The sequence below is a fragment of the Perna viridis genome, chromosome 11 (assembly GCF_037379345.1).
Source record: "Perna viridis isolate PV_CMFRI_1.1 ecotype Kerala chromosome 11, ASM3737934v1, whole genome shotgun sequence".
Classification (NCBI taxonomy): domain Eukaryota; kingdom Metazoa; phylum Mollusca; class Bivalvia; order Mytilida; family Mytilidae; genus Perna; species Perna viridis.
In genome coordinates, this window is record NC_142455.1 from 30,057,341 (window position 1) to 30,201,519 (window position 144,179).

At 31.7% G+C, this 144,179-nt stretch overlaps 3 protein-coding genes across 6 annotated transcripts; 1 reads left to right on the forward strand and 2 right to left on the reverse strand.

The window, feature by feature from the left end:
• The first annotated feature begins 31,819 nt into the window (after positions 1 to 31,819).
• LOC148603679 (calcitonin gene-related peptide type 1 receptor-like) lies at positions 31,820 to 81,844 on the forward strand. 3 transcript variants are annotated; one of them, XM_088552861.1, is made up of 14 exons: positions 31,820 to 32,124; positions 47,549 to 47,677; positions 55,592 to 55,698; positions 57,006 to 57,097; positions 63,416 to 63,542; positions 67,831 to 67,984; positions 68,744 to 68,810; positions 70,502 to 70,565; positions 72,032 to 72,132; positions 73,894 to 74,029; positions 74,816 to 74,857; positions 77,484 to 77,615; positions 77,944 to 78,024; positions 81,482 to 81,844. In XM_088552861.1, the coding sequence occupies exons 1-13, from the start codon at positions 31,980 to 31,982 to the stop codon at positions 77,995 to 77,997; spliced, it is 1,350 nt and encodes a 449-aa protein (XP_088408987.1). In that variant the 5' UTR covers positions 31,820 to 31,979; the 3' UTR covers positions 77,998 to 78,024; positions 81,482 to 81,844. The 3 variants fall into 3 exon arrangements, with proteins under 3 accessions (XP_088408987.1, XP_088408986.1, XP_088408988.1); XM_088552860.1 differs by having other exon boundaries at positions 77,944 to 81,844; XM_088552862.1 differs by lacking the exon at positions 31,820 to 32,124 and adding an exon at positions 44,567 to 45,166 and having other exon boundaries at positions 77,944 to 81,844.
• Positions 81,845 to 107,805: 25,961 nt separating this feature from the next.
• On the reverse strand, positions 107,806 to 112,319 carry LOC148603680 (uncharacterized). Its single transcript, XM_088553132.1, has 6 exons — positions 112,203 to 112,319; positions 111,702 to 111,925; positions 111,147 to 111,416; positions 110,154 to 110,216; positions 108,484 to 108,510; positions 107,806 to 108,168 (listed from the first exon to the last, which is right to left on the reverse strand). Exons 2-6 carry the CDS (start codon positions 111,835 to 111,837, stop codon positions 107,864 to 107,866), a joined length of 801 nt encoding a protein of 266 aa, XP_088409258.1. The 5' UTR covers positions 111,838 to 111,925; positions 112,203 to 112,319; the 3' UTR covers positions 107,806 to 107,863.
• Positions 112,320 to 120,237: 7,918 nt separating this feature from the next.
• On the reverse strand, positions 120,238 to 126,536 carry LOC148603681 (uncharacterized). Of its 2 annotated transcripts, none has more exons than XM_088552693.1 (5): positions 126,397 to 126,536; positions 123,031 to 123,181; positions 122,156 to 122,385; positions 121,732 to 121,784; positions 120,238 to 120,616 (listed from the first exon to the last, which is right to left on the reverse strand). In XM_088552693.1, exons 1-5 carry the CDS (start codon positions 126,464 to 126,466, stop codon positions 120,299 to 120,301), a joined length of 822 nt encoding a protein of 273 aa, XP_088408819.1. In that variant the 5' UTR covers positions 126,467 to 126,536; the 3' UTR covers positions 120,238 to 120,298. The 2 variants fall into 2 exon arrangements, with proteins under 2 accessions (XP_088408819.1, XP_088408818.1); XM_088552692.1 differs by having other exon boundaries at positions 120,238 to 120,619.
• Between the last annotated feature and the right edge of the window lie 17,643 nt (positions 126,537 to 144,179).

Sequence of the window (144,179 nt, forward strand, 5' to 3'; positions counted from 1 at the left end):
ATGTTTCATTCATTGACGATTGTTATTGTTTGTTTTCATACATGATGATGCAAGTGGCACGTGGTGAGTGCTACCGTGTACGTTTGTAAGTGATTTTCAGGGAATATAATATAACTTTTTTAAAACATAACGTTTTATATTTTATATATGACATTTATGTTACTGAAATGAATGTAAAAGTTGATACGCATCGGAATGTTACGTGTGTTTGGTAACATGATTAAGTGGGTAGCAATTTACAAACACACAAGCCACGTCCATGAAGTCGCGTGCTGCTCACATAGCAATCGAACATCAACCATAGTTTCACCGACGTCATATAAGAATACTATTTTTGTCGCCTTCACTACATAACATAATTATGTATCAATTTTTTCCCCCTGAAATTGTTCACTGGATGCTTCGATTGAAATGTACATAAAGTGATTATTTATAAATATTACGTATATATTTAATTCTTAAATATTGTATTTTATATAAAACATTTTGATTTACCAAAAAAATCGGGCTCAGCGTTATTTTAATTCATAACTTTAGGTTTACAGTAAATTGAAACCCCTGGTGATGTTCCATAAAGCCTTTCAATAACATTTTGAAATGTTCGTAATGTCTTACTCTACAAATAGTGTATCAAACATTACACTGTACATGTAAAGTGATATGTCTTATATATAACATCTAATGGTTTAGTTATTATTTGAAGAAAGTAAAACGAAAGCCGTTCACGAGGTTTCATTTGAAGTTAAGGCTTTTTGATATTACAAACCGGTTTTACGAAATTAATCAGGTACAAATACTTCTAACTGTTAACGAGACACTTTGCAAAAAAGTAATATTTGTTCTTTGAGGTCGAAAAGTTTGCAGAATAAATGTTACGACCTCATATGACAGAGATATGTCTGTCAGCACGATTCTTGATGTTGTTATAATGGATTGATTAACAATCACAAAGACAATATAACAATGATACCCATCTGCTTAAAAGTACACAAATTGATGTGTCAAAAAAAAATAATCGGACAAGCCATAATGAATTCCATTTTTTTTTTTCATTTTATAAATGGGCGAGAAATATCCATTATTGTCACTATTTGCTATATGTACATATATGATTTGTTCAAATTATTAAACAGCGTAAATATAAATGATAACGACATGTTTATGGAACAATCTATATTGAGACATCGTTTATATCCAATACATTCAAGCATGCCATAGTATCATATTGCAGGTTTGATTAAATATCATTATAAGAGATTGTAATTTAAACACAATTCATAAATCTCGTATAATGACTTCCTTTTTTTTTTGTGCAAATAAGTGTGAACATGAAAGTATCAGAGTCGAATAACATTAAGAAACGCCAAACATAGATACTACTTTGCTTTCCCCCTTTTTATGTGCCATATGGAAAAAGTTAAAAGGTTAAACAATTGAATTAACCACTGTTTTAGATAATACCAATACATTATATCATTTTGTAGCTAAATTGTCAGAATTCGGTTTATATCACAATATATCATCAAAAGAGTGCGTATGACTGTTTTGTTCATACATGAATAAAAAATGCAGTGAAAGTACTTATTTTCGTGGTTTGGTGAATTTTCGTGGATTTCTTAATCCACTGAGTACAGCATAGCCATTAAGTTCATGTTCCTAAATCTAGTGCCTAACCAGACGCAAATGTTGTTTTTTTCTAAATGCTGCTCACGGAATAAAAAAAATGACACTCCTTTGGTTTGATGAATCGAATTACCAAATAGGGTCTCAAGATATGTCGTGTTTAGATCTAGATACGTTAGGTAGACAATCAAAGTCATGTTCATCTGTTTCCTTGAATAAGTGGTTCTAAATGAAGAAAACATATAGCACGAAAGTTTGTCTTGATTGATCACGTTTTGAAGTGACAGAGTCGTTTATAGCAAAACCATACATCAATACCTCTAAAATGTCATAGATATTTCAATTAACAAAGGTTAAAAATAGAAATGAACTAATTTTGGGTTAGTTATTCCACTGTTTTTATTTTTGTTTAATTAGGTAATATTCTGTCAAGGTTCAACCCGGTATTTACGTAATTATTCAAAAGTGCATCAATGTTTTATTAACTTTTTTTGGCAGGAATTTTGAAGAAAAAAAATTCTTTTGAATTATCGTGTACCTTAAAGACAACTTTGGTACCAGTCACAAACAATAAAAATCATTAACTGAGGCTATCTTAACTTCATTCTTTAACCTTTGCATGAATCCCACATTGCCACAGAATCCAAGCAATGTAGACAAATAACTTCTTGTACAACTCCCCGATGTAACAAACCATTGTCTACTATACATAACAAATACGTTGTCCGACCAGCAGATTAATCCCAAAACAACATTGTTTGTGATTGCAAAATGTATTACATCCAGCATTTTTATCAGATAAAAAAAACAGCCGTAGAAAATAATAGCAGTAATTAGACCTATTATGCTACTACACACTCCAAAAAAAGAGGTAGTGGAAATATGAAGCCATAAATCTGTGCGCTTGTTGGCCTCTCTAAGAGAGACGATGATCGTGATTAACCGTTTATGTACTGGATTACCTAAACTCCACACAAATCCATATAAACAACGCTTCATAGCTGGATCTGCAAAATGTACCACAAAACCTCTTTCTAAATTTTTACTTCTGTACTCACAACTGTCCTACCACGATATTTGTTACTCCCGTAGTGGTATTAATGCAATGTGGATCCTGAATAATCGAAACCGTCAATTATCAGGATACAACAGCATTAAAACTTATACTTTTTTAACTTTTTATACATCTCATCCCCATACTCAGTTAACATCCCGACTCAAAAACATTATACATTGTTGTTAAGACGGTACACCTAGATACTAATATGTAGTTCTTGGTAATAAAAGCAATTCCAAATTATCTTCTAAAGATACCGAAGAAGCAAGGACTTTTTATCGTCAACATAATTATCCAGTTGGTGGCCGCGTTTTTCAACAAAGTAAATAATCCTAATTTTTGGGATTTATACATCACATCTCGCCCGAAGAACTTGAAATAAAGGATACTACAGACGCTGTGAAGTCAGACATATCTCAGAGATCGATGGTAAATGAAAACTTTTGACCAAAATATACGACAAAAACGATGACTTTTCATTTATTATTGTCAACTTTTCTTTCATTTGTTGCAACATCCCTTCAGGACCTGGGTATGGAGGTTTCATATCACCATCATGTGTTATGCCAGAGCTTGCTGTAACTACGCTGACTTTTCGTATTGCGCAAGACATTTTAAAATTAGGCGTCTGAAACCGGGATGTGTTCCTACAAGACTGTAGTCATCACTACAGAGGTTATATGGTCGTTATCAAGAACTCGTGGATCGTTATGATGTATCCATGAAAACTGTTTTTTAACGTGTCATAGTTTCCTATCCCCTTTCGAATACACTGGACTTGAATTCTTCATGAGCCACTCGGCGGATGTCTTTTTAGAAAAGCAGAGGACCATAACCCTAGAGAGTGCACCTGGTCAATGCTCCCAGTTTTTAGTGGAGTCCGAGTTTATTAATTTACTTCTTTTTCTTTTTACGTGCTATTTTGGTTATTCTATGTTCGTTGTGTGTGTCTGATTTTTATGTCTGATCACTGTCCCTGGATTACATTCTTTTGATTTCCGCTAAAATATTGGTTCCCTTGAGTACTCATTCAACTGACCCTGCTTACTGAATTGCTTGTAAATCATTCTGCACGTTTGAGGGTTCGACTTGTCCTTAATTAATCTTTTCCGATTGATTACATTTTTGTCTTGATAGTTTTAACACAAATAGTTTAACATTGAAGTCAGGTCTGCCGTTGGCAACATTAATACATGTTAGCATGCAATCAAACTATGCAGTAAATAAAACCCTTCTCGTATAATCATAAACTGGTTGCACCAACGTAAGTTATGATTAAATCATATATTAGTAAAACTTTGGATAGTGTCGTCAGGCTTATGCAAAGAGCACTTTATGTTGGCAATTAAGGTTACGGAAAAACAAACTGTGCTTTCAACTGTTCATACCTGTCTGTTCAAAGTATTTAATGTTCCATATAAAATACCACTTTTTCACACATTTTTGTTTGTTAACGGTTTCTACCTAAGTGCCTTTGCGTTGCCGTTATTGTTATTTCATGAATATATATTGAATAGTTCTTTTGTTTATTTTGAAACAGCCGACGATGTGACATAATGACACGTCAGGTGTACTTGGTAATTTTTCTTGAATCAAAACCTGCATCATCATTATTTTTCTATGACTATGTTGACGATTGAAAACATGATAATACCCATACTTTTCGCTATTTTTAAAATTCAGTCTAAATTTTGATTAAATACATTTGTTCGTAATGCAGTCTTCCTATTTAATTGGTCGTTGTATTTGATACAATTGTTTCTTTCTTTTAAATCCCATGGACCACTCACCTGTCATGACTAAGTTCTTATATTCAAATAGTAAGTATATCACTATAAGGATTTTTTTATATTAATTTACAGTATTTGCCATCCTTAAAACAGTTTAACGACCTTGATAATATACCATCAAACTAACAGTCAGCATGACTCTTGCGTGAAAGATACTTTATAACGTGTATGTTATCTGAAAAGAGGAAGAGGCCAATAAGCAGTTTATCATTGCCCCATGCCTAGAAGAATTTTAGTGTCTTATAAATGAAATTCTATTGGGAATAAAATATATCGTATTTATATATTTTGACTTATTTGTCACAAAAGAAAAATATAATAACCTACTTTATTTACAAGAAGATGTCTCCCTTGTTATTAAAGGGATATCAAATAAATAACCATATTTGCAGTCACGGAAAGAGTTTTTGTACTTCGTGAAATTAGATTGAGGAATCAATAATACAGACATTTACCAGAAAAAGTAAAAATTTTATCAAACATTTTATGACACATGTTACGAATTTTTAATTACTTCCACATTCATGTACTTACCAGAGAATTACAAGGTAAACACTTCTGACACAGATAAGGCCACTGACACAGATAAGGCCACTAGTTGATTTTTTTCTAGAGTCTACCATGTTTTGATTACCTAAATTACACAAGAATCCCTTCAAACTGAGTCTTCTTAGGAGATCATTTTTTTTACTAAATCCTGTTGAACGTGTTTTTATTGGTACTTTTGTCTGAGTGGACTATTTGTGCCTATCTGTTGCTAGGGATTTTGAACTAGCTTACAGAAATAGCGAGTACTCTTTCCAGGTAGACACAGCTTGTTGACTATTGTCTTATTTGTTAAGGTGTTTGTATTCTATATCAGATTTTTCTGTTCGTTTTATTGCTGTATTTTCCCACCATTGCCCCTATTAAGGATAAGGCTAAGGGCTCAAACAGTTTTCATCCTGCCACATAATATATGTGCCTACTCAACCTTTAGTACGATGGTTATTTTTGTTTTGTATGTTCAATTTTATAAATTATTATATGTTTTTTCCCTATAGATTAGGTTATTTTTCATCTTCTTTTAATAGTGTCGCATTATTCATTTTGGGACCTATCACAGTTTGGTTTATGATTTGGGGTTTGCCTATAATTGAATACCGTGCGATGATCTTTAGAAGTTTACTTGTTCGTTGGTTGGCATTTTGTGGATCTCATTTGCAATTATACCACATCTCTTTTTTTAATCTCTAAAAGAACACTTAAGTTGATGAGCTAGAGAGGCCAAACTAATAGATGAGTCCCTTGCTTAATTTGGTTGTCGTCCTACTTGTTAGGATCCTGGTAGACTTGACACGACTTGTCATATATGAGCCGTATTTCCCATATTATATATTTCCATCTTTCTACCTACACAAGGTAGATAATTTCCTTTCCGACTGACACACACTGAGTGAAACCACGAATAAAATTTATTCAGACTTCTGTCATTTGGACATTCTGTCATTTAAGTTTCATTGTGGTAATATATTATCATCGCTACAAACCAAAACACTTTAGTAGTGGTCTTTGTAAAACCATGCACATCCTGTTATATGAGATATTTTTAAAAAAAGAAGAAGAAAGAAAAAAGATACATACTTTTATTTGTATTATTAAGTTACTGTATAAGTCTATATGATGCAATGTATAATTATTCATTCCAATATGTCTGCTCCTAGGTGATCATTTACATTAAAATTCCAATCGTTTCCATTATATTTTAGTGTCATTTACAGAGTTGACTGCCTTAATTTTGAATTCTTCAGTACATCCTATATTCTATATTAACATCTAGGTTAACCAACCATGAATCATATTTTGCATGACTACCAGTTGGAGCACTACCTAAATAAATATCTAACTGTAGAGGTGTATATTTTCATGATAATAAGTTGCATGTCTATATAAGCCTATTTTCATTTAGTCATTACATCGTTAGTTGTATATTCAGGAGTTTATCTTTTTTATGATTTTAAGTGTTTTGCTGTTGGAAAGGTGATGAAGTACATTATCATGTTATCCATGTAGGATGTTGGTTTAAGTTTTTGTCAAAGGTTTTGATTTATTGGAAATTGGTGCTTAGTTGGTGTAGAATTGGTGCTTAATTTAGGTCAGTTATGTAAGATATGATAATTAAAATAGATGGTGCATAATTGGTGTAAAATAAGTTTTGGACAGTACATAAGGGGTTTGACTTTCAGTTTTTGGAGGAAGGAGCGAAGGGGCAATGTGCGATTGGATCTTTAGGAATATACGATTGCAGTTTGACAGTAAGAAGATTGGATTTATTTTATGTGTTCCTGGGGACAAGTAATGCAACAGGAATATTGTTTTTGAGAGTTGCACAATGCCGTAACTGTAAGTTAACTCTTTATTGTTGATGATGTTTCTTTGGCGCTTTGATGTATACTTGCCTTAACAGGAAGTATTTGTATTCCGGACAATATGCTCATAAGTGTCAGACAATAGTCTGAGGTTATTGTGAATTACTGACGTTAGTTTAACTTACCTTAACATGAAGTTATCGCGTTCCGGATAATGGTCCGAGGTCCTGGACAGTGGTACAAAGTAAAATTGTATATTGTTGACGATAGTATAACTTGCCTTAACAGGAAGTTATCGCTATATGAAGAATTCCTCGCTTGTTGTTGTCTGTTGTCTTGTTCCCCTGTGCCACGTAGATCCCATCCGTATTATGGAATTTGAGAACTTCTGGAAAATAATTTGAATGAGCGCACCGTATATGTAAGTTTGCAAAATTTTCTGATGCCAAAATAAAAAAATACATTTCAAATATATATATTTATATATAAATAAATTTCAAATATATATATATATATATATATACATAGTTGTCGAATAAAATTCCAACACGACTAGATATTTCATTTTGTATTTCACATATTTCACAAGTACTTTCACTGCTTGCGCAGATCTTCAGGTGAATGAATACATATAGTAACTTGGTAACGTTCTTGTGACGTTACGTTATAACAGAACAACATAAGAACGTTAAAAATAGAAAACGAAAGTATAAAAATAAAATGTATTAATAGACAATCTAAATATAGAATTATAAATAACCATTAACTTTAATGTCCATTCAATGCCGCCTTGAATTTTTTAATAAAATTTCTTTCCTTTATTTCTCTTAGAGAATCACTATCTATGTTCATTTTATAGAAAGGAAAAATAAAAAAAATTACCGCGCTTAAAGTATCTATGTGGGCGCTGACCGGGATTTGTCTATATGCCTCCTCAGGAACTTGTTGCCGACGTACCATCATCCTCTTCGCAAGCGTGTTCCCAGTCTGGCCTATGTAGATTTCATTAATGCAATAAATTAAATTAGCACTCTTGCAGTTTATATTTGCATTTGTATAAATTTTAGTTCCATCTTTTTGTGGTTATATCTGTACCGGGATGACAACGATGTCAACGGAAAAATGTGCCTTCTTTGATTCCTACCAACTGGTAATGTGATATGTCTTTAACTAAGAGCACTTCAAAACTATTGGATTGATGTCGGTTTATATATCGGCGAACACGACGACACGATTCGTTAAACACAATTAAATTATTAAATGAATTAAAACTAATTGTGAGGTATAATTAGTGCAATGATAATTTTTAAGAAAAACGAAAAAAAATTGTTAAGTATATGACTGATAGGAAATTCATATTGTCTTTTACTCAGGAAATTATTTAGTTTTTGATTTATTCCAATCACGGATTGCGGATCATCAACATTAATGATGTATAGGTTTCATTAAACTAATACAACATTTCCTGGTTGCTCATAAATCGTTAGTTCAATTGACTATTTCATCAAAAGAAAACTGTCACTCATAATTTTACTCTTAAAGTTCTTTTAAATACTCTTAAACATTCTTAAAGCTGTCATATAAATAAGAAATTTTTGACAGACTTGAATCATTGCTTCAAATAATCCAAATGCATAGTAAGTGTGTCTTTGCTATTAACACTACATGCGTTGGAGTAAGTTATAAGGAAATTGAGGTTCAACACCTCCATAAACTAGAATGTAATGGAATTTGTTGCTTATAAAGGTTATACAACGTCAACCTTAATTAGTTTCGACATCCTATTAACGGAACGTACACAGACACCATTTGTATTCAGCGCATTGTATGTCGTTGTTTCGCGGTTCTTGCTTTCCGGATGAGAACAGTAAGGAGTATTGATTTATGAAATAGGAAATATGTCAAGATAAAAAAAAAAATCTAAATATGTGGCGTCTGAAGACTGTTGACCAATTATATAATTCTGTTCAGACCATTTTTGATGATTAAATTTAATAGTTAAGATTTGACTGCAATATTGATTATTTTGATCTAAATAAAATCCCTATAGCCGTGATTCGAACTATCAAAAAATCACGGCGAATTTAGTGCCCTCCGTGAATGAATTTTGTTTTAATAGATAACAAAAAATATGACATTTCTTATACTTGTCTATTGTAATTGTGCGATATTAAAGATCCAGATGATAAGTAAAGTTTATTTAATCGTTCTCTGTATTTGTTCTCTGAAAAGTGCATGCAAATGCTTTTAAATCACTACCGATATAGTCATGGAAAAGGTAGGTTTAGCACGCTGTAAAACCTGGATTTAACCCACCATTTCGTCTGAAGTGCCTGTACCAAGTCAGGACCATTGCGGTACTAGCTATTTCGGTGATGTAATATCTATTTTGACAGATTAATGTTGGACTTGACTTGATTGTGAATCGGATAAATGGTCGATATTTTTGTTGCCTTTATTTGGTGGACAACTTCATTGATATGCTGTGATTTTTAGCATTGCTTTAATACGCTATTTATAATGCATTGAAGGATTGACTCCTGATATACTGTGACAAAGCTTACACTTTAATTCGCGTGATTAAAATCAAATGTGAATTTTCATACATTCAACAAAAAAAAAAAAAAAGGAGAGTCTTTCTCTGGTAGTCTTACCAGACGTTCTAATCTTGTTCGCCTTACGTACAAAAGCTTAAATCAGTTCTAGTTGATCTTATTGGCCAATTGTTCTATGTTTTGTCCAAAAAGTGGACTTGAATATGTGCTTATTAATTACTAGGTTGTGAAAAAGCTTTACTTGTTAAAACAACCCTAATTCTCGATTTGTTTAAACAAGCGTATATAGAAATGTCTTTACGAGGGTAGCTCATAAAGTAACTAAAATCATACATACAAAGTAACGAAAGCAAATGAGCAACTCGGACTCAACTAAAAACTGGGAGCACGGACCAGGTGCACCGGTAGGGTAAGCGTCTTCTGCTTTTCTAGAAACACCCGTCGAGTTGCTCATAAAAAGTCAAGTTCGGGATAGACAAACGAGGGAAGCAAAACTATGACCCGTTGAATAAATCAGTTTTCTTGGTGCAGAAGGATACATCATAACGATCCACGAGTTCATGATGACGACCATTAAACTTCTGTAGTGATGACTTCAATCTTGTAGCAACATAACCCTGTTCCAGAAGACTATTTGTTAGAGTTCCAGCGGGATACAAAAACTCTGCGTAGTTTCGGAAAGATCTGGCATAACGTATGAGTTGTGATATGAACACTCCATACGCAGCTGCTGAAGGGATGTTGCCAGAGATGAAAGGAAAATTGACAATTTTGAATGAGAAGTCATCACGTTTGTAGTAAAGTTTGGTCAATAGTTTTCCTTTACCATCGATTTCTAAGTGTAGGTCAAGATATGAGGCTTACTTTACAGTGTCTGTAGTATCCTTTTTTTTCAAGTTCTTTGGGGTAGATGCGATGTGTCAAATCCCCGAAATTAGGATTGTTTAAAGATAATACGTCATCTATATAGCGGAAACTGATATTAAAGGATCTAAACGACATTCTTTTTTTCGGGTCAGATCAGCTATAAAGCCTCATAAGAGTGATGGAAAAGGTCAGCAAGTAAAGGAGCACAAACCTCTTCGTCTCTGATACTACTTGACCCATTGGAACCAAACTTGGTATGAATGTTTCTTAGGGTATCTTACATAGACTTGATATGGGGATTTTCTATCCGTCGAAAAAACCATGGCCGCCGTCACTTAAATAGAACATAGCGGTCAAATAGTAGTTTTTCGCATACATCTCCAAAACCGTTAGGGTTCTCCAAAATCTGACATGAAAAAAGTGTTCAGCATGATGCGATCTAACTATGGTAACATTTTAATTGTAATCCGTTAAGCCATGTTGGAGTTATTGCCCTTTTCAACTTTTTTTGCTAATTTTAATATCATTTTTTTTTACAAATCTTATTCTCTGACACTACTTGACTAATGGGAACCAAACTTGGTATACATTTTCTTGGGGCATTCTGCATGGAACTGATCTTTGATCCGTTGAAAAACATGGCCGCTGTTAGTGAAAACAGAAAATAGGGATAAGACAGTGGTTTTTTGCATGTATCTCCGATACCGTTAGGCTTAGCGAAATTCTGACATGCGGGAAATGATGAGATCTGTCTGTGGTCAACTTTTCCTTTTAATCTGTTAAGCCATGTTGGATTTATTGTCCCTTTTCCACGTGTTTTTTGCTGTTTTAAATGTTATTTCCTGAAAAAAATTCTGACACTGCCAGACCAATTAGAACCAAACTTAGTATGAACGTTCCATGGGGTATCCTGCATTGAACTGACTTCGGAATTTATGATCTGTGGAAAACATGGCTGCCATTACTGAAATAGAACATAGGAGTTAAACATTAGTTTTTCGCATATATTTCCAAAACCGTTAGGTTTAGTCAAATTCTTTCAATTGCTGAAATGATCTTTATTATAACCTACAGAGGTCTCCACTGATAAAAGTTGTCAGACGACTCATTGTGAGAATTATTGCCCTAGAATGGAGAAGAATGACCCTTTCTGTTTTGTTGTACTGTTTTTAGCCAATATCATGAAAGCTATGATAGATAGAAAGAAACTTTCAATTGTGGAAATTATCCATATGATAAGTCCTACCATAGTTTTCTTGAGTCAACATTGTTGGACAAATTCTTTATTAATTTATTGCTTTTGAAAGGCAAAATTTTACCAGGGGAGTGAGTCAGGTTTCGACCAGCCTCTTGTTCTTTTTCAGTGTTCATTTTTTATGATGTGTGATATGATATGTTATGTTTAATATAAAGGGTTATTTGATAAACACAAATTAACGTGAAATTTACTAGAATATTATCAAGTTGTCTCTGTGCATTTGTTTTTATTTTCAAAATATTTTGCCGATTTCCCGTCCCTCTTGTTAAAAAGGAAATGAACGATTTTATATTTGCTATAATCATAACCTTACTTCTAAAGAAGTGATAAGGACCCTGTTTGCAAGTGCAGGACTTCGTTAAAATCAGCTAAAATGCAAAATTTTTGAAATATGCGCTTATATCAAATTTAAAAATGACAGTATAATTTCACCTCAGAAAGACTTCTCCATATAAAAACTATACTTTTTATCTCTGTGTCGCTAAATGTTTTGGAACGTTTTCTTTAAAATGTTTACAATTATCTTTCCCTTAATTGTTCATTTGCAGTGCGTTTCAATGAAATGATTGCTAATCTTATAATGAAATGGACAATATTGTTTTATTTAATGGTCTTGTCAAATGTCACTCTCAAAATGTTGGATTATTATTTTGTCACCATGTTTTCCTACTGGCTTTTTTTTTACAGAAACTGGCACTAATTGACCAACAGAACAAAACTACATATAAAAAATAATATTGTTGAGGTATTGATTCATTTACAGTAAATACTCTTATCCATATAATTATAATTGATAACGAATGTGTATTATTGGTTTCACAATGCCCATTACTGTTACCTATAACGGACGCATATCCCGGGACTATTGATTGAATTAGTGCATCTTAATCATAAAAAATTAAATGAAAGCATGGTAACCGGCATTTGTAAAAACAATAAAAACAACAAAACGCATCCAAAAAATTAAATCAAAACAAAACAAATATAACACAAAAAAACAAGAAAATTAAATAAAATGCAAACAAGTATATATATAAAACAAAACAAACAAAAACAAGCAAAACAAAACCAAAAGCAAGAACGAATTCGTTACGGATTAAGAAAGGAAGGGGCGGCGTACGTTTTTCTCTTGATACATTGTTGATACTGCATCTATATCGGTAGGAAATGGTTTTGGTATGCGGAGGATTGATAATGAAACAACACTAATTGTGCTGACCATTGGAGTCGGTATCGCTGTTGAAAATAATTCCGACCAACGTATTTATCTTTGATATGATTGCAGACTTTTAGGAACGAAGCCATTTGTATTCAAATTACAGTTATACCTTTATTGACGGTGCACCGTGTTATGCCTTGAAATGAGAATATGCGAGTCTTCTCATAACCATCCTAACTACATACGTGATTTCCGAATGAAATATTTTGAGCCATTTTTTTTTGACAGCGTATTTACATAAAAATACTACCATAATATTAATTTTTATACATTTTAAACTTATTTCAGCACTAAGTCCCTACTTGTACTGCAAAAATAAAATACTTTTGTTAAATAATTTTCTTTTCGGTTATAACAATGAATATCCAAGTTCAATTCAGCTTTACAATGACATGTTATTGTTGCGTATCATAAAAGCTTGCCATAGTATAGAGTTTGTATTAAACTTTCAGCATTGAATTTTGTATTTAAACATATGACATTAATCAGGCCTTATGAACTACTGTTACTTTTAGACTAAGTTAATTAAACGTAGAATGATTAAGTAGTTATAGCATGAATCAATATTTTTCATTGTACAAGATGCACATCTCAAGCTGTTTTACATTGAACAGTTGAGAAATTTGCAAAATCGTACCTTTGCAGTATTTTCTGCATTCAAAATGGCATATGCTTTTTTATTAGAACAAAAAAGTATAAAACATTCATACTTGAATCACATTTATATGAAAAAGAAAAAGTCAAACTTTCATTTTACTAACCAGAAATATTCGCGGACAATACAATACTGGGAAATCTTAAAATACAAACAGCCTAAAATCGAAGACACTAACCAACAAAATAAATCTCTGGCGCTCTGTTAGGATAAAAAGTTTGTTCTCCGCGCAAGAACATGCATTGTGTCGTACGATGATGGTCCTGACAAGCAAATAGAAAGGAAACAGGGCATCGTTCTCGTCAATTCAGTTGTAATTCTTTATATCGATTGTGCGATCTTTGGAGAGTACGCAACAGAATGTTGTCCGAGTAGCTTTTATCAAAGCAAATGATCTTAGTGTATTGCCTTAGAAACTACACACATTTGAACAAGCGGTTTTTCAACATGTTCGTAAGAAATTGTTGAAATCTTTGAAACAGTATATAGTTTTTATCATTGTCGTAGGGTTAAGTAAAACGCTTACAAATATATTATGATGTGAGGGGTAAGTGGAAGAGTAATCAAGGGAACCAAGGTTATAGAGGTAATCAAAGAATGTAATCCAGGGACAAAGACCAGACATGAAAAACAGACATACACAACAAAGAATATAAAGTAACTAAAATCATACATACAAAGTAACAAAAGTAAATGAACAACTCGGACTCCACTAAAAACTGAGAGCATGGAACAAGTGCACCGGTAGGGTAAGCGTCCTCTACTTTTTTAGAAACACCCGCCGAGTTGCTCATAAAAAGTCAAGTCCGGGAAATTTCAATGTCATATACATTTAACATATCACAAAATTGATGCATGATTATGCTCAGACCACAAAATTAGGAAAACACTGGTGTGTTTTCTTATTGTGGCGACTAATTAATCGACCCGAGGCCAAAATATTCATGTTTTTTATTTGAGGTTCATAGTTTGTAAAATGCTGATCTGCATTTAAGAACATAAATAAAGTATGTCTGAAACATGTTTTACAATAAAGTTTTATCTTTGAAACAAGAATAGATAAAGTTATATGTAGACATTGTAATTCTGCAAGTATTGACGATTCTCTCTTGAAAAGATTCAACCAAGTTCAATAAATATAATTTATTAAACAAACATAAACCCGATATTGTTTATGGTACATTAATATCATACAATTCTGGATCATCTTAATGAATGTTTTCTTTAATTTAAATCATGATATTGACTTCTTTCATTGACAACATTTCCTTGATCTGCATGTGTATATTTCAACAATAAATCGACAGAGTTACTAGATTATCTTATATATATTTGTCTAGATTAGGACAGCTAAGTGACACATTTTAACGAATGACTTGCTAATTTTGCTATATTTAAAACAAAACACAACATGGTATAAAGGGGACATATGCTATTTCATTTGCAATCCACAATTACTGTTGTTTCAAATCCCCAAGCAGGCTGTCAAGTAAACTATCTCATCAGATAAACATCATTTTTTTTAAATTACGTGCATTCTGAAACCACTTCCCTTTTGGTTAATTGTTTTAATTACTGTCAACAAAACATATTGCATGTGCCATCACTTTCATTGCATGTCTCCTTTTTTGAATGTAAACCCAAAACCTCAATTAAATTATAAACAGAATGATGACAAGACGCATGAAAGTTTAGAATGGAATTACCAGAAAAAAATAATGGTTACTGTTTGATGAATCATTATTAATACAACTGTTGAAAATAAAAATATAAATAAACATTTAAAACGTCATTTCCCAAAACAGCAGCACTTTCTGCAAGATTCTTAATTTGGTGAAAACGATTGTGTTATCTTTGATATGTTTGCGGGTTTTAATGATTATCAATTTTTTACTTCGCATTAAATTCTTATCGTGAGGTATTGAAAAGTACATTTTGGGCATTTGCTTACGATGTGTAACGAATGTGAAAGTGTAGATAAGCAGAATCTAAGCAAAAGGTGTATTTCAGAAAAAAAGATGTTATGTTCATGCATACAAACAAAAGGTTGCTCATTTCTTATTAAGTTTTTTGTAACCTTGACAACCAATTCACATAGTGTTACGACAAATATGTTATGTATAATTTATCACACTTTGATATAAGTACAGTATTTACGTTAGAAAGTATTTAGTATAATTTGATGGTTTCAGTTGATATATTTCAATTCATATTTAAATTCTTTGATTTTGACCACAACGGTATTATTTTTTCAACAAAAGCTGTTCTTTATATTCAAACTCAACCCAAATCTTTTGAAAGCTTGGAAATGATGAAACTGGTAATTATAAATTACTATGTTTTGATAAATTGTCAAGAATACATTAATGTATACAATTTTGATGATTAATATTGTGTAATACAAAATATATTTAGAAGCATTATTATGTTAATCATAAAAAAGACTCTTGTAAATAACAGAAAGTAAAGAAGCAGTGTCTTAAACAGTAAGCTTTAAGCACGATTTTTGAAGGTTATATAAAGACGTTACCCTTTTATCAAACAATTAAAAAATAAAGTTTCCTGTTAATTTGTAAACATAACTATATAGCTTTTTATTCTTAAAGAAGAAATATTATCACCATTATTTTCTTCTCAATTCACAAGAAAATTTTAAATATCATTCTTAAATCATTATATGGTCCTTCGCAGAGAATTTACTCATAATGAATAATTGATTTATGTTTCTGTCTAAGAATAAAAACCTCACTGGAAGTTGTCAAGTTCGCATCCTTTAATGCCTATAAGAGTACGGTGGACATTTGTAATTATTAGTTTTAAATGACTAATATGCATCCAGTCCCTTGATAAAAAGATCGACCAAATATCAAGGATCTTATCCTCAAATATAAACAAAAAACTAATGACCAACAGCATCTACCTCAGAAATGTCCTCGTCTTATGGACTATTGGACAATAGAAAATGAGTTCTTTTGTATACTTTCGTCAGAATTAGACATTTAGGAACACAATGTAGGTATTTTGGTTTAATGAGAGTTTTTATACGAGTCCTAGAGAACGTTAGGGATTTCAATTTCTCAAAACATCATTTATGAATTCAACAGTATATATTTACATTGGATAAACGATGATAAGAACGTTGAACATGTTCGTCCTGTGGCTATACCACTGTATATCTAAGTAATTGTTTGTGATGTCCTTCTGTGAATTCGTCCGGTTGTTAGTTTTGTTTGCATTTGTTTACCAACACACAAAGGATATTTTTTTCACAGATTCAAAAAAGTATATCTAGATAGACTCAGAACTACCAATCATATATATTACGTTTTCGATATGCTGTACACGTATTTAATGTAGAAACATCTCATCAGCAGTATTAGAAACAAATATATAAGACAATCTAATAAACAAAAATAGTTGTATATCAGAAATTCTCAAAACCGAAATATGAATCCAAAGCCGAGATGTTCTACCATGTGCAAAACTAAAATATGAAATCTCAGTGTTCTAGGTTATTCAAATTCGAAATACTGCAAATTTTGCTAAATATGATAAATACAATCTAATATAATTCGGGGTCAGACAAATCTAACAACTGGGTTCGTGAATATCATCGAGGATGTATGGGCCACCACCAGTGGCAACGACTCATTAGTTATTAAATACAAAAATACCAATCTTAGCGATAGGACAAACAAACGTGTTAGGTTCCAAGTTTTACGGAATCTCGAAAACAACATTGTAACGCCTTGGTGTATGTTAAACATTGTAATAATAAAGGTGTCACAGTTCCGGTCGTTGGTCTCCCACGGGTTTTAGATTAAAGGAAAAAAGTCCACTAAACAATATTTTGGAATTATTTTAAAAAAAGCTTCCACAATTGCAAAGTTTATATAGGAAAACCCTAACTGTATTTCATAAGTATCTTCAGAAGAACGTTGAACAAAAAAAAACTTTTATACGTGTGTGTTGTTTAGTACTCGAACTGCGAAAGTGTCAATTTTATATAAACATGCATACACAGCTAAATCCATGAAAATATAATACTAATGTTTCAATCGCACGAACTTGTATACATGATATAAAAAAGCTAATTCGCATAGAAAGATCGAAGAAAAAACTATGCATTACTTTACCTGTCCGTCTGTCTTATTTAGATAAATTAATACTATATATCACGTATACAAGTTTGTGAGATTGAAACTTTAGTCAGAGTTGTGCAACATAACCTTTGGACGAATACTATCAAAAAGTACGTAGGTCTCATGTTTGTAAAACTAAGCACGATTCTTATAGCTACAAATATGTAAGCGTCTGCGGTACCTACGTTGTGTGATAAAAAACTGGGGAATACGAACTTTCAATCCAGGGCTTATAACACTAACCCCACGAGCGAGACATGCACTTGCAAAAACAAGTACAAAGTGGGTTAAGTGTCAAACTAAGATAAAAAAAACATAAACTCCGAGTAAAAATTAAGTAAATTTATGTTTCCGATTTCTTTCCATTTATATTGTTATTTGTTTACATATATGTTAGCCTCAACGAAATCATACAATAAACACAAACCATTTTGTTGAATATATGAAAGATATGCTGTGTTTTCAGAACCCCAATGAACACGTTTAGAAAAGTAACAACGTCACAGAAGAACGAAACATGTTCTTCAATCCCAGAACTTAGCTCAACTGACGTCACAATTTTAACGGACCTCTTTTTGAGATTGGATACCTTCGGACATGGATCTGAGTCTTGCATATAAATTGTAAATTTCCATGTACTTTGCAGACGTTTCAAGGAATAACCTGCTGTATTTGAATTAAGTATTTAAGACGATCTTAATCCAAAATGTATATATACAAGAAATAATCTGAATATGAATTATTTACATAAGTATAATTGTTTAAAGGAGTTACTGACGTATTATATTTAAAGAGGAAATTAAGCAACAAATGGTTATACTGCTGAGAAAAGTGCATGTATACATAATGCCTTATACTTTTTAATTATCGTCAACGATATATTGACTCATTCTTGGCACTTTTATTCATGCAAACATTCATTGGAATCATTTTGTTCCTGTGTTAACTTTACGGTAGGCATTACGTCGAAAACTGGACGCACAATATTATTGAAAGTTGCGAACAGTACATTCAACAACGCATTTGTCCACATCTGGAACACAAATGCATAATAATATAAGCAGCTCAAAACTATTTTGTTTGTCTCAGATGTCGCTGGTCGGTTATTGACTATCGAAGGAAATAATAATTCATTCCTTTAAATTTAGATTCTACCAGATAATCAAGCAAGTTATTTATGATTTCGTCCAATTGTTGGTCCCAAAGAAGTAGATAACTTAGAAATGTTACTTGACTTGTGGAAATTTTATAAATTGGTGCCACATGGAAAACCAAATTGGTTTTAATTTTTCGTTTGGTCTCGTCAATAAATAACGATAATACACCAAGATGCTATAAATGTCCTCCACTTTGGACACATAAACTGAGTAATACTCATTGCTTTTTTTCATTTATATTCATTTGAGAAGAAAACGAACAACGTGTCTGTTCTTAGTTCGATCATTTATCATGTATTCCTTCTTTTTTGGTTAGATATGTTGATGTTAAATATCTGATGATTCGAGTTTATTATTTTTATTTGTTTTAAGTCTCAAAAACCTACAAAAGATTTCAGCCCTATACCAATGGTCAATCATGTGCAATGCTACTGTAATACTGTTATACTCTTTTCTGGAAATGTTTATCAAAAGCATGAGAAACAAGTTTATACCTAATACGTAAATGAAATTAATTTACACCGCTTTTTATTCATTGCAATCAAAACCATAAAATATTTTCCATTAAAAAAATTGAACATTTCGGTTTCAATCTCGTTTTATGGGCGTCAGCCTCGGTACAATTGTAATTTTATTTGGGCTCCACTATGTTTTGTTTGGGATCCACTTTGTTTTATTTGATATAATTGTTTTTGATTAAACAATATATAGTTCCAAATATGCCCTCTACATTTGTTCATTGAAAACAGTATATCTTGAAACTGGCAATAGTGAATTTGTCTAGACCGTATTTTTCCTATAAAGGTAACACACCGCAAAGTCAACCAGTGAGCTTTTAGAACGTACGCAAAACTAGTCCTACACAAGTTTAAGTACACTTGTGTTATGTTGCTGTAGAAAAAGTACATATCCAATCTGCACAAGTGAGCTTGTTTTGGGCAGATTACTATATTTCCTTTATTTCTACAATCATGTACAATGGTCATTGTAACTGACTGATTTAAATATTTTATGAACCCTACATGAAGACACCCTTTTGTGAAATAAAGGAGAATTTCCGTTCTATTTTAGCTCATTGTCCTCTAGTATCCTGTGTCGCACTGCAAGGAAGTAGACCCAAAATGGTATTTTCAGGGCTATTATTGTACCTATGCCTAGGTAATGTATGGTCTTTTTCAGGTTTAACTTAAGACAGAAGCTTCGTACTGCATTGAAATTAACATTGGTGCCTATGGAAAGTGACATTCGTGGTTTTTAGCCTATAGGAAACAAATTAGTAGAAAAAGACTTCCACAAAGCATTTAAATACTTTTCAGTTCTACTATATAAGGAAATTGTAAACATGTATGCATTCAAGTGATGACCCGAGACCCATCAATCAAGTCAATGAGATACCTGAATACTTCATTATTACATGTTCCCTATAAATTGTGTTTGAATATAGTTTTATGTTGCATTTTCAATTGATCTCAACGGCTACAAATTTTCCTAATTGTCTCTTTTCTGACATGGAATTTTAAATTGCATAAAGTATTGTTTTCAAGAACCGATTGACCGTCAGTATATTTAAGAAATAAATCACGGAAACTCAATTTTATCACTGTTTGACCACGGGCTGGGTATTTATGTCGCATTGTTTTACCCCAAGAGATAGATAAATAACGTTATGAATGGGCAGTCCGATAAATTTGAGCAACCAGTTCAAGAAGTCTATGTTGTGTAATAATATTCGTGTATAATAGGTCCATGCTCCCAGTGTTTTCTACAGGCCTGGTTACTCATTTACTTTTGTTTCTTTGTACGTGTCATTTTGGTTATTTCTTGTTCATTGCTGTCTATTTTCCATGTGTAGTCGTTATCCTTCGTATATGTTCTTTCAATGTCCGCTGTAATACATTGTATTGGTTCCCTTTATTCCTTCTTGATTGATTTAATTAAAAAAAACTAAAGTGGTAAAACGTCGTTCCCATCGACAGATTACTACCTTACAAGACTTAACAGACTAAGATACGAATAAAGAAATGATACACCACAGTGCATTACCACTTATGATTAGTTTACATTAGTGAGACTGAACATTTGCATCCTTTTATCATGATGTCGCTTTTGATTGCTAAATATACTTTGAATTGTTAAAAGTATAGACTTGAAAAAAAGTGAATAATGGATTGTTTACTTAAAATATAATGTACCGCTAAGTATGACGAATTATTTTAACATGCGAGAGTCTCGCGCGTGATGTCCCATTTTCAATTTCTTAAGTACTTTGTTTTTATCAGATCGGTTTAAATGCATTTGTTTTTATGTAAAATCAATTATATCACAGATCAGATCGACATCATGCTATTGCTTTGCAATGAAAGAGTGCAAACCAGTTTACTTTTCTTTTTGATTTATCAAGAAGTAAGTGATTGCTTCATAATGTGTACATGTCTTTATCAAATAAGATGATTGAAATAAACGCAGTAAAATCCACATAAAGACCTTTGATTTTTCAACCCTTTATTCTATTATTTCCACACAGTTCTTAACTCAAAGTCATATATATTGTAAATATATTATACATCGACCTAGAAACAATTACTTATTACTTGGTAGAGATTCTTCATACCTTAACAAAGGATTCCAAATCATTTTGTTATGATAACCGAAGAAGATGTTGTCAAAATGCCAAGTTTGTATCGACAACTTATTTGTCAAGGACGTGTTTTGTAAAATACGGCCGGGCTTTCTATTGGAACAAATTGTGTTTCGCTACCCGCTGACCTATTCCTTCACTCTTATGAGGCTGACTTATAACTCGGATAAACATCAGTAAAGTTTCATTTACAGATGTGTGTTTTTAACTGTAAAGGTCTAATAAAGGTTAAATGAGACCTAACTCACAAATTTATTGAAGCTCAATATTAATTTGATTAAACCTGATGTTCGAGCAACTTTGTCGGGTGTAGTTCAAAGTATAGATATGAATTTATCTGCTCATATGTTTTTGTTACATCATAAGTCAAAATTCGTATACACTTACTATCGTGAATTGATTTATAAATTTTATTTATCTGCTGGTACATCAGTGAAACCAAATTTTACTTTCCTTCTCCTCAATATAACCCTCTTTTTGAGACACATTAAGAGAAAATCGTATCCCAAGAGGTCTCTATCCTAAATGAGTTACTCGTTTTTTTTTTTATTATGATAAAGCGGTGTCGATAATATGTGACATTTTCGAATAATGTTTCACTTGTGACAAGTGTTGATGTAAAATGTCTAATCCTCTTGATTTATTTCCCTTTAACAGTTGCTAACATATCGCAAGTTAAATGCATTAATAGATATGTTTTGTTTACAAACTAATACTGACAAACGATGATAAGCAGTATAATATATATGTATATTGAAAATTGTTTTTGAGGTTATCTAATCGTGAAGTAGAGCAATTAACAAAACCATAACATAGATTTTAAAATTAACATACAAACCTTTCAAACCATACCACTCAAAGTTATAATGAATAAAAGAGATCGTGTAAAAAATATATGTCTTTTTACGGCTTTTTGTTGTTGTAGTTTAAGAAAGTAATAAATTTTGAAGCAAGAAATCTGTATAGGTCCGCATTACTGAAAATTGTTAACTTAGGTCATTGCCGATTTTGTCATGTACACAAATGTGTGACGGATAGGTGTAAAGAGTAACTGTGGTATAGCCCATTGTATAAATGGCGTGACTTAACGTCAAATGAGACAGTACCTTAATTCTAATAATCAGTTATATCAGTACAAAAATGGAGACTTGGATATTTGAGTTGGATCTGTTTTGTATTCTCTAATAAGGCAAGATCTAAGGGCTACAAAAAATGAGGTGACCGACTGACCTAGTCCCTCAACAGTTAAATACTAAGGATGATTTTAATTTCAAATAACTTCAATGATTACTCTCATCTGATTTTCCAAGTGATTCAAGAGTTACCTTTTACATTTTTGTCGACCTCTTCATGATCTTTACCTATTTGAAACGAATCTGTATGAGAAACTGGTGATATCGATTTTATAATGATTCTCTTTTCTCAGTCGCAGAATACTGGCGTCTCCATTCTATGGTGCATTCATTTCACGATTTATCTTGTACGGTCGTAGGATTTGTAGAACGAGAGTATTGTGAGATAAGCTTCTTTATGAATGGTGTCTTCATTCTCTGTAGATAATATGACTAAAGAAGCTTCAGAGGCATTTTAATAGACAACCCATCAAACTTGACACGTATAGGATTTTGCAATACAACTTATGCTGCTAGCGGGGTAGGACATGTTTATTCAGTGGGAACGACTGATGTCATCCCCGGCTTTTAATGATATTTCATATTGCAATTGATTTATTCTTGATGTTTTGTCTCTTTTTCATCAGTTTTCTTTGCATTTCATTGTGTTGCTGGTGCAAGGACCATGTACTTGGATTTTGATGTTTCTGCATTGACCTCCCTCCCATTTCCTTGATGATTTTCTGATTTGCTAGACCAGATGTTTCCAGTAAAAATTGACGTATTACCTAATCTACAACCCAGAGAAGCTGACACTTACTGTGTTTAGATCCTTAAGAATACAACGGTTCCGTAGGGAAGCAGGACATGTAAACCCCACCGTATCAACTAATGTCTACCCAAATTGTTGTGGAAGTTCATATAACAAGTCCTTTAGGTTTTTTGTGCTGTGTTGTTTTATTCTTCTGATATGTAATTGTATTTTATTCTGTTACTTGTTGTGTACAGGAATTTTTCATTTTCCAAGTTTTAACAATGTCTCCAGGGTCAGCTTTCTGCAAATTGTACATCATATGTTGTGCTTTAGTGTTTCTAAACGACAATTAGATACTGTTTCATATGTACCTTTGCACTAGCCGGGAAATTTTATTGCAGTTTTAATGTTCTTTGGTTCATTAATTATCTGTAATTGTTGAAAAATGCAAATTTTGATGGATTCAGAGCCTAACACTTCAATTTATTAATCTTTTATTTATTACGGTAGAAGAGGTTATTGATATCAAAACTCCAAGTGATGAGATAAAAATGTTTGACTTTTGAAATTCCCATTTTTCCTTTCGTTGTTTGTCTACCCCGAACTTGATCTTTTTATGAGCAACTCGGTGGGTGTTTCTAGAAAAGCAGAGGATGCTTATCCTACCGGTGCACCTGGTCCATGTTCCCAGTTTTTAGTGGAGTCCGAGTTGCTCCTTCATGCTTTTGTTACTTTGCATGTATGATTTTAGTTACTTTATGTTCTTTGTTGTGTATGTTTGTTTTCCATGTCAGGTCTTTGTCCCTGGATTACATTCTTTTGATTACCATATAATCTTGGTTCCCTTGATTATTCTTTTATATTGTTTATAGTATTCGTTCTAAAACAATCCAATGCAATGGTAAATGTTTGGATGGGAAATAGAATAAGTGAGAATGGGAATGGGACAGAAAGTCATATTTCGCAGTGGGAAACTGTGAATGTGGAAAAATCTTCTTTTTTTTTAAAGTACCCCTTTACGTAATACACTATTTGATATGATTAAAAAATAATTGATGAATTGAAAAGTATACAAGTTCAGTTGGCTTTGTTATACGATAAAGATTAAATGAAGTTGTAATTAAATGGGTCATTGGTATGTGGCGATTCAACAGTTGGAATTCTTTATAGGAACTAAAAAAACGATGGATTGCATATCCCATAATGATGCAATTTATAGTGTGCTCAACGGAAAATTAATAGTGTATAAACACAAATTTTAGATACCTCTAGTCATAACTATATCTTAATGCTATGTATATTGAATAGTACACACTGTTTTCTTGTTATATGAAGTTTTAAATGTTGATGCTGACAATTATTTAATAATAAACGAAATTCATAGAAGAGTCCACTGACATAGTGTTCAATTAAACCATTCTTCTTATATATATGTTTCACATCTAATTCATAAAGCTTCTTCTAAATATAACTTGTTTTTTCTGTTGTTAAATGGGAGGAGATGATTCCAAGATTTTATGTAAGACGGAATGAATAATGAATAAATCATTTCTATTTTATTTTCATCGTCGATTATATATCGCTAACTTTGTATGGTTTGCTTTAAAATTGGACATCTTTGACAAATTGCTATTTAAAACAATGAAATCATAAATATTATATTGGTGAATCTATTTTCTACTGGAAAACCGTAAGGATCAGCTCTGTAAATTGCATCACAGTTTCAAGTGCGGATACCCTTTATCAAAGACCTCATTTTTTCTAACATTCTTTTGAAAAGTTGTCAACAAATCCAGTGATGCAAATATCAAATCGTAGTATTTTCAAATGAAAAGAAATACCCATGAGTCAAGTTATATTGTCAGATTGGTTGTTTTTGACATGCATGTTTCTTTTTTTCCATTATGCCAAAACACTTACAATAATATATTAATAAGTTGATACTAAATATAATTAACGAAAAATACTTACATATCTAATGGAATAACAATGTATGTTACACAAGAACAAATGATTGTCGTTGTCGGATAAGCAATGACCTAAATTTTATTTGTTGTATATACTTTGATCTCTCTTTCTAAATGAATAGTCCTACTAATGTAGTTTAAGCATTTAATTTGATCTTTCACTTTTTGTGACAGTTGGTAGTAACTCTCGCGGTTAAAATAAAACAAGTTTTTTTCTTTAAATTGATGATTAGAACATTCCATCTGACAAATGAAGGATCAATATCTTATTATGTTGGGAATATAATTTGTTTGCTTGCTAAACTATAGTATAATGTATTAAAATTGGTAACCTTGAAAATGATACGCCATAAGATATGTGTTAAAGCAGCAATTCACGACTTCCTAAAGATCAGAAAGTTTCATTCATTCATTCAAACAACCTGCACGAATAAAATCGGTGCATAAAATGTTTGTTCTAACCATACCATTTAAATTCTACACATGCTTAAAGTTTTCCATTTGTCACAGGAAAGACCTATCAGTCTATGTCGCACCCTAGTCTTATTGATACAGCCCAGCTTCCGCTTTCTCAAATAAATTACCTCCAAGTAGCACTTATTTGTCAGAATAAAGTTTGCATGCTTTCCAAAAAATAATAAATAGATAAATAAATAAAATAAAATAATATAATAAAATAAATAGAATTCGTCTGATAACATTATCACAAGTCATTTATTGTGTTTAATATTGGCTTTTAAAATAAGTCAGTCTTTTTTTAAATGCTTTTGTGGTAATGGAATGTGAATGCTTAATTTTTTCTATGGTTGCCTTTTGTAATGTTTTAGTCTCTATATACACAGTAAAGAATCCAGCAATGATGATAAAGTAATCACTTTCGTTCTATATACAGTTTTTGTTACTATCAAAATGAAATATGTCTCACTTTTGAATGTATACTTTGAAACGCAATATAGAAACATTTTGGTCAAAATGTTATTTTAATGGGTTTATTTATGAAAATCAGATTGAATCTATCGATTTAAATCTGTTGAAAGATATTCAATAGAAATCATTTAAATTCAATCAACCGAGGGTTGTTTAGGACAAAATTATAACAAAATGCACAATATAGACGAGGGAATCGTGCGTTATTTAGTATCGCGGTATTTGGGTATAAAACTCAATGTTCATTTTCTTGAACGCAGTTGTTTAATTGACCCTAATGAGATGACGCTATGCAGCGGTTAGACACTGCTTCCGGTAATATCGCAATCGGAAGACTCCGGGCCGTGGAATCGTAGAATGATGTTGCCAGGCGTTACAAGGTTCACCGCAGAACGGTGTCTCACGTAACAACGGGTGGCACCAGATGACCGTACTCTGCAGCCACTTTGAGACGCCAACACCGCCAGGTGAGTGTTCAATGGTGTAACACAGTACGTGCCTGGAACATACAGAACTGCAAACGCGTCTGGTTTAATGGCGAATCTTGTTTTCAACTTCAACATCACGATCACCGGAACTCAACCCCATTGAGCATCCTTGGGATGAATTGGACATGCGCGTGCGCCAAAGCGTGCCACCAACGCAATTTTTTCGGCACTACAGCAGGAGTGGCATATAATACTGCAGACTCAAATACAGCATCTGGTTGAGTCTATGTCAAGACGAGTTGCAGCTTTATTATCGGCAAATAGAAGAAATAACAAATATTGACTTTAAAGCTGTGTTAATTGACTTTAAAGTGAAAAAAAAAATGTTTACTCTTAAGTGCCAGTGACACTTTGACAATAATTTCGCCAATTTTCAGATTTCCATGTTTCTTCTTTCTGTGATAAATGATGATTGTTATTTGTGAAGTAAATGTAATTTTTATCCTATGTTGCATTTCATTTAGAGAGTATATATTATATAGTAGAGCAAAGTGACAACCATCCTTATAAAATGCAGAAGGACAAATAAACAAATAATTCAACAACCAAGCAATCATGAATCAGCTGTGGCAAGACTGAGATGTTTTTCCGTTGGAAATCGGAACTGGACGCAGTATTTAAGCTGATATACGCTATTGCAAAGTATGTAACTCTAAGGTAAAAGAAGATGGGGCACATTTCATGCTGTAGTGCAGAAATTTTTCAACAACAGGAGACGCTCTGTTAACTGACCATTTTATCCCTGACAACCTAAACCTCTATTGATATTGACTTAAGACATTGCTGCATGTCAATATTAGGAAAATTGCAAAATTTATTATTTACATTTCAAACAGTCGATCTCAGACTCTATCACTAATTTATTTATATTGTCCATTATAATATTTTTTTCACAACAAATTTACAGTACATCAATCTTCGTTTGTATGAGAGAATAATCAAGGAAATCAAGATTCTAGCGAAAATCAAAAGATTGAAATCTAGGCAAAAAGACCAGACATGGAAAACACACACACACACACACACAACAGAAAACATTACATAACAAAAATGATACATACCAAGTAACAAAAGTAAATGAATTTGGACTCCACTTAAAACTTGGAGAAAAAAGCAGGTGCACCGTTAGACGAAAGAGGAAAGAAAAACTATGACACGTTGAACAAATCAGTTTTCATGATGTATATGGATACACCGTTACGATTCCACGAGTTCATTATGACAACCATAAAAACTCTAATAGCAATATAACCTTGTTGTAAGAAATCTAGCGCAATACAAAAAGTCTACGTGGTTATATGTGATATGAAAACTCCATACGCAGTTGCTGAAGGGATGTTCCCAAAGATTAAAAGCAAGTTGACAATACAAAATGAAGAGTTATCGCGTTTGTCGAATAGGTTGGTCAATAGTTTTTACCATCGATCTCTAAGTATAGGTCAAGAAATGAAGCTGAGTTAACAGTATCGGGAGTATCCTTTATCTCTAGTTCTTTGGGGTAGATACGGTGTATAAATCCCCGAAATTAGGGTTATTTAACAATATTATGTCATCTATATAGCGGAAAATGAAATTTAAGGATCTAGCTAAACCATTTTCCTACTTTTGGATCAGATCAATTATAAAGTCTTCCCTATAACATTGAAGGACCACGTATCTAACTTTGATCTTTAAACTAAAATTTTTTCACAATTATTTGACGGTTGGCTGATTTGAAATAAGTTTAATTTGATGTTGCAAATCAGGTTGAACTATTATTAAAAAAAGTATTCCACATAGCGACTTTTAATTATATATTTATTCTTTGAAAGGTAGATATAAATGTAAAATGCCAAATAAATGGTGATGTGTAAGACGCTGACTTTGACGTTTGATTCCCTAAGATGACTGATATATTAATAGCATGTCTCGTATACGTTTATCGAAGATTTATATAACAGAAGGTTTAGTTCGACAAAAGTAAAATAACACAGGGGATTTCTCTGTCAGTTGTCACTATCTTATTCCAACATTCAAATATATGAAACGTCTGGTGTCAAATGAGGTGAGTTCTTCAATAATTGGTATCCCACGAGTTTTCTTTTTCGTAAAATATACTGAAACTAGATGGTATAATGAGTTAATATTTCTACTGAGAAATCCCTCTTTGAATACATTGCATCACTCGTAATAATTATATGTCTATTGATTTATCCCCAGATAAGTTACCAACTGCGCAGTCTTGGCCATCTTGTACCATAATTTCAATTTTGTCTTTAATTCATTTATGTTATTATCAATTTAGTTTTTGACAAAAGTATGTGAATATTTTGTTCTGTTACACCTTGGATCATAGCCTCGTGATCGTTTATTTCTATATTCTATGTTCAAAATTATTTGTTGCAAGTCTGAACCACGTTTTCTTTTTTTTTTATTTTTCTGACCCTGTTGTTTTTTTTTTGTCTCTTTTATTTCTTAAAAAAAATAAATATTTCGTTTGACTTGGATGGGGAACCTATCACATCCCGTTTCATAATGGAAAGCACGCGACCTCGAAACCAACCATACGGTTTTACTTATATTGATGGATACATGTTTTCACAATAAAAAGTTCAAAGATACAAAAAAGTAATGTAACCGAACATACAGCCATATTAAACATAAATTCCAACTTCTCGATTGTTTGCTAAGAAACTTTTACTCTTTTACTTGTTTAATGCCTAAGATAATAGTTTAAGTTCGTTCTTGTTCTGTGGCATAACCATCTCCATATCTCGCACTTTATTTCATTTTATTACGTTTTACTCATTACTATAAGCAAACTCATCTACTGCTTTATCTTTCTACCTCTTTTACCTGCTCATGAAATACTTACAAAGTCAAAATTGTCGATTATTAATTCTTTATTATGAAACAAATCTATGTGCAACCAACTGAAGCGGACACATGTGTCATTTATTTTATTTTCAAATAAATACACCTGGAAAAAAGAATTAAAGTCATTTTATGACTTTCACCTCACATTAGACGACATTAGTCATCTCAGTACAAAGTTATACAATGTATGACAAACGAGACGAATTTTATTTTGAAATTATAAAAGAAATCCCCTTAAATATGCAGCAATATACCAGCATCCCTTGCATATGGTGTTTATATTTCTCAAATTCTAAGGAATGCAAGAGTTAGTATTTCGTCCTTGTCGCACTAGACTTATCGGGTCTTTACATAAAAATTAATTTTAATTAATTACTTATTAACAACTTTTGGTATGACATGGGCTGTGTCCTTATTGAAACACTTGTGATGTACCGTGATTCCCAACACCGCATGGGTAGAATTTTCATTAATTTTATATACGATGGGGGCATAACTTATTTTGGGTTTAGTCTGGAACTGGCATATCAGTTAACTGATAATAGTCCTTTTTACATTTTTGTTATTTATATTCAGTGTATTTATTTCCGCTATCAAAAGGGACTATGACCTTTTTGAACTGATTTCAGGTGTGTTATATTTTTTCTCAGTAGCCTGATTTTAAAGGGGGATGGTTGTGATCAGTCCAAAGTACTTTAACCCCGCCGCATTTTTGTATATTTTTCAAGTCAGGAATTTCTTGCCGCTGTATGTCTTGTTTCGTTTTAACATCTTGCTTATTTTTTTTATGGTACTTGAGTGGATAGGGGCAACTCCTTCGCTGTACCTGTGTATAATGATTTTTTGGGGCCAGCTGCAGCCTGCCCAATGCCATGAGGGTTTCCTCCTCGTCCTTCATTGGAGACCAATGGGTGACCTTAGGCTAACATGTTCATCTCGGTGGGGTTGTTGTCTCTTTGACATATACACTGTACCTATTCTAGTAAATATTTGAATCAAGGTTGTACAAAAATAAGTCTCATACGCTGCCTAAAAATGTGAAAATTTCCGATTTTAGTATTTTATTTAAAAATGTTATGTTTCCGACAGATTATGGATAATGTTTTTCATTATAACTACAATTTTTTTTAATATTTTAAATTGTATATTATTATTTCATCTTGCGAACCTCCCTCCCAAAAACGTTTAAGACTTTTTGAAAATCGTGGCTTTCATTTATATGATTTTTATGTATTAAATGTTTTCTTTTCACTTATTTATTGTTCATATCATCTGTGCAAGTGACAATTTTATGCTGCCTATTTGTGTTGACATAAACCGGACAAATGCACTGTAATGGAAGCTGAAGGTTTGCCGCGCTATAAAACCTGGTTTAATCCACTTTTATATTTTAAAATCCCTGTACATTTGCAGATGTTCTCTACTTTCTGGTTTCTACCCAGTCATTGCTATAAACTTTCCTTCTCACTATTACTGGTACTTTGTGTATTGAAACTCTGGTACTTAATGACGATACTCCTAGTTACAATATAATCTGTAAATGTTGTTATATTAATTGCATAGAAGATGAAGATCATAGCAATTTGACATGTCCTACATTAAGGTGATTAAGATGTCATTTTTTACATAATATTATTGTTCGTGGCCTAATAGTCATAAACTTAAACATTTGTTAGAAGATCATGCAGTTTAACAAAAAAATATATGTCAGTATCTAAATCCGGCTTGGTAACTAAGGGCTCAAATTATTTGAAGCTTATTTCCTAATTGTCACTGTATTTAGGTATAACTCATTTATATTATAGTACCCATCGTTTGTTCTCTGTCATATCTGTCATATATGTACATTGTGTTATTTGCTAAAGCACTGTTTTGCTGACGCAATAAAATATTCATTCATTCATTCACTGTTCATTTTAATACTGCCTAGATTTTATCAGTTCTGTATTGTGTGCATATATTTTTTCTTGCCACTACCTTTATTATGGTCCTCCGATACAGTGTTTTGTCGTAGGAAATTTAAATGTGTAGATTCTAATTGTCTATTAAATATTTGCGATTCTAAATTTGCAATACAAGCACCTTTTAACTCAAAAATAATATTTAATTCCAGGAGTGGTGTGCATTGATGTTGAAAATTGAAATGAAAAAAAAATACAATAACATACCAATGCAAACTAAAATGAAGTTGAAACCAAAACATACACAAATAAACGGTTATTTTAGTGCATTAATCTGTGCAAGTGGTGGTATTGGTTGATTTATGATAAAGAGACTGACTTCCCATAGACTAACTTATTTAACCATTATCGAATTTTCTATCTAGTGGCAGTAGTGTTATCAAAATACTGTATAGGTAAACTCACCATTAAAAGTATTGCCTTACTTCATACTTATTACAAACGAACAGTATAACTGATATATAATACTGTGTTAAAATTCGTTGAATGGTAAACAGCGTTGAAAATGTTAGAAAACATTTTATGATTCGCACTATTTGACGGATAAAGAAAGTACTGTGTTGGACTTTATAAATAATCTCATTTCATATTGTCCGTATATTGCGATGGAGATATCAAATAGTTCTCAACCTTTGTTTGATAGTAACACAATGTTCGATTGGACTTTGGAAATGTTGAAAATAAGAGAAATTGAATTAAATGAGAATCTGTGTAGAAAGAATGTATTAACTGGAATTTATCCAAATGATGGTGAGTATAAAGTAGTTGATAATGAGCCTACCAACCAACATAGAAGTTACAGTTTTAAAATCATTGGAAAAATCAAATTAATTAACGATGAAAACATTAGGATTTATTTTTAAATTGTATTTTGTTTATCTAATTTAATCTAACAAAATCTACTACAGAGCTTTTTTTACGCTAGGTGAAGATTAGTCCACTATCGAACCAGTAAAATATTCTTCATGATCAGAATCCCTATTCTTTACACATATTTGAAAAATGGTACTGATTTTAAACAGGTGTTGAAGGTGAACTTTGAAACATGAAGCCATTTTAGAAATTAAATTATTACATACATTCGAAAGTGCGAAAATGTTAACTGAACAAACAAAACGTAAAGGCATACTTGTTGACAAGAACGAAACCTTTATTTTGTCTTCGACAACAATTCATTGTTATCGAATTCAATTTCGGAACGCTTAAATTCTTTTTCTGAAAATGACGAATTAGCATTCTTCTTGGAAATACATAGCAAAGTCGCGCGGTTGTTTTTCTTTTTCTTGTTGTTGAGAAACAAACAACCGGATGTTGATGACAGTGTTAACGATAAATTAATTTGCAGTAATGAACTAGTGAAGTTACATTTTCGATTAGAGTTACAGACTTATAAAAGCATATCAGAAGGTGGGATCACAGGTTCGGTTATGAACAGAACATTTAGTCACCAAAGGCTTTTGTTGCTACAAGATTGAAGTCATTACCACATAAGTTTTATGGTCGTCATCATGAACTTGTGGGTCGTTATGGTGTATCCATCTGCACCATAAAAACTGATTTATTCAACGGGTCATAGTTTTTCTTTCCTCGTTTGTCTCTCCGGACTTGACTTTTTATGATCAACTCGGTGGGTGTTTCTAGAAAAGCAGAAGACGCTTACCCTACCGATGCACCTGGTCCATGCTCCCAGTTTTTAGTGGAGTCCGAGTTGCTCATTTACTTGTTACTTTGCATGTATGATTTTAGTTACTTTATGTTCTTTGTTGTGTATGTCTGTTCTCCATGTCTGGTCGTTGTCCCTGGATTACATTCTTTTGATTACCGCTATTACCTTGGTTCCCTTGATTACTCTTTAAATTACTTTTATAACACACATTTTATAACTTCAATATCCATTAACATTAACTCTATTTGAAGTTCTAAGACGATCTTCTGTTATGAATTTCAAAGATTGTCTTGCAAACAATTATCGATATCTTTTCATTCATATCTGTGACATGGAACCAAAAGGAAGCAATAATTCATCATAACGTAATTGATTCACGGACAAGTTGAGGAATAAGACATCTCACTTATTTCATGGCTTTCGTATAAATGACTAGAAGCACATATTTCCATAATGAATCATACATATATTCCTGTCACTATTGTAATTAAATAAACCAAAACTAAGCATATTGAACATAAACGTTTGCAATAAATTGAATCATAACTTTATGATTAAAAACAAAATAATTAAAGACACTATTTTGCTGAAGGTGGTTTTGAAATGGCAAAATAAAATGATATTTTTGAAAGATGTTGAGGTGGTTAATTTTCGATTGTCATATAGGAAGCATGCACTAACGTGAAGGACGTTTTTGTCTGTGAATATAAACTCCCGCGAATTCGTTAATCGCATATGTAATCACAGATGATATTTGGATGCGTATCAATAATCAATTTAATCATGTTTATTCATTCCGGTAGAGTAGAGAAACAACAATTGTACTAATACTTAGAAATTTTGATGTTTTGTACACCGTGATCAACGGACGTAGAGGACCTTTTCGAAAAAAAAAACCAAATTATTATAAAAAGTACAGGCCTACTGTGAATAAAAAAAATAATAAATTAAAAAAAAATAAAATAATTGTATATTATCAAATGCACATCGCATACCCAATGATTCAGTACACATTTCGTAAAATATCGGACTATATGTGAGTAATGCGATCTTTAAAATGCATATCAACTAGTGCGATATGTAAGATCATTTAACTTATCATGTTTTGTTTCTTTTATTATCACATATTGCACAAATTTCTACTGCCCTTAATTTATGAAATCTGTTTTAGAAACAACATGATTCACAGCATCTCTCATTTTAATTGGACTTAAATTTTACCATAACGAGGGCGAATCAATTAGTTAATAATTGGTATTATCATATAGATAGCAGTGATTTACCAAATGATCCCAGTGAAAAAAAAATCAATAATTAACACTGTAAAATAAATTCTGTTATTTCACTCTCAAGCTTTCTCCCGCCTAAACTTCATAATAAGAATATCAATCTTCCAATCACAATTTTTTCATTTATGATGAAATTAGCCATGAATATTGGACGAAATCTATATGATAAATAGGATAATCAATGGGTTATCTAGAAAAAAACCAAAGTGTGATCACTCGTGCCAAGAATGCATAAAGATGAAACTGGTTAGTGGATCAAGTTCCACACACTCGTGAAATCTAGGTGTTCAACGGCACTGGAGATCATATATTGGTTTTTCACTCTTTCCAATTAATTATTATGTAACAATGATTTCAGTGACAAAAAATCGATGATGTACATTGTGAAAAAAAAATTCGACAATTTCAATCTCGGATATATCTCCCGCCAAAACGTCTGAAAACGTCACAACACGAATATCAGCCCGCCGTTATGATCACTCGTGACAAGAATGCATAAAGATTAAATTGGCGGGTGGAACAAGTTCCGCACACTCGTTAAATCTAGGTGTTCTTCGGCACTCGTGATCATACAATGTATTTTAGTTATTTACTCTTTCCAATTAATTATCCTATTATTACAAGATACGATAGAATCAGCACTCTTCTTTTACAATTTTGTCATTATTAGTTGTAAATATTATTTTTTGCTTTTTGTTTTACTTTCGTATAAACATTTGTTGTCATTCGACATGTTGAAACAAAATGCGAATATGTATATGTTTTTGGTAAGTGAGTTTAATGATTTTAATGATTACATAATACAAATGTAGAACACATTTTATCCCATCAACAAATCTATTCAGATTCTCTGAGGAGTTGGTGAAATATGAAATTTTCGAAGTTTCTTTACAAAAACATATTGTTTATTTACTGGACTTTGAAGCCTCACCTTTACAGCAACTTTAGGTACATGTACTGTACGTATTTAAACTTATATTAACCCTCTTGCTGCCACATCTAATTTTTCAACTACGTCGCCTACGCCACAAAAAGTATTTCTGTTTTTTTCTTCGGTACAAGTGCTACGTCAATTATTCAATAATGATAAATAAAAAAGCGTATGCGCTCGCCCTTTGTCGGATCTACATGTATATCAAATTTAATTTTGTTCAAAAGACATAAAATTGACCATATTTTCATAATGACTATCGGTTCGAATATTATTCGTTATGTAATTAAATTTATGATTAATGTTTCTCCTTTAAAACTGAATAATCAAGTTTTTACAAATATCCATTTAAATGTCAATGGCTGTGACCACATCTATGTTATAGACAATGACAAACCTGACTTGTAAGTATATATATAGTTATATCAGTTAAAAGGTGATATAACATAAAACTGAAAATAGACGAAGGAAGTTATGATTTTATTTTACAATAAAGTTCTGTCCTCATTCCTTATAAATCGTTCTTTTATTACGTGTAACAAATTCATGTAACCCATTATGACAAGACTCACACTACGTCCTTTCTTTCGAAAACCACGCTTTTCATTGCTTTCTTGATACATGCTGATCGGAGTCGAAAACAAAGCAAAGTTTTTCCCGAAATGTTATCAAACATTCATTTTTTTCTTGTTTCTCTACTATTTGCGTTTGTTTTCTATTTATTTTATCTGTTTTAATTTTTCTTTTCAGTGGTGTTTATTAATCTTTTCGGTGTAGTTTCTGTTCTTCTGTACACTTTCAATATTTTGATTCGTTTCGTTGATATATAAATTCATATACTAGTATGCATTTATGTACACTCAAGACACATTTGATATTTAAATCCGAATCTGCTGTTAGATGAATAATATGAAACAGGTTTGTTTAATTTTTTTTTTAGTATCTCCATGTAAAAAAATCTTGGTTTGGCATATTTGGAATAATAGGCTGCTGTCTGGAATAAAAACCTGTTAAACTTGACGGCATGTTCATAAAGTACGGCTGATAAAAGAATCCTGCATCGGAGTCTGCTATAAATAATATATTTTAGTTCCTAATGCAACAATAAGCTGTTTAGGCTGGTATTAACTTTTTAGTGGAAGACATAACCCGTAACGAGTTAAACTAAGTACGAAACAATACAATGCACACAAAACAAAAATGTACAAAATGATATTAGTTCTAACCTCTCACGAAACTGTCCGTTAACTGTCAGAAGAACAGTTCTATGACGGATTTAAAAAAAAAAGCTTCAATAACAGATTTAGAACAGTTCTATGATAGATTTAGAAAAGTCCTATGAGAGATTTAGAACAGTTTTATAACAATGCGTACAGTTCTAGCAGAACTGGGTCTTGTAGAGCTGGCTTTAGTATTAAGACAGTTATCGTAAAGTCAGTTCTTCAGAACGTTTTCTGAGAGCTGGCTTTAGTAGTAAGGCAGTTATCGTATAGTCAGTTCTTCAGACATTTTCGTAGAGCTGGCTTTAGTAGTAAGGCAGTTATCGTATAGTCAGTTCTTCAGACAGTTTTCGTGGCTTTAGAAAACTGCTCTCGTACTAAATTTGAAGTAGGGTTGATGTTACGATACAATTTCTCTAAATATTATCATTAAGGATCCTGGGTTGTAATTCTTTGGTTATAATTTAGTTTTACCCCCAAGTGATCGATATGATCACTTTTCGCATGAAAAATCTTCTGAATAAAGAAATGATAATAAAAGAAATACAGATTTCGTCCGCAAATATCCACAAAAAATATTTAGCATTTCCTAACAAACAATGTATCAATGTATCAATAATAACTCAAATTTAATATGAGTGTATTTTATACTTAACATGCATATTCATATCTTCTATTTTGAAAAAAAAGCATATAGATGTGTCACAGCTTTTTACACTTATTTTGGCTTTTCATGTCAAAAGTATGCTAACAAACTGATTCACACACAAAAACAGTAGATATTATCTAATAAATACAAAAACAAAAAAAGTTTTCGCACTAGCATGTAAAACAAAATAGGTCTAAATGCAATCATTTAATAGCTTTTTCTTTACGTTTTATGTTTTTGAAGGAAAGTGAAAAGCTTGCTTTCATCAAGGATACTAAGAATGCTACATTTCTCTTTGTTTGACATATCTTTTCGAACTCAATTTTGATATAACAAAGATATTAACATTTTTTGCACTTATTTCTGCTTTGTATGTCAAGAATAAAGTAACAAACCAAGATACCTGCCTCAAACCTATTTTTCAATTTCTATGGAGTCAGGCTGGTTAAAATAAGGGATATTTTATTTAGGTTTCTTCAAAGGTATTTCCAGTATAGAAAATAGAACTTCTCGTCATTTATTCGATTTCAAGGATCGTATTACGTCTACCTAGTTCAATTTTGATTTTCCCCATAGGACATTCTTAATTTAGAAATGAACGGACGATCGTAGGCTCTTTTTACCGTCAAAAAATATTCCTCTAGTTTGATAGTAACTTAAATAATACTTTACAGAAACAGTCTTGAATTATTACTAGGGTTTTTTAATGATCAATTATTATTTTTTTCATACTGACCTTTCATTACTTTTTTTTTTATCAAATCTTAATTTTCTGGAATTTTAAACTACGGTTGAAAGATCTAAAGACTCTCTTCCGGCAATTGTATATTTCAAATTATATTTCAAGATTTAATTCTAGGAAAAATAACTCAAAATATGGTTTTTAATAAATAAGTCCAATAGTATTTTTCTTTATTCAGATTTATTTGCGTAGCCATTGTCTTATAGGGTTCTTCAGACACAAACAGTAACTTGTTATTGAGGAATTTTCAAGACTTGATAATCGATCAGTCGAAGTATATCATAGTTTGTCACATCAGGAATGGATAAATATTCAGCCATATACCAAACTTCACTGTTGTTAACAAGTTTAGGTCTTAATATCAAATGCATAATGTTTACATGAGATTTATTTCTACCCCTGTTTAGGTGGTTCAATCACTGATTCTTTCTTAACGTACAATTGCTATCAATATTAATATTGCCTCAAACAAATTGTAGTCTTTCATTATAGTCTATTAGTTATTAAGTAATTTAAAGCAACTAAGAAAACCTGCAACAGATTCTACCTTCTGCAAAAATGACACTACTCAACACTTTTGTCTATGAAAATCGATAATCTGTGGGACTTCTCTTTTTTTTTTTTGGGGGGGGGGGGAGGTGGGGATATCTCTTTGCTTCTCTCAAAAAAAAAACATTATTTTATTATTACCGCTGATTGACAGCTATCGTACATATTCTGTGATACTTCAAACTATTTTAAAAAGTATTATGATAAGCCGTCATGCCCAAAGAAAATTCACAAAGTAATTTCTACTCCTTACCGTAAAGCTTGATTTTGCGGTTTACTTAAGAGACGGGGGATTCCCCTAAGATTTAAAAAAGATTATCTTTTGAATTATAGACAAAAAAAAATGAAACACTCCTTTCATTTAAAAAGGTGGTTCAGTTCTTAAAAAGCTCACAATATTTTTTTATCTATTGCATTCTTCCTTCTTAAATGAAAACTTATACTGAATTAACCGTTTTAATATCACAACTCATCCGTTGTGCCTTAGCATTCCGTAAATACGCAGATTTTTTGTATCGCGCTAGACTTTTACAATTAGGCTTCTGGAACAGGGTTATGATGCTACAAAATTGAAGACATCACTACAGAAGTTTTATGGTCGTCATCATGAACTCGTAAATTGTTATGGTGTATCCATCAGCACCATGAAAACTGATTTATTCAACGGGTCATAGTTTTCCTTTCCTCGTTTGTCTACCCCGGACTTGACTTTTTAGGAGCAACTCGGCGGGTGTTTCTACGGACTTGACTTTTTATGAGCAACTCGACGGGTGTTTCTAGAAAAGCAGAGGACGCTTACCCTACCGGTGCACCTGGTCCATGCTCCCAGTTTTTAGTGGAGTCCGAGTTGCTCATTTACTTTTGTTACTTTGTATGTATGATTTTAGTTACTTTATGTTCTTTGTTGTGTATGTCTGTTTTCCATGTCTGGTCTTTGTCCCTGGATTAAATTCTTTTGATTACCGCTATAACCTTGGTTCCCTTGCTTTTCTAGAAAAGCCCGCCGAGTTGCTCATAAAAAGTGAAGTCCGGGGTAGACAAACGAGGAGCGGAAAACTATAACCTGTTGAATGAATCAGTTTTTAAGGTGCAGTTTGATACACCATAACGATCCACGAGTTCATGATGACGACCTGTTGATTTACAGTATCAAAGAGTAATCAAGAGAACCAAGTTTATAGCGGTAATCAAAAGAATGTTATCAGGGACAAAGACCCGACATGAAAAACAAACATAGGGCCTTGCATATATCAATAAATAATACCTACACCTGTTAATTTACCATGATCTATATGTTTGGACCACCGATCAACAAGGCTATTTAATGCTGTTTCACGAGAATGTTTTGGTCTTAAACCAAATTGACAACAAGTTATTTATTTATTTGAAGATAGATATTCATAAAGAAATATTGAAAACCTCACGTTTGAAAATCGTACTTACAATTGGCAGTACTGAGACTGGTCTATAACTATGAACAATGTTATAACAAACTATATGTTAACACATTTACAATATCATCTAATGTTAATTTAAGTAATTTTACAGATATATCATGTTAATCTGGAACTTTTGCAGAACACATAGCAGAGATTTCCTTTTTAGCTAAATTTACAGACCTTTTTGAATACTACATTGGTTGTTTTACATAAGTTGTTCGATCTCTGGTAAATGGTCATCAAATTTGTTGCCTGCATTATTGCCAATGCTAAAGAAAAAGTAATAGAAAATGTTTGCTGTTTTGTTATTTTCATTAACAGTCTTATAGTCTGATTCTAGATATGATGTAAAGCAGTTTTTTAGTTGGATGCACTTGGTCCATGCATCTAGTTTGTAGTGTAGTTCCAGTTGATCATTTACTTTTGTTTCTTTGTACTTGTTATCTTGGTTTTGCCATGTTATATGTTATATGTTATATAAAGAACAATATCAACGCCAGCTACATAATCAGCTGGTCAGTGAATTCGAGCACGTAACCCAGAGGTGACATTTCTATAGACTTTGAATACAGATTTACATATTTAGATTACAATATGGATTAAGTTGCCGTACACACATGGTTTCAATTAAGCGTTCTTTTGAACTGCATTCATTTCAATACATTTTTTTCTTAGATACATGTTAGTAAAATTCGTTTGCAAATGAATATCTAATGATTAGTATACGTGATTGGTTGCCTTCAGAGCCATTAAAGTTTGATGTTCATTTCTACCCACCTATTCTATGTCCAGTAGTACATACGACAGCTGCCACCACTACACTCTGCCTATACTGTTCACGACTTAACAAGCCTAAGTGTATATTTCCTTCAACCCTCAGTGACTTTGTCATACCGTATGGTTCTATCAGAACTTTTAAAGGCTTGTCTATCATGCTTACACACCTACCCCCTGTCCAGTAGGACAAACGAACGCTATGAACTGCCGTCGCTTTACACTATAGATATGCTTTGTATAGTTTTGTGATAAAACCTACCTTTACAATCCTATGTGTACACTTCCGTCAAACCTCGTTGGTTTCCTCATCCTGCATAATACTATTTTAACCAGTGGTAATTAAGACTCTGAATAATGGGTGGGATAGTTGATATAAATTTTAGCGGAAAATGAAAAATGAAACTACTCACATAAACAGATAAATAGTGTTTTAGTCACATACTTTAAGATATCTTAACACAAAGACACATGGGAAATTCGAGAAAAAATCAGATTAGTTTGCATGAGTGGTTTTTTATATTACATTTATAACAACATAATCGATAGGCTTGGACATCTATAAACATGAAAAATCGATATAGTCTTAGATTTATGATGCAATGTATTGCAGTGACATTAAATAACTGGGTTCATTCACACTTGATGTTATGTCACATCATACTTAATTTGTGTTTCTACAGACAATAATTTATTTGTGGCTGAATTCTAATTCAGTTCATTCTGTTGGAACACTTTCAAATAGTTCTTTATCTTTCCTATTCTGGTGAAAAAGTTTTGTACTTAAGTAGCAGCTTTCTAAAATCAGACAGAATGCGTTTCTTGGATGTCAATTAAAACCCACCGAATTGAGTTTTATTCCTTGTTAAGAAACAGTTACTGATCACATAACCCGTCTTACTTTCTCATTTGGTTGTTTTCATATAGAATGCACATGAAAATAACACATTGCAAGAGTTATGGTTCTTGATTTGGTTTCAGTTGGTTGTATTTGTGGGAGATGAATGTATGATTTTCTCAATAGTGGATATCTGATTATTCTTTTGTAAAAATAAAGTATATTTAGACAGAAAACCTTTGTTTGTAAGACGGATTTTTCTACACCATGAATCACTTACCACTGGCAGTGTCTGAAATTTATATGGGTTGGTACTTAAGACGAAACATAGCTAAACAAGTGGAAATGTTACAGTAATAATCATCTGACAAAAGACACATATTGATATGACATCAAATAACACAAACAAGACGGTTAATAGGAATATACATCATAACAGAGAAAATCGAAATCCTCAAATGTGTCTAGACACGAGCTGTTATACTTAAGTAGAAACCCATATACATTTTGTATAATTTAGACTCATCCGACGTTAGAGATGAAACAACGCGCAAAACAAAACACAAGACGAACCATGTTTCTGATCTATATGAACTATATTCTAAAGTAACAATAGTCCATAAAAAAGAGAAACCATGATTGCTTCTCTTTTTCTCAATCAAGTGAAGAACGATAACTTTTGCAGATTGCATGTTTGTTATGGAGTCCAAGTTTCTTTGTTTCTAAGATTGATATATCCAAATGCCAAACTAAATGTAAAATTTATGTGTAAAGAATAAAAAAAGATAAAAGAAAAATGGTATCATCAGTCATATACAAATCGCTCTTAAATAAGCACTGGTATGTATTTGTTAGTTCGGGGATAGAAACATGCATATGATGACTCATTAAATTGAAAATCGTCATTTCACCCAATATCATTGGTCACACTCTTATATAAGCATTACAACTAATACTGTATTAAGGTTGAATAGTATTTGTTTGTTACTTTTTGAGTTACAGTTTGAGAGAATGAATACCCTTGATAAGTCGAATGAATTGAGTCAAACGGTTTTTAAACCTACTTTCATGATGAATCAGGTAAAACACAGCGACCATGTACAAAAAATAACAAACCAGATAATGCAAAAAAAAGCCAAAAAAAAACAAAAAACAAAAAAAAAACAAAAACAAAATAAAACAACACAAAAACCAAAAACAAAAAACAAAAAAAATACAACCCCCACAAAAAAAAAACAACTTCAAGGAGAACACAAAGAAAACAAACAATCATCCCCAAAGTAAATTAACATAAATAAACATATTTGACTTTCCCTTGAAACATTGTCATATTTGTATAAGAAAATACTGATATGTCTTTTCATGTTTTAAAATGTCTGTCCCACATCAAATACATAACATAAAGCTGTGATACATAATAATACAATGGTAGGCTAAAATGAAGTAATTCAGTATGTTGCATCAATCCATAAAAAGCACTATACTTTCATAGTGTATCTTTTTGTTTAGCATCTTACAAACTGTGTTACTGTCTTCAATTAACATTTGCCGATATGGATTGTCCGCTGCACAATAACACAATAAGTAAAAAATAAATGAAAAAACTACATGATATACATGAAAATCCTTTTTCTTATTCACCTGAACTTGACCCCCAAAGACCAGAACAGGTTTTGTTTTGCTTAAAGCTAAAAACTGAGGCAGTTCCTGCGTAATTGTAGTTTGTAAGTGATTTCATGTCATTGTTTCATAATTTTCTTTAAGATTTTATTTTTGTAATTTCTTTACAGTCCTTTGTTGTGTGTGATTTCGATTATTTGTCTCTGTACAAGATTTCCTCTCGTTTGTATCTCCGGCACTGTCACACTTAACAGACATGTAAAGGCACACTTTATTACTTGGTTAAATTGAATGATTTATTCCTGTACGTATATTACATAATCTAAGAAGAAAATTGCAATGTCTTCATTTTATCAAATTGTTGTAAAATTATCTTCAAAATAATCATTTTGATAATAACGGTATTGCTATAAAACTGTCAATCAATTCAATGACTTATTTCTGAACTTATTTCTGATAAGTATTCGTTGTTTGAGCATACACATTAGTAGTAAGTCTTAGATTTTTTATATATATATATCGATTCTCTTGTGTCTGCTGTATAACACTTTGTTTCAAATTATCCATTTGTCCATGCAGTATTTTCATTCTGCTTTTGTATCAAGATTTTTTTTATAACGAAAGCCTGTACATGTAAAAAGAAAATTATATGCTTTATGTTACCATAAATATCAACGAAAATCTTTTCGTTCTACAATGTGTCTATTAAAGATCCTGAATGAGTGTTTTAACTTTTATGGTAACGGCATAATAAGATACTGGATGAAATGCCAGGTAAATAACAGGTATCAGGATTTTTCACAGACACCCGTTTGATAGAACATTTATATTGAGCCTCTGCTTTACCTAATTTTTGGGTTTTTTTTATCCTTATTTATGAGTAAAAGATGAGGTAATAAACTTGTAATAATTTACACTAAATACGCAGGTACACACAAATAATACATAAAACCGTGAAAATTCGTTTTTTCCCAAGCGATGCTTCTCAAAAAATTGATATATTCGATCAAATATGGAGAATTTGAATTATTGGAGTAGATCATCTTTACGTTAAAAGGCAAATGTTCATTTTTCAATAATTTGATATCTGCTGTAAGTTGATAAAGCGTAAGTGTGATACATTTTTTCCAACATTTTACCAATCCTGGTCATTTTAAACTCATTTTTAATATATTTCAGGGAAAAATCTATTCTAGTGCAATGATTTAATGGGGACTATTTGCCTTTGTACCACATCCGGTTACTGTATTCATGAGTAATAAATGTTTTCATAGTAGAAAACACGCCTTCAAGTAAGGTCTGAAAGGCCCAGACAAAAAAGCAATAAAATCCACGATAACGGACGATGACACTCCTTCAAAGTATACACGATTTTCCAAATTAAATTATTTGTTTGCAAATTTGAAATATAATAGGTAGATTTTGCAAATGAAGCAATTTACATATGCTTTTTCCCTCGTCAAATGTAAATGCTTTACCCAAATTTATTGCTATCTGCAAATTAAATATTACGTAATGGAAAAGTAATGCTGAAGCAAAGAGCAAAAGGAGTAACTGATTGAGTTTATCCACTTTTTCCCCTGATTATATTGAATAATTGATATTTATTTACCACTCAGAAGCTTTGATGATTTATCTCATGATAATTTATGAAGCAAAATGAAGACGATACAATGCCATTTGAAGATTGAAATAGCGTCTTTGATGACTTATCCCTTATATTTCTAGATGTTTGTTAAAGTTGTTGGAAATTTGTTATAAAGCATGAAAACACATGTTGTGTTTGAATTGATTAATAAGTGCAGTAGTTGTGCGTACTTATAATGGATGTTATATTAAGTGAATTTCTATCTTAATTTCAAGTTTTTCACTTTTTTTTAAATATAAAAAGGTTTTCGTAGCATTAGGAAAAATGTGGTTTTAGTTATCCTGTATAATGGAGGACGATACAGTTCAACTTTTTAATGATGAAAGTGGATTTTATTATACCTTTGAGGATTATATGAACTTGGAAATAAATAACAGCTTTGCTAAATGCTCTGAAGCAATACTTAACAAACAATATCCAGACGATGGTAAGTTTGGCATGATTAACTTGTTGGGAAATATTGAGTTTAAGGTCTTAATAGATTGTAGATTGTAAATGTTTGCATTATGTGTTCGTACTTCAGCCAAAGCATAAATTCTTTATTTTTATTTTCATGAATATGAACATATCTATATATTTTACTAAGCATACATAACGCCTTGAACATCTGAACATACAAGTCGATTCATTCTTTTATGATTTCTTTTCTCAGTTTCTATCACACAGTGTACAAGTATGGTCACTTTCATAAAATTTTCCAGGAGGTGGAGAAATTAATGTATTCGCTTTAAGCATTGTTTGACATCCGATCGAACACAACACTGAATCAGCATCACATTCTCCTCTAAACACGATGGTTTTAAGGGGAAGACTGAAGATTAACTGGCTTAAGATTAAGTCAGACAGTTGTGTTCGAGTACGTTGGCAAGCCTACTTGTCCTTTGTTGCTTCCGTAAGCAAACATATCAATGGTCCATGACAGAAAAGTATTAAGAAAGGTCTGCTCTATTATTTAAACATTCGGTCTAGCTCTAAAATTGTTCTACCACAATCAAAGAATCAAAGTATTTTTTTATCATACCACGCAAGCAAATACATTACCAAATTTTTCGGTTGTCGTTGCGCCCGATACAGTTGACAAGCAATACAGGAAACAACATTTGTAATATTCACGAAGAACAAGTGTTGTGTACGCGCTTGAAACTAATTTACTTAGCTAGCTTAAATGAATGTGTATAAATGTCATTATATATGCCAGAATTTTAGAGGTTCAACCATCCTTCCTGATTATTTAGGATGCACCACCTAAACATGTTCCCTTTTGATTCAAGACGGTTTTTACTTTTCTTATTACATATATGTGCATTTGTAGGTTCATGTGTGTTCTTAAACGGCTTTGACGTTGAAGTTTTTGCATGCTGGAGACCTCTGAAGCACCTTCATACTTTTTGGAATGCATTTGCAATGACAAATTGGTTAAATGCGGCACGTGGAGTATATGTTTTTTTTAACAAAATTCTACAGTATTCATAATGATAATGATTTGCTCTGATGGAGTAACCACTTCCAATATATTTAGCGACATGTTAATATGATAGTTGTCTTTCATCCTTAACTGTATCGAGATAAAAGTAATATTCGGAAAATTTATCAAAGGACCAGGGTAGCTGATCATTCCAGAGCACCTGTGTTTCTACACATTGTTTGGTATCCCTGAATGTGCGTTAATTTTAGATTATCTTCTGTTATGTAGTTGGTTTAATGTGTATTGCGAGTTTTATGTTTCTGGTTTTGTCTTTTCAAATGGGTTCTTCTCGTTTGCACCTCCGTTATAACCAGTTCTCAATTATTTTTTCTTCATATACCTTATGTCTCAGTATAAACTTTAATTAGTATAGATTTATAGTTCCATTTTAAAACAGTGACTTATGTTCATTCACATTACTTTGTATAGTACTGATTGAGATTTCTCGTCATTTTATATTTTCAATGTTTTCAACGGGTTTCTTGAGGGAAACCTGAACTCCGTCAATCTTTCAAAGGCATTGAATTTTACTATTTATCAGAGGCAACTAACAAAGCCGTTTTGTAAATTAACAAAAAAAGTTTTATTACAAAAATGATATATATATGAATTGATATATTTTTGAATACAGCTTACACTGTACTCAATAATTGCGCCGAGTTACGGGTAGCATTTCGTTCAATCAATTACTCAATTTTTGTTCATGAAATATTATCCATGGTCTTAATCTTGCTAATTAATCAGAAAAAAATATTACTATGTATTTATCTTTTTTATGCTACATTGAACGGAGGATTCATACATATTTCCCATAGATAAAAACAAGATTTGATATTTTCAAAGATGGATATGCATATTTTCAAGGCAATCATTTAAAATATGAAGGTATCATTCAAGACGATGAAACGAAGTCTTCTTCAATTGACATAATTCATTTATTCTTCATCTTTACAACATTAACCGTAAGTGTTTTCATCATGGATATATTAAAATAGAAATAATAATCATTTGCTAAAAGATATCATGGTTTTCGTTCTTCGGTTAAACAACGAATCTATGTCGCCTAAAAACAGCATGATCTTATAAATTCCACGAGAGTAAGAATCGGAATCCAAAAATGACCAAATCTTTAAGGACCGTGAAATTTGATATCCACGAATAAAACTACTTTCAAAGGATGCCGATATTGTTAAAAAAGAAAGCGAAATGTGATTTTTTTTCTGTATTTTAAAGAATGCGAATACTTGTATATAAACTACGATCCGAGAATTTTTGTATGATTTGCATGCATGTACTATAATTTTGACAGAAAAATTGGATAACAATATGAATGTATTTTAACAGATCACCTTTATTGCAACGCCACATTTGATGGTTATACATGTTGGAATTACACAAGGGCTGGAACCAGAGCTTATGGTAAATGCCCCAATTTTCTGATATACAGATTTGGCAGCCATAATAGCATGAATGGTACGTAAACGTATTATAGAATCATAACTTTAAAAAAAATATAGGAGTTACACAATTATGTCAACTTAATAAGTCATCATGCTCTTTCATTGAATACCTTATACTTGCCATTTTAATACGACTTATCGTTAATACAAATTACGCTATTTAACGTCTGTATCTAGACGATGGAACACGGAAATTAGAATCGCCTTATTATGTATAACCAAAGCCAAAAAATTAGAGCTATTTCTCTATACGTGTATATGTCGGAAATACAAAATCGCAAAAATAACACATAAAAATAAAATCGTACTTTTCAAAACCAAAAAGCGAACGTATTTGACGTACCTGAACAATTAATATGTATTTCAGGATTAATATATGTAGGAAACAGTCAGGGTTCTCTGTACTCCTTACCGGCTTTCCTGGGTTTCATTAAAAATCACAAATTGAGATTTTCTTTAAATCCCTGAGTTTTCCCTCAAATTTTCACTTATAGTGATTTGATACGTGGACATTTTAAATCACGAAGGGTTTGAGGAAAACCTCAATTTTAGATTCTTCATGAAACCGGGCCCAAATGTCCATAATCGAGGAAATTTATATCCTTATACAGCAAAAGGTATCAAAAACAACTTTTGTTCAAGTCCTTAAATTTCAACATATCTGACAGGAATACAAGCCACGTAATATATTTATAAATGCTTTTTGTAATACAGAATTACTTCATTATACTATAAGTACAAAATGTTGAATATTGTTTGTTATCATATTAAAACATCATATAATTGAATATTCAATGTGTTATTATGTAAAATGTTTCACAAATTAGGTGATCAGCTTCGACAAAATAAAATAATTCTGTTGAACTTATTTTTCGTTCCCGATGTTTCAGATTCCAATATATCAATCATAAAACTTTTTTTTTTTAAATACAGTAGAACTATCACAAAATGATCAAGTGGTAAACGTGAACAATGAAGATGTGATTTATCATTGCGAGGAAACCTGGACACAAAATTCGTGATTGTTACAAGTCTTCTACACTCGCTAGATCATACCGAGACAATAGTTGTTTTGGTCTTTAATCCGGCCACTTTTTTATCCTAAATTAATTAAAGACCTAATATGAAACAGTAAAATATACTTCATTGTAGATTACAAGTGAGATTTTCACAAAGTTAATTCTTCTAAATAGTGCATCAGCAGATAACTTACAAATTAGCCTGTAAAAACCATATGGTAAATAAATTTTACTGAGAATAAGTATAAATTGAACGTTCATGCTTCACAAGAAATTAGCGCCTACACTGTTTTGTTAATAAATTATAATATCAGAGTGCTTTTCATATTTGAGCTATCAATTACTTTATTGCTTTGAATGATGATTCCTATAATTGTTTTTCTTGGCAAACCACATACCACAATGAAACATCTGGAAGGTCATTTCACTTATACCGTTGGCATGGCAAGTTTTCCTTATACAATTTTTATTACTGTGTTATCACATGCGTATGAACACATTTGTCATTTAAGATCAATTCTATGTATTTAACTGATCTTTAGTTGTAAAGCCAAGAGTGGTGCGTTAACAAATATTTTGTTTCTTAATTCACGTTAAACTTATCTCATGAATTCACTCACTGTATATAGAGAATTCATACATCGATAATGTATATTTTCAAATTTATCCCTATTCGACTGTTGAAAGTTTATCTCCCATGACTGATTGTAACTATGTCTAGCTATTATTATGCTTTGAGCACAACAATGCCTACACATTTCTATTACAATAAAAAAAAACAACACCACCCCCCCCCAAAAAAAAAAAAAACAAAAACAAAAACAAACAAACAAAAAAAAAACAAACAAAAAAAAAAAGAAAAAAAGAAACAACAGAAACAAAAAAAGAAGAAAAAGAAAACACCTGTTTATTATGGGAGTAGTTCTTTAATGCATTGCTTTTACATTTAACTTTTATTTCAATTGCTAGTTTTTCTATGGAAAAATGTAGGTTTATTCTAACTAGTGTAAGTCACTTCAGAGATAAAGCAAGTATAGGACGTAAAAACGAGAAATTGACTGAAGTCTAATTATTAGACACGAATTCCATTTGTGGAAAACTTTCATGTTTATATTTCCTGCTCAGAACCTAAGACTTTGCGTGTGTTGCCTTTGTCTATAAACATTGCAGTATTTTCCATCTACTTTTCTTTGGTATCATTGATCATGTTATTCCATCACTTCTAAACAATAAAGGCTAAGATACTTTAGAACCCGAATTAGTTTCAGTTGAAATACTTTATAGAGCCAATGCACACTTTGGTAAAAACAAAAATAATTTCTACAAAAATGCAAATAATGCTATTGATGTTTTTAAAAAAAGACCACATATTCAAAAGGAAATGATTCACAATATCAATGAAATCAGTACAAAAACATTATAAAAAAGTAAACAAAATAATTGAATTACAAAGCATAACATGAAAAGGAAATCATTTCAAACATTTCAAGAGTAGACAGGAAAATTAGTTATCTATAAATATTTATCCATAGATGGCGCAAGTTGAACTTGTGTTGACAAATATTTTAGTCAATAACGGGGAAAGGGTGTGCACTGTAGGCATACTGAATTGTTTAATTAAGGCATTTACTGGTATTTAAGAAAAACTTATTTTGTATAATCCAAAAACCGTCGTATTTTTTTATTTTTTACTCAAAATACTTACTATGGATAATTCAAATATTTAATTGTCATTGACTTCAAGATAAAATATTTACAGGTTTTATAATAAAGGAAATAAAAAACAACAATCAAAGTTTTTTTTTAATTTCGATTATAACATTCGAGCCACGATTGGTTTGTTATGATATTGAAACTAAATTTATTTAGTATATATTCTACAATATTCAAGTTTAAAATTTTACGAGTTATAAAACGTTTTTGTTAATGATTCATTTGGACTATTCGGCCGCTTGGCATACGGTTTTAGACATGACGAAATTTCCTGTAATCGTCCGATTATGATATCACTAATCACTGTAAGCATCCTAAAGAATCGATAATAACTATTGCTATGTATAACTTTCCTACTGCGGAGACTGTGAGTGTAATCATGTTTTTGATAGAAGAGAAAAAATGGATATGGTGAAACGTAACAAATGCACAAATGTATAACATAAATGCAAAATAGTAACCACTTTCAGTGATCACTAAACGGTCTTCAATGAGAGTAAACGCACCTTTAGGTAAGGTCTGGAATGTCCAACAACAGAGTGATAAAATCTAGGTAAATAAACGGTGGAAATCCCCCAAAATCAGAAGTAATATAACGACAATAAAACACTTTAATGACCAACATCTCTTGACTGTGGACAGGCAATTGAAATCTGTGATGGTGTTAAACTAGTTTTAAAAGGCCTTAACCATCCATTTTAAAAGTTAGCTAGATTAAGATAACCGTTTTTATTTATTTATTTTTTGTGTTGTGTACAGCCTACCGCCATTAGCAACACTTAGTGAATACTTCAAACATGCTTGTAAAAACAAAGTCAAAGAAAAACATCCCTGCACAGTAAAGTAATCATGTGTTGTAACCTGTCGCTTTCGACATTTTCGCTATTCAATAGTCAAAATGATGGGGATGAAAAGGAAAGTTTAGAATTACGAACTTAATGCATAAAATTGAAAATTTACAATATGAATTACATTATTATTTAGTTTTCTTCCGAATTTTTGATAATTATTTACAAATTATTTCTGCAGGCAGAACAAGGCCTTATGGACCCTCATCATTTAATTAAAAAGGAATAAGATATAAGATTAAACATCAAATGTTCATACTGTGTTGTAGAAGAGTAACTAGGATTTTATTTTACCAAAATAATAAAAAGGGCATGTCAGCTGTTTGCCTATATAAAAACCTCTATTTTGCAAAAACTAATAGTTCAAAAATTTTAACTTAAATACTCAAAGAGGGTCTGCAGTCTTACCACAACACTTCTCACTCCCGTAGTGCCATTACTTCAATATGGATCCTGGAAAACTCGAAAAATCTTTTGGAGACAATCAGTTCAAGACTATTATCGGAATATAATAGCATTAAAACCTTTTTTAAAAATTATTTGAAATTATTTCTTACAAGGTATGAGGAATCTCTACCAAGAAGTATATATTTGTATCTAGTTGTACCATCTTATTTTTTGAAAAACAACGATGTATAATGTTTTTGAGTCGGGATTTGTATGAGTATGGGGAATAAAAGTATACAGTGTTGAAAAGCATAGGTTTTAGTGCAATTTTATTCTGAAAATAGTTTTGAACTTGTGAATCATTCCTTTCTCCTTGTTTTTAAATTGCATATTTTATTTTTTTTAATAAATTTACAGGATATTTTCATTTTGAATTTACTTCCCTGGTCCATTTCCGCAGGCCGGTTTGATACCCATTCAGACTGAACGTCTATCTTAAGCCTCGCATGTATTGCTCGGTATAGGTATTTCAATGATCTGATTGACCGTTTATTTTGTAGTTGATAACCAGCACTTGAATTTAAAACTAGAACGTAAAATTCTAGTACTGCGAGATCAAATTTCCATATTTTTTATGAGCAGGTAATCGATAGATGTTGATAATAATCGGAATTATTCAGAAAGATAAACGAATTTTATTACGTTTAAAAAATGGCCAAGTTTTCCTTTTAATCATTGTGCAAGGAATTGAGATATAAAACAGTTTGTTACAGAAATCTCGTTTAGTTTTATATGTATATTAGTGGAAGTTTAATGAGTAGAATTAAAACACACACACACACACACACACATGTACCACAAAAGCAAAATCGGTAATACTACATTGTAATGAAAATACCGATAATAATAATAATAATAATAATAATAATAATAATAATAATAATAACAAAAACAAAAATGAATAAACTATAGTATTAAAGTTGCAGCTACCTTCAAAAGATAAATAAAACCCTTCATTATTTTTAGGTATACTCAAGGCTTCTACATTATATGTAGGAAATACCGAACAAGTATATTTTCAGGTCATAGTATATTTCATATGATATTTTTAAAGAAATTATTCCTAGTGTAGTCCACAAACTATGCTAAAATGTTATATACCGAGTAAAATCGCTCTCGAAAATATGTTATTCTTCATTATGAAAACTGAAATGAAATTTCATGAGAAAATCACACACGGATAGAGTGATTGAAATTAGTCCCTTTTGCTCCTGTAAGTTTCATTCTTCATTCATTGTAAAAGAGGTGATAACAAGCAAAAGTTGTTGAATCAATTGAAAACCTAAGAATCATATAATTGGGACACTCACGTCAAATTTACCTAGATAACGAAACTAGAAGAAATGTTATAGATTGAGATAACATTACCCCTTTGTTCATGTTTAGTTAATAATTTAAATAAATTAAATTACATTTTATCTTACATAATATTATTTAATTTAATTCAATGAAATTTCGTCTGCAGCAACACGGAGAGAGCAGTATCTGTGTATATTAATAGAAAACAGTTAATGACACCCTGTTTAACGATTAGTCACAACTTGAAGCCAATCATGATAGTGGCGCCTAGACATACAGCTTCATACAAAGCAAAGATATAACTGATCATTTCACTTAAATATGGTGAAATCATTGTTCATTACATCATAAAATTATGCAGTTAAGTAGTAGTCTATGTAAGAATTCTGAAATATATGATACACCACCGAAAAGGCTACACATTTTATCTTTGTTATTAACTTAGGTCTAGATGATGAACTGTATAATTATTAGTTCCTACCTGTCTGGTATTGGGACATAATTCACATTAAAAAGCTAACAGTTTCAATTGTATTTTAGCCTCCTTTATAAAGTTATACCCCTTAATTTTGAATTCTACAGTATATGTACATTCTATGTATTTTGTTTTATCTCATAAGAACAAGGGTAAAATGAAAAGCCATATTTCAATGTATGTTTACTGTAACATTTTAAAATATCTATAATAAAAATATGCAAGGTTTCAACAAAAATTACATTTTGCTTGATTCTTATCTGGAGTGCTAACTAATACTTTAAGTGTTAAATACAAATATCTGTAACAATCGGATGAGCTGATGCTACTGAATACTTCAAATCTCTCATTTCTTCTCTTCATTTGTTGCTAATTAATTTATCGGAGAATCCCATAAAGGAAGTCAAGTATTTGGTTACATCAACTGAAGTTATGTTTGTGTTGTAAAATAAAATAAAAGGTTGAAAAGTACTTTTAAATCATAAAATCAAAAGGTTCTCACATTAAATTACTATGTGATACGCCACCCGAAGTTTTTATTTGATTTAATCTTGGCATGATTTTTTCCGATTCGTGGAGCAAAAGAAAATTCACGTTCCGACATTTTCCGGAACATTTTTTGATACTTTTACCTACCTTTTTAGGCTTATCTGTCATTTGAAGAAATATAATGTGAAGAGATTGTTCAAAATATGCGTGTAAACTGCAGAATTCGATTGTTTTAAATATACATGTAAACTGTCGAATTAGATAGTGCATGAACTAAAATGCAAATTAATGCTGTTTCAGTTATAAAAAGGGGGTTGAGGGGTTTAGTTTGCATTAAATTTGTTTTAATCAAAATACTTTTCAACTAAAAAAAAAGCAATAATTAACTTGAAAATGCCATTAGGATAATACTAGCATATAAAATGTAAAAGTTATTAAGACTTTAAAGTTTACACACTACGACTAAACTTAAGTTTGAGACCATCATGTCACAATTGAAAATATGTACTTTTGAAAATATTGATAAATAATTGTTTGTCAATTTTGTTCTATAAAGGAAAGTGGAAGATAATTTTGTAAAAATACGGAATCCCACAGACGTATTTTGTCTTTTTTTCTTTCAAATCCCTTCATTAACACATTTTCTTAACCTCTGATAGTTTTTATTTTTTGCATTATTTGTGTTAGAGAAGTTTTAGTCTGAGAACGTCCATTACTGAAGGATAAGACGGATTACTTTACTACGTTTGGACAATAAAATCAATAACGTACATTAAACTGTCACATTGAGATGATTAAATCATTTCTATTTTATCCTGAGAATTTCAATAGCAATTAAATTTTCCTCATTATATGTTATCATCAAATCTTCTTAAACCTGCAGGACTATGAGTGGGAAAATACATAGTCATTAGCCAGTTTCTTAATCAAATCTAAAGAACATGAGTTTGGAATGCACCAGCGTAATGCAGTATGGTGTACCTTTAACAGCTCAATGTTTAAGTCGAACATGTTCAAGTTAAGAAAATGTATGCTGATATCATATAGAAAAAAAGCTTTATTTTTTGTCTGCGCTATAAATAAATAATTATATAAACAAACATTATTCAGAAATACAGAAACAAAACAGAAAATAAACGAAATGAAACTTCTGAAATATGTGCATAACACAAATCGACGAACATACAAACACATCTATATTTAAATGCGCGGTACAAAATGACAAATATATCGGGCTGTTGATCTGAATTTTGGTCATATATACAAAAAAAAAATAAAGTACTTTTTCTCGAATTGCATTGATAATGAACCACAATGTTTATGTGGTCCAATTTTCTGATCATTCATTTCGATTACCGTGTCACTGGATTCCGGAAATAATCGACCAGTCGTGCTATAATAATTAATTGGCACGAGTCTCTATGCTACAGTTGTCTATTTGAACGCATGATGTCAATTCAAACCATGAAAAAGCCTAATTACTTTTAATATAAATTTTGAACTTATTTACTACCTTGATTTAAACACCACACCAAGGAAATTTGCTCGTGTTTTTCTTTCTATAAAGAACAGTTCTTGCAGAGGTAAGTTTTAAAAGAATATTAAGATAAAAAAAATCATATAATACAATATTTCAGGTGTACCCTACAAAGACTGTAACTCAGATGGTACCTGGTACAGAAATGCCTTGTCACAAAAGCCATGGACGGATTATTCCCCATGCACTTTAACAGAGGATGTACAGGTGAGCAACCTTTGAGAAAGAAAGAGAGGGAGATTGTCTCATTAGGGCGAATAAGTTATAAAAAATATCTTAATTGTTTCGAATTGTTCAGACCTTTTTCAATCATACCTGTTTAAATATTTTTGAAACTATAAATGACGCTGACTTTGGAAAATAAAACCTATGTGCTATATGTGAGAGTCAGGCAATTGGTGACATATATTTTTTCTCAATCGTGTCTTTTATGCTTCAAATATATAATATATATTTCGAAAACAACTGAAAAGCTGTTAAAGGAATTAAACTTATTTTTGAACAGGTTATATGGAATAACCTGATTTGCCACAGTTTACACTTATAAACCGCGAAGCAATAATAAAAAAAAATGGAAACGCCCCAAAGTATTTTTTTTACTATTACCTGTTCAAAATAAGGAACATGCCTGAAATGGCTGTCAAAAGGAGAATGCGTTGGAAAATGTCCCCTTATTTTGCCATATTGCATTTCAACACTAAATTCGACTTATCAATAACTAAACAATGCAAAGTTTACAAACACTTTGATGGTATTTCTGTTTATTCAAAGGTATAAAAACTTGGTTAATGCAATACAATTTTAACGATTTTTTTTCGTTTTGTGTGTTTGTGTGTGTATGTGTTTCATATGCCACACCTTACACACATTTTGCCCAATTCGAAGACAGATAAGAACTTTAGAATATATTACACGTAAATATTACTTAAGATATGTCCAGTCATGTAAGTTCATTAACATTTACAAACGATAGTGGCTTTACTGGATCTATTCAATCAGTAGACCATACAGCGAGAGAAACAACAGATAACAAGTAAACTACCAAGTGTGTACAAATTATTTAAAGGAAAGAGCAATTCGTGTTTGCCAGTACTTTGTAATGGCTTTTGTAAATTGCGAAAATTGAATTTTATATGATATCCAAACCGGTAAACGATTGCGTAATACGGAAACTTGTTACATAAGATCTGTATAAATAGACCATTGAATGGCGTAATAATTCTTAGTTGGCACAGTTACAATCTGATTTATGAGCTTTTGTAAATGCACTTTCAATTAGCAAATTAACTTTAAACATTTGTAATGTCTTGTCCGCTAACGGACAATTATCAAACATGTACAATGTACCAATTAACATATCTAAAGAAACAACAACAAATAAAAAAATAAAAATAATAAAATATTCTTCGTTTGAAAAATGCACAGAAGGTGATTGGACTCAAATTTACAAATTGTGAAACACAACATTGGTTCAAGTGTAGTGAAAGCCATAAGTTTTACATTTTCTTTTGTAGAGAGCGGAAACAAGAATTTATGTATATTTTTGTGGATATGTGCTGTCAATTATCTCCCTTAGTTTGGCCTTATGTATTTTTGGATGTTTCAGGTGAGAATACCTCTTTAGTTCGTGTTTAAAAGTAGTGTTAAATTATACAGCCTTCGCTAAAGAGAAAATATATAACTATTAATAATCTTATATTCTTGCTAGTTTTATCTCCATTGCTGTGCTTGAGAGACACATTGAAAGCTTACTTATATTAGAGATTTCCATTGATTTGACGGACCTCGCCGAAAACGAATGTAACAATTTATATTTATTTCACAGTTAATATTACTTTAAGAGATCAACAATATTAACTAAACATTTTGAATCTCAAATTTTGTGTTGTACTTCCGATAATCAGATAAATTAGACAACAGGAATGGTTCCATATTCAAATGAAGGGTGGACGGGAGAAAAGCAGGATTCAAGACTTTTAATGGCTTGTTTTTGTTCTACTTTTACATAAAATTATTTTTTTCCAATTTAAAAGGGTTTTATAACCCCGGACCCGTTCCGGCTCCGCCACTGTTATAGTAAATGTAAAATGAATATTTAGTAACTATAACCTTGGTTCCCTTGATTACTCTTAGTAATAGTCTAGAATTCGTCGAATTATTAACCCGAATGTCGTTCGATTGCATATAGGCTAAAGTGCATTCTGTATACAAACATTTTGTTCAATTTAAAGTTTTGGATAAGTGTCATATATTGAAAGATTTTGTAGTTATGATGTAATTGGTTATGGTAAGTATGAAATAAAGCACATTTTTATGAAGGATTTAATCAAGGGAAATAATATTCTACTAGAAATATCAGCTGTTCATCTGTAATAGAGTAATCAAGGGAACCAAGGTAATAGCGGAAATAAAACGAAAGAAAGACAAGACATGGGAAACAAACACAACAAAGAACACAAATTAACCAAAATAATACATACAAAGGACCAAAAGTAAACTTGGACTCTACTACAACCTGGCAGCACGAACCAGGTGTATCGATAGGGAAAGCGTCCTCTGCTTTTCTAAAATATGAAGCATAGGACAATTTGTCCCTTTCAATGACCACGTGCAGAATCTAAAATGCCTCGAAAAGTCTATTTACTTGTTATGTCACTTTTTAAGCATGGCAATCGCCCCACATCATACATCGAGACTTGAGATATTGTATTGAAACAAATGTGTCTAAAGTATTATTTATAATACATTACAACTTCAAGATTGGAATTTTGTTATGGTATTGTTCCTGCATGTACAAAATTATGATTTAAAAGAGTAATCATGGGAACCAAGGTTATAACGGTAATCAAAAGAATGTAATCAAGGGGCAAACACCGGACATGGAATACAGACATACACAACAAAGAACACAAAGTAACTAAAATCATACATACAAAGTAACAAAAGAAAATGAGCAACTCGGACTCCACTAAAAACTGGGAGCATGGACCAGGTGCACCGGTAGGGTATGCGTAAAAGTACGACAAGGTAAACAAATACAGACGATCCATATCAGAACTTTGGACAATTCGTTCGTCATTTTTTTGTATGAACTTCGAATACAATGATTTCAAGTATTATATACTTTATATATTTTTGTAATAATTTTCACCGGTTCCACCGTAGGGAGTTTTTGTCTCCGAACTCGTACACTGAATTTTTTTTTGTGTAGTAAATTACAAAAATTCATTGTTCTCAACAATTTGCGGGAAAAAACCTACCATGAGTTTTGTTGCGCAAAGATAAAAATGTTAGTTTTAAAAGTTTTACGTTCGTCACAATGACCTGCTTGTAGTGTCCGTTGATATATGATAAGCGACATAAAATTTTCATAGATGTTCTTCATTTTTTATATTACCGGATTTTATCTTAAAAATGAAAAACAATAATGAGGGTGTCCTGCAAGAAACAAGAATTGTTCGTACTTTTTTTGTTTTCTTATTGTTGTCTTCTTTTAGCATTTTTTTCTTCAATGTGATTTTTGTCCTGTCTGTTTTCCCACTGTTATCTTTTTTTACGACCTTGGCGCGACATTTCTTCTTATTTCAATTTTTAATCAAGAGGCAAATATAAAACGTTACACTTTTCGCTGCTTTAACTATGTGTATCTCGCGTAATTTAAAGAGGCTGTCCATGTAAAAATCAGGCAAATCCTATGATGTGGTTGGCACAGATTGAATTTTATCCCATTAATTTTTTCCCATGGTATGTTATACCATATGTATGCTTATAGTAAAACGATGTTTTAAAGCGACAATGGATGGCTTGGAAAACGATTTTAGTCTTTCCAGACAAAGTACCGATATTTTGCAAAGAAAATATAGTCATCGCAATTTCAAAATGTATTTCAATGCTTTTTTGTAATTCTTTTCCCTTTAACCGTCACAGTTAGTGAAAATTCAACCTTCAACTTAAAGAAGAAAGCATTTTGTGATATGAAGTTGATGAATTTAAAAAAAAAGAATTTTGTAATTTGCAACCCACTGTCTGGTTTTTGTATAGACACCTTCTAAAAATGAAAACCAAAAACAAAAAATGGGATTCTGATATAATATTTTTTCCTGTATGACTAAAGTCTCCTCTTCAATTGCTGACACTGGATTCCTTTTGTTGTACCCAAACAAAAAACAAAAAAAAAAAAACAAAAAAAAAAAAACAACACAACTTCAACAGAACAAAACAAAAATGATAAAACTATTACAATCTTTTTATCTTATTGTTATTTACAAATATACAGAAATGATGGATACCGGTGTGTCTAGTTGACAATCTGCGTCCACCAAATTAGATTCGTGTTATATCATACTATTTATACCTCAGAGATTTGTTAAAGGTCTCGAATTAAAAGCCTTAAGTGACGCAATATAAATAAAATCACCATTAGCTTATATTGTTCATGTGACCTATTTCCCGTACCTTCTTGGCAAACATATTTAAGATTTTTTTTGTGTTTTGTTTTTTTGTTTTAAATGAAATATTTTACAATTATGAATACTGGCACTCAATGCTGTGTAACTTTAAATTTCACAATGGTGAGCTTTAACTTTCTGTCTCAATTAAAGTAGTGGCTAGGATTTTCAATGCATGTTAATATCTGTATGAATAATAATAATAATAATAATAATAATAATAATAATAATAATAATAATAATCTTTGTTTTAGGAGGGTAACACATTTAGTAGGTACACTAATTTTCCCTGAGACCCTCAAAAGTAAACAAATAAAAATTCAATAACACACTTTTTAAATACACACTAGCATACAGTCATATAAAACATCAACTTTCATTGCTGAGTAAATAGCATCTTAATCTGTTTTATTTTAAAAAAAATGACAGTTTTTTTTTCTTCAAATTGTAACTTTTCAGAAATATAAATAACCGAATGATATGTTAACCTTCATCAACATTTCTAAAGACATTTATAAAATCTATTAATTGATTCAATACAATATTGTATTTTCTGCATCTGTATCTACTTAAAGATCAATCTTACTACATATCATTAAAACATTCCTAATGCATTAAAAGCTAGAGGAAGAGTGATTTCAGATTAAACGTTAAATAACACCAGTAACTATCACATTTTACGATATGGTTATAAAGGACGTTTTTCAATTTTCAACTACAGTCGACATGATTAGCGTTCATTGTGCCATATAATATCATGTTTAAGTTGTGTTTGTATTATGATATCTAATTGCAATTGGACAATGTTATCATGCAGCAAACAATAAACCATCAGCGTCATGAATGTTTGAATTTTACGATATTACCACCTTCTCTAAATTGAGGGAGTACGACCTTTTAACGTCCAATATTATTAAATTATGTGAAGTGTAGTATATATCGATGAAAGATTGATACAATACCCTTATGGGAAATCTATATTTAAAATCGTGGAGATATAATTATGTAACATAACCATAATTCTATTTCTATATTAATGAATAAAGCATTTTATGGAGCACAAACTAGAGAATAGCATAGCATTTGAAGATAAGAGAACTGTCGATCATTTACAATGAATTTTAAATCAATTTAGATTTGTGTACTGCAACTCTATATAAAACGATTAAGTTTTGATGAGGATTGATTTTTCTATTTTTTTTTTAAACGTTGAGTGAAAGTCTGATAATGGTGAAGATATTCCATATTTCTTTCAGTAAGTCAAAATGGATTATAATTTGTGCAGTAGTTGGTAATGTTTTGTGCTGAACTTTGCTTTAATCACTGCAGTAGTATAATACGTAAAAACGAATGGATTTACTCAAACGCGGTAGTTTTACTCCGTAACCAATACATGTTCGATTGAAAAGCCGTTCGAAAAAAAAAACAAAAACAAAAACAAAAACATAAAACATAAAACGGAAAACATTGTATATCATATTCTTTACAACTATTTATGATAAATGAATGCAAATGATTTTGCTATAATGCTGATTGAAAAATACTACTTTAAGATTCTAGTATCATGTACGTTATTTCTCATAGACTTTTTCCTGCTTAAATGTTTTCGAGATATTTATTTAGTTAATGAATGTTTTAAAATTCTGAATATTCACTTTAAAAAATAAAACCATGAGACATACTTTCGAAAATGATTTTACTTAAAAAAAAAATAACGAATTATTTTTTTAAAACTGTTACAATAACGCATAATACCAAGATATTTCTAATTTACAGTTTACAAAATAAAAAAATGTACGACACGTTGCATTGTTGTGTGTATCCCTTAAATATATTCAGAAGTTATACTCATATAACTATCATTCCTTTAAGCACGCTATTATCCCCACTCTTAATAATGTTTGCTTCCACTTCCAATGTTATTTACACGTAGAAAAATAACATTGGAACTTTACAATATTATACTCCGAGAAATTTCGGGTGAAATATGTATGAACTGGTTATAACATGCTATACGTTTCGGTGTCAGTTAAACTATATTTCTTTTCATATCATACATTGTATGTTTACATTATGTTTATGTCAAGCGAATCCAGGAGTTTAATGATAAAAATATAATTAGCGGTTAAAATATTACTAAACATTCATATTGCAGCGTGTATGAAGTTAAGTAAGATTGAACAAGGATTTGGTTTGCTTTAATTTATGACTGTTAACTTGCCTTCATTTAACACTACAATTTAGCGATTAAGAAACTGTCAACTGTTATGTGCTTAAGGAATGTTGCCACAGATGAAAGGAAAGTTGACAATTCTGAATTTTAAATCATCACGTTTGTCGTAAAGTTAGGTCAAAAATTTCCTTTTACAATCGATTTCTAAGTGTAGGTCAATATATGAGGTTGGCCTCACAGTAGTATCCTTTATCTCACGTTCTTTGGGGTAGATGCGCTGTATCAATGCCCCGAAATTAGGATTGTTTACAGATCATACGTCATCTATAAAGCGGAAACTGAGATTAAAGGATCCTGCTAACGATATTCTTTTTTCGGATCGGGTCAGCCTCATAAGAGTGGAGAAATAGGTCATCAAGTAGAGGAACACGATTTGTACCCATTGGACTGCCGACCGTTTGTTGAAAAACGCGTCCACCACACTGGACAATATATTGTCGAGTAAAAATTCCAGCCTTTTGTAAACATCTTCTTCTATATATTTGGAAGATGATTTGGAATTTTTTTCACTAAGTATGAGAAATCTCTTCCAAGAACTATATATTTGTATATGGGTGTACCATCTTGAAAAAAAAACAACGATATATAATGTTTTGAGTCGGGACAGACAGATCTTTTCCTTTATTTTTTTTATTTTATTTTAATTTTTTTATTTATTTATTTTTTTTTTAAGTTTTAATTTTTATCATCACAAACGAGTACCGATATGGCTTTTAATCACATGTTCACTTCGTAAATTCATTATTTGAAGTAGGAAACACTATCATTAAATAGGCCAACAACAAAAGTATAGTTAACATCAGTAGACATATAAAGAGGTATTTTTTCGTGTCATTCAATTAAAGTGAGACACGGAATCAAGTTTGGATTTTCCTAGTTCAACACGAAATAATTGAATAAAGGAGTGCAAAATTAAAAGTGTGGGTAGATTGGCCAAGTTCATGTAGGTTAGATATAGTATTATATATGAATACATCGTATGTTGTAAAATGAAATGTCTTGATTATTTAAGTGGACATCTTTAGGAATAATTTCATTCGTATTTGTAAAATTTAGTAACTCTGGTGGAACCTAGTTTTTAAATGAGTCTCCCGATGGTAACGATTAATTTCGTGTCACCAGTTCAGAATAACTTAATTGTAATGACGCGTATGACATTCTCTACACTTTTAAACATGGGATCTTTTATGCCACTAACTCACTAGCACACCTTCTTGCTTATTTCATTTTTTTTTCTTTTCAGGAAGTTAAGATGTACTCGCGTGACTATCCATACTCACCTGTTCATATCATATCTTTTAACGGCTGGGTTATGGATTTCATACTATGCATCGAGTCTATTTAATTTTCATGTATTGCAGCAGAATCCGGTATGTTATATGAAATAGCTTTAATATTTTTTACAAGAAATGTTATAAGTCCGATATTGTATCGCTAAAGGTAGATGGTGCCTTTCAGGTGGACCATTATTTTGGTATTTAACGTATTTAAAAAAGGAGTTTTGACATGAAAAAGTACATGGTAAAATAATAAACATTAGCAGTAAAAAACCTATTTCAATTGGGAGTAAATTGCAGGAAAATTCTTTCAAAGTCTAGATAATTGGCGTGAAAATGTACTATAGATGTAATGATGATTTACTTTTTCACTTCTTTAAATCACAAGAGAAAGGTTGGTGACACCCAATTTTCTTTTAGAAATATACAAGAATATCAGTTATTTGTTCTTTATATAAGCTCCTATATATAAGTTAATATTTGAACATTGATCTACTAAAACATAAGGTATGATCTACTTTTAACTATAGTTTTATTTTTGTATGTTTGTTTATTGTTTTCTTCTGTTTGTTTACTTTTATTGTGGCATATGCATACTATTTAATTTCTTTATTATAACTCGGTAATTTCTTTCTTGTTTTTTGGAGCGGGTTAATTATTGTATGGTGTTCTTATCAAACCTATCTGTTAACGTAATATAGTTCTGTTTTCTCCAGATTTTTTTTCATTTTTATTTTATTTTATTTTCTCCTTTCTACCTATATTCAAATAGTGTACTTACTCCTTTATTTTAGGTTATTACTTTTTGTTCAACTGTGATATTAAAAATGTCTTATTTTTTAATTTCTTTTACTTCGTTGTTTCCTTTTGTCCTTTAGAGTTTGATTAATTGTATATTCTGCACATAAATGTGGATTTAAGATCAGATCTTTGCAAATATTTGTTCTGGAATAGGTTTACAATGTCAAATGGGCAAGTAAAGACATAATTATTTCTAAACTGGTAATGTTGTATTTTAAACTAACAATTTAATCATAAGCATATAATTGTTGTTGAAACAGGAACCAAGGTAAATGTTTAAGTGAAGGATATACCAATTGTTCATGTAAAACTTAGTTTGCATTGAGAAATCGATATAATAGGCAAATGGAACATATTTTCATCAAAAACTATTTCTCCTTCAAATTATTATTTATTTTTTTTGTAAAATTGTGATAATATAAAATATTATTAAATATAAAATGAGATTGAGGAAAATATAATATTTGTAAATAAGATTAAAATCATTCGGTAAATGACCCCAGTAACCTTTTATGGTTTTCCATATTTGTTTTGTTGATAACAAACTATCTGTTAGACAATGCACAATTCACCTACATGTCGATAAATGTGTGTTTAGATCTACGTTTCTATATATTGCTTTGATCAAGATTTCGGTATCGCCATGAGATTAACATGACTATTCATACCAGGGCGATATCATCAAACACACACTGAATAGGGGATTGTTCATGTCTTTTTCAAAATTCCTTGATAAAAGAATGCCTTTTTGTGAGATTTAAACCAATTTCAAAAATTAATATTAGTTACTAAATCGAAGTTTGATTTAAATCTATAAAAATGATATGTGTGATAAGACCATTTCCTTTTAATGACAAAAATAGCCCGTGGGGTTTATCATAATAAGTTTTTTGTCAAATAGAATAACACACTTCACATAATATTTGAAGGAATATGAAAATATTATTACCGAACAATTCCTTATGGATTGATGGTGTCTCTATTATTTTCCGTAATGTAATTTGAATGTAATTGAACTTTATGATTACGCAATCTTTTGCTGAACACCAGACAAATTCCATTAGCAACTTCAAGCTAACGGTTGATGTATTCATTTTGGTTAATAACTCGTTGCACTATGTCTAATATGGTTTGAGACAGTTGAATATAAGATAAATAAACTTCTTGTAATACTCTTCTCCAAATGCTGTTAACGCGTTGAAACAGCAAAACTATAAGAAATAAGTTTACTTTGACACTTAAAATGCTTCCGTATGTCGAAAATGTACACTTAAATTCCAAAATTAAATACGAAAAAGAAATTTCAAACTGCATATGACTGTCCAAAGATGTTGACACTGGGAGATTACAAATACAAAAAAATGACGAAATAAGCTCAGAAAATATCTCCCCTTACGTGTTTACTTGCGAAAACATCATAAAACATTCTCTGCGGACATTGTTTGTTTGAATTTTAGACACATATATTTATTCAAGGGATACACTAATTCGGATGAGAAGGAATATTATTTTTTTTGGTTTCCAGCAACGTCATTTGATGTAGAGTTTTAAAGATGAGTTAACCTACAGAAAAAAATACTTGAGAGCTGCTTTAAACAATTGCGTATCAAACTGAGGCATCAGGTATCGTTTCTATGTTATTTTTGTAATTTCGCGGATTTCTAGAACTATGGACCTTACACTTTGACAAATGAAAACTATGGTACACAAGGCTTTAATGGTCGAAATACATTATTGTTGAACAGTAAGTTAGGAAAAAAGATTTTAACGGTAATCAAAAGAATATATAAACAAATGGTTTCATGGGGCAAATGGTTACGTCATATACGATTTACTATTTTCTAGAAACACTCGCCATAAAATGTTACTTTATATTTTGGTTTTGGTTTGCAACACGGTTTCCATATGGAATGCCTGAAAAAGGTTTTTTTTGGCAATATAAGTACACATTGATCCAAATATTATGCAGTATCCATACTCTTTTACTGGATAAATTTCCAGGGCGGAACATAAAATAAACCAAGCGTACCCCTTTGGTTTGAGTGTTCACCATGAGTAACTTGACATAAAAAAAACCCTGTCTCATTTTTACATATATGTTGTATTAGCAAATAGTCTGTAAGACTGGTTCTAGTTTTATTTTCTTTACAGGAATTTCTTATGTAGAATGTATTGAAATCCGAAGACTGGTCTGCATTTTATTATTTACTTCTGGAATCTCAAAATTCTGTAATTACAATGCAAAATCCTCTAATTACGCTTTTTCTGTAACTTTAATCATGTGGAAATAGATATTTGTCATTTTTATTGGTATTTTTACACGAACATATGTTTTGCTTTTATACACTAAACCCAACGCTTTGAAAATGACAAATCGCTATAGATTTGAAAAGTAAACCAGGACCCATTCTCGTGAAACCACGGAGTCACATGACGAGACTTACAAACCTATGGCAAGACCATCTCTTTGATTTTACGTAATTGAAAAAGCGAACGCTCATAGCATAAGTACATCATAATCAAAAACAAAAAGGGGGCGAAAAGGAACTAAATTATTCTTTCAGTCTGAAGAGAATTAATGAGATACATTTCAGATATACATACTATATATTAAACAGAAATCTTGGTTGCATAAACGGCGGATTAATCAAGGGAAAAGATATTCTCGCTGAAATTAAAAGACTCTAATTCTGGGACAAGGACCAGACATGGAAGACAGGCACACATAACAAAAAACATAAAATAACAAAATCGATACGTAAAAAGCAAAAATGTAAATGAGCAACTCGGACTACACTAAAACTGGGAGTTTGGTAAAGGTGCACCAGTAGGGTAAGAGTGTGTAGTATCTTTTATCTCAAGTTCTTTGAAGGAGATGCGATTTATATTATCCCCGAAACTTTATTTAATTATTTAATGAAAATACGTTATCTCTATGGCGTATACTAAGATTAAATGATCTTGCTCAACGATGTTCCTTCCTTTGGATCAGATTCAGCCTCATAAGAGTGACGGAAAATGTCAGCGAGGAGAGGAACAAAATATGGTCCCATTAGAATACCGATGTTTGTTGAAAAACGCATCCACCACACTAGAACTAGACAAATATGTGTCGATCAAAAATTCTAGCCTGTTGAAAACATCTTCGGTATATTTGGAAGGTGATTAGGTATCATTTTTACAATTATGAAGAATCTCTACCTGGTACTACATGTCTGTATCAAGGTGAACCGATTTTCAAGTAACAACGGTGTATAATCTTTTGAGTCGGAATTATAATAGAGTAGCAGTTCCTTCATTGATAACCATTTCTAGAGATATGTGTGAATGAAAAAAATCAATTGTTTGAAAATAATTTCTATTTCATGTAAACTTTCAAAACATTTATTCTCTGTCTATATGTACCACGAAAATATGGGCCTGTTTTATTGTATTGCAAGAGTTTTATTGGTTGGAAATATATTACATTTATTCCTCACATGTCTTAATACATGTGTACTTTGGATTAATTTGCTTTTGTTTTTATCTACTCGGTTATACTTCTTTAGTTGCGTATTTACTAGCAGGTTTTCTTTTTCAGAACTGGTGCAAGGCCCTTCATGTGTTAGCTCAGTACGTTACAATTTGTAACTATGCTTGGATGTTTTGTGAGGGATTTTATTTACATACATTGCTTGTATTCACATTTATTGTAAAGAAGACATTATTACGAATTTGCAACGTTATTGGCTGGGGTGAGTTACAATCACAATTACAAGTATATTATGGTCTTTGCTTGGCGTAAGGTGTAGGATTGGTATTGGGCCCTTCATCTGTTTGTCCAGTACCCAGCAATTCTTGCTTGGTTTATGTTCGGGGTAAACAATGCGACATAAATGACTAGCCCGTGGTAAAACAATGATAAAATGGAGTTTCCGTGATTTATTTCGATTTCGATAGGAGTAGTTTCTTCATATTTTGGAATAGACGCAGCATATGACTTCTAGGGCGATATGTTTACATCCTGAATTGATTACATCAAGCCATATCTTGCTTATTTCCTTTAAAATAACACTTGTAATAGATTTGGCTGTCACAGCTGAATGAAACATCAATGTAACCATGCTCAAATCTGAAACGCTGAATTCATGATAAAGAAGTAATCAATTTTATATTGTTCTTTTTATGATCAACCATTCATACAAGTCGTAACGCATAATAACCATTTATTTGGTAAGTAAAGTGAAACATTTTAGACAAAAGATATGGAATACAACCAAATCTATTTTAGAGTATCAATATAATAGCAGATTAAAATGTTTTGAATTGATTATTCTAAGGCAGTGAATTGAACTATTATTTACGATGCATCAAGACATTACTAGAAAGACATTACACTGTACCTTGATATGTATTTATCAAATCCTAAAGCTATCAATCTACAAAAGAAACCTGAATTGTTTTTAAACAAATGATTAAAACAATGTAATGTTATACTGATTCGATGGTTGTAGGTATTCCAATCGTTCCATCAATTGTATACGTGGTTTTAAGGTCAGCTAATGCAGATATTGACAAAAAGTGAGTATTAAACAGTCTCCTTAAAGATTAAAAAATCCTTATTATTTCTTATATTAAAAAAGAACTTGATTTCAGTATTAAGTTAGTGCATGAAGGGTTTTTACTGTCTGTTATTTTTTAAAGGTAGTAAAACAAACTGCGCAGGGCACAGTTTTAACATTTAAGTTAAAAAACGAATACAATACAATTAAATATACTTGCCGTAAAAATAGGTAACAAATTTATAATAAGTTAAGCAAATTTGGAAACAACTTGAAACTAAAATTTCAAAAGTCTACCAATCAGACATTATGTTTCAACAATATTTCAATGTGTGAATTTTGGCCATCTACATGTAAGAAAATTGGATTGTTTGACAGACATTACTACACTTAAATGGTAGTTCACAGTGCATGTAAATGAAGATAGAAAACATGATACCAAAACATTATTGAAAAGTAAAAATCGTCTAAGAGTAATCAAGGGAACCAAGGGTTATAGCGGTAATCAAAAGAATGTAATCCAGGGACAAAGACCAGATATGGAAATCTGACATACACAACAAAGAACAAAACGTAACTAAAATCATACATACAAAGTAACAAAAGCAAATAAACAACTCTGACACCACTAAAGATTGGGAGCATTGACCAGGTGCACCGGTAAGGTAAGCGTCCTCTGCTTTTTAATTACACTGTGAAAGTTTTAGGTGATTCCAACCCACTTCCAGCTATTTACAGAGACAGACACCATTTAAAGTACTTGAAAATTACACATTAATATGACAACGGTTAATTACAGGCGCTATCTATAACAAATCTGATCAAGTCTATCTGGAAACTGGAAAAAGTTTATAGTTTGTAGCAATTTTTTTTTAAATATCAGGTTTAATTTGTCAACACTTCCATTTACATGAAGGACAGAGGCAAGGTAGATATAGGAACCATAACTCTTTTGCATCAATAATGAGGCTGTTCAGATACACTAAAATCCAAGGTCATGACTTAAACGTGAAAAAAAAACAACAACAAAAAAAAACACAAAACAATAATAATAATAATAATAATCGATATAACCGTTTAGCAAACAGAATGAAATACATTTACCTAAAAATGAATAGATTAAAGACACAAAAATAATGCACTAACAATATAAACTTTCACAAAAAACGGGACTTACATAATTTGGCTTGGCAGGGTAAGCGTGTCTTGTTCTAGCATCTGTCAGATTTCAAGTGATTTAAACACGATAAGGGTCCAACTGCAATAGTGCAACTTTTCAGGACACTATGTCAAAGCCAAAGAGGTCCCAACAATAACAAAGGAGCTCCTTCATTTGCCCCATTTGATTTACGAAAGATCCATGATGTAAATAACATTAAAACGATAGAAATTCATCTTTTGATAAACTTATTGAATGTAGAAAATCATAAGTCACATGTAATAGCACAACAAAGATGCTGTTTCAAAATTGCATAAAAATACGAAATACCTATTCGCGAAAGAGACTTCGATATTAATATTAGAGTAATTGGTACTTAAGTGTGATTTTAATATTGGGGCTACTGTCGACTTGATACTGCCATCAGGAAGTCAGGCTCATATTATTTAATAAACAAATGTGACACGAACAGTTTGTCACTCTTTTTTGGTTGCACAATATTTATTTTATTACCAGAACACCAAATAAAAATTACTTTTAATTTATTTCAGCTGCTGGCATGAAAGTTCTAACTTAATATGGATATTCACAGGACCAATCATATTGTCATTATTTGTAAGAATGTTTTAAGTCATTACAAAACACAGTTTATCATCACAAAAAAACTAGAATCAATGATAACGCAACTTTATTATACATGGGCAATAAAAATGCGCATGTAAAGGTTAGAATATATTGAATAATAGCAAAAACAAATTAAAGCAAGAAAGAGATACATTGTATTAGCTAGTAGACAAACAACGGATGCAATACATGGAAAAGGTAGATTTCTAATCATGCCAAATCATGGGTGAACAGTCTCTGTTGTTGCAAGTCATCATCTGTGCTGCTTGTTAAAATCAGGTCAACGGAAATGAACATACTAAACGGATGTGAGTCGTTCATAAGAGTGTAAGCGAACATTCAATACAAGCCTATCAGATCTGTAAAAAAATAGGAAATAACAATACCTTGCTACTCAAAAATATACAGTCATTGACTTTGGTTGAATTTTCCCCACATATTATATCTTTTTCTCGATGGCTTCTTTTATTCATTTCTTTGTTATATATGAAAAACAAGTTATGTGTGAAATACTTAATACTTTACAGTATGTTGATCTATCATGCAATCAAGTATGTGCGTTTGCTTTTCAACTCCTAAAATTGATTCTTCATGCTGACTTTATAGCTGGTCTGAAACCGAGGAAAGAACATCGTTTGGCTAGATCCTTTAATATCATTTTCCGCTTTCTAGATGACGTACTATTTTTAAAAATCCTAATTTCGGGGACTTGATATATCGCATCTACCCCAAAGAACGTGAGATAAAGGATACTACAGACACTGTGAAGTCAACCTCATATATTGGCCTACACTTAGATCTAGAGATCGATAGTAACGGAAAATTATTGACCAAACTTTACGACAAACGTGATGACTATTCATTCAGCATTGTCAACTTTTCTTTCAACTGTTGCAACATCTCTTCAGCACCTCAAAACTCATACGTTATGCCAGGGCGTGCTAAGACACTTACAGTCAGGCTTCTTGCACAGGGTTATGTTGCTACAAAATTGCAATCATTACTACAGACGTTTTATGGTCGTCATCATGAACTCGTGGATCGTTATGGTGTATCCATCTGCACCATGAAAACTGATTTGTTCAACGGGTCATAGTTTTCCTTTCCTCCTTTGTCTACCACGGACTTGACTTTTTATGATCAACTCGGCGGGTGTTTCTAGAAAAGGAGAGAATGCTTACCTTACTGGTGCACCTGGTCCATGCTCCCAGTTTTAAGTGGAGTCCGAGTTGCTCATTTGCTTTTGTTATTTTGAACGTATGATTTTAGTTATTTTATGTTCTTTCTTGTGTATATCTCTTTTCCATGTCTGGTTTTTGTCCCTGGAATACATTCTTTTGATTACCGCTATAACCCTTGGTTCCCTTGATTATTCGTTCATAAAAGTTTACAAATTATTGATTTATTTTATAAAGAATATCAATATATGTCATATTTAACTATTACCATTCTTTCAGATAAACATGATATTCCTTTTTAATATTCTCCGGATCGTATGTACAAATAATACAAAGCCTTCCAGGAGGTCTTCAAGGCGGCACACGGTTCACCCAATCAGGTACATATAAATCAGATACCTACTAGGAACATTAGTTAAAATTAACAATCATTGAGATACTGCAAAATGTTGTGCACGTTTTTCATCAAAAAATCATTTATTAGCAATAGTCGAACCAAAAATAAATTGTATATAAGAATCACTACAGCCAATAAAAAGGAAAAAAAACATAAAAAAAAGAGAGCAAACTACAGCACTTTGCATTTAAATCCTTTTTAAATTTCAATATCGAACATGACATGTTAAGGTTCCCTGTCCTCACTCTTAACATGTCATGTCCGATATTGTAAAATACCAACGCAATGATATTAAAGATGAAAGAATTGATTTTGACATTATTTTTGTCATGCCCTGTGTAGTACTGGTAAGAATACCCCTGCATTATATTATTTTGATTACTGCTTTAACCTTGATGACTTTCACACCACTGAGTCGATACCGCTGCTGGTGGATTTTGTCCCCGAGGGTATCATCAACCCAGTAATACAATTTTAAAATTTATGGTTATCAAGAGGAATGAAAGAAAAATTGGCTCGGACGTCACTCAGTAAAATAAGGTCCGAACCTGACATCATATCAGACACACTGTTGTCTTGTAAGACTGTAGTGTCCCCGGATGGGAATTTCAGCACGCTCACATCTGGTATGGATAGTGCCCCGACCGTTCCAACAAAAAGTACCCAATCATATGTTCAGTCTGCAGACCATCTATTCCAGTACAAAAGTTCGGACTATTTGAAAATAATCAAACCATGTTCCATCACTTTAAATAATATATTTGACTACAACGATGACGAACCACATTTTAAATGTACTACATCAAAATGTGGTATTGAAAATTGCTAAACATACAACATTCTTATAACCGACTCTTACTTCTCTAGTTCCTTTCCAAACAAAACCTTCCATAGAAGAAGTCATGATGACAATATTATGAACCAATATAACAATAGCATAAATGTGATGAATTTATTTGACAAAAATCCAAGGCGGGAAAGGAGTCATGGCCATCACTACTATACGTCACCTAAGATACATGATGTCTCCATAGATGGTCTCTTCCTTCCATACAAAAACCTCTTAGACTTCATCACATTAGAACCAAACCCTATTCTATACCTCTCACTCTACTACACTCACTTTACAAAACAAGTCTTGACACTCCTGTTTCTTACCCTACCTCATCATTACACAGGCTTGTCGCCATCATTTTGGATATTGGATTCCACAGACTCTTTAAAACAGTTTGTGTGAAAAGTCAAGATGAAGAAAAACGATCATTTCTTCTACTACCGTTTTTCAACAAAGGTATAGATGCAATTAATTTGGCTAACATTCTCCATCATAAAAACGTTACCAACAAAGACCCCCTTGTTCAAAGACGAATCCATACCAATTATTTCATATTCCTATACTTCATTCATTGCATCATTCAAATTATAAAAGACTATTGCAGAACCTTGAGATTGAGGACTTCATTTGATTACTGCTATAACCTTGGTTCCCTTGATTGCTCATTTGCTTCGTTTTCTTTCTTTGTATTATTTGGTTTTTTTTAATTATTATTATTTTGCAATATTTACCAACGGCTGATTACATGAGTTGTCCAGTTTTGTACATATTGGGAATATTATTTACCCTTCATCTTTAATTTTTATTTCAAAAAGTCACAAAGTTTTAACAACCAGTATAAATCTTGTTTACTTTTCTAAGTTACCTAAGTATGTTTTGGCAATGACATTATACAGTTATGTTTTACAGACAGTCGTTGCGTGCCACCTGCATATTAGTGCCTCTTTTTGGTGTTCAGAATATAGCCTTACCATTCCGTCCCAACGAGGACGAACAGATGCAATTTATCTATGATTTAGTATCAGCTGTTCTTACATCCTTTCAGGTACTTTTACTGAGTTATTTTGTTACATACAAATATGTATAAGAAAATCATGAAATACTTATTATTAATCTGAGCAGCTTTTTCCAATATATTAAATAATAAGATATTTGTGTTAAGTGCTTAGCATATGAATTAAGTTTTAGAATGAATATTTCTTCATGTTCTTTGTTGTGTATCTCGTGGATCGTTACGGTGTATGCATCTGCGCCATGAAAGCTGATTTGTTCAACATGTCATAGTTTCCCTTTCCCGTTTCCTCTTTCGTCTACCATGGACTTAACTTTTTATAAGAAACTCCGCGAATATTTCTAGAAAAGCAGAGGATGCTTACCCTACCAGTACACCTGGAACATGCTCCCAGTTTTTAGTGGAGTCCGACTTGCCCATTTTGCTATAACCTTGGTTCCCTTTATTACTCTTTCGAAAAGAGGATTGATATCAAACGTAGAAAATTTATATCTAAAGAAGTTATTTTAAAAAGCGAAAGTAAAAACCAAACTTCAGATAAAAGTCATGTATAATAATGTATGTTTCATGCTCTTAATTTGAGAAGCTAAAGGCTACATACAAAGTACAACTGTACATTTTGTATAACCAAATAAAACTACATGGTCTCAATTTTAATGCAGTTGACTACACTATTAAATAGTAGACTGTAAATATTAAATCTGTTCAATTTAGAAACTGTTATTTGTTACAGTCATTACATTGATTACATTAGAACATATATTAACAGTAATAAAATTTTATTTTTATTTTATTTTATTATATTTTATTTTGTTTCAGGGTGTTCTTGTGTCTGTTTTATTCTGCTTCTTGAATAAAGACGTAAGTTGTTCCTTTATCATATGATATATACGCTTGGCCATACGTTTCGGAAACTGTTTCCATTTTTACTTATATATAAGCAAATTTTTGACTACTTAAATACATATATATTTTTAAAATAATGGGATTGTGAAAAATTTAGTTTTGAGAGAGGATGATGTAAACATTTCAACAATTTTTGGAGGCATTGGTAGTTGCGCTTGTACTTATTGAGGTTAAGATATTCCCTGATTTTCAAGATTTTGAAATAATTATGTAATGGTTATTTTTAAAGTTACATATTGTTAACAATTCTCTACTCAATTGCCTTATTAAAGAATTGGAGAATGATAGTAACATCCCAGTTAATGCCACATACAAACGTACTAATTTTGATAAAGATGAAATCCTAAACAACCACAAGTCCTGCATGTCTTCTATCGACATGTGAGGCCTTACTTTACTTGTATTTGATTCCAATACGTCATAGGAATCCATGCAAAGAAAAGTATATAGCAGGATCTTCATCTTGCTCCACGAAGACAATGTCAATATATCTTACAAATATATTGTCTGCAGTGAAGGACGGAGAGCAAGTTTATTGCAATATCACACACTTTCTTAGTGGCATTAATCATATGTGGATACTTAAAAACTCTAAAGATCTACTTCAAAACCTCAAATTTCGCAGCTTTGCGGAAAAAATATGTTGTTCGTGGTTACAAATCCACATATTGTTCTAAAACATCGCAGGACAAAGTGTGATACACAGAAACGTAGGTTTGCAATTTGACTGATTTTCTCATTGATAACATACTCGTCACATTTGGAGGGGCTATTATTCAAACAACAAGTTGGCAATCCCGTGGTTCCTTACTGTGCTCCTCTCCTAGCCGATTTGTTTTTTTATTCATACGAGACTGATTTTTTTTCAGAACCTCGTAAGAATAAAAAAATTGAAAGATGCTAAATACTTTAGCCTTACATACAGATAATTTGATTATGTGTTGTCCATCAACAACCCTCATTTGGTAAATGGTTACCGTCAATATATCCTCCAGAGGTAGAGATAAAGAATACTACTGAAACAGCATGTTCTGAATCTTTCTTTTTTTTTTTGACCAACATCTCGAATTTGACAGCAGTGGTCATCTCAGCACTAAACTTTATGATAAAATAGATGACTTCAATTTTAATATCATTAATTTTCCTAAACTCTGCAGCAGTATCCCTTCATCTCCTGCATATATTAGTTATGTTTCGCAATTGATGTGCTACGCTAGAGCAAGTACTATCCACTCTGATTTCCTTAAACGCCATAAATGTCTGCGTAACAGACTCCTGAATCAAGAGTATGAGTAAAAGGTCCCTTTATAAATTCTTTTTAGATATTAGTCAAATGTTGAAAAATAGTCAGTTTCTTCTAAAACAATGAGTAATGATGAGTGTTTTGTTTTGTTTTGTTTTTTTTTGTGTTTTTGTGTTTTGTTTTGTTTTGTTTTTTGTTTTTGCTTTTTTTTTGTTTTGTTTTGTTTTTTGTTTTTTGTTTTTTTTGTTTTTTTCAATTTTCTATGTGCTTATGTGACAGTTGATTTATCGATTAGCATGCTAATGCTTTTTAATCACCACTGGTATAGTGACGCCGCAATGGAAGAAGGAGGTTTAGCGCGCTGTAAAACCTAGATTTAACCCACCATTTTGTTTGAAGTGCCTGCACCAAGTCAGGACCATTACGGTATCAGCTGCTCTGGTGGTGTAACATCTATTTTGCCAGATTTATTTTCGACTTGACTTGATTATGAAACGAATTAGTGCTCGGTAATTTTGTTGTTACCCTTATCTACCATATCGTTCGTAGTAATAAATAAATGATAAAGTATCATTGTAAGCTAAATACTAGATGGTCATTAACGTTTGTGTATTGTTTATGTTAAGTTAAAGTAATTATAATAAAGGCTTAAACCTTTATAAATACACTTTTGAGGAAACAAAAGACAAGATTTTCCATACTATTTTTTGTAAATTGAAAACGATCATTTCAATGGCAGATAACTCTGTCAAAATGCTTATTTTCTTATTATTCTATTGAAAAACTTTTGAGCAAATCCAGAAATGTAGAGGTTAAATAATGGTCTTTCCAAATAGAGAAAGCATCTTTTGGGAAATTATATTGTCAGATTTGTAGGTTGTTGACATCTATGTTTCTGATTTTTCTATTTTCACCGCTTCATAATTTGTTGATACTGCATACCCATAAAGTAAACTTTAGATTCCATTACATAAATACAAGTTCTGACATTTTCGCATAGGCTGAACCGTTTATAATCATAAGTATGCAATCTTGATATTCATCGAAATTCTCAAATGAAATTGTGACTTTCTAATTAGCATTCTTCGGAATCGTTAACGTTTGTTTTTGCAGATTCGGGTTCATGGGATATTGGTGTTTTATTTTACTTCGTTTTGGTTTATTAAAGGTTTGTCAATGTTATTTTAGTGGCCAGCTGCATCCTGTCCTTTTGATGTGAGAGTTTCCTCGTCATTCAGTAAAGACATAAGGGTGGCCTGTGGGTGACATATTTCATCACACTGGGGTTGTTGCCTGTTTTACATACACCCTATGAATTCTCTTTATATTATATTGTAGGTTTTAAAAATACTGAAAGGAGAATTTCGAGGACTGAAGTGTTATAGAATGAATGACTCACAACAAATGAAGTTGTGTATCAGAGTACAGAGCAAAACACATCGAAGTCGTTACACATATACTAGTAAAAAAGTGTGTATTTTACTCATACGACGCTGTTCATCAGCCTGTAATATTTTTACTGGTTCAACTAAGTGGAGCAAGAGAGAACAAAATGTGTTGAAAGCAATTTAAGCAGTCTACATGTATCTCAAATAAATGATACATTTCAAAATAAAGGTTCCATAATTCTATATAATAGAAACATTAACATTTTGCAGGAATTCTGAAATAAAATATTTAACATGCAGACAATCAGTTAACACAATTCATGGCAATTCAAGTTTGCAAAGCATTCTTTGTGATTTTATTGGTCTTATTTATTATATGTTCCAATAAAGTCTACAATTTCATGTTGCAGGTTCCATGTGAAAGAAATGAGACTCATTTGATACATTCAGCAACAGATTGCTAAGATAACTCAACATGACTTGTTTGTAACGTAAAAAAAATATATATATATATATATATATACATACATACATACTGTACAGAACTGCAAAGTTCTAAAATATGCCAAAAGATCATTATGCCGATTATTTCAGAGAAAAAAACTGTGTTATTGAAAACCAAGTTTGTGCTTAATATCTATAGTCTTATTATTTTAAGCATTCAAATTAACAATACAATATTTATTGATACTAGAACAGTATGACCTAACAGACAGAGTCAATACTTCAATTTAAGGACATAATAAATGTACATATTGATGAAAGTTTTAAATATATATATATATATATATATATATATATATATATATATATACAACGTCTCAGAATGTGACGCCTCTATTCTCTACACTGCTCCATCGGATCAAATTGATACAGGGAAGATAACGTTAACTTATAGAAGGGTCTGAAAAATTCCCAACGATGTTAGAACTGTCAAATTTGCGAAGCAAATTTTTGTCGTTCCCTCTACGGGACTCGAACTCGTACCGCTGTGACATCTATGGCAACACCTCCTGCACTCAGTCCAGCGCCCTAGACCACTCGGCCAGCTAGGCTATATATATATAAATGAAAGTGAATCGAAATGAACTCACTCATTTGATCATCATTATGTTAACATTGAAAAAAAGTAAATTAAACTAAATTTTAAAATAATTAAAATAGAGTAAAAAAATCGATTCAAAGTTCGAGAGATTCTTACAAATTTTTGTGTGAAGTAAATTAACAAAATCTTTAAGACATAATTTGTCTTTAAATTATTGCCATTTCCGTTATTGTTTTAGGTATTTACTACATGTTTATTACAGCGTAATAAATAAAACGAAATCCAAAGTTTTGTCAACGTCCGGAAAAACACAACAAAAAATACAACCCATTCCTCCTGTTAACATGTATAATAAAACAACAAATTAAGAAGTTGTACCTGAAGCTGAAACACAAATAAAATCAGTCAAAACAGTTTGAGTGACTTTTACGTTTAGTTTTTTTTTTTTCATTTGTGTTTGCTTCCTATCACTATGGTACCAACTTCTTCTCAAGGCTTCCGCATTTACTTTTATTATTTATCAAGCTTGTATCGGGACACAATGGGATGCATTCCCGATTTTAAGAAAATTGAAATATCATTTCTTTTTGCATGTTATGAACCAGTTCTTACAAATGTAATACTTTCTTACTGCATACATTAACAGGGTAAATATAGTTTGCCTCATATTCAAAGGACTTTATTTAATTGCTCAATACAGAAGTGTAGTGTAATTTCGAAAATTATATTATTCTTAAAGAAATATGATGTAATAAACCTTGGAAGTTCAGATTAATTTTTTTTATGTTTTTATTGATCGAGTGAAATTCCAGTTTGCTATATTCAACAACGTTTTCAAACTATTACATAATACCATATTTTATGTGGAAAACGAAATTAGATCTTTGCGTTTTTTATTATTTTTGTTTTGATGGTTTGTTGATGTTCATTTAATTCAATATTTGAATCTTTGTAGCTTCTTCCTTGTAATGTTGAATCCAACAACGCTAACAAAAAAAAGAGAAAAAAAACAAAAACAAAAATAAAACAAAACAAAACAGACATTAAATTATATCACTCTTTAAATACAATACACTCTTTTTATGACATGTTATAGCTAGCGCACAGATGCAATAAACAAGGAACGCAAAAACAATATTTCTAATCAATTGAATATACTCATTTGTGAAGTAATATAATACTAAATGAAATAATGATGGCAATCCACTATCAATTAAATTATTAAAATAAATGATTAAAATGATAAAATCTTAATGTGATTCGTAGTGCTATTGGTGTTTGTTTTTTCTTTTTTTTTCATTGATTTTAGACATCAAAAATAAAAAAAATCAAAATTGTTAGAAAGTTGCACAAAATATAGGTACTAATTGTTCAAGAGTAATCAAGGGAACCAAGGTTATAGCGGTAATCAAAAAAATGTAATCCAGGGACAAAGATCAGACTTGGAAAACAGATATACACAACAAAGAACATTAAAATATTACATACAAAGTAACAAAAGCAAATGAGCAATTCATGACTCCACTAAAAACTGGGAGCATGGACCAGGTGCACCGGTAGGGTAAGCGTTCTCTGCTTTTCTAGAAACACCCGCCGCTCATAAAAAGTCAGGTCCGCGATAGACAAATGAGGAAAGGAAAACTATGACCCGTTGAATAAATCAGTTTTCATGGTGCAGATGGATACACCATAACGATGCACGAGTTCATGATAACGACCATAAATTTCTGTAGTAATGACTTCAATCTTGTAGCAACATAACCCTGTTCCAGAAACCTATTCGTTAGAGTTCTAGCGCGATACAAAAAGTCTGCGTAGTTTCGGCAACACTCAATACGCAGGTGCTGAAGGGATGTTGCCACTGATGAAAGAAAAGTTGACAATTCTGAATAAAAAGTCATCACGTTTGTCGTAAAGTTTGGTCAATAGTTTTCCTTTACCATCGATTTCTAAGTGTAGGTCAAGATATGAGGCTGACTTCACAGTGTGTAGTATCCTTTATCTCAAGTTCTTTTGGGTAATGCGATGTATCAAGTCCTCGAAATTAGGATTGTTTAAAAATAATACGTCATCTATATAGCGGAAACTGAGATTGAAGGATATAGCCAAACGATGTTCTTTCTGTTTGATTAGATCAGCTATAAAGTCAGCCTCATAAGAGTGAAGAAATATGTCAGCCAGTAAAGGAGCACAATTTTTCCCATTGGAATGCCGACCGTTTGTTGAAAAACACGTCCACCACACAGGACAAATTAGAATATAATAATGCTGGGAGTTTTTTTTCATATTTCACTGAATAAGGCAATGATGTGTATAACCTAAGTATAATTTCCTTTTATGTATTTCCAGCTAAATCATCAATACACATAAAGTAATGTTTCTTTATAAATACTATGGCACAAACTCCTCAAAACAAAAATGAAATGGGGTTGTATATATTTTGGCCTGTCCAGAAATGAAGTAATAGAAATTGTCATTAAAGAAACGTTGATAAACACAATCATAAACAAACACAAAACACCAACAAAATAAGCATAAACCACAAACAGGACAAAACAAAAAAACAATAGAAACTCTTATAAACATAAAATATATTAATGAAATAAACGGAACATTTTTATCTCGGAGTGTTACCCATAATTAATATCTCAAATTTAACAATATTAAGCGTTTGAAATGTTTCGTATTTTTAAGCTCTAATTTAGCTTAACATAAACAACATTAGTGTAACTTATTTTACATATTGCAAAAAGTATTTCCTTAAGTAGCACTCCAGATAAGAATCTAGCAAAATGTGATTCATGGTTGGAAAACCTACATATTCGAATTTTTTTTATATTTTGTGTAAATTTTTATTGTTAACAAAAATTAACATGTGACTTTTCATATAATCCTTGTTTTAGGAGATGGAAATCATATGGAATGTACTGTAGATTTTAAAATTGAAGGAGACAACTCAGGACTCTAAAATACAGTAGAAATCATTGGATTTTCAGTGTGAATTATCTCCAAAGATTGGAATAATTGATTATATATTTCATCATAGAGACCTACAAAGTAACAACAACGAAACTGTGTAGCGCTTTTCGGAGTGGCACGTCTTACAGACTTTGCATGATTCTTACAACGACTGCTATTAACATCATAAATAATGTTCTGTTTATCAAAAGGTGAAGGGACAATAAGCCTAAAAATGTCATGTTTGTTGTAATAACATAAAAGTTGTTCATAACATGGTAAAAATATATAAATATACAGAAAAATAATTCTTGTGGTTTTAGTTCGTTGTAATGACGTTACAACGGTGCCAAAATGTTACGTCATTTGGCAAAAACTGCTGAAAATTGTAAACTTCGTTATTTTTTGGGCGTAAAAACATCCATAAAACTATGTCCACATCCAAGAAACAACTTTATATTTTTAACATATGATACACCATGTTATAATGAATGCATTCACTACACATGAAGTTTTTTTGTTTTTGTTTTTGTTTTTGTTTTTGTTTTTTTTTTTTTTTTGGGGGGGGGGTGCGTGGACACTACTTTCTTGCCCAAAATATTACGAGAAAGTGACCAAAGAGTACACATTGTACATACTATCTGAATATTTGTAAATTTCAGAAATTTTTTTCTTTCCTTTCAATGCAAGAATTATCAGTCCTTATGTTTTCTTATATGTGATGGATTCATGTCTTCAAAATTTACAATTAAATCACTTATGATAAATTTTCAGTTAAGTTTAAGGCCAATAGTACCTTTGATCGCCCCTTATTTTTACACGTTCACGTAAAGATAGAGGATCAAATTAATGATGCATGTCACAACAAATCAATATTATACAACGTCTCAGAATGTGACGACTCTATTTGCTACACTGCTCCATTGGATCAAATTGGATTCATTGCATCATTGTTGTGACATGCATCATTAATTTGATCCTCTATCCTACATATTAAGATCTAAATGAACTGTCCCGTACCACCATACATCGTGTACTTAGTTACAGCCCTAGATTAATCCTACGATGAGGAATGACCCGGCCAGCGAAAGCTATATTTTTATATAGCCTAGCTGGCCGAGTGGTCTAGAGCGCTGGACTTTGTGCAGGCGGTGTTGCCATAGATGTCACAGCAGTAAGAGTTCGAGTCCCGCGGAGGGAACGAACAAAAATTGGCATCGCAAATTTGACAGTTCTAACATCGTTGGGAATTTTTCAGACCTTTCTATACGTTTATATATCTTCCCTGTATCAATTTGATCCGATGGAGCAGTGTAGCAAATAGAGTCGTCACATTCTGAGACGTTGTATATATATATATATATATAAATTAATAACGTATACGAATGCAACAGTTAAGAAAAAAATGTTTGTAAAAATGATAAAATGGACGGAATACTTTTTATTTGTTTTTTTTAAAAACATTATATTTCTTTTATATCAAATTAATGTTTGTAAAGTTTGGAATAATTCTTTTTTAATATTTGGATTTTTCCACTTGTTGCAAATAGTTTAAAAGAATAGGTTCATTCCACTGAGCACATTATTAAATTATATATCATTTAGATGTTGGAATGTCTTCACTTTGCAAACAAATATCGGCTATATATAATTTAAGTAGCACTCCAACTAAAAATCATGTGATTCATGGGTAAAAAGCCAACATATTTTTCTTTTTTAATATTTTGTTTGAATAGTCATAGTAAACAGAAATTTACATTCAGTTCTTCATATAACCCGTGTTCTTAGGAGATAAAAATTATATAGAATGCACTGTATATTTCAAAATTTAGGGGGTAACTCTGTAAATGACACTCAGTAGAGTCTATTGAAATTCCAATGCTGATTATTTCCTAAGAGCAGGCAGATTGGAATGAATAAGTACAAAGTTCATAATATAGACCCATAAAACAACATAATTACAAAAAGAAAAATATGTAGCCTTTTTTAGAGTATTTCAGATTTTGCATGATTCTTACAAAGACTGTTACTTGATATATCAAAACAGGAGCAAGAGGAAATTATGAGAATTAATGAAATTTAAAACTATAAATGTCTTTATAAAAACCAAAAAAATGAAATATTCAATTGACAGCGCTGTGTAATTTGATTCAGATTTTACAAATAAAACACAAATACGGTGATTACGACACAATAATTGATCAAACTTGACAATTTAAATAATACTAAATAACAAATTGCATTTTAAAAGAAGCAAAAATCAAATACGTGTCTCGAATAAACTTTTAAATGGCGAAGTTGAAAAGTCAGTAAAATCCATGCATGGTAGTTAAATCTAAAATATAAATTAAACTTGCATTTCATACCAAATCTAAGACATGTACGTTGTCCCGGCCTCATAAACCAGCATTTTATCCTAAACAAATTGCCCTTAAATGGACGACCGTCTCAGTGGCAATCACACCAAATTTGATATTCTATATTGAAGCAACAAATAAAAATGTTTGATTTATGATTTTTTACAATGCATGGACAGTCAAACATTTGAATGTATAGACTTCAATAAAGTTGCCCCGACCTACATATAACCTGAAGTTTAACCAAAAAAGATAAAGTAAATTTATTAATTGACTACGCCACATGATACCTTAATGCATATTTTTAAAGGATGCGACACTTTGATTAAAACTATTCTGCAAAAGTCATACACAAAAAGAAAAGAAAACGAAATGCATTTAATAGGGTAACAACAAAATTACCAAACACTTATCCGATCGATATAATTAAGTCAAGTCCAAAATAAATCTGACAAAATAGATATTACATCACTGGAGTAGCTTGTACCACCACATGTTACACTACCGCAACAATATTTGTATTTTTGATATAGCTAGAAAGGTGTTTATAACTTAATTTGTCCAATTGTTTTGTTTTGTTTTTGTTTTTTTTTTTTTTTTTTTTGTTTTTTTTTTTTTTTTGTTTTTGCTTTTGCTTTTGTTTTTGTTTTTTTGTCTTTTTTTTGTTTGTTTTGTATGTTTGCTTTTGTTTTGTTTTTTATTTCTTTTTTAACCAAGGTTTTCAGTTATTTGTAGATGAATAGATATACTATTACCTCTTTTATATACGATCAATAACAGGCTGAAACATATACAAGTATATGTTGTGTTACAAATATCAAACAAGACGTGATTTATTCATATCACAAAATAACAAATTTCCTTTAAATTGCTTATTAAGAAACAGTCACGGAGCATAGTCTCATTTTTGTCATTCGGTTGTTGTATGAATATTGCATTTTGTCGTTTGTGAAAAAAATATGTTTTTCTCCAAAGCACAGATATGTATACAGAATAGAATAAAGCTATTGAAAATTATGGCTTATGCAGATCAAAATACAACATTTAGTTGGTTAGTTCTTCTGCACCTTGAATTATTTCCATCATTTGTAGTGTACAGATTGGTACTTAATGTCTTGAAAAGAGTCCATTAGAGTTAATGTAATGTGATTTCCGTTTGTCGATAAATTAAACAAGATTGAACATGTTTGAATAACATGGAAAGACGGGAGATGCAATGATCACGTCGAATTAACAAATGAACATCGGAATTGTAAAATTCAATTAAATCCATAGTGAATTTGAAAGTGGGCTAAAATTTGATTTATGTAAACTAGCTGAAAAATGCAGTGTAAATTTATTCTTATAATTTGTATTGTTGATTTTACATATTACGTATCTTTTTGCTTTTTGTTTGTTTGTTCATTTTTGTTTTTGTTTTAATTTGTTACTTTTGTATAAACAAAGTGTGTGACATTTGCATGTATACAAACTTTTTAATCGCGTTATCTACGCACAAATTAGTTTTTTTGACTTTGATAATTCAGTTTAAAATTTCTCCATTCAAATGGAAATGATGCAAATGCATGCCATTTCTAAATAAATCTAAAGCCATAAGAGGTGCTAATAATTAATTGCTCTGTTTTACTAATGATCAAGTATGTGACTTTTTTCCACTCTATACCCCTGCTTGAAGAGTGGGTGCTACAAAATGTTGGAATAACCGTCTGTCTATCATTCGTTATGCCCGACTTTTGTGAAATCCAAATTAACGGATTGATTTTCGATTTTCGATGGCTTTATGTCATCTTCCTGATTCATAGGACGCTGTTCTTTACAATATGGAAACGGAGGAAAATTTTTGTTCAAACACTTATTGCTACTATTTGACGGGATGATTTCAAATATTTTATACGGCTTTATATCTGTAGGGCATAAGTCGTAAGTGATTTTGGACTTCATTTCAGTTTAGTAGGACTTCCTGGCTGCGATAATAATGATGACGTGTGGTATCATAGATAGCACGGAAACTAGTATTACTTCCTTTTTGAATATGTAAAAAAATCGAAAAAAAGTATTTCTATGGAAATCACATATACTGTCACTACACTCTCAGAAGAAGAGATAGTGGAAAACCATATATGTGTGCTATCCTCTTTTGTTCTCTCTACCAAAGATGATGATTGTGATTTACTGTCTATTTACTGGATTCCTAAATTCCACAAGAATCCATTCAAACAACGCTACATAGCTAGATATGAAAAATGTACCACCAAAACGTTTGACTTCCTTACTCACAGCTGTCAAACAGGGTCTTCAGTCTTACCACAACACTTGTTACTCCCATAGTGGTATTAATTAAATATGGATCCTGAAAAATTCGATATATCTTTTAGAGACCCTCAATTCAAGATTATTATCAGAATACAATAGCATTAAAATCTATGATTTTTCAAACCTTCATTATATACTTCTATTCCCCATATTAGGTTAAAGAGTAATCAAGGGAACCAAGGTTATAGCGGTAATCAAAATAATGTATTCCAGGGACAACGACCAGACATGGAAAACAGATATACACAACAATGAACATAAAGTAACTAAAATCATACATACAAAGTAACAAAAGTAAATGGGCAACTCGGACTCCATTAAAAACTAGGAGCATGGACCAGGTGCACCGGTAGGGTAAGCGTCCTCTGCCCTTCTAAAAACACCCGCCGAGTTGCTCATAATGTCCGGGGTAGACAAACGAGGAAAGGAAAACTATGACCCGTTGAACAAATCAGTTTTCATGGTGCTGATGGATACACCATAACGATCCACGAGTTCATGATGACGACCATAAAACTTCTGTAGTGATGACTTTAATCTTGTAGCAATATAACCCTGTTCCAGAAGCCTATTCGTTAGAGTTCTAGCGCGATACAAAAAGTCTGCGTAGTTTCGGCAAGCTCTGGCATAACGTATGAGTTGTGATATGAACACTCCATACGCAGGAGCCGAAGGGATTAAAAACATTACACAACGGTGTTACTCCAGAACAGGCACTAAACATAGATACAAACATGTAGTTCGTGGTAAATAGTCTTCACACTTTGTGAAAAAAATTATTCCAAATCATCTTCAAAATATACCGATAAAGATTTTTTTTTTTTCAAAATGCCATAATTTTTGATCGACTACATACTTGTCCAGTGTGGTGAAAGCATTCCAATGAGACATTGTACTCCTCTACTTGCTGATCTTTTGCTTAAGAAATTGAGATAAAGGATACAACATACCATACACTTGGTAGTCAGCCGCATATCTTGACCTACACATAGAGATCGACAGTTATTGATAACTACTGACAAAATTATATGACAAACGCAATGACTTTTCAATCAGAATTGTCAACTTTTCGTTCATCTGTGGCAGCACCCCGTCAGCCGCTGCGTATTACATCTAAGTTTTGATATTACAACTAATCCGTTACGCCAAAGCTTTCCGTAACTACACAGATATTTTGTATCGCCAATAACGTCTTATACGCAGGCGTTTTGAACAGGTTTATGTTGATACAAGATTGAAGTCATCAATACAGAGGTTTTAAAGTCGTCATCATATAATAATGGATCGTTACGGTGTATACAACTGTACCATGCAATCTGATTTGGATTTCCTTTACTCTTTCGTCTACACAGGACTTAATAAAAAAAAACTGATGTGTCTAGAAAAGAGAGGACGCTTACCCTACAGCTGCACCAGGTCCATGCCCCCAATTTTAGTGGAGTCTGACTTGCTTGTTCACATTGTATGTACATCATATTTTTTGTTACTTCATGCTCTTTGTTGTGAGTTTCTGTTTTCCATGTCTAATCTGTCTTTGTCCCTAGATTACATTAGTTTGATTTCCGATAAAACATTGTCTTCCTTGGTTAATTTTTCTTCAAAGTAAAAAACATAACACGCTGAAAAACTGGGTTAAAAAGAGAAAATATTGTATCTGTATTCAGTCAGTTTTCGTGTTGAATGTGTCAATAAGTGAGATAACGTCTGAGATATATTGTATGCCCGGACTGTTGTGTGCCTGTCTAACTGAGACATTTCAAGTCAACATTCAATTTCATTTCCTTGGATTGCAGTCTTAATACTTTATGATCATAAATTGCAGACTGCATTAATAATATTATTCATAAATCTATGCTATTAAAGGTCATAAAACCTTCATAATTACCTTAAGCAATTTTGATCAGTCAGTGCTATTCCTTGGTATTGAAATCACAGAATATAAATGATCTTTATGTATATGAAAGTACCTTGCACTTTAATTATGTCAATAACCTTTTTGTAGTGAAGTCAATCTCGTTACCTGATTTTTACGCCAGGGGCAATCCTTAACTAGTGTCGTATTCAAGTTGCTTAGTACGACTCTCTTAAAGATGTTCCAGACGATTTCATATTAATCAGGAAAAAATATCTTTATGTGTTTGTTATTTGATTCCTGATTGTGTATAACTTTATAATTTGTCCTGGGATTTCAATTCGATTTAAATATTGTACTACGATACGATTGATAGATACTGTATCAAATTTTTTTTTGTCAATTACAAAACAAAACAAAACACTCAGTACAATAGAAAAGCAAACAACAACAAGAGAAACATATAAATATTAAATTACAAACAAATCAAAGCAAGCCAAACAAAGAATGACAATACGATAATCCTACGTAGATAGTTTAGTACACGATGTATGCATGCATGTACGAGAAGGAACAAAAGCTATACTTTTATATAGCCTAGCTGACCGAATTGTCTAGGGCACTGAACTTTGTGCATGTGGTGTTGCCATAGATGCCACAGCGGTACGAGTTTGAGTACCGCGGAGGGAACGACAAAACCATTTCGTCCAACATCGTTTATGTTATTTTCCATGAATATATTTGACCAGTGTTTCAGGGTTCATACGGGATCAAAATATATATCTTAAATTTCGTAAGTGCAAATGTGTTATACGTTACACAACAAAGTTCAAATTCAAAAGGAAAGTCATAAAAAACATAACAACACCATCGCTAATGGGCTTTTAAAACGTTCTAAAATGTCAAGCATATTTTCAAAAATGGAATACGCGTATTTCCCTAGTAATGAACAAATGTATGATATGTCCAAAAATTGTGAAATGAAAAAGAATATGAATGTATGCTATCAATCAACATAAAATCTTTTCAGTTTCAGTTCACTTACATTTGAATCCTGGACATAGTCCATAAATCTACGCCGAGATTATTGTGAAAATGAAAACAAATTACTAACTGATTTGGAGTAAAGTTTAGTAGAGAATTGAATTTGCCTGGATGTTGCAAACAAGCCAAAATGAGTGGCATGATAATATTTGACGATTGGCGACTTTGAAGACTTCGGTTTTTGTGTTTTTTTTCTGCTACGGTATTTCATGTAACTTACATTTTGCAAGTAGAAAACGTTTAAAGTGACAATTATTTTGAACCGTGAACGTGAGTGCGGTATTTGCTCAACTCTGACATGATAACGTGTTTTACTTTACAAACTACGATACGATTTGGTTTATTCAAGTCATATTAATATTAAGAAAAGTAAATAATTATGTAATTTAAATTGTCAATATTCAATTTTATGCATTAAATTTGTAATTTAAAAAGGAGCGATTGGGAAACGAATGCATAAACACCGTTCAGTAAATAAAAAAGCATTTGTTCACTCTACAGCATCTTATGTTCCAGTGATATCCAGTGTTACACAGAAAAGATTGAAACTGAAAGTGTGCATTTATTCATTTTTCCTACAGGAAAAAAGGATTGTTTTGGTTAACACTGGATCTCTGTGTCCATTTATTTAAACAACTGTTAAACATCAAGTTTAATAACGTTTTAAAATTTCAAAAGTGATTAAGTCAAACTTAAATACATAAGTATCCAGCTAAGTAGCACATGCCTAAACACATGGCCACCCAATTATTCTGTAGCACGTCAGAAGATACAAGAATTGAAGAGCTTTTTTCTCTACTTCATGCCACAAAATGGTCATTTTATATTAAATAAAGTCAGAAATATTCTATTTTTCGATCAGATGTTGATTTTGATAAAGCTAAGAATGTGAACATGCATGCAAGCAGGTACGTGAATGCTATCAATGCACAAACAATAACTAACGGCATCACTGTCCTTTCATTTAGATTGATTATGGATCTTACATTTGAATCCAATTGTCTTCAATACTTGTTTGTTTGAGTATTCATAAAAAACTCTCAGTATTTTACATTATGATTTACTTTTGTTTTGGGTGACAGTCTTTCCATGTCCGGTCTTTGTCCCTGGATTACATTCTTTTGATTACCGCTATAACCTTGGTTCCCTTGATGACTCTTTAAATAAACTTGGATATTAGTATATAGAAACCAGTAGTACGCTGTCTAAATATAAATTTGTTTGGTATAAATGTAGTCAATGCATTTTTTTTTCTAAAATGCGATCTGGAAAAGTTTGAAAAATATATTGTGATATTAACCGCAAATAAAAATGTAACTCTCTCCTGATTCTTATTTTGGCAGGTAGAAAACTATGCTCTTTTTATTTATCTAATTCAATGATTAAGACAAGTCATATATAAAAAAAACAAAATTTCTGCCAAGACTGCTTTATCTATCCAACAAATTATCTTCAATACATGTATATGTACAATGTAAACATACCAAACATTTCCCCCCGTGTATTCGAAAACACAAAGTTCATATGAAAGATATATGTTCAATTTTATGTAGTTTTAGTATTTATTATGACAGGTCTACTCTGATATTTATTTCAAATTTTTCTATATCAATTTTCTACTACTATTCGTTATCATTAGTTTAAAACTTTGTAAACATTATATGCACTGGTTTCTGCTAAAAGTAAATATAAGTTTAACAACAATGAAATATATGTGTATGTGCTAACTATGTTTTACATATTGTACTCAGAAAAAATAACCACAGAATGGATCTGTCGTTTGTCTAGTTAAACACAAGAAACATCAGTGACTCAATTGCTTATCTTGATGATAAAATTTCTCATGCAGTGCTACCATATAGTTTAAGAGGCGATGGTAACACATAATTTGTATATTTGTCTCTTTTCGTTATTGATTCAGAGGAACATACGCTCGGTGACTACCTAATTTTATATGTGTAGCTTTACAAAACGGGTTACAAAATGATTGGTTATTTACAGATTTTTGACGAGTTGAAGTAAAGATTCCTTAATGTGACAAACGTGTTTACCAAATCGCGACTACTCAATGAATTATCTTTTTTGTAGATAAACCTGATATGAATTGAAAACACAACAGATCCACACTATACAGAAAATTAAGAAAGAGATGATGAAATAAAACACTAAGGTGTAATTCTTTCCTTTACTTTCTACATGCTATATTGATTGAATATGCAAATAATCTTGTTTATTTATTTGTTAACGATTTTTTTTTATTTCGTTAAAAACGAATATGAAACAAATTGATTTAATTTTAAAAAGGGGCACTTCTTCAGGTAGGCGCTACAGAGCCTTATGTACCCTCATCTTTTCGATAAATAGTATACGATATCTAGTGTTGGTCAATCAGAAAAGTCTGGCTACCTAGTAGATGAATACCTTCAGAGACATAAGGTCCATCAACAGCGCTCCAACTAATGGTTTCTACATACAAAAATACTAATTATATGATTTTTAAAATTTCATTAGACTGTATACTTGTTTCAAGAAAATCAAGATCAAAAACAAAACTATTTACTAGAAAAAAATAACTTGACTTGATAGCTGATCGGATAAGTGTTCGGTATTTTGTTATTACCCTAATTTATTCATGTGTCGAAGATAAAAAAAAATTGCACACAAATTGGTTCCAAAGCTGTAAGAATTTTATTCGTTTCTGAGAATTTGGATATCCGAACACGATTTGAATGTCTGCAAACTTAGCTTTACATATAGAACGGATTGATTAATTAGTGTAGGAGTCAATCATATGAATTGACTGCTGAAACAATCATGTTAGTTCTAGTAGGTCAAGAAAACAAATTACGCAAGCTATTTTAGTTTAAATTATAATCAATAGATTTGAAGTTATTTCCTTGGTGCTAACTATATATAATTAAAATAGACAAAACGAGGAAGCAAAGCTACATTTTTTTAGTCTTCATAGTTCGTTAGTCTGACCTTTGACGAAAAATCTGTGTTATGATTGTACTACATTCGCGCAAATGTTTCCTATTTCTCAGAGTCTCAAATGTTTGTTCCATGAAGCTATTTCCTTTTTCAATAGGAAGACGTTCTTGTAACATTATTTCTTATATTGTGGAATCAGTACTTTTGTACTATGATATTGTCGTGCCAAGTATCTCCCTTGTACTCCCGCCCATGCGGACCCAAATCACTCCTTCAATAATAGTCATAGATCACACATGTCATTCTTTCCATGCCACTTGATTGTTGTTCCCTGAACACCCCACAGAACTGTTACACTTCTTGCATTTCTTCTGATTATTATTCTTAATTTCTTTGCTGCCGCATTATTTGCTCGCTTCCGATTAAATCGTATCACGACAAGATTTTGACCATCTTTTGCAATCTGAGATCAGATTTTGGAATTCATTCATCCGTCGATCAACAGTTAACTGCCTAGCAGTGGAAATCTAATTGGTAAAAATATCTCAAACCGTTATAGGTACACATAAGCAGAAAGCTACAAATTGTTTAGAAACAGAGTGCAGTACTATACGTCAATGTTTTTCGAAAAGATTTGAGGTTTACTGTGGTTTTACGATTTCGAGACATAAAATGAAATAATTCGGTTAGTCACTACAACTTCAAAATCCTAAATCGTACAGACCTTCATCATTCACTTTGAAATTTGACATTGGCCTTGTTCACAGAACGAATTTGAAAACAGTAACAGAAAGAAGAAAATGAATAACATGGAAATATGCATCTTTACGAGATTTTCATTTGTTATGTAGAGTCCAAAGAGTAGTTTGACATTATAGTCCAAAAACAGACATTTTAGTGGTTTTTGCAGTTTTTTGTTTGCCAATAAATCTCAAACAGTTACTGAAAACGTCCACTTTCAATGACAAATATATATGTTCAATAACCAACTCTACAAGAAAAGTATATTATGCAGATTATCTTTTTTACAATGTATATATCTAGGTTCAGTGTGTTTTTAGTACTTCAAAGAGGGATTACCATTTGACTTGGAAGTGATAATTGAGACCTTTAACTGACTTAAAAACATTTCCCTTTGAATTGTTTATATTAATTTAGTTTCTTTCTAAATTGATTTTTTAATGAAATTGACAGCAAAACAATTTCAATACTAAACTTACTGCTTAATATTTATGTCTTATAAGTATAAGAAATGTTTTGTAAATTGAAAAACATTGCCAGGAATCTTATCATCTCATGTTATATGCAAGAGATAAGTCATTTCGACTCTTACTTGGATAAAATGTCATTTATTTATGAGTTTTTTGGATTGTTTTTCTTGCTCCTTAGGACTCGCTCCCTTTCTATTGGTGAGTCTGATTAAGTATTTTTACGACTTTCTCTAAAAACAATATGTTTAATTGTGTTGCTATCTTGTTTTCTGAAGTAATATGTTACCTTTCATTTGGTTTCCTGAAACAATTCACTGCTTAACGTTCAAAACATATAATGAAAATGTTATCGTACTTGACTTGACATTTAATAAATACATTAAATAGATACCTGTATTGACTTCAACAAGTACTTAAGGGTCAATTAACCATAAGTGTTGTATTTAAATTGTCCTTATGGCTTTATATATGGTCTTTTTAACATTGTCATGTAAAATAGCTGCAAAATATTTGCATATAGGTAACTTTCAGTTTTCATGCACTTAAGCTTTAATATGAAAATGAATTAACATTGAAGATAATTTCCTGTCAATAACTCTTGAAGTATATATTGAATGTAGAAACAACGTTGTCTACTATAAATATGTTGTCGTACCAGAACACAAAGCCCAAAACAACACTGTTTTGTCTGTAAAACGTTTTACATTAACTGTTCATTATCAGAGATAGAGATAGCAAAAAAACTGCAGTAATAAGATCTATTCTGCTACCACACTTTCAAAAGAAGAGTGGAAAACCATAAATCTGTGCTATCCTTTGTAGTCTCTTTATCGAAGACAATGATTGTGATTTACCGTCTTTGTACTGAATTCCTAAAATTCGCAAAAATCCATACAAACAACACTACATAGCTGGATCTGCAAAATGTACCACCAAACTTCTTTCAAATCTTTTAACGTTTATCCTCACAGCTGTCAGAGATAGTCTTTTGTCTTACCACGCCAGTTGTTACTCCTTTAGTGGTATTTATTCAGTGTGGATCCTAAAAATTCGATAAATCTTTTGGATACGCTCGATTCAAGATTGCTATCAGAATACAGAGACATGAAAACCAATGATTTTCAACCCTTTATACCTTCTATTCCCTAAATTCAGATAAAATTTCGACTCAAAAGCATTATACATCGGCGTTACTCACAAAAATATGGTACACTTAAATACAAATATGAAGTTCTTGATAATGAGTCTTCATACTTTGTAAAAACGATTCCAAATCGTCATCTAAATATATCAAAGATGTTTCCAAAATGCTGGGATTTTTTATCAACAACATATATGTCCAGTGCGGTTAGCATTCCAATTTCCCCTCTCTTGTGAGGCTGATTGTGACTGATCTGATCCAAATCCTTTAGCTAGATCCTTCAATCGCAGTTTCCGTTATATCAATGACGTATTAACATTAAACAAGTTTTGGGAATTTGATACATCACATCTACCACAAAAGAACTTAAAAAAGAGGATCCCACAAACACTGTGAAGTCAGCTCCATATATTGATCTACACTTAGAGATAAAGGTGGTAAAGGAAAACTATTGACCAAACAAAATGACAAACGCGATGGCTTTTCCTTCCGTATTGTCAACTTTCCTTCCATCGGTGGCAACAACATTTTAGCACCTGCGCATGGAATTTTCATATCACAACAAATACGTTTGCCAGGGCTTGTCGTAACTTTTTGTATTCCGCTAGATTTCTTACAATTAGGCTTCTGAAGCAGGGTTATGTTGCTACAGGCTTAAAGTCATCATAAAAGAGGTTTTATGGTTGCCATCAGGAATTCGTGGATCGTTACGGTGTATCCATCTGCAATACGAAAACTTGTTTGTTCAGTGTGTCATAGTTTTCTTTTCATCTTTCGTCTACCCTGGACTTGACTTTTCATGAGTAACTCGGCGGATATGTCTAGGAAAGCGTTGTATGTATTATTTTGGTCATTTTATGTTCTTTGTTGTAAATGTCTGTTTTCTTTGTCTGGTCTTGTCCCTGGATTGATAACATTTTTTTGATTTATTTAGTATCTTGGGTCTCTTGGTTACTCTTTTCTTATTTCATTTATGTATTGATTCGTAAAGCCTGTTTAAGGTAATGAGGCCCTCCAAATACATGTAGTGCTTTTGCAGTACATTTATTAAAAGCAGATTGTATGCTTGTAAGACACACGAAAACGCCCGTTTTGAACGATATACGTCGCCTTTTGCTCATTATACATGTATTGCATTATCAGGTACAGAACCAATAAGACTACACATTCCAATTCTAACAAGTTAACTTATATTAGATTTCACGACAAATGCGAAATTTTGCGATTTTGGTATGTTGTATAATTAATGAGATAAACAAAAATTAATACAAAAATGCTCAAATCAAAATCGAAACAAAAAATAAGTCCAGCACCGATAAGTCAAATGAGTGGCGTTATTGAAGCTACTATTTTTATCACAAAAATGATCTTACATGTAGTGTTTTGGGGGATTTTAGAATAGTGTGCAAATACAAATATTGATAAATAATATGTTATATATAGTTCAGGTATGCAAAATGTGCATAATGATATAATTTACATTCTGCTTATGAGAAATCGTGTGGTGTGTACTTAAATAACGAATTTGCTATGATAATGTCACGACCAAAGGAAAAAAAATCTGCGACTCCCTAAACCATCCCTTCCGCTTTGCATTTAAGGGTCTAATGATACTTTGGAATTACGTAAGTCATTCCCGGCAGAACGACTTTGGATCATTTTTTTTTCAGATAGCCAACGTAAAAAGTCATTCCTGACAGGCATAACGATCTTAAACTATTTATTTTTAAGATCTCTTACGTCGAAAGAACGTCACTGGCACTTCTTTGATAATAATGCCTAATTGATATTAAAAACATTCTCATAGATAATGACATGGCATTAAAACGATTAAAATTGACAAAAATCGGTTACGTATACTTTGATATGTACAATGTAATTTAATTACGAATCTGCAAAATTATGCCATAAATATATAATATTGTAAACATTGATCACTTGCAAAAAATAATAATTAATGTTAAGTAAACTTAAGACAGCATCTTTATTAATCTATTAATCGTAATGATTAAGTATGTAACTGCAATAACATTAAAAAGTAATCTAGAAAACCAAGATTGTATTGGAAATCAAAAGAATGTAGCGACAAATGCCAGACATGTAAAACAGACAAACACAACAAATAAAAATAAAGTAACTAAAATAATAAATACAAAGTAACAAAAGTAAATCAGCATCTCAGATTAAACTAAACGTGAGTGCATGGACCAGAAGCACTGGTCGAGTAAGCGCCTTCTGCTTTTCTATAAACACCCGCTGAGCTGCTCATAAAAGTCAATTCAGGAGTAGAAGAAAAAGGCAAGGAAAACTAACACGTGCTGAACAAATCAATTTTCATGGTGCAGATTGATACGCCGTAACGATCCACCATGTTCATTACGACGACCATAAAACCTCTGTAGTGATGACTTCAATCTTGAAGCAAAATAACTCTGTTCCAGAAATCTAGTTATAAGAGGTCAAGCGCTATATACAAATCTGCATAGTAATGGCGTGTTCTGGCATAACGTATGAGTTGTGATATAAATAGCTCCATATGCAGGTACTGAAGAGATGTCACCACAGAAGAAAAGAAAGTTAAAAATACAGAATGAAAAGTCATGGCGTTTGTAATATAATTAAGTCAATATTTTCCCTTAATTATCGATCTCTACTTGTAGGTCAAAATATGAGGCTGAATTGTTACCCAACTTCGTGTGATGACTAGGCTTCAATATCATTGATTCAAAATCCGATATAACATGTTGAATATACTTGATTAAACGATCCCTTTTTCCAGCGAAACACAATTACAATAAAAACATGCAATAAAGCTACAATAGTACCCTAGGGTATTGACATGAGCCTCAAATTATCGGTACAGTTAAGTGGTATTGTGTACTTTTTTTCTTTTTGTCTAGGATAACTTCTGTTGATATATCCTTAACCAATTTTCCTATTCCTGCACCTGTTAAATATTGATGTTAATGACAACAATACAATTGCTAGTTTGAAATGTAAATTATTAAAAAAAACAATCCCGTCAAAGTGTAAAGTTACTGAAACTTCGACACATGTAAATGTATTGATATAGTCTAAGAGCAATAACTCAAGTTGCTATTATTGTAAATTTAAGTAGCAGTCGTAGTAAGAATTATTCACATTCTGTTAAAAATGATACACCTATAGAAAAGGTGCCCCGTGCAGGTCGGGTGTCAAAAGCATAGGCCTGCAGCCGCGCTACGCTTGTCGTAAAAGGCGACTAAATAGTGCCCAGAAACCTAGTCGCTAGGCGCTCTGCCAAGAGAGCAACTGGGTTGTGTGCCCCAGGTGGTGAAATGGGGTACCCCTGGCGTGTATATGCAGGGGTTGTTAGGCTATAATACGGAAAACCTGACTGCAAACCATAGTGGTGTACCGTGTTGGAAAGATGCCACGTTCCTCGCACGTTAAAGAACCCAGCTATTCAGTAGGAGTAGGAACCTTTGCACTCCGCCACAGGAGGCTAAATTGCCCGACCTTACCCATCCCTCCCTTTTCTAGTGGCAATCGAAATTCGTCCAGCTTATTATTCTTGTGTCCCATCCCATATTTCATTTCATCTTCATTTCATGTTCAATTTATCATCCATTTCATGTTCATCGTCTGAATGAAGCTGAAATACTTATGCTCGGGCGTTAAACCCCAACAATCAGTCAATCAACCTATAGAAAAGGCTACATATTTTTATTTTTGTTATTAAGTGGATTATTTGTCTATTTGATGAAGTGTACACTTCTTCATTCCAGTCTGTCTTCTAATGGAAGATCCAATAAATTCTATTGTATTTTTGTGTCATTTACAGAGTTGTCTTCCTTAGTTTCTATATTACATTCTATAATTTTATCTCTTATGAACAAAGGTTATACGTAAACCCTCATGTTATTTTCTGTTTACTCTCATTTTAAACAAAATATTAAATACATAGACATAGACATTGACAAGCTTCATTTAAAGTCGTCAAGCCATAAAACAATGGATATAAGCTCTTTTGAGCTTTTGCACCGACAAACATAATATCTACAGTCATACATAATCATGCAGGTAAGTAAAACAAGACATACATATACACACAGAAGACATTTAGACAAACATAAAAACACATAATTATATGTCAGTACTATGATACGTGCAGTTGAATCATACAAACGCTAAAAATACTACTACTACAGCTAAAGAATAAAATAATAAGCAAATAAGGAGTAAAATTATCGTGCAACTAAAGCAAAGTAACCAAAAAATAATAATAAAACTGAACCAAAATAAAAAAAAAATTTAGTATGTGTGGTTGGTATGCTGCATCAGTAAGAAAATTTTAGTCTGAATATTTGCAAACCACACAAGTACATTCTTTATCATTCCAGAAAGATAATTGACTTTTTAATTGATTAGAATTTGAAATTTGCCTGAAAGATGCTGGAAATGAATTTAAAAGAGCAGGTGCAGCATACCTGAAAGATCTCTTACCACAACTGGTAGTTTTCACACTTGGAATCTGCAGTTTTCAGTTTCAAGAGCTTATAAATAGCATCGTGACAGCTTTATTTGCGTATGCTTTGTAAATGTGATTGTGATCCAAATGTTTGCGAAAATGATGTAATAAGTACAACCTATTTCTCTTGGGTATTAAAAAATAGCGAACGATAACGAAAGAAAACGAAACGAAAACGAAAACAATTGGAAACAATTGTAAAGAAAATGAGTCAAAACGAAATAAAAAAAAAGATCCAAATCGAAACAGAATGTAACAAAACTATATGAAATAAAAGAAATCTTTAAAGCCATTTCGCAGTTTATGTTTACCTATGCCGGACAATTCGACCCAAAGTCATTTTCGGATCATGGCAACACATAATTCTTTACAAATACCGGACATTTCGACCCTTAGACATTTCAGATCTTGACAATTAGGTATATGCATTAAGATAATTAAAACTGTATATCATTTTAAACTTTACCATGCTGAAATGTTCTAATAATAATATATAAAATCAGAGCTGACGAAAATTATCAAAGAAAGGTGTTGTTGATTCTTTTAGAGCGTTTAATGGGTTTCTTTCCTCATATCATTCATAAACTTTTTTACAAACTTTCTAAAAGTAGTTAAAGTAAAGAATATTGAATTAGATATATTAGAAATATTAGAAGTAGAATGTTTGTTAGAAGATGAAGTAAACGTAATTTTAACGTCTTTTTATGAAGTTGTGGTATCCAGTATGAGGTCGGACGGGTCATATGATCAGTGTTAATGCACAAAAAAGCAAATGATTTATGGTGTTATTTCATGGTTAATTTATGAGTTATTTCACCCTCTGTAGATTCGGAAGCTCCTTGTTCATTGATACCCGACAGTAGCAACTATAAGCTCAGAATAATTTGGCTAGAATTTGGCTAATCAATATTAGTTCATAAGTCACTAATTTATCTAATAATGCAATACATTTCTAAAGTTTTGTAGTAAGTATATTCTGATTGAAACATAACATCGAAAATAAAAGTAATTCATCTCTTGGAATAGTGTTCAGATAAGTATTCCATTTCCCCGTGTTAACAATTACAAAACAATTGCCATGAACTATATTATTAGTCATGTAGTATATTTTTGCATGTTGTTACTTCTATAATCATATATAATATCACTTTCTACTCTATCAAAACAATGAGAATGTCTTAAAAATACAAATAAATGGATAACAAAACCAAAAACAAATAAAAAAAAACACATTTTTAAATAATGACTGCGAAAAATTGAAATTGCACTTGATTCAAACTTCACACGAAAAATGTGAACGTTACACGCTGGTGATTAGAATCTATATTTTAATGTATGTGACGTTGGACATTTGTAAAGTTGTTGTTATACTGCAAAATTAAATTTACGAAACAGAAATTTAAACAGAAAAAAAGATAAATTTCAGATAACATTTGTAGACTATATTTCGTCTCATCCTCATCCTATGTATATTCAGAAGTTCTGTTTAAACTAAGTGTCCATTGTCTTGTACTGTGTCACAAATCACCATTCACGTTAAAGTCATATTTGCCGATTTTGCAACTTTCGCTAAGATTAAAGTATTGTATATAATGAATATTATTATTCAATAAGATGTTGAGCTGGGATTCACAATTAAAATCAAAATTATATTAAAATTACCAAACCATCAAATTAAAGGTACGGATACTTCAGCAATCCAATATTGGTGTATCAGTAGTTTCTCTAACTTCAAGTTCAGGAAGATCAAACATAATTATACGAGTATAGAACCAGGTCGGTCATTTGTTTATTCCGATTGGGACTCGAATGGTCTGCTAGAACACCCGACCTCCAAAACCGACAAAAACCTGAAGCAAATAACAATGTAAGTCCCATAGTACTTCCTGTCAGTTCGATCAATGTAGTTCTATACAAAATGAGTCTTTCCTGTACCTTGTTCTTATGTAAATAAAAGAGTGAGAGTGTTATCAAATATACCCGCGGTTGCGATAAATATTTATATATTGTAGCATTTTTATGTTTATATTTTGTTAGTCTTGTTATATGGTCACCTCAACAGCATGTAATTTATAATTATATGCAATTATTCTGTTGTACTACCAGAAGAACAATGCCTCTTCTTTGGTTGTACAGAATAACGCACATACACATATCAAATAAGCAAATGGTTTGTATTTCCCTTTACAAAACACAAAAAACAAAAAAAAAAAAAAAAAAAAAAAAAACAGAATAAATACTAATATGCTTATGGATACTTGATACAAAAATAATGTTTCTTATAAATGGATATTTGAAAATAAAGACATTATATTGCATGTTTCAGAGGAGTTGCGCTCACAACACACATCTACCACACCATTTGCCACATTCAAATTGCGGTGTAATGTGCAAATCTACACTTCATAACAATATACAACACAAAATATAAAATTAATCCGTCAAGTAGCTTCAAAGGAGTTGCATTCACAAAATATTACGCACGGACGGATGGACAGACGCAAACAATCATTTTTTTCTTACTTTGCATTGTCATGTATAGTTTGTCTGAACGGAACTGACAATTATATGAATCACTATCACCAGTGTGGATATAAACTGAACAACAATATCGTGTAAATCACTTACATCAGTGAGTGTGTATACAAACTGAACATCAATATAATACGAATCACTCACACGAATGTGTATGTAAACTGCACAAAAATACTTTGTGAATAACCAGTGTACATATAAACTCAACAAAAATATCGTTTGAATCCATTACACCGGTGTACCTATTAACTCGGATACCATTATTCCAGTAAAGATTAATAGCTTTGATTCATTTGTCAATTCTGAAATTTATATCAGAAAAACATATTAGCCAACAATTCAAACGGCTATTTGTTTTTTTTTTTAAGAAATCGGAAGTCAAAGATCGTTTAATGGTTTTTGTGTTTGAAATTACATATTAAAACGTTATAATTACATTTACTTTGCATATCATTACGAAACCTTATTGGATAATCGGACTAACATGTGATGTTTAAAGGGTCGAGTAAACACATCTTCAAGCTTTAAAAAGAGACTACTTCCACAATTGAACACACGTTGATCGACCGCAATGTTTTGCTTAATTTATGTGCATATAATATAAAAGAAAAGTAATAAGAGTAAGATACTAAATGTGATTCAACGAATCGAATGTTTCATGTTTGCTCTTTTATCGAGGTGTAAAAGCGATGACCAGTCACACAGTCCTGACAAGAAGTGCTAGCGCAGCGGTCAATGTTTTAACCCTTGCATTTTTTACACTGAGCGCTTGTTCGCATCATCGAAAATGTACTACGACATTCAACACTATTTCACGCCGATGAAACACAAAAAAAAATCAAAAACTCAATTCTTAACTAATGTTATATTATAATTGCTATTATTTGTTATTATACAAACAAAAAAGGAACTGTATATTCCCGTTCAATTCTATAGAAACAAATCTTTGAATTACCATTTAAATTCCTAAAATAAAAATACATTGACCAAATGAATTGGGGGGGCATTGTTTTTCGGCAAAATTCAAAAATGTATAAATTCATGTTTCGTACATAAGAAAACGTCGTTTTTACCAAGAAATTAGAAAAAAGTCATTTTTATTGTACATATTATTTTGCAAACTCTCCACACAATGATAATCAAATGCTATCACCAGAAATCATAATCAACATCAGGTTTGTGAATTCACTTTTCACGCGTCTTTTCCCTTTTCTGCTTGAAAAGTGTTTTTTTTTCCGATTTTCAATCATACAAATTTGAATTTTGGGTTCTAAGAAAGTTGGAATAAAATATTACTGTGTTAAAATATTGACTGAAAGGCTTTCCGTCTTTAAATTAGAAAAATCGATAAGTGTGCACTGTTTCTGTATTCCATTAGTGTGTATGTTTTCCGCTTAGATTACTTTCGCATTACATCTAGTTTCTTTAAACTAAACTACATTTGATTAAAATGTAATGATTAGAACTATTCACGATAGCAATGAAACATGATTTCAGTGCAAATTTTAAAATCCGATTATTGATAATTGTGGATTAAAAACATCTTTTGGGAAATCTTATAAAGATATGCAATATACCTTTTGTTCCGTTTGAAGGCTTTTCTGAGAGGCGATAACATATTACCTAAAACCATTAAGGCATTTCTAAGCCATTTAGTTCGTTTATTGTTGCATTGAAGTGGTCACTGAGGCAATGATTCAGATTAATCCGATTGAGTTTCTACAGTATTAACAAATAAACTTATATGAATAAATATTGTTATAAGTAAACTGATTCAAGTCAGTATACTTTTAGAACATGATAGGAATGGCAATAATAGAGGTAACTAGTGAGACCTTAGATAACACTGGAAAAAAAATAAAAACTAACTACTCCGAAATAGGAAAATCTCAATGAAATGTGTAGACCAAAGGAAATATGGGACAAATATACAGGATATAATATAAGTATTATATAGTTCATTGTTCTGTAATGTAGTGGGCCCACTGATGATAAATGCACTGACCAAGAGTAGTAAATTATTAATGGTGCAATCAAGTAGCAGCTATCGTGCTTTTTTTTACTGAAATGGTATGGTAATGTGTAGGACATTACTCGTGTAGTAATGCCCCCCTTACAGTTTAGAGCACAATAATGACTACAAAACAAACATGTTTTAACCTTTCACAAAGTAGAATTGCTCAAATGTAGATAAATTGGTAAAATGCCTTGCGTGAATTGTTCGTTGGAATATTTGATATATTCTATTTAGATAGAAATGTTTAAGTCAGATGTATGCCTAAGAAAACTATCATTGTAAATAAGGTTGCCCTTGCAAACTGTTCTTGATGTCAATTAAAATAAACTATTTTAATTTCTTGCAAGAAAACATTGATTGTGTTTTCGTTCATTGCAGTATGTAAAACTATGTTGAACCAGTTAGTAAAGGTTGAATATAAAATGTAATGATCTTAGACAAAGTATAGTTTGAAGTAGTAGTATAAAATCTATTAAAAAAAATTACACTAATTAATCTATCAGGTAATACATATCACCAATAAGGTCTTTGACATTTTTCCTCGCTTAAATCAGGACATGATCTAGGGTTCAGTGAATAGAAGAAGTGACTTCTCCCTTCCATGAGTGATAGGGAGAAGTGAGTCTGGCCGGGAGGAAATTAAACTTCCCCGCTAAAATATTATACCGTATTGATATGAAGTTGTATCTCAAGGACATGTATTCTAATAAATAATATACAAAATAAGATAAGTTTAATACTGTAATTCAATTTAAGTTTAAAAAAGGTCAAGAAAAAAGATCAAAGACATGTATGTTTAACACACAAAATATTTAACACCAGTCAATGCTCAAAGATATTTATTGGATGGTTTATTTCATTCGCTTCTGTTAATATTTATTATTTGAATTATAACAAAGAATATCGCGAAAGCTTGATGATTTAAATCATGCTGCTTATTTACTCAGCGGTCACTCAATCTCGCCTGTTTTAATATAACTTGGTTAAACCACTCATTGTACTAAACACATCAAACACCATACAACTGACTGAAATGGGAAACTTAACTGTTATTAGGAATTAACCCCGCAATTATTGTCTTCATATATAAAAGATGACGAATGGAGCTTTGTTTTAGCTTTAGTGTACATGTAAAGGCGTAGCATCCGAATTCTGATTCCTACGACGGAAAAAGCAGCCTTGCTATGCTTGAACTTTTCAATATTTGACAAGACTTTTATGTATGGAAGCAGTACAAACAAAATATATTGCATGTCGTACCAGGTGCTACGCCCCTGACTTTAAAGACTTTGGACTGAATTTTTTGTCCCAGTCACCAGTATGATAGTACATATATATAATTTTAGACATTTTGTACAGATAGTTTAGACCTTTATTAAACTTAAATGTGTTCATGCTCATACATTTTGCAAGAATTTGAATTTAAACTGAAATATATGTGTTGCAGTACCCATATGATAGTTATATTTAAAAACAAATGCAATTTAGGCAATAATTTTAGACCCTCATGGAAATCAAAAGTGCTCCCCCTCATACATTTTGCAGAAATATGTCAATTTTAAGAGTTTTGATTGAAATGTATGTATCGCAGCCTCCCAAATAAAGTTATATGGAAAAAATTAGCATTTTAATCATTAATATTAGACCCTCATGAAAATTGAAAAAAAACTCGCACTCATACATTTCGCAGGATTATAACATTTTTTTAACGATTTTTTAGCGCAATATACGTGTCACAGCCACCCACATTTTAATTATATTAACAAAACTAGCCTTTTAGTCATTAATTTTAGGCACTCATGGAAATTGAAAGAGTATGCAATCAACCATTATGCATACATATGTATTTTTTGTTTAGAATTTTGATTCAAATTAATTTATCGCAGCCACCAACATTATAGTTACATTGGTATATATTGAAAAATTTAGCATTTTAGTCGTAACTTTTAGACTCTCTTAGAAATTGCACGCATTCATACATTTTGCAGGAATATGTCAATTTTAAGTATTTTGACTCAAATGTATATGTAGAAGTTTCCTACATGATAGTCATATTGACAAATTTAGCACTTAGTCAATAGTTTTAGACCCTTAAGGAATTTAAAAGTGCTTGCAATCATACTTTTTTACAGAAATTGTCACTTAAATACAGTCACTAATACGAAACTGATATTTACAATGTCATTAAGACCATATAGGTAAATTGGTAGTGCTCACACTCATATTGATCTTTGCTATTCAAAGAATTTAGACCAAAATATATAGGTAGCAGTCACCCAATTAATGCAAAAATTATCAAATTTAACATTTTTCAAAATGATTTTAGACCCTATTGTTATTTAAAAGTACTTTCACTCAAAAATTACTTTGTCAATCTTAAACTTTGTGAGAATTATCAAACACCTGACAGTTATCCGTTACCGATTTTTACACTAAAAGCAGAAACATAGATCTTTAATTTTATAACTAAATAATCTAATTTAATTGCAGGTCCATGACAGAATGTACAACAAATATACATTTAAACCAACGAGTTTTGAACGACAAGTGACTGGGCCGTTAGCGCCGAATGTTAGAAAATTAACCACGATCGCGTGATTGTGGGATGATGATCACGACGAGCTCTATATAATTGGAAATTCAATATAAATTTTGAAATCAAAAAGATATTTTTCCTGATCGGATTTGTTAATTTACATTAGTCACCCTGTTTCCATTATTAATCGCGGACTTCCTGTTCTAAATTACGTCCCACAGAATAGAAAGGTTTAGTGTAAGAAACTTTTCAGGGGTATGACAGTTTAGAACAGCTTTTCTTTTTTTCTTTGTCAAGATCTGGGAATGGGCCAAAATGTGTCCTGACAGCCTCTGTCAGTATCTGTCTGGATTTATGTTCTTTCTACTGTCATAGAATAGTTTTCCTGACTGATTCTGACAGAAATTAAGAGAGGTTAGAAGTGATCGCAACTGTACATTTTTTATGTAGTTTTTGGCCGAGCTTATTTCAAATTAAAATTATTAAAATACCAAAATATACATATCTTAAATTATGAATTTGTTTTGCGACATTGGTTCGATTTAACCGTATAATCGAGATAGAAATCTGATACAAATATCAACATATATATTTTAATGTACCATATCAAAGAACGTGACAAGCCTAAGGTATTTTCCAAATAAGAAAAAACGAACTCGCAAGCACAATGACGAGGATTTATATAAATATTGACCTAATACAAATACAATATTTGATTAAAAAATAAAATAAATAAATAAAATTGTTTTAATTATAGTTTATCAAAATTATTCTCCGCTAAAGTAATTTCATTTTACGGAATGCAATGTAAATCCCCGATTGCATAGTAGAGTACATAGTAATGTTTTTCAATTTTTCAATTCAATATAAATATATACGACAACTACATAGTATGTCATCATAAATTGATGACTTTATCCTTTCAAATCATAATTATATCTGAATCTTCAAAAATTCTCAGAAATCTTAATGACTGCTGAATCATTATTGTAAAAAGCATTTTATTAATGTCGGATTGATAATTGAACATAAAATACTAATAAGCGCGATAGAGCAGTATGTTTCAGAAATATATTACGTAGATTGCACTTTATAATATCATATTATATTTTCTAACTGGAAAATTCCACTTGCAAATATTCTATGTTTAGATGTATATAGTATTCTAATAATAATAATAATGTGATGCCATCCTTTTTTCTTTTTTTTTTTGGGGGGGGGGGTAAATATTATATATTAAGTGGTTAAGGTGAAAATGTCCGTTGTATACTGACAAAACATTTTAAACCTTCAGTTGGATAATTCGCTCTGCAGGCCCAAAATGTTTATTTTTTTCAGAAAGAGTAATCAAGGAAACCAAGGTTATAGCGGTAATCAAAAGAATATAATCCTGGGACAAAGACCAGACATGGAAAACAAACATACACAATAACGAATATAAAGTAACTAAAATCATATATAAAAAGTAACAAAAGCAAATGAGCAAATCATGAGTCATCATGAACTCGTGGATCGTTATGGTGTATCTATCTTCACCATGGGAACTGATTTATTCAACGGGACATAGTTTTCTTTACCTCGGACTTGACTTTTTATGAGCAACTCGGCGGGTGTTTCTAGAAAAGCAGAGGACGCTTACCCTACCGGTGCACCTGGTCAATGCTCCTAGTTTTTAGTGGAGTCTGAGTTGCTCATTTACTTTTGTTACTTTGTATGTATGATTTTAGTTACTTTATTTTCTTTGTTGTGTATTTCTGTTTTCCATGTCTGCTCTTTGTCCCTGGAATACATTCTTTTAATTACCGCTATAACCTTGGTTCCCTTGATTACTCTTTCTATTTTTTGCACATTCTTATTCTTCGCATTCAAATAATCTTCACTCATTCATTGTGTAATTTAAGCTGATTAAGTAGACGTTTGTACAATAAACCAATGTACTTCAAAATGTCACCAAAGGTGATGAAAGTTATAACAGCAGCCAACAAAAATGCAGCAACAACACCACAAGCAGTAGAGGAAGGTCTTGGGTCATCGGCACTATTAAGGCGCCTGGTGTACGAGGATAGTTTCTTTTTATTTAGAACCAATATATCTGTAATATTCTTAATCCATTGTTCTAGTTCTGCCTTTGTAACATTTTCTGACGATTTACTTTCATTACAGTAACAGTAACAGGTACTGTTTGCTGCAGAAAAAAATAATAAAGTTTAAAAGAAAAGTAATAAATCTCCTCAGTGCCGTTTTCTTTGACACAATCTATTGGATAAGTTTTCCTATTAAATACCAATAAACTCATATACATTTTTCATAAGTGTTTCATTTTTTTTATGTAGTTATTTGGAAACGTGTATACCCGTCATTGTTTGTTTTGTTTTTTGACATATATTTGAATTGGTCACTTTGAGTTTTTTTCTGCCTTTTTCGATCAGGAAACCTTTCCATGAACTTGTAAATAGAAGGTAATATCGGTTTTTTTTCTATTAATGTATACTGTACATACGAGTAACTGTTGTCTGTGGAAGCCTGCCTGAAAATGAAATATAATGCTAAACGAATGCAATTAATTGAATCTTGTTTTCATATTGATATAAAGTTAGTCAGTTTTCAAACTTGGTCTAAATGTTTAAAACGGTTAATATATACAAATTTAACCTTTTGCTAAAGGATTACTGTTGGTCTATTTTCAACAAGACAGGATTTAATCTTCCGTCAATTTCGGAAATTAGATATATTGAACGAATCGATCCACAGGTGAGTCATTCCAAGGCTACTTGGACGAAAAGCGTCTCTTTGCTTATCATCAGTCACATATTTGTCCTGTTACAATTGCATTATATCATTACCAGACAAAATGATGAATGATAGGACCATCCACAGTTGTTTGTTTTTTACAAAAAACAGACGTCTCAATCAACGCTCGTTATGTTTATGAAAAATACATGTTGTCTACCATAACGGTAAAAAAGTGTTGCATCAGTCATTATTGGTCAAAAATAAACAAAATAAAATGTTGAGGTAGACGTTTTTTGGCTGTGTCAACACGTTTGTGTTGTTGAGTTAGGCAAACAATTTCTATGTCAACACTTTTTGCGTTTAGGTACACAAACTGTGCCTACCTTAATGCCAAACAAAAGTTGTATTAGACATTTTGTGTCCAACTAAACACTAGATTTAGATTGCGTGCTACAGCACACATTTGTGTCGAGTTTGACAAATTGTATATTTAATGGATATTTGAATGTTGACATGGTCAAAATATGACCAGGTAAAACAAAATGGGGACTTAAGTAGACATAAACTGTTTGCTGCATATATTATGACAGTGCATGGTCATTATAGTTATTATTTTAGCCTACAGTGTATATATATTTACATTCAAGGTGAGCCTTTATCACTGTACCTTGGAGGTATTTTCATCTGAGCATCAAAAATATTCCATTCATGACAAATGTCAATTATTTAAAATACAATGCAAATCTACAAGCAGGTACACACATATTTGTCAGGGAAGGTAATACGACCTTCCCCTGGACTTTGGTTTTGGTCAGTTTTTACGACTTCTGATTTTAAAAAGGGTTATATCAAGTTTGCCTTTTTGATAGACAAACTCTAGACACTATTCAAAAGGAAAAGCAACCAAAAAGAGTATAAATAACAACTTACTGTATAAAGGCAAACACTAGGAAAGTTGGAAACAACTACAATGTCCTTGACTTGTTACGGGTATTTTTTATCGGAAAAAAGTCGTTTGAATCAGGTTTAATAGCGAAATTAACATCCCGCTTCCATTACGATAAATTGTTTAGAGTATGATATAATACAAACAGGCAGCATTGAATTGCAAAAGGCATGTTGGTAAATCAGGACAATATAGAAAATATATGGATAATAGTATGAAAATCTATCTTCTCAACCTTTTGTAGGACGCGTATCAGACTTTTTTGGGGTTATAAGCCTGTCTCTCAGACAACGATGGTTCTTTAATAAGTCAGAATCAAACTCATTTTGTGCTCGAATTATATTACAAAGAGCTACTAGTATGTAATAATAATTTACATTTATGCATAATTCCCATTCTTCTTTAACAAATGTTGCGTTTTTTATACAATACATGTACGTTGTATATATGACCTTTCAGTCAGACGGATAGAAAAAACGACTAGTACTTACAATGGAATTTTGGTGAGTATTGTGATGTTCTACTTTTTGATGGTATCAACTTCTTTATAGAAACTATAACAAAATCAATAAGATGGTAAGTGTTAAAACGTTTAAATGATTTTTTTAAGTGAATAAACAACAGCTTTTTGCATATTTATTGAAGTGATTGAAAATTAGTATATATGTATGTTAATCACTTTCTTCGTAACAGACAATTATATAAAATTTAGATTGATAAATACTGTTTGCCTGCGTGTTGGTTGGCTTAATTTTATTCATGAATCTCTTCTACTAGTATACTTGTCAATTTTTCTGAAGGAAGGTACCATCAAAGCATCGATATTTTGTTATTATTTCTATTGTTTCTATTGTTTTTACATATCAAGAAACACATTTCATTGTTTTTTTCTCAATCCAAAACAATCTGAACAGTATTTATCTTTTTTGTCTTGACATTCTGATTTATCAAAACTGAGTCTTAAATTATCACAAATAGCTGCAATTTCACTAATCCTTGACTTGGTAACCAATAACAATGTTGGAAATAATAAGTTGCAACTTATAACCATATTCTGTCAAAATTGCTGTTTGGAATATTCATTTCGTAAGTGAAAAAAAACAGATGGTACCGTATCATGCACTTAATTGGCTCTAATTTACCATGAACTCGTGGATCGTTACAGTGTATCCATCTGCACCATGATAACTGATTTGTGCAACGTTTTAGTTTCTACTGAAATATTTTCAATCAAAATGATATAGGATATTGAAATTCAGGGATCACTACATACGCTTCTGTCTGGTTTTAAGGCAGAGTTGCACTTTAATGGTAACTTCTTTATAAAGCTTCTTCACATGAGTAAAGAAAGTTGGGTTATGGCGTATGTGGCTTGGCTTTTGGAAAGCGGATCTTGGAATATGGAGAATCAAATACGAAATTAAATACAATTATTTTTCTAAGAAAATATTTGCATAATTTTTTTTCACGTCATTAAGACATACCTCTTGGTGAATGTTTTGCCTCAAAAACAGTATAGCTACTTTGATCTTCTGTTACAGTGACCAGAGGTGTTGAGTAAGCATTAAAGCTGTAACTATCCGCAAGATGTGTGCACGTCAGTGCATCGAAATTGAAAATATATCCCACACAGAGATACCACCAATCACACATTTTTTGGCATCTATCTTTATTTATATTTGGCGTAATTTTCTCTTCAACATCTGTGTTATGATGAAGTGAAGTATTGTAATATTTCGGACGTTCTGATATTTCTGCAATATATGACAAGATTCCGCTATTATACATGTAGTCGGTGTATCAGATTACTTTCTTAATGTTATATAAAGGAGGTAGCATAATTCAACGTATTGACATGCTATTTGGTGAAATCATTTCCTGCCATTTCAATATAATGTTGAGAACCCTTATATCATTGATTTCCGAGTAAATCACAAAGTCGATTGTGGCACGGAGACCGCGCCCAAAGAAGATGTTTTTGCCTCGATGTAAGTTGTTGTCAAGAAATATCTACACGCCATTTATTAAAATACATGTACCTGTTTCTTTTACTAAGCAGATAAAGGGATGGTTGTTGTTACAGTCGTCTAGACCTATTGATTGTGATATCATATCGAGCACGACACACTGTGTTAAGCCATTAATCCCACCAATTTTGCGAAGTTCCTGTGTCATTGTTCCTGTTTTGGTGCATGTATAAGCATCGTATACTGTGTCATCCCATTCTTTAATTTTACCTATCCATACATGAGAACTGGTTATCCTGAGCAAAATATAACATTTGTACATAATTATTAAGCTTATAATTCATGGTAAATCTGTTAACTTTTATTACTCACATCGTCTTTGCACGATTTGATATTTTCTTTCTTTAAAATAGGTATAAGCAACGTTTCTCAAACGTTGTTATATCAAATTTAAAAAAAATGGTTGTTTGAATATGTAAAGTTCATAGTCTGAAACGATACTCAACATTTTTTATATAAACGATTTTTTCACGATCAAATGTTCTATTAACTCATTTGATATGCATTACTCACAAATTTAGTTCAATAATTTTCCTCACAACATATTGCGAACAACCGTTGCCACAAAATTGAAATTTTGATTCTGGTATTTCCTGTTGACAGGCTTCTCTAGCTGTGTACCAGGTTGTATCGTCATCTATTACATAGAAGGTTAGATTTTTGGCCAATCCAACCGATGCTAATAAAACAAAACATTGAAAATTGAATAGTATGTTGTAGAAAAGCAGAGGACGCATACCCTACCGGTGCACCTGGTCCATGCTCCCAGTCTTTAGTGGAGTCCGAGTTGTTCATGTGCTTTTGTTACTTTGTATGTATGATTTTAGTTACTTTATGTTCTTTATTGTGTATGTCTGTTTTCCATGTTTGGTCTTTGTTCCTGGATTACATTCATTTGATTACCGCTATAACCGTGGTTCCCTTGATTACTCTTGCTAAGCTACAATGATGTTATATTGTTTCTCGTCCTTAGTAAATTACTAAAATTGAAAATGTTGACTGGAATTCTTTTTTAATTTGATCAAGCGAATCCTCTTGCCAGGCAGGATTTATATTAATTGACTTTACTGATGCTTAATATTTCTGAACGGCAACTATATCTACAGTTAGAGTTCAATTTATCAGCTTAGATCGTACATTGTATTGAAAATAAGTACATCTTTCGTGTTATTGTTATGCATGAATGAGATCTCCATGAACAGCTTATCACGGAAGGTGTCATCTATGTAAAAAATGACTTTAGTGCATAATGTCTTGAAGGTTCTATAATAAAGAATGCAAACAAAAGCTTTTACGATAAAGAAACAAAAATGACACGGGAAAAATGATTCTGAAAAAGGGTAGGTGATATCTGGTATCAGGAAATGGATAGTTGTTAAAAAATGAGCAATAAAAGTATACTTAAGACACAAAAAAGGGACCAATTTTTTAGAAGTAGAAATAGCGCCTTTTGAACAACAAATCTTTATGTTCCGCTTAATAATATTTATATCTGATGTTTGTTTTAGAATAATGTATTACGTCCATACTATTTTTTTTCAAAGATCGTGATATTATTAATAGATTGAAAAAAATCGATTCTCTAATGCCAAACATTAATAAATCATGATATCCGTAAATCATTGACTGACTGACTCGATGACTGACCGGAAACTGATCGGTGACCGATGACCGGTCGCAATTTTTGTTGCACGGATCGGTTCAGACAATGTATATATCTAACTCTGCTATTTATATATAGGTTACTATCGGTTTATGTATGTCTGTAAATTCTAGGTTTTTACATTTAAAAGTCGAGTAAAAAGCAGATACAATTATTTCCAAAGTTGCCTAAAGGAAGACGCTCCTTTTCCGGTAGAATCTTCACAGTTTCTCGAAATCTGTATTAAAAATAGCAAATTGCAGCTTAAAAGGGATTTATACCCATGTTTTACTATCTGTCTGGTTCATAGAAAGACTGAAGTTTCATTAATTGTGACTTACTATTCACAAAAACTATCATATTTGTATGATGATTATACAAATAGGACAAAGAGTAATCAAGGGAACCAAGGTTATAGCGGTAATCAAAAGAATGTATTCCAGGGACAAAGACCAGACATGGAAAACAGACATACACAAAAAGAACATAAAATAACTAAACTCATACATACAAAGTAATAAAAGTAAATGAGCAACTCGGACTCCACTACAAACTGGGAACATGGACCAGGTGCACCGGTAGGGTAAGCGCCCTCTGCTTTTCTAGAAACACCCGCCGAGTTGCTCATAAAAAGTCAAGTCCGGGGTAGACAAACGAGGAAAGGAAAACTATGACCCGTTGAACAAATCAGTTTTCATGGTGCTGATGGATACACCATAACGATCCACGAGTTCATGATGACGACCATAAAACTTCTGTAGTGATGACTTCAATCTTGTAGCAACATAACCTTGTTCCAGAAGCCTATTTGTTAGAGTTGTAGCGCGATGCAAAAAGTCTGCGTAGTTTCGGCAAATATAGGTAACTTAACAAACATCTGAGTGAATTATTTAACATGGATACTCCCAAAGGATTACAAATGTTTATTGGACTCGAACATGACTATGTTGAATTTTCCTTTATTCATTATTTTTGCATTATGAACCTCTAACTTATATGTATATTAAAGGCAGAATTAGGGAATGTTTAATTATGATTCCGATCTATTGTTGTAGAAAATACAGGAAAGGGAGTCAGTTAACGGTAAAATATAAGCATGAACAATTCAAATAAGTTAAAATTTAAATACATGGACATAACATGCAAACAGAAAACACAGACTTTGTACTCACACAATATAGCGACCCGAATAAAACAGATTACATATAAAGACTGAATATAAGAATGTAAGACATTAAAAAAGAGCGAAAGCACTTAAAAGCTTTTATATTATGTATATCAGTTACTGTATATTTGTTACAAAACACTTTTTGTCTTCAACTTTACATATATAAAACATGTAAACTAATTTTGTTTGCAGTGCAACATTTAAAATTCTTCTTATTAAAATAATATATTGCAATGACCTACTAGCAATATTGAAATTACTTATTTCAAAATATCAGTAAGAATGTAATAAAACTTAAGGTAAAAAAATTGCTCGAATATGATTTTTTTTAAATTGTTTAATTTATTTTTATTCGCTAGGCATTTCTGTCATCCCATTGAAAAAAACTTACTAGCATTTTCTCATATTTTCTGTAAAAAAATTAATTTACTCACTTGTTACGTCAATAGTCGTGCCTCCACTATCTACGACGTAACCTGTAAAGATATACTCGATAGTTCAACACCAGAATAAATCTTTCTCTGTGGTTGATGTGGCTTTTGATTTCAATATTCTTTGCTTTGAGTTCATCTTTTAAACAATACTTACTTATGGAACTCGATTTCCCATGTGTTGTGTTCTTATACTCTTTTTTTGTATTTAGATCGCATTTCTCCGATTGATTTCACCAACAGAGAAATCAGGCATACGAGCCGTAAATAATATAATTGATTTTTAACACTTTTATGTAAATAATGATGATTTAACATGGAATCTTGACACAAAGTTTGACAATAAGAGCAGTGATTTATTTTGCATAAGTACTTTTTGTTTTTGTTTTGATTATCGTTATTTCGCTTGTATATGTAAGGAAGGATCAGAATTCTATTGCATGTGATTTACCACACTATACATTTACATTGAAAATACCAATAATAAAGTTAAAATTAGTGTTTATTATTATGGTTTGCAATTGCATTCTTCAATTTAAAGCTTACTTTGTTGTTAAATTATGCATGCTTAGGTTAAAAAATTACTGATATTAAGAACTACATTGATAACTAATAAAAGGAGTTAACTAGAAAAAAATTGAAATAACGTTTCAACTTAAGGGTACAGAAATCTTGTCTTACAAGGGGTAAGCATCGCCTAAATCAGCGAGCACATTGAGCTTTACCATACATGTACCGTTTGAGCGAGACTCGTAAAAATAATAAAGGGCATTACAAGGAGGGGGGTCAATTCGGATGAAACTTTTTGCTTTCTAAGCTATATATAAGCTGCAGGCAAAATCAATATTTCTATTGAAAGGTTGCCATGTTAATTAATGGGCGAATTTTTTTTGTCAATAAATGAATAACTTAAACAAGTGTTTTCCAATCCCGTACCCTCTTTCCCCTTGCTGTCAAAATGGTCAATAACTTTATAGCACTTCGCAATGCTTTACATTTTTTATCCCTTATGGGCATCACTAGCAACATCCATTTCAGTTTTGGCCTGTCAGATTAATCTGTACAGATACCGGAAATATTACAGTTCTCCACGGATGGTGGGAATATGTTACACATATCTTGTGACGTAAACAAAATTCAGACGACAGCTGCAAATTTCAAACAGGAAAATTATTGCCTTTCCTATTTTAGAAAAGCTATGCTTCGATTTCCATAATATAATCGGAGTTATATTTTTTCCAAGGCGGGTTAGGTTCTTGACAACAGCAATAGCGGAACAGTGGAGATACACGTACGTAAATCTACGTGTCTCCCGAAGTTTTTAAAAACATAACATTCACTTCTTTAAATAAGTAAAACAAATTAGAAAAATACTTGAAAACTATCAGAAAAGATGAATTTATTTTTACTGAAACGTAATCTTAACATATATTATTGTATTTGTTTGATTGGAGGAAACGATGAATTTTCTCCGTAAGGACAGTCACTTTTTGTTACTTCCGGGACATGACTTTTTTTTGTCAGTATATTGGGGAACCTTAAGGGAAATTTAAAAAGTACACGTAATAATTGTTGAGCTCACACCTCTTCGCGGCGCTCGCTATAATCAGTATATGTACATTGTTTTTCCAACATGTTGACGCTTATTATTGTGTTTTTATCACTGAAAATGTGTTTCGTCTAACTTTTGGTATGATGCCTTGTTTGAAGTTTTAAAAGTCTGGCACATACATGTACAACTTAATAACGTTTTGAATATTGCAGGATTCTTTTGACATTTTTAATACTATGTATATACACGTGGTATTATAGCAGACTTAGCACGATGCTAAAGGCATTAATTTGAGACATACAGTAGAACATGCATGAGCCGACAGACAGAAACTTGTGTAAATTTGATAATAAAACTGAAGTCCCTAAGATAATGATAAAAAGAAATTCCTAATAAGAAAATGGGAGCGTCATGTTTATATCAGTTTACACGCGTCCTGTTACAGTTCAACACGTTTAAATGGGAGTCCACGAAAACAAAAATATCGAAATAGGAAGCCAAATCCATCGCCGACATGTTCCACTGTGTGCAGAAGTGAATTGTGACATTCAAACACTAAATTCGATATACTATTTTTGATATCTGTCCAGGACAAGAAAACTTGACATAAAACTTCGAATAAATTATGACGTCAATAAAGATATCAACCGTGCTTATATATACTAAGATAATAACAGCTTTGGAAGATACCTATATTTAAAAAAGATCCTAATTATAATTACGAGGCTTACCTAAAACTATCCAAATTAACTTGAACATTTTCTCTTCCATTGGACTGGCACCTAGTTGATTTAAAACCATTAGCTTGTAAGTTCACAACATATGTATTATCGTCTTAATCTGTTAAAGCGTTTGTAATATTTTGATAACAAATATTTTCACGAACAATTTTTTTTCAGTATCATAGTAATTGCTTCTCTGGATCTGATGTATCTGTCAATAAGGAATTTTGCATTTTCAAACAAGAGACAATCGATATTGCGATCGTATATCCTAGAATCTCACGACATTTGGTCCATACTCTTTTTGTGCAAGTCCATTAAAACTATATTTATGTATATTGATGAATGTTTAATGATACATTAGTCTTCTCAATCATGTTTGATTTTAACCCTTGGGTGGCATACGGTAAATCCGATGTCTGAGTAATTATAAAAGTCATTTGTTAGATGATAAGTAAAAACAATAGAATAAAAAAAATGATAAAAAATAATAATCACTGAATTTATTGCAGACTGGCGAACTAATAAAACTCATCAAATGCATTATAAATTTGAAGAAAAAATACACTTATTCTTTAAGCTTTTCAATACCAAAAATCTTTTTCTTACAATGATATGATTAAAAACGGATATTTTTTTGTTAAATTCTAAATAGTTCGGCCTTATCGAGCAACATTGCACATGTCGTATAACCTAACTTGGTATTTCAGCTACGTCCCTAACTACGGAACTACTCAATTAGGTATCCAAATACACTAAAAACATGCATGTAAATTACAAATGATGCAATTGACAGTTGACAGTATTGATCTGCATTAGAAAAATGATTTCGTATAACAATACACTGCTATTGAATTTATGCCTTCTGATGTATAGAATCAAGGTGAAAGAGTTTTCATTGGTTGGTTAGATTATGAGATATAAACGACTTTTAGTCGGTTTACGCTGTAACATATTTTGCGGTTTAATCAGCGTAAACCGACTCAGTCATTCATATCCCATACGTAAACAATCTTCTAATAAAGTTAACCAGGATTTGTTCTTAAAGTTATGGATTGCTGTAATGTTGCCTGTCTATATTATATTGCTGTTATTTTACTTTTTTCAATTTTTATGGGGGAGGGGGGGTCATTGTTCATTTTGTTAATATGTTACATGTTGTTCGATCGGTGTATAATTGTTAGTTCTGTATAGTTTTGCTTTCTTATCTAGGTTTCAAGGGCAACAAAATTCACAACGAAAAAATATCAGTAACTTTTATTTTGGTTATTTTATGTTCCTTGCTGTGTATGCCTGTTTTCCGTGTCTACTCTTTGTCCCTTTTGATTTCTCTTAAGATCTTGGTTCCATTGTGTACTCTCTTACAAAATGCATTTACATTGTTTTTGCTAAAAAAACTTATGAAGTATGGTTTGATTTTTAATATGGAATTGGTACTGAAAATAGAATTTGTATTCATTGTTTATGTATATAAAGTAGTTCAACCTCTTTTTATATATCAATTCTTAGTCAAAGAAGCAAAATGATTGAGTGTAGAAAGGATAAAATTTAACGCATATAATCAATTGTTTAAATGACACGACAAAAGATATCGTTATCAATAGATATTTCATACAAATAGTGATCAATGGCAATTATTTGTTCAATGTAATACAATTAATTTCTAAACAAAATATGACTTCATAATTCAGTGTGTTTATTGTTTGAACACCTTAAGGTTTGTAAGTAACAGTCTTTGTAAAAGACAGGATGTGGCGGGTGTTTCTAGAAAAGCAGAGGACGCTTACCCTACCGGTGCACCTGGTCCATGTCCCAGTTTTTAGTGGAGTCCGAGTTCATTTGCTTTTGTAACTTTGTATGTATGGTTCTAGTTACTGTATGTTCTTTCTTGTGTATATCTGTTTTCCATGTGGGGTCTTTGTCCCTGGATAACATCCTTTTGATTACCGCTATAACCTTGGTTCCCTTGCTTACTCTTTGTTAAATAATCATCAAATTTTATTACTAATTAGTTAGGTTATGGACTACAAAATCGGGTCATACTTTGCCATTTATCTTTATACTTTTGAGATAAAAAATTGTGTAGATTGTGTTTGAAATCAAATCGGCAAGAGTTATATTTTTTCAGTTTGATTTGGTTGATCAAAGTCTGAGATGAGTCTTTCTGTGTACTGGTACTCAAATGCCTGATATAGCATGATTATGAACCTTTTATGCGACAAAATGAGATTATATTATTATAATAAATGTGAAGGCAGTAAAGAGCCTGAACTGCTCACTTGGCTCATTTATTTTTGATAGAAAGCGGTCATGTGTTCATTTGATAAATAACAAAGGAACAATAATATCAATTTTTGTCCAGTATTTCTTAGGAGAAAATGATATTAAAATAGCGAAAAGATTTCGAAGAAGGGCAATAACTCGGTTAGAAAAAAAATTACAGGAAAGTTTAACCCTCTGATAGATCTAATCATGCGAAACACTTTTGAGAAATATCAGAATTTTTGCTAAACCTAACGGTTATGGAGATATATGCAACAGAACTTCTGTCTGACCCTCAATTATTTGTTAAATAATGTTGGTCATATTTTTACACCGAACAAAAAACACAATGATCATTTTGGGTAAGATACCTTTCAGAATAATCATAAAAAAGATTTGTTCTGATTGGTCAAGTAGTTTCAGGGAATAGAAATACCGTTGTAATTAATCTTTCCCTTACGTTTTAAGTGTATGAATTTTCTCACAAATACGACTTGTGATAGAGTTGTATAACTTAAATAAGAAATGCATTATTATTCCACAATTGAGATACACAGTGTTTGATAGGAAATTGACTATGATTCTCGCAATTAAAAACAAGATACAAATGAAAAAAAAAGAATCAAATCTAAAAGCTTAAATTTAGGTAATGTAGGATTCCACGAATCAATATCAAAATATTGTAATATTAAGGAAAAGACGAGTTGTTGTCTAGTTTTTTTTTCCAATAACAGTTAGAGGCATAAACAAATACAGCATAGACATTGAATATGTTTTATTGATTTTTCCTATTATTAATCGACATTAAACATTTAAACAAGAACTGTGGCAACTATTTTATATATTTTGATCTTGTCCCAATAGGAGCTTCGCTTGTCTCAAATGTATATTTGTTCCGTAGACAAAAGCTGACCTCCTCATGTTTCAGCCAAGGGTTATCTGTGGCTATTTGATGGCAAGCTGCCTCCGAAAGGTTAACACTGTGTATACCGTCTGGATCGGGAGCAATTTTGTCATCTTCAGATATCCCACAAAATGTCTTCCAGACACAGCAACAAATCAATACAGTGAGAATAAAGGATGCAAATCCCACTGCTAGTCCAATGATAGCACCTGTTGATATTCCCTTTTTATTGCTCGTTGATTCCTGCTGCTATTTAAAACAGTAAAAATAATTGTTTTCAACGTTACAGATATTTTACACTCTAGCTGATGTTTAAAGCACTGCATTTGTAATTTGATTTAGATGTTACATTATGTTTAAGATCAAAACTTAACGTTTTTAAGGTTAGTGCGTACAAAAAGTCTTGCCGCATTATTAAAAATACATTTGTTCATTATATGCTTAAAAGACCATCGTAAATAGATTGGAGTTACCATAAATAAGTGACTGTAAATTGTCCTCTTTTTGTCATTTTTTAAGCGATCTTTTGCACAGTCAAGTGGGGTTTGGAGAGAGTCTAAAAAGTTAATATTCAGACTTGCAAGATTTTTATTGTAGTATTTTTGGACATCAAGTCAGGTATTTCGTAAAGGAAAATATCAGTAGAAGTTTATTAAGTTTGTATCGATCCTTAAACTACTATCATTGTTTTTGATATTGTTAAGTTAGAATATACACAGAAAAAATGAAAAAAGGTGTTTAATTTGGCAATATTTCCTTCACTTCTATAGTATTTTTGAAAATTCCTTTCATGACAATGATTTGCTTAATAAATAGGTCAGACATATTTATATTAACATTTTGGGGATAAAACGTGTTCAATGTTCAATGGGTAATGAAAGGCTTAAACTTCACTGAAGAAAATTAGTTTAACAAAAAGGCATTGAACGGGTTATTCAGCAGAGCTGATTTTTGTCTACAATTCCTAAAGTACCAATAACGGAATATTACAAACTTCGATATGCTGTACACATGTTTCAAGGAGAAACATCTCATCAGCAGTGTTAAAGACAATCCACGGGAATATCTGAATTAAAACAAATGTTTAGAAAATTGTTTAAGAAATTATTTAAAGGGGAATAAAGCATCGTGAACCATGTGAAATATTTTACTTGTGTAATAATTTGGAATTTAAATTAAACCCATTTTTGGATTACAAAGTGTAGTTATTTGGATTAAAAAATTTTAGTGGTGAAATATCATACTGAATTGATATAAGGAATTAAAAAGTTCCGGCCAGTGTAAAATATGTGTTAAAACTAACATACAAAAGGAGCATGGAAGATTATGAGTCATCCAATAAAAGAAAAAAAAGATCTTACGGTATTTGAAGGTCCGGTTGTCGTAGGATATATGCAGCTCTGAATACCATCAGCTGAAACGGAAATACCGTAAAGCCAATGAATTATTTCTGTCATCAATAAATAATATTTGTTTAGAAGCTTTTTAAGGAGTATTTAATTTCATTATTGCTATCATTTTCATTTCCCGAAGAACTATTATTAAACGCTTGGCAGCATGTACTCAAATTTGCAATGCATTTTACCTTATTTTCTTTCGATAACATTTAATATAAACAATTTAAATTCGTATTTTAACAAGTGTTTAACAAATTGTGCTGATGATATGTATGACAATCGCTTCATGTCGTGTCGATTTAAAATGAGAATTTTATTTAAAATGCACGACTTAAGCCAAATTAATGCATCATTTTAATCTAGATGTATGACTTCACAAAATACTCACGAGCTTCACATATGACGTCAAAAAGCATCAAACATCCCCTTGTTTTTAGTGAAAGTGTTGTTGAAACACGGACGCACTCCTCAAGGGCACTGCAAGATGATCCAGGTAGGCAGTTTGGTTCAGAAGAAGCCCACTCTGGATGAGAATGTGATAGAGGAGTGTTATCTATCCATCTTAATGCGTTGTATGTGTAGTCATAATATCCACCTACCCAGCAGTCCTGGACAAACCTAAAACAGAACAAAATGGAACAGAGAAAATAAATAAAGCAGTTTCTGAACGAGGTTTATTTGTTGACGAATTGGGTAAGCAAATGGAATTTTAACTTCATGAAAAAATTATATATTGAAATTGAGAATAACCGTTTATCTACAAAACGAACTAATATTGTTGTGAAATACAAAGAGAAATATATCTATGTCTATTTCATTGAACAAGCAACACATACAATGTTGATAGTGTCAATCATGTAAGTTATGTAATTAAATGGCAATGCTCCAAAACAAGTCTATAGAATTAACATTGCTTCAACAAACATCACCAAGGGTATCATGAAAGAAATAGGAAAGGCTCACCATTTTATAAAACAAATGTTATTACAGAAACTCATCATTTAGATCAGCATTGACTGAGTATTCAAAGAGTTCAAAAAGAATATCGCTTTCCTTTTAATCAATGTGTTCTTACCTTCTTTTATCGTTTATGTAGTTACTTCTTTATCGAATAATACATTGGGTTTGTATTATTACTTAACTTTCGCGCTATGCCAATTGATTTTTACATATCGTTATTTAATTTAAAAATTATTGTTAAAAAACAAATAGAAAAGAAACGCATGTCAGTAAATGGGTACCGTGACGCCATTTAATAATTACCCTCCATTGTTAACGACGCAATCGTCTACTCTAGCCATTTCTGTACTATCTTCGATAATAACTAAATCCATTCCTTGGCTTTGGCAAAAGGATCGAGCATCATCCCAAGACATCGGTGCATCTGTAAATACCTGAAGTGTTCCACAATATCCTGGAGCAAATGAAGGCGAGACAACATAATTATCCATGATTCAAAAGTAACCAAAAATAACATCAAACCTTCATTTACAACATACTGATTTTTTTTTTTTTTTTTTTGTATATCATATTAAACAAATGCAGTTGCGTTTAAAATTCAGAATGACTAACTTTCACTTTTCAAATATTACCTAAAGTACTTTTTAGAATGACATACATTAATTTGAGAATGCTAAAATAATTTATTATCGCAAATTATCAACTCGCTTTATTCAATTTCAACGTTATAACAAACAAACATCAGCGAGTTTATTGTAATGTTGAATCCAAATAACGCGTGTTGATATTTTGCGATATTCCAACATTACGAGTTTTTTAATCTTTTTCTCGTTGGTTCCTTTAAATATTTTGACTGCTTGACATTTGGTACTACAGTGGATATTCTAACGATCGTCAATTTACAACTCCATCAATGGTGACAGAATGAAGGCGTTAGAAACGTCACAACGTCCCTTTTAACCAATACGTTTTATAGAAAACTATACACATTCACACATAAACCGATCTCAAAAGCGAAACAAACATATCACTAATTCGTATCTCATCGTTTATGGTGTTATATTGCAAGTATCTAGTCGTCCAAAAAGTACATAAAACAAGAAAATCATAGAGAATTGTGAGCTATATAATGAACGAAAGTTGAAAGTCTTTAAAAATTAACTCACATCATTAAATTACATCATAACAAACGAGCCTCTGCGGTTAATAATAACAATAATGAAATCAAATAACGCCAGTTTTTATTTTGCCATATTCAAACTTAACGGATTACGAATCCTACTAATGGATGATTCCCCTAGATTATTTAGCCACTTGAATTCAGCACCTATCATGGACGAAATTCAAGCGATTGTCAGTGTGTGACGTCACGAGTTGCTACGGGAGAACAACGTAAGAAACGTGACAACATCGCTTTCGATCAATCAGATTTCATTGGCAATGCGTCACGGTCAATTATACCGTCATTTTTTCATAATACTAGATCATATCATAACGTTACATGATGTGATATCGCAAAATATCTGGACGTCCATGAAGTACTAATGCAAGCATAATATATAATAGTCCATGGACCTCTCTAAAAATAAAACACACCTATTACAAATAAGATCGTCCTTGTAAAATACATCTTAGCCCGTCCATCAAAGTTGTAAATTAAGTCGGGTCAATAAAATGGTTTTTGCATTCCAAGGAAATAAAAAGACTTTATCAACTACACAATTAGCTATGATAGGAACATTGTAAACGAATCATTTGTTTTGAAAAATCTCAGGATGTTCTTCGACAGGAATTTCATTATGGAAAATATAAGCAAAACATACAGAAGCATCAGATGTAGGATAATTAAAATACATCGAAATCCGAAACCACGGCTTAAATGTAAACACATGAAACAGAGAGATAGTTACATTATGTAGCGAACCGAATAAAATACATTACACTATTACACATAAAACCTGAAGATAAGGGAAAAACAAGTAAGTTCTACTTTCAAGTCATGAATTCTCAAAATACGCAAGATAGGACTATGACAAAACATTACTGATTATGCTGGTAAGACGCTAATAAATTGGCCATACTTCTGACTTTAGTTTAGACTATGGCAATGCATACGGGACAAATGAAAGCATACGTTCCACACTACAGCAAGTGCAGAATACAGCTGCACTGTTGATTTTCAAAAAAACATATGACCATACAACACCTGTGCCTATTTATTTATATTAGTAAACAGTGCACTATCGTTGTCAATTTAAGCAGCAGTCTTTCTTAATAATTAGACAGAAGGTGATTTATGAATATCAAAAACCCATCAAGTTAAATTGTATTTCTTGTTCAGAAATAGTTACAGATCACATAACCAGTCTCAGTTAATCAATTGGTGATTGTGCCTTTGAGATAAAAATTATATAGATTGTACATAAAACTTGCACTTTACAAGAGTTATCATTCTTGATTTGTTTTCATTTGGTTGGTTTTAGTGGGAGATGAATGCATAATTTTCTCAAAAGTGTAGATCTTAATGCAGAAATGATTATCGTTATGTGAAAGTACAACATACGCAGCTTGAAAAAGCATTATTATTATTTTTTGTTTATGTAGAATGGTTCTTAAGGTTCTGCTGTTTCCTTTAAAATACTTTACAATTTTGCACAGTCTAATCTAATCGGCCGCTCAGATTAATAAAACAGACATTTTAAATACGCTGCGAACAATAACAAAACACATTTGGTAAACGCCAGATAGAAAAATCTGTCGCAACATGGTGGAAAAGTCTCCCTCAACCATATTTCTGCTAGAATCTTGGTTTCATTGATTACTCTTTAAAGATTTATTTTTTTTGGAGTAGCCTATGGGATAGTATTTGATTTAGTATGAATTTTACAATGTTACTAATATTGACATATATTCATTACTACCTTCTCTGGTCTAAATTGTATCTTTTATTTGATTTAACATTCCATTTGCGATCTATTGATGCTTTTCTTTTCTATTTTATTTTTTTTAAGGTTTTGGTATGTTATTGCTTACTTAAAATGATTTTGTTTCCGTATCACCACGACGTTACTGCATTTCTATTATTGATATACATTTTTATTCATATACCTTATTTCCTCCACATTTTGTTAAATGTTATATATATATATAACTAACTGATTAGATAGGCGCATAATAAAAAAGTGTATAATATATGATTTGTAATGTAATGTAAGTGTGGTTATTAATCGGTATATTATAAAAAAAAAATAATAATAAATAATGAATGAAAGATCATTTGAAATAACAATTATTATCCAACTGGCCCTCATATACTAAAACACAGAAGATATTCAACAGCCAATTAGTAAATCCTGCCTGGTTAAATTATATCATATTTTTTTCTCCAAAATTTGCAACTACTTCAACATTAAATCAGTCATTGCCTTTATTGCATATGATAGATATAATTAATTGAATTATATATTCGTTTATAATTAGTTATGATGCTGCTGATGATTGTTGGTCTGAACACAACTACAGCAAATCGAAAGTTATCAATATGATTGCATGGTATTTTTTGTGTCTATTCATATTTGCAATATGTTGCTATATTTTATCTATTGAAGTGTTATATTCTACCGTACCAAAAATGTATGCGCTTCTGGAGAAAAATTGAAAATACCTTACCCGTATGAAATCTTAATAAGGCCAAAATATAGAGTAATTGTGGAAATACCATATATCCATTTACTGTCATATTGAAACAGTCATAAATACGTCGCAAATAAGCTTTTCAATGGTAATTATGTTATAAGGAAAAAGTAGTAAGGAGGTCAAAATATTCATTGATTCTTGTGATAAATAATTGTGTATATACAGTTTGTTTAAATAGGCTAACTCATTGATTCCATTTTAAGGAACTTATTAATGCAATTTCATTGTATTGATTGTTGTTTGATCTAAAATGAACTTGAAACTGTTTTTATTCGGAAACAAGAAATAGAAGGAATCAATATTCCTCAGTAAAACATTTCTGTACAAACAATATGTGAATAGATACTTATCTGACGAGTTGTGCGCCATTAATCTTTTGACTTTGTACCCTTGATTACTATTCCATTATTTCCCAACGTAAGATAAAAATTCATATTTAGAACAATTGCATATTAATTATCGATATGACATGCTAAATAATTTCAGGTTGTTGGAAAAATCAACAAAACATCGACCTATAACTACTTGTTTTATTTGCATGATTCATATGTGAATTTGTTACTAATTTTTTAGTATTTTGAAAATATCTATTGTAATTGTTAAAACAAGTAGACTATTTTATAATATATTTTGAATTATTAGTGAATTCCGCTAGATGTGAAATAAATGAATTTTGACGTATATATTTCATCTTCAAAAAGACTTCAAAATGTTAATCATGGTTATCTTCTTGCCATGGGACAAATACTATCAATAAATAATCAATCATCCACATTAGAAGCCCGAAATAGATGTATAAATTACAATTTCTTTTAAATATTTAAAGTTCTACAAAAATGAGAGAATGTCAATAATTGGAATGAACATTCAAATCATCATTTTATGTTATATTTTTTTTCAATAGGTTCACATAGCTTGATTGTAAATATATATGTATTCGCCCAAAAGTACAAACAAGGGGATGTGACTTTTAACGACACCATTTAGGTCCTTTTTCCAAACTATCAATGATTACACACAATTTCATGACGTCAAGTGAATATAGATGTAACAAAAGTTATTCACAGAAAGGGAAGTCCTAATCAACATAAAAGGTGGATTTAATCAAAATAGCGTTATGCTATAACCATTTTAGCATTATTGCAAACATTCGTCCACCGCCAAACAATTCTATTGTTATGTTTAAACCACACAATCGTGTCAGCAGTGTTTTAAGAAGAGTAGTAAACCGTGATTTCAATTACTCTTACATTATTATTTTCTTTTTCAGACAGGTTTTTTATAACAAAATCATACTTCAAGTTAAATATTAACGTTTAAACAACAACACCGAATATGAAAGACATTATGTGGACACGTTCCTTGCTCATTTAAAATTTATCTCTTCTAAACTATTTACAAGACATCACAAAATATAGAACAATTATGTCTATATATAACTAAAAATAAATTGGAAACAACTTACCGAAGGGTGTAATGTCGTAATTGATATGAAAACATGCTTGCTGCATATAAATTGATTGGACATTAGTGTTTACATATTCCTTTGACCATGTTTGTAAAAGTTAAAGGGGTACGTTTCGCATGTTACAATAGTTAAATTTAACTTTTTTTAATAAAACATAGTATTTATGGCATTGCATAGCAAAATGATAACGATACTCGCGGTAAAACAGTCGTGATAAAATATCATGAGCGAAATCCTTATTCATGTTAACAAGATTTAAATTTTATTGCATTTTAGATATTCCAATAACTAAATCAAGTTTGAGATATTTTCCTTTTACGTGTTTCAATGAGCTTAGGAGAGATGACAAATAATTAACCTTTACACTGTATTTACATTTACCGTTCACCGTGCCATCCGAATACTCCGTAGCTACAGGCGGGCATGCACGCAAATATGTTAATAACATAACCAAGGTATCTGTTATCGTATACTTGTAACATTATGTAATGTATCATATGCGTATAATTGATTTTAGAAATATTCATTTAGTTAAATATGGTTTACAGACACAACGTATCGCTACTTTTCCGTTGCAATATATTGAATACATCATAAAGATTTAAAAGAAAAGAAAACTGCAACGACAGAAGTTACTGGTGTCACGTATTATCACTATGACATTAAATCATGTTTTCAGTTATTTTATATATTTTGATCTTGTTCCAAGGGTAGTTTCCTTTGTTTCAAATGTGTACTTGTTCCGAAGACAAAAGCTAACCTCTTCATGTTTGAGCCATGGGTTTTCTGTTGCTATCTGATGGCATGCTGCCTCCGAAAGGTTAACATTGTGTATACCGTCTGGGTCGGGTGCAACTTTATCCTCTTCAGATATCCCACAAAATGTCTTCCAGATACAACAACATAAAGCTACAGTAAGAATGAATGATACAAATCCTAAAACTAGCCCAATTATCGCACCAGTTGACAGTGTTTTCTTGTTACTAGGTGGTACATGATGCTGTAAAAAACAAGGTCAAACACATAACCGCGTTGTTTCAATCTTCACTTTATAGTGTTTAAGAAATAACTAACGTTTAAATGTAAATCCTACATTACATCAATGTTGTAAGGCCTTTTGTTTTGATTTGTTTTTGTTTTGATTTGTTTTTGTTTTGTTTTTGTTTTTGTTTGTTTGTTTTTTGTTTTTGTTTTTGTGTTGTTTTTTTTATTGTTTGTTTGTAATTAGTTTTATACTGTGTGGTTGTTTTGTTTCTTTGTTTTCCTTACTTAGTATTTTATTCTGGGTATTTCTATACCAAATAGTAAAGACAAATCTCGAGAAGAAACTAGCAAAGGAAAATAGCCATTTACGTATTTTGAATCTAACAAGTATTAATATGAATGAAATCAAAACATAAAGCTTTGAAGACTATAAATTGTTGATGCATAAAAGAGCAAGAGATTAATAAAACATTCATTGAGGTTTAAAATGGTTAAAATGTAAATGTGATATTGTATAATGATCAACTGACAGTTTTCTAATAAAAGGCATTGTCTTCCAAATTTTGTTTTGCTGTGCCTTCAAATATTAAAAATATGCTTGACCTTAAGTCTATGGTATCTGCATAACACGAGTATACAAAACATTCCAAATAAAACAAGTATAACAAAACAGACAAACAAACAACCAGACAATGTTAATTATAAATATTGATATTTCAAATTTAAATACATGTAAATACAGTTAAAATTAAAAATTGCGTTTTCTTGTTTAAAAACGTATTTTAGCAACTAAAATGAACATGCTAACCGTTGAAAACGCCACAGGAAAAACAATTTATGTCTTGTGAGTTTTGTATAGAATATTTCTGTAAGCTTATATAAAGAAAGATAACTAAAGCTTACCATAGACGTCGTAAGAGGGGATATGCAGTTTTGTGTACCATCAGCTGAAATGAATTATTGACTTCCTTGACTTCTTTTCATTTAAACTTTAGTGTGTTTTGAAAGCCTAATATAAGTGAAAAAGATGGTAAATTACAAGTGCGACAAGAGAAAGCTACATGCATCTTACTGCAGTTTTGGTGTTCAGACAAATTGTATGACGTGTTTAAAACAAATTGAAATTTATTTCAAAATGTCCTTTATCTACATTTGTAACACAGATGTAAATAGTAGAAATTTAAAATTATCTGGTTGATATTTGTGTATTGCAAAATAAGTCATGTATATTTTTTCTAATACAATTCGTCATACCGTATATTTAATGCATACTTGATGTTGTAGTATGGTATTAGAATTGCTTTGAGTATGATTTGATCACAGATGCGTGTTTATTTTAACAAAATCAACCCGATATTTACACTAGAGTAATACAGAGGGACCCAGAGAGTAACATCCCGCTTCAATGTGGAAATCTTTTGTTCAAACAAATTTCCAATAAGAATTAGCTTTGAGCTTAATTATCCCCCTTTAGAGACATGGAGAGTAATTAGATAATTTCATGCATACCTACCTGTGATGCTTATCCTGCATATAAAATGTCATCAAAACCCCTCATGCAGTTTAGGAGGAGTTTTGCTAAAAGACATATGAACATACAGACTGAGTGATTAATATTCATGTACACATTTTTTCGGGGTATAATTATCAATTCAAATTAAATAAGGACCTGATCCATTGATCTATACTATGAAAATATGATACCGCTAGTAATAAATCATTTTAGTTCATTTATCAAACATCTCACAGGAATGGTAAACGGAGTACTAATAAGAAATAATGAATGCGTGAACAATAGTCATGTTTAAAAGACAAAAAGGAACCACATACAAATAAAAAGTAAATAAAAGTACAAAATAAAGAAGATGACCCGAATTTTGGACCTTACGGCCTTTGTCAGAGGCAAAAAGTGTCGAGGAGAAAAGCATCAACAGCCAATTCCTACCACAGGGACAAGATTCCCTTCAAAATTGATCTTAATCATTGTGAAATATGCGTCAAGTTGAAGATGAAAAATTATAAAATTGTAATTTAGCTTACGAAAAGCAATTCAAAACCGAATTATGGTGACTAAATAATGCAGGTTTTAACATTAATCCCAAAGGGTGGGCAGTTCAAAGAAAGCGGATGATACGCTATTCTTAAAACTTTCGTTGTATTTCGCCGGAACATGTTTCGGAAAATGGATAAAACGAGAACAAGAAAACATAGATGTCAGAGTGGTTAAAGGCCGTGAGGTCCTTAATTTTGAAACGAATGAAAATTTTAAGTAGGTCAATGAGTACCAATGCTAAATCAGTTGTCAAAGACCCAAATTTAGCAAAAACATTGTCTACTATACATAACAAATATGTTGTCGTACCAGCAGACAAAGCCCATAACAACATTGTTTTTGTCTGCAAAACATGTTACATCCAATGTTTATTATCAGAGGTAGACGAAAAAAATAATAACAGTGATAAGACTTTATATTGCTACCACACTCTTCAAAGAAGAAATTGTAGAAAACCATAAATCTGTGCTATCCTCTTTTTGGGTTCAAGGACGATGACTGTGATTTACCGTCTATGTACTGGATTCCTAAATTTCACAAGAATCCATACAAATAAGATTACATAAGTGGATTTGCAAAGTTTACCACCAAACCTCTTTCAAAACTTTTAACTTCTATACTCGCAGCTGTCAAAGAGGGTTTGCAGTCCTACCACAACACTTGTTACTCCCGTAGTGGATCCTGTAAAATGCGAAAGATCTTTTGGAGACAATAAGTTCAAGACTATTATGAGAATATAATAGCATTAAAACCCATGATTTGTCAACACTGTATACTTCCATTCCACACATTCAATTAAACTCCCGACTTAAAAACATTATACGTTATATATAGTTCTTGGTAGAGATTCCTGATACTTTCTAAGAAATAAAATTCCAAATCGTCTTCAAAATATACAGAAGAAGATGTTTACAAAATGCTGGAATAATCGACGACATATTTGTCCAGTGTGGTGGACGTGTTTTTCTACAAACGGTCGACATTCCAATTGGAACAAATTGTGCTCTTCTACTTACTGGCATATTCCTTCACACTTATGACACTGACTTTATAGCTGATCTGGTCCGAAAGAAAGAATACCGTTTAGGTATATCCTTTTAATATCAGTTTCCGCTATATAAATGACGTATTATCTTTAAACAACCTTAATTTTGGGGTTTTGATACATCGCATCTACCACAAAGAACCTGAGATAAAGGATACTACAGACACTATGAAGTCTCATATCTTGACCTACACTTAACAATCGATAGTAAAAGAAAACTATTGACCAAACTTTACGACAAACATGATGACTTTTCATTCGCAATTGTCAACTTTCCTTTGATCTGTGGCACCATCCCTTCAGCACCTACGTATGGAGTGTTCATATCATACGCTACGCCAGAGCTTTCTGTATCGCGCTAAAATTCTAACAAATAGGCATCTGGAACAGGGTTATGTTGCTTCAAAATTGAATTCATCACTACAAAAGTTTTACGGTCGTTATCATGAACTCGTGGATCGCAACGGTGTATCCATCTGCGCCATGAAAAGTGATTTGTTCAACGTGTCATACTTTTCCTTTCCTCGTTCGTCTACCCCGGACTTGACTTTTTATAAGCAACTCGGTGGATGTTTCTAGAAAAGCAGAGGACGCTTATCCTACCGGTACACCTGGTCCCTGCTCCCATTTTTCAGTGGAGTCCGAGTTGGTCATTTGCTTTTGTTACATTGTATGTATGCTTTTAGTTACTCTATGTTCTTTGTTGTGTATGTCTGTTTTCCATGTCTGGTTTTGTCCCTGGATTACATTCTTTTGATTACCGCTATAACCTCGGTTCCCTTGATTACTGTCCAAAGGTACAATTACTTTCATGTCGTTAACACTGTGGTTTTCCTCCCGAAAATGTTTATCGACTGGACATCTTTTCCATTAGTGACACTTTGTTTGTGTTCAACAAAACGATCTACCAACTTTCGATAGGTTTGTCCACGTAAACCATTTTGCAGCGTTTGCAAATCACAGCGTAAACGATGTTTTCTTAAAGCAAGTGAATCCATTTTTTAACTTAAAGACGTTGGCTGGCCTCGTCAGTTTGCCAAGTAAAAGGGCATGTCGAACACTGTGGTCGCTGACATTGCCGAGTGTTTTTATAATTGGCATGGGGCGTCTAGTGATAATCGTGAAAGAACTTGTAACAAGATGCACCTTCATACTCTTTTCTTTTCTATAGGCAGTAAAAACGCGAATCGTTGACTATTGACGACATGTTTTCGTCTCTAAGAACTATGGATTTAGTTGCGAATAAGTATGTTCTGGATTGCAACATTGTGAGTATGATTTAACAAGACCAAAGGAAAACGGTCGCTGGTGTGTTTTACGCTATTTGCCATAGGCTCAGATACCTTAAACTTGGGAAGCATATAAAGGGCTTTTTGAGGGAAATCCTGCTGTTAGAATGTATTCCTTTATTATTTTATGGTTGTCTCTTGTATTATTAGCCCGAAGTGTTTTCGTAAAATGCAGAATCTGAAAGTTGAAAATCCCTTTCTTAGAGAGTAATCAAGGGAACAAAGGTTATAGCGATAATCAAAAGAATGCAATCCAGGGACAAAGTCCAGACATGGAAAACAGACACACACAACAAAGAACATAAAGTAACTAAAATCATACATACAAAGCAACAAATGCAAATGAGCAACTCGGATTCCACTGAAAACTGAGAGCATGGACCAGGTGCATCGGTAGAGTAAGCGTCCTCTGCCCTTCTAGAAACACCCGCCGAGTTACTCATAAAAAGTCAAGTCCGGGGTAGACGAACGAGGAAAGGAAAACTATGACACGTTGAATAAAGCAGTTTTCATGGTGCTGATGGGTACACCGTTGAGATCCACGAGTTCATGATGACGACCATAAAACTTCTGTAGTGATGAATTCAATCTTGTAGCAACATAACCTTGTTCCAGAAGCCTATTTGTTAGAGTTAGAGTTTTAGCGCGATACAAAAAGTCTGCGTAGTTTCGGCAAGCTGGTATAACGTATGAGTTGTGATATGAACACTCCATTCGCAGGAGCCGAAGGGATATTGCCACCGATGAAAGGAAAGTTGACAATTCTGAATGAAAAGTCATCACGTTTGTCGTAAAGTTTGGTCAATAGTTTTCCTTTACCATCGATTTCTATGTGTACATCAAGGTATGAGGCTGACTTCACAGTGTCTGTAGTATCATTTATCTCAAGTTCTTTTGGGTAGATGCGATGTATCAAATCCCCGAAATTAGGATTGTTTAAAGATAATACGTCATCTATATAGCGGAAACTGAGATTGAAAGATCTAGCCAAACGATATTCTTTCTTTCTGATCAGATAAGCTATAAAGTCAGCCTCATAAGAGTAAAGGAATAGGTCAGCAAGTAAAGGAGCACAATTTGTTCCCATTGGAATGCCGACCGTTTGTTGAAAAACACGTCCACAACACTGGACAAATATGTTGTCGACTAAAAATTCCAGCATTTTGTAAACATCTTCCTCTGTATATTTGGAAGGTGATTTGGAATTATTTCTTACAAAGTATGAAGAACTATATATTTGTATCTAGGTGTACCATCTTTTTTGGAAAAACAACAATATATAATGTTTTTAAGTCGGGATTTTAACTGAGTATTGGGAGTAGAAGTATAAAGTATTGAAAAATCATAGGTTTTAATGCTATTATATTTAGATAATAGTCTTGAACTGATTGTCTCCAAAAGATCTTTGGAATTTTTCAGGATCCACATTGAATTAATACCACTACGGGAGTAACAAGTGTTGTGGTAGGACTGCAGACCCTCTTTGACAGTTGTGAGTATAGAAGTTAAAAGTTTTGAAAGAGGTTTGGTGGTAAATTTTGCAGATCCAGCTATGAAACGTTGTTTGTATGGATTCTTGTGAAGTGATGTTTAGGAATCCAGTACATAGACGGTAAATCACAATTGATGGTTTTCCACAATCTCTTCTTTGGAGAGAGTAGTAGCAGTATAGGTCTTATCACTGCTATTATTTTCTACGTCTACCTCTGATAATAAACATTGGATATAAAATGTTTTGCAGACAAAAACAATGTTGTTTTGTGCTGGTACGACGACATATTTGTCATGTATAGTAGACATCGGGGTCTTTGAAAACTGATGTAGCCTTGGCACTCATTGACCTACTTAAAACTTTCATTCGTTTCAAAATTAAAGACCTCACGGCCTTTAATCACTCTGACATAGAAACAATGTCTTCTTGTTCACGTTTTATCCATTTCATTTTCTTGCATAGTCCTCGACGGCATCCATAAGAACTTTAAAGTTATTATTCCAATTTATGGAGCGTGGTTCACGGTACTTGGGATCTTTAGCATTGTGCATCTCAGGCAACTACAGCTCCACCTTTGTCCGCAGCTGTGATAAAAATATCTGTATGAGACTTGAGATGGCGGAGAGCAGCCTGTTCCTAAGTTGTTCAGTTAGGTCTTTTCAGGGGTTTTGTATTTAAGTTATCAATTTTGCTTTGAAAAGTTCTAATGTACTTGTCAAGGATTGGGATCCAATGGGGTTAGAGGTAAAATCCAGTTTTTTTTCTGTTGAAATTTACACAATAAAAAAACTTCGGAACTACCTTGAAAGAAAAAATGTCTCATTAACAAGAGTCAGCTGAAGGAATGCTGTTGGTCGATTTGATTTTTCAATAAATCGGCCATAGGCGAGGTAAGAACAAACTTTAAGCCTTCTTTACAGAAGACTTTTTTAACTCGCTAACTCGTCAGTTGAATCATTTGTCTCGATAAGAACATTATTGACGTGAATTGAACGAAAAAACAAAAGTCATCAAAACAAAACCAAATGTGTTTATCATTTTGTTGGATTAATGGCGAAATTTATGGATAATGGAGCTTGATGCTACGAAAATCACTTACATGCTTCACATATGACGTCAAATGATTTTGTACATGTCATTGATTTTAACTTAAGTGCTGTTGATACCCTGACACAGTCCTCAATCGTTTCACAATAAATTGATTCCGTTCCAGGCAGACAATTTGGTTCATTAGTAGCCCAATCTGGATGCGTGAGAGGAATGATAGTGTTGTCTACCCATCTCAGTTCACTGTTTAAATCGTCAAAATATCCGCCTATCCAACAATCCCGAAGGAACCTGTGTTAAGCAACAAAAGATATACGGTTTAAGCATAATAGTACAAATGTAACACAATAACAAAAAGTATGTATCTATGCTTAAATCCGTAACAATTAAAACATACTTGTAGTTGTGTTTAACTCAGATTATAGTTAATGTAGGCGACAGTTGTTTTTGTTTTAAAGATCACAACGTCTTCGCCTTTTATCACCTTTTTATTGTGTATTTATCTTCTTCTAGTTTTATGATGCGTTCATCGAATGACATCAAAGAGGTAGTCACGTATATTTTATCAAGATGTAAGGAAATTATGTTAGAGATGCACGTACTTGGGACGTTTTTATTTTTTATTTTTTTTATTTTTTGGCAATATCAATCAATATTTCTATATCTATACGTTTCATTAATTTTTTATATAAGAAACTTGATAACTTATTTATTGTGTATCATGTATTTTGACGCCTCTTTTAACCATATAATCAAAAGCAATGTACTTATAAATCAGTTTGGGATATTTTGTTTTATTTTGACGGACAATATATGCATTTTTAATCAACTAAATTGTTTTTTGAAATTATAAATTTTACTATAATTTTGAATTAAAGATGCCCCATCCATTTCAACCACTTATTGCTGACTAAAAAACTTTCAAATGAAAACTAATTAACAAGTTAGATTATATACCCTCCGTTGTTCGTAACACATGCGTTTACTCTCTTCATTTCTGCATTATCTTCTACAATAACTAAGTCCATTCCTTCACTAACGCAGATCGATCGAGCATCACTCCAAGATAAACTTACATCTGTAAAAACTTTAAGTGTCCCACAATATCCTGAAATACAATACAATTTTATGAAAATCATACTCATATAAAACGATAATATAGGCTAAGTAACTGGAGTGAGACATACGGGCAGTTCAATCTGGCAAGCCAGGGACCGATAACTTATAGAGCGTGGAAAATCTTACCCACTTATTCCGTTATTGACCAGACAGTCAAAAATAATCTAATATAGACTGCTAATATGCAAGTTCCTAACAAACTATATTAAAGTGAGACATTTTGGAAGTTTAATGCGGCTTGCCGAGGACCAATAACGTAACCCGTGTAGAAAACCTTTCGTAATTCTACCGTTACTGACCAGCTAAAAAAATGTCAAATGGACTATTTCAATTTGTATTTCCAACATTGGACAGGTCAGATCCGGCTTAATACCAATATTGAATATTGTATTTGTGTATTTTACTTTTTGATAGATAATTAACACTATATTTCAAATAAAACTATAATGCTCAGAAAAGCACACGATATCGACAATGATGACACATAGAAAATGGTGTGTTGAAGACAAAATGACAGAAGTGTCAGAGGATGCAGAGAATTCACAGTTACAAAAGGTGATATATATTTCATGTAATTTATATCTCGATTACTGAGACTCATAAAATGAAATGATGGCCATTTCTGCATTTCAGATTACATTTTAACTCAGCTTTCCTGGAAATACTTGTAATTTTTATTTTATTTTATTTTTTAGAGGGCGGGGTGTTTTTGCCATGATACATCCATTGTCTGATTCTTACAGAGATTAGCTTCGTAACTAAGACCCTTTAATATATACAGAAAACCATTTATACCCTTTGCTCGACAACCGGAGTCATAAATGTATTAAAATTAACCCTTAATTCCCTACCATTGACCAAATTAATGGAATATCTTACCTAAAGAGAAAAATATACAAACTAAAACACATGTTTCATAACGAATCCCCATGTTATCAAATCATTCACGTAGTATGATCCATTTTACAGTCGTGTATGCTGTGTGAAGTAAAATTTTTTTTCTTATTATAAGCAAAGGAAAATTTATTGAATCATTGATTCTTCGTTAACGTTCTGTATTTTGCTTTGTACTTTTAGTCAGGGAGAGAAACCTGCTACGTATTGAATCAAACTTTTTTTTTTTAAAAATGCAGTTTTAATTAACTTAAATGTTTACACTTCTTATCGACTCATCTAGTTAAAAGAAAGAAAAGTTGCTCATCAAATAAGACTTATGTTGAAGAATTTCCGGCATTTAAAACTTTTATCGCAAATAAATATCAATATTCTTTCGTAAATCTTAAAGCTACAATTGAAAACGGTTATTCATAAAACGGATATTTAAAAGCTACAATTGATATCGTCATATCCTTAATTATATTTAATATGTTCATGGCATTTGTTGTATAATTTGGGGGTGGACAGAAATATTTATAGTGTGTCTCGATTACAACAATCAACTTTACGATGGAAATTGCAAATCTGTAAAAGTTCAAATTATAACTTAACTTTCTATTAAAACATTAGCCTGTAAATCTTGTTATTCTACTTAAGTTATCTTTCGTTTATCACAATTGTATTCTCTGTATATAATGTTTTAGAATATAACAGTAAAATGTAGCAGTTTTCTTTTTAATTCACATGCTTCAAAGTAATACTTATTTTAAAGAGAACAATATCCAAGGAAGGTTTCAACTTCTACAACAAATATGTCAGCTTTCAGCAGCTATCCTCTTTGTAAACGGTCAGGTAAGCTTTAATGGAAGCAACCGTCGAGCTACTCATAAAAAAAATCAAGTCCGGGGTAGACGAAAGAGGAGACGAAAACTATGACACGTTGAACAAATCAGTTTTCATGGTGCTGATGGATACACCATAACGATCCACGAGTTCATGATGACGACCATAAAACTTCAGTAGTGATGACTTCAATCTTGTAGCAACATAACCCTGTTCCAGAAGTCTAATTCTAAGAAGTCTAGCGCGATACAAAAGATTTGCGTAGTTATCGCAATCTCTGGAATAACGCATGAGTTGTGATTTAAAAACCCATACGCAAGTGCTGAATGGATATTACCACAGATGAAAAGGAAGTTGACAATTCTGAATGAAAAGTCATCACGTTTGTCGTAAAATTTAGTCAAACGTTTTCTTTTAACATCGATCTCTAAGTGTATGTCAAGATATGAGGCTGACTTCATAGTGTCTGTAGTATCCTTTATCCAAAGTTTTTTGGGGAAGATGCGATGTATCAAATCATCGAAACTAGGTTAGTTTAACGATAATACGCCATCTACAAAGCGGAAACTGGGATAAAAGGATCTAGCTAAACGCTGTTCTTTCTTTCGGATCAGATCAGCTGTAAGTTCAGCCTCATAAAAGTGAAGAAATATGTCAGCAAGTAGAGGCGCACAATTTGTTCCCATTGTAATGCCGACCGTTTGTTGAAAAACGCGTCCACCACACTGAACGTAAAAAAAAATTCCAGCATTTTGAAACTTCTGAGTATAGAAGTTAAAAGTTTTGAAAGAGGTTGTGTGGTACATTTTGCAGATCCAAAATCAATAGCTACATCAACACATTAACTATTACCCATAGCCCATTCCCATATTCTCCATAAAATCCCCCAGGAAATTTCTCAGTAGATTCCCCTTTGCATTTTTCTTTGATAATATCAAATTGTTGATCAATTATTTAAATTTTAATTTTTTTACATTTCAACGGTTTTTATTATTATTACTATTATTATTATTATTATTATTATTATTATTATAAAGTCTTTATACAAATAAATATTTTAATTAAATTCCCCATTCTCCTTCGAAATTTCAAAATTACCCTGTGCGAAGTATTCATTACCGTCTCCATTATACAATAGAATGAGAAGAGCACACCACACATGTACTGTACTGAACTCATAAAAATGACTTCATAATCCTTTACCTTGGGAGATACATGTGGTGCGGTCATTATTCTTTATTGTCGTCTCATTTTGGAATCCATTGTTGTTTATGATAAATCTCCGAGAACATAAAATATATGATTTGTCAATAGGAATCGAAGGCTCTTTCATCCCGACACCGTTTATCAGTAAAAAGCTGATGATCCGGTTTAAAACGAGCATCGTTATGCAAATTTCTCAAAGGTTCTCTCTCGATAAACTTGAGAATAAAAACGGGACTAATGACTGATACATGTAAATGCAAAGTTTTGCGTCGACAAATCAATTTGTTACAAATATATTGGTAATCTCTCTAGGATGGATTTTTTTGTATTGTTCCCCGGGCGGAATACACCACAAGTCATATTGAATGATTAACTAAAATTCATGTTTTGTGTAATTTAAGTTTGATCTCAACAAATTCATAATATCTAATATGCGATAAAGGAGCTTGCCAAACCCTACGTTTTATAGGTTTAGCAAAAAAAGGCAACACATATCGATCAAAAACTGGTAGTAGTCGTGTAGTACAGGCTCACCAGAATACAATAGCAAATGTAAGAAAGAAAACCAAATGTTATTGATTGGTGGTTTTTTGTCGTATTTTAAGCTTAAGAGAATTAAAAAAAACCTTTTGAAGTATATTCTTCAAAACTGAAATTTTGTATTGTTTTCAAACAGTCCTTTTAAAACGTTATATATTAATCTTTGTAAATGAAGTTAAAAAAGAATAAACAAAGAAATAAGAAAAAATAATTGGTGTTTGTCCCAGGATTACATTCTTTTGATAAAAAGTCAAGTCCGGGGTAGAAAAACGAGGAAAGGGAAACTAGGACCCGTTGAATAAATCAGTTTTTTATGGTGCTGATGGATACACCATAACGATCCACGAGTTCATGATGACGACCATAAAACTTCTGTAGTGATTAATTCAATCTTGTAGCAACATACCCCTGTTCCAGAAGCCTATTTGTTAGAGTTCTATCGCGATACAAAAACTGTGCGTAGTTTCGGCAAGCTTTGGTATAACGTATCAGTTGCGATATGAACACTCCAAACGCAGGTGCTGAAGGGATGTTGCTACAGATGAAAGGAAATTTGACAATTTTGAATGAAAAATCATCACGTTTGTCGTAATATTGGTCAATACTTTTCCTTTACCATCGATTTCTAAGTGTAGGTCAAGATATGAAGCTGACTTCACAGTGTCTGTAGTATCATTTATGATAGGATACATTAAAGGTCCCTCCTACAAACTTCATTTTTCGTCTTATAGAGTGAGTCCTACAGAAATAACCAAATCGAAGTACTCCGGTAAGAATCGCCTAATTGTAGATTTGTCATATGTCCATGATAGTGAGAAACAATCGGGTGTGAATAATCTCCGTGATAAAGAGTTGTGTTCGCTATCTTATGTTGCAATTGACGACGCTATCGATAAAATAAAACAATGCGAACAACATGCTTTACTTAAGACAGATGTTACAGACGTGTTCAAACAAAGAGGCATTTCTAAAGATCAACACCACCTGTTTTGTTTGTAACGACAAAATTCGTATTGCTACTATTTGAGACTTTGTTTTGGTTCACGTAATGCACCAAGAATATGTGACATGTTATCTAGATCGATATGTTGGATAGGGAAGGAAAATGATGGCATATCAATTATCATGTTTCTGTTACATGATTTCCTAACTATTCAACCTGCGAATTCTTGTGTTTTTTTTTTTTTTTTTGTTTTTTTTGTTTTTTTGTTGTTTTTTGTTTTTTTTTTTTTTTTTGACAACATTACCTTTATCATTACTTTTCAATAGACTAATATTCCAATCTCAATGAAAAAGACGGTAGGACCCACGACTTCCCTTGAATATATCGGTATAATTTAAAGTACCGATCTTTTTCAGATTACCAGTAGAAAAATTTATCGGATAATTGAGTTCATCGAATGTTTTCGTCACAAAAAAAACAATACTAAAACAATTGCTTTCATGTATGTAGTATTTGCAACGGTACGTATGCTAAAGGAAAATGTTTATAAAGTTAGAATGAGTGTGAACTATCAATACATCATGTTATTGACTTATCAACAGTCAAGATGTTATGATGTTATTTAGGAAACAATATTTCCGAAAGTCAGGGTTGCCAATTAGCGTATTTTACCCAACCTGTAATAATAAGTTAGAAAGCTGCAATAATATAATAATTATCATAAACAGGAAGATAGATATTTAATTCCTAAATACTTTGATCTTAATGTTTGAGATTAACAGTAGTTGTATCCATATAAAATAAAACCTTCAATGCAAGTGGATCTGATAAATGACAAATTTACATTTGTTTTTACTTAATACTGTCGGTTTTCTCTTGAATTGAAAATATACATAGATTTTTTTATATATTGGTTAAGTTATTCACATCAAGTATGCAACGTTAACATTTGGTATTTAATTCATTAAATCAAAAACACAACGTGATATGGTTTTATTAATACGAAAATCTGTCAAGAATCAAATACTACTTTTTTTTCTCAGATGGCATATGACCTTATTCATGTCCTACCAAACAGTTTTGCTTGCATAATTTGATATCGTATCTACAAATGAAAGCATTTAAGTACACGAGTGGTCAATCTTTTTTGCTTTGGTTGAGACTGACACAATATAACTATAACCATGTTCATGCGCGCAGTTGGACAACCGTAATTCAAAATATTTCCATTTTAGCAAAACCACAATATGTAAAAAAGAAAAGGCCTTTGCAATAATTAACTTCTGGTTGAATAAAGATTTATTCATGAGTTGTGCATCTGAATTTGTAATTATGGCTCATCAGTTTACAGTATTTGTCGACAATCAAAACAGTGTATAATCTGTCCCTATTGTTTAAGCATAATCTCATTCGTTTATTTCTACCCTTCATACATTCTTATATTAAAAAAAAACTCTCTTTTGTGTATTAGTTTGATAAACCATAGATTCAAATGCTTTATTAGCCTTCCAAGGATTAGGCTTTGTAAATAGATATACTTACGTATTATCAAATGATTAAAAACAACCGTTAACGTACATTATTGAGTTATGCTATAGCTTCGTGTCATTTCTTAAATTGTACAAAAGATCAAAATGACGAAACACACAAATTAGTTTTACTTTTTTTTTACTTTTGTGAAATGAAGTTGTCTTTAAGTTTTCACGTAAGAGATACACACTCATAAGAGATATGGAAGACATTTCAAGGAGACGTATATCAAAATATCAAAAAGGTAAGCAAATACAGCAAACAAAGTGTGTGGGCATTCAAATAGTGAAAAATTAGCCAAAGCCGGAATCTGCCCTTCACTTCCCTGGTAAAATAACTTAATTTGAAACCCTGACTTTCTACCCCGGCCTTGACTTTTATGAACAACTCGGCGGGTGTTTCGAGAAAAGCAGGGGACGCTTACCCTACCGGTGCACCTGGTCCGTGCTCCCAGATTTTAGTGGCGTCCGAGTTGCTAATTTGCTCTTGATACTTTATGATTTATGTTTTTATGATTTATTTAATGTTCTTTGTTGTGTATGTCTGTTTTCCATGTCTGGTCTTTGTCCCTGGATAACATCCTTTTGATTACCTCTATAACCTTGATTATTCTTCCCTCATTTATATCCTGTCAAATTATTTTTAATACGGGTCAAAACTATTTTTATAATTTTAAAACATTCGACAGTAAAATCTTGAATAATTGAATACAATTAAAAGTTCACAGTAATTGTAAAATTGTTTGTCCCTTTGTTTATACCTAATCTTATTAATTACCTAATAGAATTTTTTCTACAAGAGCCTTGACCACAGTGATAACTATTATTTCCATATTTTATATCTAGGCTCTATTGGTGTATCTCCCGATTAGAGTTAATGTATAATAAAAGGATATTAGCTGAAATGTAATTATTTACTATTATATTGTATCATCGAGATAAGAATAACAATGAAACTCGAAAATCGAGGAAAGACGAAAAAACAGACAAGAGTACTGATTTAAGAGAAAGTTTAACAAAAGTATCGAACGAATCATATCATACATTGTCCGTACTTGCTATTCCAGTAAAATATTTTCGTACTTCCTATTACAATAAAATATTTCCTGGGGCACTCATTTACCACAATCTGAAATCCTCAGCCTTTCTATTACAATAACAAGTTTCCGGAGCACTAGTCGAAAAAAAATCAGCCTGGAATTTGACAGATCCAATTCCAAAATTATAGGAGAACTGGTTGAATGTCTTACAATTACATTTTTTCTCAGCTCTTAGATTCGCGCCAAAATTCATGGAAGAGTTGTTGTTCTTTATGTCTATTT

Excerpts from the sequence above, each read along its gene's own strand:
- LOC148603679 (XM_088552860.1), top strand. The coding sequence starts at position 31,980 with ATGGAGATATCAAATAGTTCTCAACCTTTGTTTGATAGTAACACAATG. Across the intron at positions 70,566-72,031 it reads CAATCATATTGTCATTATTT|ATAAACATGATATTCCTTTT; the intron begins GTAAGAATGTTT and ends CCATTCTTTCAG. Across the intron at positions 74,030-74,815 it reads CTGTTCTTACATCCTTTCAG|GGTGTTCTTGTGTCTGTTTT; the intron begins GTACTTTTACTG and ends ATTTTGTTTCAG.
- LOC148603680 (XM_088553132.1), bottom strand. The coding sequence starts at position 111,837 with ATGACACAGGAACTTCGCAAAATTGGTGGGATTAATGGCTTAACACAG. Across the intron at positions 111,417-111,701 it reads CTGCTTAGTAAAAGAAACAG|AAATATCAGAACGTCCGAAA; the intron begins GTACATGTATTT and ends CATATATTGCAG. Across the intron at positions 108,511-110,153 it reads ATACTCACCAAAATTCCATT|GCAGGCTTCCACAGACAACA; the intron begins GTAAGTACTAGT and ends TTTCATTTTCAG.
- LOC148603681 (XM_088552692.1), bottom strand. The coding sequence starts at position 126,466 with ATGACAGTAAATGGATATATGGTATTTCCACAATTACTCTATATTTTG. Across the intron at positions 121,785-122,155 it reads TGACGTCATATGTGAAGCTC|CTGATGGTATTCAGAGCTGC; the intron begins GTGAGTATTTTG and ends TTTCCGTTTCAG. Across the intron at positions 120,620-121,731 it reads CAACCGGACCTTCAAATACC|CAGCAGGAATCAACGAGCAA; the intron begins GTAAGATCTTTT and ends TGTTTTAAATAG.